At 52.3% G+C, this 142,323-nt stretch overlaps 1 protein-coding gene and 1 pseudogene across 1 annotated transcript; both read left to right on the top strand.

Annotated features, from left to right (window-relative positions):
• The first annotated feature begins 35,729 nt into the window (after positions 1–35,729).
• Positions 35,730–61,949, top strand: LOC136995966 (olfactory receptor 14A16-like). Its single transcript, XM_067316963.1, has 4 exons — positions 35,730–36,089; positions 52,069–52,599; positions 61,011–61,149; positions 61,834–61,949. Exons 1-4 carry the CDS (start codon positions 35,730–35,732, stop codon positions 61,947–61,949), a joined length of 1,146 nt encoding a protein of 381 aa, XP_067173064.1.
• A 16,675-nt stretch (positions 61,950–78,624) lies between these two features.
• On the top strand, positions 78,625–79,561 carry LOC136995965 (olfactory receptor 14A16-like; annotated as a pseudogene).
• The last annotated feature ends 62,762 nt before the right edge of the window (positions 79,562–142,323 follow it).

Below are 142,323 nucleotides of genomic sequence, written 5' to 3'. Positions count from 1 at the left end.
CCCTCCATCCCAGGAGCCTGACACCGCTCAGGAGGAGAGGCCCAGCTGAGTTCATGAATTTCTCTGTCCCTTGTGCTCTCTCCTCCTGGGAAACGCTCACTGAAGTAGACTAAAATAATGAGCTATTGTCCTTTTCTAAAGAGTGGAGAGAGACTGATTCCAACATTGCAGTTTATTTCATCAGAGGATGACTATCTATCAAAGGTGGAAATGTCCCACTCTGGAAGCCCCAATTTGCATCTCTTGACTAGGCACGACACCTAGACAGGGACAAGAAGGGAGCTCACTGACACATGGTTCAGGTGTTGATTCACATCAATCAATCTGGGCATCTCATGCCCATTTAGAAGCCCCTGGCATGCAGTGGGATTCAGATCCCTTCCATGAACCCCACAAACACACAGGAGGTGGGATTCTCCTTCCCAAAACTGAAGTGAGCACAACATAGAGGTCTGCCTGTGAGCTCCTTGTCTAAGATCCCATTATAATCGCTGGAGATGGAGGGTGGGAGTCAGTTGCTCACACACAAACACCTGGGGACAGTTGAGGAGACAGAGCTGGTCCAAGGCATGTGCCAGTGTCTGCTTGCTCTGATGGAGTGCCTGGGAGATCCACACCCTTCTGGAGCATCAGCTGGGGACCAGGTGGGGAATTTCCTTGGACATCTGAAATGGCGCTAGATGCCCACTACAACTAGACGAAGCCCCTCACTCACTGTGAAGCTGGGACAGCTGAAGATCCCAATGTTACAAACAGCTATAGTAATTCAGTGCAGACACTTGATTCAGTGACATAGAAATAGGCTGGCAGGACCATTTCAGGTGCCTGGGGTGTCCAGCACAGCCACATGTCTCTAACAGATACAGCATGGGACCTACAGGAAAACCGTGCCCCTTTGGAGTGGTTGCTGGGAAAATGCCTCAGGACATCTTGGGTTTCCTACATGTGCCCAGACAAATGACAAACTGCCTTTAGGGAAAGTCCACCCCATCTACATCCATGTGTGCTGCATAAATGGGAGGCACATCACACCAAGGTCTCTGCTATAGTCCCTGCATTCTCAAACCCTTCTCACTCTTCTCCTCCTGAACCTCTTCTCATCCGGCCAGATGATATGAACAGGGACTAGGCTAATGATGACCTCAGGGTGGCTGGATGACAGGCTGCCCAGGCCCAGGGAATTCTTCACTGGCACCTTGTCCTGCCTGGAGATTGGTTCAAGAAGTCTGTCACAGGTGAAACAGTGCTGCAAAGTCAGCTCGGGCAGCCAAACCCTCTCCTGCCATTAATGCATGGCCCAGCTCTGTTTCTCCTGGCCTTGGGCACTGCAGGCTTTGCTCTCTTAGTGGGAAATTCCCTTCACCATTACATGGCCACCTGCTATCCATGCCAGCATGTCACCACTTGCAATCAAAGCCTTTGCATACATAAGGTCCTTGGTAACAGTTTTCCTGTGACAAATCTTCGGTCAGCGCCACAGCTGAGGTGCTGTCATCAAAATGTATGCAAACATATGCAGCCTTGGGTGCAGGCAGGAGCAAATGGAGATGCACAAGCTGTCACAGGAGTGCCACATGGTTGAAATAACTGAGGTGTGGTGGGATCACTTGCACGACTGGGGTCCTTCAATGGCAGGGTGCAAGGTCTTCAGGAGAGACCACCAGGCAAGATGAGGAGGAGCATGCCCTATGTGTGAAGGGGTAGCTTGCATGTATGGAGCTCTTCCATGGCATGGACCAAGGGAGGCAGCTCTGAAGGGCAGAGGAGCTCAGGAAAGCCCGCAGGTCTTTAAGGACAGCACCTGTCAAGCACAAGAATGCTCCATGATGAACAATTTGTAAAATCAGTAGACATCTCTGGAGCCCAGCTTGGCTAAACAGGGAACTCCCACGTGAGCCCCAGGGCAATCAGGCAGCATACAGAAAGGGGAAGAAGGGCGAGGCTGCAAAGGAGGAATTTAGAAATATTGTCCAGCAAAGTCAGGATGGTGTTAAGGAAGCCAAAGGTCCTCTGGGACAGAGATACTTGCAGGGGACATGACGGACAGGAAGAAGAGCTGCTACTGCCTCAGTGACAGTAAAAGAATAAAGAAGGAAATGTGGGCTCACTGCTGAATGGGGCAGGGATCCTAGTAAAAGCAGATGTAGATAGATCTGGGGAAGTCAAGTCCTTCCTGGCTTCCGTCTTCACCCACAAGGTCTCCTCAGCTGTTGTGCCTGGACTTCTGAGGAGAAAACTAACTCACAGTGCCTAAGTCTCTAGAACTCAACCCATAGAAGTCTATGGGATTGGACGGCTGGCATCCATGGATATGCAGAGAGCTGTCTGCTGTGACAGCAAGGCTGCTCTCTGTCATCTTTGAAAGGTTGTGGAGATCAGGGGAGGTCCCAAAGATCAGAAGAAGGAATATGTTGTGCCCATCTTCAAAAAAGGCCACAAGGACAAAGCAGGGAGCTGCAGGCCGTTCAGCCTCAGGTTGGTGAGGAGAGTGTCATGGAGCCAGTCCTCTCCGATCACCTTTCTGGGCACATGAAGAAGGTGCCTGGGAACAGTCAGCATAGAGTTACTGAAGATGAATCATTCCTGACCCACCTGACTGCCTTCTGTGATAAAAGACCTGCACTTGTGGAGGAGCAGAAAGTGCTGGATGTCATTTACCCAGATTTTAGCAAGGTGTTGGACACTGTCTTTGTGAATATTCTTGAATACAATTAGGCATTACGATAAGGTGGGTAGAACACCGAGTCGGTAAAAGACTGGTTGGATGATCGAGCTCAGAGGGTTTTTTTGAATGGGTCATGCTTTACCAGGAAGCCACGTGAAGGAACTTGGTGTGAATTCAGTGTTGATCCCCATGTGAGCAGGAGGTTGGACTAGAAACCTCTCAAGGTGCCGTCTGAGCCACTGCAATTCTTGCAGGCAGCAATTCCTTTTCTGCACGTGGCTTAGCACCTGACATGGTATTCGCAGAGCCAGGCCCTCCTAGGGGTGTGAGGTTGCCTCTTGGGCCTGAAAGGTTCTGAGGTCAAGGGTTAATTGTGAGTGACTGCTTGTCCAGGATGGGCCCTCCTCACAGCCTACAACCCCTGTACATTACAACATGATACCAAATGAGTATGACACAAACAAAAAGTCATGGCATGAGGGTGATGGCACTCTAATGTGCCCTGAGGTCTTTAGAGGGTGCAAAAAAATCCAGAAGGACTGGAAGAGCTTTAAACCTCCTAGGCACACATAGGTAACGTTGACTTTGTCACTATGGGAGGCTGAGGGAGCTGAGTTTGTTCAGCCTGGAGAAGGGAAGGCTTTGGGCAGACCTAATAACAGCCTCCCCATACCTACCAGGATGTCACCAAGAAGATGGAGCCTGCCTCTTCACCATTGTGCATGATGCAAGGGTGAAAGCCAATGGGTGTTAGCTAAAACAAGAGATGTCAGGCTGGGGATAAGAAAGAACGTTTGACTCATCCAGACAGCCAAGCACTGGGGCAGGTTGCCGAGAGAGGTTGTGCCATCTCCATCCTCAGAGGTTTTCAAGTCCTCATTGAGTAAAGCCCTGAGAAATCTGGACCTCATAGCTGACCCTGCTGTGGGAAGGAGGTTGGGCTAGGGATATCCTGAGGTCCCTCCCAGCCGGAATGATTCTGCATTTCCTTCCACACTGTGTCTTCTCTTTTTGACCTGTTTTGAAAATATTCAGCTTCCATGAGACCATGGAAGTTTGTCAGACAAAAGTGCGGCCACAACAACTGCATGTTTCTTGTGCTGCTCCATTCAGAGTCATTCAGATTCAGGACTGCTTGGCAGGAACCCCCAAATAGCCATGATTTTTCTTTTACTTCACCTTTCATGGCATTTTTCCCTCTTTTCCACCTCCCAAGTTCTTCTCTTTTACCATCCTGATCCCCTCCCATGCAGTCAGCCTTTCCCCATTGACCCTTGTTTTGCTGCCACTGTACATTCATTTGGCTTCTCTGAGATGTTTCCATGGTGATTCCTACCTTTGCCAGCAGTCCCTTTAAACTACTACCTCCTCTTATTATGCGCAGTGTCCTGCAGGTCCTCAGGCTGTTATCCTGTCAGAGGCACCGCAAGACAGGATGAGCCATGTGCACACACTCATTTACAGCTGACACAAGGGAGCTTCAGTCCAGAGGGGCCTTGAGAAACTTGGGGATTTGGCCAACAGAAACCTCATGCTGTTGTACAAGGAGAAGTGGCAGGTCCTGCATCAGGGGACAGAACAGCCCATGCATCAGGAGAGGCTGGCACCTGACCGTCAGAGGAGTGACCCTGAGGAGAAGGGCCTGGATGTTACGAGGGATGCTATATGAGCCAGTGGTGCACGCTCACTGCAAATGAGGCCAGCTTCATACGAGGCTGCTTGAGGAAGAGTGTGGACACCCAGACAAGTGGAATTATTATCCTCCTCGACTCAGCACTGGTGTGGTCACGTCTGGATTAGTGTGTCCCAGTGTGGGCTGCCCAGTACTGGAGGAATGGGGAGCAACTGGAGAGGGTCCAGAGGAGTCTTCCAAGATGGGGTTGGGAGCCTGAAGCACATGGCCTGTATGGAGAGGCTGAGGGACATGGGTTTCTTCAGCCTGGTGAAATGGCGGCAAAGGGCAGTAGTGGAAAATAGCATGAGAAGGGGAAACCAGGCTAAAACGGGAACTCACAACTCAGCTCCAGGGAAATAAGGCAGCATTCAAGAAGCGGAAGGAGAGAGATGCTGCAAAGGAAGAATTCAAAAATTGTGTCCACTGAAGTAGGGATGATGTTAGGGAAGCCAAAGCTCTCAGCGGGTAGACACTTGCAGGGGACATCAAAGGCATGAAGAAGAGCTGCTACAGCTTCAGTAGCAGTAAAGAATAAAAAGGAAAATGTTGGGTCTTTGCTGAACGGGGCAGTAACACCAGAGGTAGGTAGATCTGAGGAGCTCAGTGCCTTTTTGGCTTCAGTCTTCACCAACAAGATCGCCCGGGCTGTTGTGCCTAGAGTCAGGACTCCAGAGAAGAAAAGCCACCAATGGTGCATGAGGGCTGAGTGAGGGAAGACTTGCCAGAATTCAACTCATACAAGTACATTGGAACAGCTGCATCCAAGGACACTGAGAGAACTTAACCAATCTGATAGCCTTCTCTGATGGAATGCCTGGCTGGGTAGATGAGAGGAGAGCAGTGGATGTTGTCTCCCTTGAGTTCAGCAAGGCTTTTGGCACTGTCTCCCATAACGTCCTCATAGGCAAGCTCAGGAAGTGTGGGTTAGATGAGTGGACAGTGAGGTGGATTGAGAACTGGCTGAATGGCAGAGTTCAGAGGGTTGTGCTCTGTGGTGCAGAGTCTAGTTGGAGGCCTGCAGCTAGCGGTGTCCCCCAGGGGTCAGTCCTGGGTCCAGTCTTGCTCAACTTCTTCATCAATGACCTGGATGAAGGGACAGAGTGCACCCTCACCAAGTTTGCCGATGATACAAAACTGGGAGGAGTGGCCGATACACCAGAGGGCTGTGCTGCCATTCAGAGAGACCTGGAGAGGCTGGAGAGGTGGGCGGAGAGGAACCTCATGAAGTTCAACAAAGGCAAGTGCAGGGTCCTGCACCTGGGGAGGAATAACCCCATGCACCAGGACAGGTTGGGGGCTGACCTGCTGGAAAGCAGCTCTGTGCAGAAGGACCTGGGAGTGCTGGTGGACACCAAGTTAAGCATGAGGCAGCAATGTGCCCTTGTGGCCAGGAAGGCCAATGGTATCCTGGGCTGCATCAGGAAGAGTGTTGCCAGCAGGTCGAGGGAGGTGATTCTCCCCCTCTACTCAGCCCTGGTGAGGCCACATCTAGAGTACTGCGTCCAGTTCTGGGCTCCCCAGTACAAGAGGGATGTGGCACTACTGGAGCAAGTCCAGCGAAGGGCCACAAAGATGATTAGGGGACTGGAGCATCTCTCTTATGAGGAAAGGCTGAGAGAGCTGGGCCTGTTTAGCCTGGAGAAGAGAAGGCTGAGAGGAGATCTTATCAACGTGTACAAGTATCTGAAGGGAGGGTGTCGAGAGGATGGGGCCAGACTCTTTTCAGTGGTGCCCAGTGACAGGACGCAAGGCAACGGGCACAAACTGAAACACAGGCAGTTCCATCTGAACATGAGGAAAAACGTCTTCACTGTGAGGGTGACAGAGCACTGGCACAGGTTGCCCAGAGAGGTTGTGGAATCTCCTTCTCTGGAGATATTCAAAACCTGCCTGGACACGATCCTGTGCAATGTGCTCTAGGTGACCCTGCTTGAGCAGGGGGGTTGGACTAGATGATCTCCAGAGGTCCCTTCCAACCTCAACCATTCTGTGATTCTGTGATTTTGTGGGAGCTGCCCTCTCCCAACCCAGCCTGGCAGTGCCAGCCCCACCTCAGCCCTCTCCTGAATGGCTCCAGCACAGCCGTCGAGGGAGCTGGAGCTGCCTCGGGCCTGGGGCAGTCTGGCGACGGGAGGGTTTGACATGGGCACCGTGGCAGAAGTGCTGGGAGCAAGGGGAGGAGCTGGGAAATTGGAGGGAAGACCCCTACCCTTGGCTGCACAGCCGGGGCACTGGACAGGTGATGCCTTTGTGGCCAGCCAGGCTCCAGGTTCGGGGTGGATGCCTGCTCGAGGGTAGGAGCACTGGGATTTTCATGGGCTTCAGTGCAGCCATGACTGTGGTGAAGGCAAGTGGGCAGACCCAGGCACACGCAACTTCAAAGGCTGTGGGTGGAAAAGGCAGTGTGGGGCTGGTGAAGGCCCTTCTTCTCCTCCCCATGGGGAAGAGAGTCCCCATGCAATGATGGCCCCCGCTTTGTCTGATGGGAGGGGAGCACAGGGCAGGGTAGAAGAGGCAGACGGAGCATCTCGGGGTGCATGAGGGAGTTTTCCAAAGGCCAGGGCTGAGCCAGGGACCTTTGGATCTTCCCCCGATGCTCTCCCAACCAGACTCATTCTGCCCTGCCCTAGGTGCTCTCATCCCCCTGCCAGCCATGCCAGAGCAGAGGCTGAGGAGCAAGAATTCATGGAATCACAGAGGAGTTTTGGTGGCAAGGGACCTCTGGAGATCGCCAGTCCAACCTCCCACACAAAGCAGGGCTGGATGGAGCCCTCCAGTCTTATCTGGCCATTGCTGAACTGTGCCTGACCCCAGTTACCATCCCCAAATCTGTTCTGCTCTTCTTATCCAGGCAGTGTAAGATGGCACATCTCGTCAGTGGGTTCCTGTCCTGCCTGCCTTGCCAGCACCTTCAGCTCCCGGCTCTGCTTCCTGCATGGAGCAGCCCCACTCTTGCTGCTCCCGAAAACATCCTCTTTGTAGCAGGAACCCAGTCACAAATGGTTCATAAACTGTCAAGCTGTGACACAGAAAGACCTGTTGTCATAACTGGGCATCATCAAATCAGATCCCAAGTGACTGCTTTCGCTTCTTCATGCAGCTAAGACTCTGCACGCAGTGTTCCCTGGGCAGAGGGTCCAAATCCGAAGCTCTCCTGACACCTTTGAATTGCCTGTCAGGAAAGAGTTGCTGCTATGGACATAGGGTCACCTTTTGTATTTACAGCCTTCTCTGGGCTCTCCTTGGATCCCAGCTTCCCTTGCCAAGGCTTTCTTGGCTGTAGTCAGAAGCAGGTCCAAGGTAGAGACGGGGAGTCACGACAGCAGGATGGGGACAGGGACAGGGCACAACCATGTCCACAGCATAACTCAGGCATGGCCCAAGGCCCCCAGCAGGGGAGAGAGGCCCCACAATGAAGCCGGTCACTCTCTGTCTCCCCTGCTCTTGTGCACAGCACATCCCCCTCCCTGTCTGCCTGCAGCCCCTCCATGCCCACCCCGCTGCCCAGCACAGCACGAGAGCGCTGTCCCTGCAGCCCCTCTGGCAGCTCCTGCTGCTCTGGGGACAGAGCCGCCTGCCCCGAGCTGGTGCACAGGGAAACCTGGTTCTCCTTCTCATTTCCTATCTCTGAACGCTGCCTTGCTACTCTCCCGGGACAGCCCTGCTCCCCAGGGAGCCTTTCCCCAGGTCAGTGTGTCCATGCTGGCCTAGCTGTTCCTGCACCCCTGACCTGTGCTCCCCGGAGGGCCCCAGACTGGCGGTGCTGCTCTGCAGAGCGAGCAGCTGTGAGGCCATGGGGTGACTCCTGACTCGGCTCTGGCCATGCTGGCTGCGGCCGGAATGGGCTGGCAGCTGGACAGGGATCAACACCACTGACACTGCTGGCACATGTCTGTGCTCGTGGGCAGTGCTCAGAGTGACCCCAGGGCGTTTGCAATGGCAGGAGATGTGTTTGGGTGTGCACTAGCTCCAGCCTGTGCTGTTTCACTGAGGGTGAGGGAATCACTATCCAGTCCCTCTCCCCTGGGACTCCTGGGTCCCTAATGCCTCTCCTGGCATTGCAGAGTCCTTGTTTCCCCATGTGTACCTGCATTTAGTGCTCTACCTTCTGGTCACCCAACCGTGGACCATCCCTCACTTTGTGAGGCTCCACTCTCTGCCCACACCAGGCACAAGCTGTCCCTGGAGATCCCCTGAGCTTTCCTGGGGGCTCAGATTCCCCTCCAGAAGGATGGGCATCTCTCATCAGCACTGTCACCTGTGGGACAGCCCCAGGCAGGCAATTCAGAGACCATTCACCATCTTCACTGGTCACCAACAGATGAACCCTGGATCCATCTTTCAGTCCCTAACAGATCACCCAGGGATTCTGAGCTTGTCCCCAACACCCCATGGAGTTCACAAGCAGAAGAGCAGGCCCTTTTGTGATGCAATCCCTTTAACGTATTTTTGACTCCATCTTCTGAAGAAAAGCCAGATTTCAGGCACGTCACAAGGAAGATCCTCTTTTATTATGGAAATGTTATTCTGGAGGCCAGGTCTGGCATAAGGGTGCCTGTACTTCCAGGACACATGCACAAGGAAACACAACCCTACCTCCACCAGGTTATGAGAACTCCTGGGCCATATCCACAGAATGGAGCACAGAAGGCCAGCACAGAAATGAGGAGAACAACTCTAAAAAGAGAAAGGCCTACTGCTGTGTGGGGACATGTCTCCAGGAAAGCTGCAGCCCACATGGGAAGGCTGCAGTGAGGAAATGCCTGCTGTGGCAGTGGGGGGATGAGACTGTTAAGCACAGGGTCTGTCCCCACAAGCTGCTGCCTGACTCCCCTACCCTCCCCTCCACTCCCCCTCCACTTGTAGTGTTGGAGTACTGGGGAGGGAAGGGAACAGCCTACGGGGACACTTGGCTGCCACCCTCACAGGAGACGGGTGTGAGATCATATCTGACTGTGGCCAGGAGAGGTGAGCTCTCCTAATGGACACGGGACCCATGGTCTCACCCTGCCTGTACTCAACAGAGCCTGACTCTGTGCCCCTGAGCTCCCATGGTGTCAGTGCCAAAAGAGATGCTGCAAAGGGAAACTCTCCTCATTGCACTGAAGGCATCCAGGAGCTCAGACTAGCAGGCTCGGAGGTTCTCTCATCTCTGCTGACGAAGAGGGAAGCCTGGCTTCCTGCTTCAACACAGCCTCTCAATCACATTCAAATGAGAGATTCCTGAGGACAAGTGGCACAAAGCAAAATATGTTTTCTTTTAGGAGAATGTGACAGAGAAAAATAAGAAAGAAAGACAGACATGAGCAACACCTAGCTATGTTGCCAAATACCCTGGGAATGAGGAGCAGATGCACATGGGAGAGTTATTGGTGCTGACATTGTACCTACTGAACCAGTTTCCTCAGTGCGTCTTTGAGCTCCTTGTTCCTCATGCTGTAGATGAGGGGGTTCACTGCTGGGGGCACCACTGTGTACAGAACAGCCACCACCAGATCTACAGCTGGTGAGGAAAGGGAGGGGGGCTTCATGGAGGCATACATTATAGTGCTGAGAAAGAGGGAGACCACGGCCAGGTGAGGCAGGCACATGGAAAAGGCTTTGTGCCGGCCCTGCTCAGAGGGGATCCTAAGCACAGCAGTGAAGATCTGCACGTAGGAGAGCACAATGAAAACAAAACACCCAAGCATTAAACAGGCACTAAGCGCAATAAGCCCAGCTTCCCCGAGGTCGGAGTCTGAGCAGGAGAGCTTGAGGATCTGAAGAATTTCACAAAAGAACTGGTCCAGAACATTGCCTTTGCAGAGTGGTAGGGAAAATGTGTTTCCAGTGTGCACCACAGCACAGAGAAAACCACTGGCCCAGGCAACTGCTGCCATTCTGACACAAGCTCTGTTGCCCATGATGGTCCCGTAGTGCAGGGGCTTGCAGATGGCAACAAAGCAGTCATAGGACATGACTGTGAGGAGAGAATACTCAGCCAACATGAATAAGATAATGAAAAAGAGCTGCGCAGCACATCCTAAGTAGGAAATGGCTCTGGTGTCCTACAGGGAATTGGCCATGGATTTGGGGACAGTGGTGGAGATGGTGCCAAGGTCGAGGAAGGCGAGGTTGAGGAGGAAGAAGTACATGGGGGTGTGGAGGCGGTGGTCGCAGGCTATGGCTGTGATGATGAGGCCGTTGCCCAGGAGGGCAGCCAGGTAGAGGCCCAGGAAGAGCGAGAAGTGCAAGAGCTGTAGCTCCCGCGTGTCCGCAAATGCCAGGAGGAACTCGTTGAGGGAGCTGCTGTTGGACATTTGCTCCTTTATGGAACAGGGCACTGTGTGATGAAGAAGAGACACTGACAAGTTAGGACAGACTTCTCTAAGCAAAAATTTCTCATAGCCTCCCCCAAACACACACACGTTACTTCTCCCCATCTCAGCAGCACTGTCATTGAGCTCCATGGCTTGAGCTCTGCTTTGTGCTGGCTGAGTTTGCCGTGAGGAGCAGGGGCCTCTGCCCGTGGGCACCAGAGGAGTCAGCTCTGACTTACAGCACTGCCAACATGGGAACAGGGCTGACTGAACTGTTATATTCCCAGTTCCAGTCAGATTTCATCCACCCATAATGCTGAAGGGATTTTCAGCATCTTCACTCCCATTTTTAAATAAATTGGGTTCATGAACAGTTTTAAGGCTTCTTTGGTTTTCTTTAGCTGACCCTGTCACACTGGAGGAGGATTCCTGGAGGCAGAAATCCTCAGCATTGCTGCTGCATTCAGAGTGAGCAGCTGTGATTCTGGAGAGGCAAAAGGATTCACTCTGGCTTTAGTGCAGAGGGAGCAGAGCTGGCCTGTCCATCTGCCTTGTTCCCAGCTGCCCTGTGCTCGCACCTCGGAGGTGGAGGACAGTTGCACTTGTGTTAACCAAAAAAGAAATGATACTGCGGAGAGCAGAGGAATGCACTTGCAAAGTGCCCATCAGCACTCTTTCTGAGGGGATGTGAGGCAGGTCTCAGCCCTCCCCTTCTAGCCAGCAACACATCAGGCTCCTTCCAGCTGCCCACATCCAGCCTCCAAGCAGCATGTCTCAGCGTGGCCTCAGGATCTACGTGGCTTCTCCATGGAGCACCTAGATAACACGCAGCTGCGGTGGGAGAGCTGTGTCCTTGTGGAGGGCAGCTTGCAGCCCAGCCAGACACCCCAGGGAAATGGCGGAATGTCCTAAGGATGGGGTGTCCTGACGAGAGAGTTGGCTCATTCCCAGACCCCCACACTGCATTGCCTGGAGACCCACAGGTTAGAGGGGCACTTGGGCATCTCACTGTCAAGGACACGTCTGCATGGCAGGACCCGCAGGGTCAGTGTCTGAACTGCATCAGAAACCCCCCTGCCCAGAGAGTCCAAGGGGAAGCACAAGGGCAGCATGGGCAGGTGGGAAACATGGAGCAATACCATGATATTTGTGGTGAGGGAGGCAGGGACAGGGAGGGACAGAGGGGCACTCAGGAGTGTCTCCTCTCCTGCATGTCCGGCTGCTGAGGAAATGACTCCTGCCCTGCACCCCACAGCCTTGAGAGCAGAGGGCTGTGCTGGCTGGGAGAGGAGAGGAGCTGTTGGAGTTGATCGTTTCCTCTCACACTTTGAGCATGACGCTGCTGCCTGGAGCCGTCCCTGCGGGGAGCTGTTTCTCTGTCCCCACATCTCTGCCCTGCCAGTGCTCACAGACCCCATCCCACCCGCTGGGTGCTCAGCTCTGCCTTGCAGAAACCTCCTGGGCGAAGGACGCTGCCCAAGAGCACCTTCTTTTTTGCAGGTGATATGGAGCAGGCGAGACAAACCTTGCTGAGGCTGGAAAGGTGATGCTGGCTCTGTCCTTAGGCTGAGGGGTGGATGAAGGCATTTGCTGAGTCCCTCCCAGAACTGATCCTCTCTCAGTGTCACTGTTTTGGAGCCTCCGTCCCCTGTCTAACCCTGACAGATCCAATCCCATTTCTCTCCACCCAAACAGAAAAGAACTGAAAGCACAGGCTCATGACAGCTCCTTCTCTTCCAGGTATCCCCTGCCTTGGCATTCCTGTTGAAAAGTCACCTCTGGATATGTTCCCCAGCCCTGACCCACACAGCAGCCTCTCAATGGGAGAAAGTACCTGCCCTGCCAGGGGTCTCTGCTCGCACCAAGAGTTTCTCCCCGCAGCGCTGTGGGGATCTCCATGGGCAGGCTGAGTGCTGCCCCTTGCAGGCAGCAGAGTCACTGCCCCGGGCACACAACACCCTGGGGCACAGGGACACTGCTCTGAAGTACAGCCCTGGGCAGACCTGGGTGCACTCATGCTTGGAGTGGAGTTAGAGGAGAGAAAGCATTCGCTCAGACTGTGACAGTGAGTGTGTCGCAGGATGGGTGTCTCAATGGTGAGTGGTGAGTGAGGTTAGGGAGGAGCATTGTTCCCATCCTGTTTGCAGTAAATGCCTGGGACATGCCTGGGGGCACAGCCAGGGAATGTTCCTGCCTGAGAAACACAGCCCTCTGCTGGATCCTACCTCCCAGGTGAGGTGTTGGTGCCCCTCAGCAGGACTCTGGGCTGGCTCAGGGGCAGCAAAGGCACAAACTCTAACTCTGCGCTGACCAGCAAGCTCCCCAGGACTCTGCTGAGCTAACAAGGGAGTCGGAAGAAATGTGTGGAGGGAAGAGGGAGCTGCAGGAGAAGACTCCCAGGAAGGGAAATGCCCATCACCTTTCTCACCCATAGATGCCACCATGCAAAATCTCAGCAGCTAAAAAGAAACAGACCTGACTCAGAAGACACAGCACAAACTTGCAGTCCTCAGGATGAGGTGCTGACCTCTGCGCTGATGGTGCCGGGCAATGATGATCCAGGTCGGGGTCTCATCCTCTGCCTCTTCCCCACCACATCCTTCTCTTCCCTGAGCTCTCTGCAAACCACCACCCAGGGCTCAGGCATTGCTCTGCCCTTGCTGTCTTCTTCCAGCAGCACCTGTGGTGCATGTCCAACAACACCTGAATGTCCCCTGCCCTCTGGAGTGTCCTGAGGGTTAAAGCACTAACGAGTCTCTGAAGGCTCCTGCTGCAGCTGATCTCTCCCTAGGGACTGCAGAGAGTGAGCAGTGCAGAATTGGCTCTCAAAGGAGACTGAAACTTCTGAGCTGCTGGAAACTTTGTAAACTCTTCCTGGCATACAGCTTTCCCCATAACTCTGGTCACTCAAACTCTGGGACATGCTCCTTTGAAAAGGAAACTGAGGCAGAAAAATCATCAGGCCTCTTCCAAAGTCATGATGCAAAGTCAGGAGAGATCCCACAAATGGGATTCCCCTCACCTCCCTGCATGCGACTCTCTGTTCCCTGATTCTCTAAGGTTTAGAGAATCCTGCTTGCCTGAGCTGGTCCCTCCAGCCTCCTCTGATGGTCAGTGGGGAGGAAGAGGCCAAGCACCCGGCATTTCCTCCCAGCCATGGAGACTTGTCCTGGGGATGGGGTGAGTCCCCCTCAGGTGCCAGGCTCTGTACCTTGAGGGGAGAGGGCCCCCCAACGTCTCCCAGAAGCACAGGGGCCTCACGTGTCAGGGGCTGAAGGGAGCAGAGCTACTGATATTTCCTCCTGGTTCCTGTCCACCTCTTACCTTGGAGGTTCCCAGGAGCCTCCTTTGCTCCTGTTGCTGCAACAATGGCTGCCACCGGACATGATTCCTCTCAGCCCTGTTGGACTTGCCTGTCGTGAGATGCAGTCTTCTCGCTGTCTGCCTCGACTGGAAGGGCAGGAGTGGCTGTCCCCATGGACACAGAAGTTTGTGCAACAGCTGCCTGAGCATCTGGAAGGCCTTCTACTGAATTGGCTCCAGCTGGTCACTGTCTTGCCTTTATTTGGGACCCAGCACTGGATGTGGCACTCTAGATGTGATCTAACGATCACTAAGTAATGGAGGGTGATCACTTCCCTCAATCTCCTGGCCACACTCCTGTGCACACACCCCAGAAATCTGTTGGCCTTCCTCACTTCCAGGGCACACTGCTGGCTGGTGTTCACTTGGCCGTGCACCAGGACCTTTTCCACAGAGCTGCTCCTGGCCAGGCTGTTGTCAGGGCCCAGTGGCCAATTACAGGCCTTCATGGCCCTGACCAGCCTTACCACGAGCCTCCACACACATGTCCAAGAAACCCCATCTAAGCTCAGGTCTGGGCCTTCAGTCCCATCTGCAGCTACGTTGCAGGTGGGCTTGCCTGCAGCTGTATTGCAGGTATGCCTGTTCCTGCCCATGGACCCTGTTGATCCAGACTCCGAATCAGAGCCTAACTTTCTAGCTCTACCTTAGACCTACTTCATCACTATGGACTTGCCTTGCAATTACAGGGCTTTGTATGACCCTGGTTACTGTCATTGGACCTGGTCCTGATTTGCCAAGATGTGATCCCGGCTTGACCTCGGAGCTGTCTTGACACCAAGAACTTTCCTGGTGATCTGGAGTCTTGGCTGAACCTGGCTACCATCTCCAGGTCTGCCCTGCTTGCCTCACTGAGCTTTGGTGCGGCTTGACCCTGGCTGGTGAAGCTCTTGCCTTTTTGGCCTTGTCATCATGTTTGGCTCCTGGCTCCCTGTCCCTTTGGGAGCAGCCGGCCCTTGCTGCTCCCTGAAATCTGCCCACAGCCTGTATTGTTGCAAGGGCTTCTTACTTCCCAGGGGCAAGATTTGGCATTGATCTTTGCTGAATGTCATATGATCGCATGCTGCCTGTTCCTCCAGACTTTCAAGGTCCCTCTGGATGGCTGCCCCATGCTTGGGCACATTGACTGGTCCCACTCTACTTTGTTCTCCTCTGCAGACCTCCTCAAGGTGAGCGTGTCGTGGGGGGGGGTTATTATTATTATTATTATTATTATTATCATCATCATCATCATCTCTGGGTTTATTGCAAAGAGATTTCCTGAAGATGGAGATACAGTGTACTCACAGCGAGCAAATTTTACTGCACATTTGTTAGTGCCCAAGTCTCAGTTTCTTACCACTTCAACGGTTTCCTGACAGAGGTTCTCTTAACTCCCGGAGAGTAATCTTGAGAGGCGTCCCAACTCAAGGGGAGATTCACTGCTGTGCAGCCTGCTGCCGTGCAGGAGAGCTCAACAGGCTCTAGGCTGCAGTGCTATTTATGGGCACGGAGTTTGACTCATGGTCATACAATATCTGGTGTGGAGATGTACCTTTTTTGCTGATCTCATGCCCATTTCTGGCCTCACCAGTTGCAACCAGTACGGCCTAGCTCCTCCTGGTCAGCCCTGGGCACTGTCAGTTATTTGTGGTCAGCTGGGGCCCGAGAGAAGGGCGGGGAGGGGACAGTTGTGCTCCACTGAACTTTGGGCTCGAGAGGGAAGTGAGGTAGTTGTGCCTAGGGGTGGATGAAGAGCGAGTCGAGAGCTTATGGGTAAGGATCAAAGGGCAGGCTAGCATGGGTGACACTGTTGTGGGTGTTTACTACAGGCCACCTGATCAGGAAGAGGAAGTCGATGAGGCCTTCTACAGACAGCTGGAAGCAGCCTCACGATCCCAGGCCCTGGTTCTCATGGGGGACTTCAACCACTCTGATATCTGCTGGAGAGACAACACAGCTAGGCACAAACAGTCCTGGAGGTTCCTGCAGAGCATTGGTGACAACTTCTTGACACAGGTGGTGGAGGAGCTAACAAGGAGAGGTGTGCTGCTGGACCTCGTACTAACAAACAAAGAAGGACTGGTTGAAGATGTGAAGGTCGGGGGCTGCCTTGGCTGCAGTGACCATGAGATGGTGGAGTTCAGGATCCTGCGAGGAGGCAGCAGGGCACCAAGTAGGATTGCAACCCTGGACTTCAGGAGAGCAAACTTTGGCCTCTTCACGGACCTACTTGGAGGAATCCCATGGGTTAGGGCCCTAGAAGGAAGGGGTGTTCAAGAGAGCTGGTTAATATTCAAACATCACCTCCTCCAGGCTCAAGAGCGGTGCATCCCTAGGAGTAGGAAGTCAAGCAAAGGAGGCAGGAGACCTGCATGGATGAGCAAGGAGCTCCTGGCAAAACTCAACCAGAAGAAGGAAGTATACAGAAAGTGGAAAGGGGAACAGGCCACTTGGGAGGAATATAGGAACGTTGTCAGAGTATGCAGGGATGCGACGAGGAAGGCTAAGGCCCGTTTGGAATTAAATCTGGCTAGAGATGTCAAGGACAGCAAGAAGGGCTTCTTCAAATACATCAGTAGCAAGAGGAAGACTAGGGAAAATGTGGGCCCTTTGCTGAATGGGGTGGGTGCCCTGGTGACAAAGGATGCAGAGAAGGCAGAGTTACTGAATGCCACCTTTGCTTCAGTCTTTACCGCTCAGGCCAGCCCTCAGGAACCCCAGATCCTGGAGGCAAGAGAGAAAGTCTGGAGGAAGGAAGACTATCCCTTGGTGGAGGAGGAATGGGTTAGAGATCATTTAAGCAAACTTGACACCCACAAATCCATGGGCCCTGATGGGATGCACCCACGAGTGCTGAGGGAGCTGGCAGATGTCACTGCTAAGCCACGCTTCATCATCTTTGAAAGGTCATGGAGAACTGGAGAGGTGCCTGAGGACTGGAAGAAAGCCAATGTCACCCCAGTCTTCAAAAAGGGCAAGAAGGAGGACCCAGGGAACTACAGGCCAGTCAGCCTCACCTCCATCCCTGCAAAGGTGATGGAGCAGCTCATCCTGGAGGCTATCTCCACGCATGTGGAGGAAAAGAAGGTGATCAGGAGTAGTCAGCATGGCTTCACCAAGGGGAAATCATGCCTAACCAATCTGATAGCCTTCTCTGATGGAATGACTGCCTGGGTAGATGAGGGGAGAGCAGTGGATGTTGTCTACCTAGACTTCAGCAAGGCTTTCGACACTGTCTCCCATAGCATCCTCATAGGGAAGCTCAGGAAGTGTGGGTTAGATGAGTGGACAGTGAGGTGGATTGAGAACTGGCTGAATGGCAGAGTTCAGAGGGTTGTGCTCTGTGGTGCAGAGTCTAGTTGGAGGCCTGCAGCTAGCGGTGTCCCCCAGGGGTCAGTCCTGGGTCCAGTCTTGTTCAACTTCTTCATCAATGACCTGGATGAAGGGACAGAGTGCACCCTCAACAAGTTTGCTGACGATACAAAACTGGGAGGAGTGGCTGATACCCCAGAGGGCTGTGCTGCCATTCAGAGAGACCTGGAGAGGCTGGAGAGGTGGGCGGAGAGGAACCTCATGAAGTTCAACAAAGGCAAGTGCAGGGTCCTGCACCTGGGGAGGAATAACCCCATGCACCAGTACAGGTTGGGGGCTGACCTGCTGGAAAGCAGCTCTGTGCAGAAGGACCTGGGAGTGCTGGTGGACACCAAGCTAACCATGAGGCAGCAATGTGCCCTTGTGGCCAGGAAGGCCAATGGTATCCTGGGGTGCATCAGAAAGAGTGTTGCCATCAGGTCGAGGGAGGTGATTCTCCCCCTCTCCTCAGCCCTGGTGAGGCCACATCTAGAGTACTGCGTCCAGTTCTGGGCTCCCCAGTACAAGAGGGATGTGGCACTACTGGAGCAAGTCCAGCGAAGGGCTACCAAGATGATTAGGGGACTGGAGCATCTCTCTTATGAGGAAAGGCTGAGAGAGCTTGGCCTGTTTAGCTTGGAGAAGAGAAGGCTGAGAGGAGATCTTATTAATGTGTACAAGTATCTGAAGGGAGGGTGTCAAGAGGACGGGACCAGACTCTTTTCAGTGGTGCCCAGTGACAGGACGCGAGGCAATGGGCACAAACTGAAACACAGACACTTCCATCTGAACATGAGGAAAAACTTTTTCACTGTGAGGGTGAGAGAGCACTGGAAGAGGTTGCCCAGAGAGGTGGTGGAGTCTCCTTCTCTGGAGATATTCAAAACGCGCCTGGATGCAATCCTGTGCAATGTGCTCTAGGTGACCCTGCTTGAGCAGGGGGGTTGGACTAGATGATCTCCAGAGGTCCCTTCCAACCTCAGTGATTCTGTGATTCTGTGATTCTGTGATTCTTCTCAGAGATAATGGCTCTAATTCTCTTCCCTCACTTCTTGTTGTAATTGCAGACAGTCCAACTGCAATTAAGTGATATTGTCATGCTTAATGACCTACAAAAAATATTAGGAGCCATTAATTGGCTCCGACCAGTGCTAGGACTTTCCACGGAACTGCTACACCCCCTTTTTGATATGCTCAAAGGGGACACCTCCCTAACCTCCACCCGAACTTTGACACCTGAAGCGAGAAAGGCACTCCAGTTATGTGCCCGCGCTCTGGAGGAATGCCAGAGTTGGCGACATGATTTCTCATTGCCTTTTTATTTAGCTCTGATTGCTAACTGCTTCCAGCCTTTTGCAGTATTATTTCGATGGGACACAAAAAGCACAGATCCCTTGCACATTTTGGAATGGATTTTTCTGTAACACACTCCACCGAAAACCTTATGGACTCTTACAGAAATGTATTCCAAGCTTATCTTTAAGGGCAGGGAGAGACTGCAAACCATGAATGGCTGTGACCCTGAAGTTATTTATATCCCAGCCACTATAGACAACTTGAACTGGTTAATTTCAGAAGATTGGGGTTTTCAAATCGCCCTTGCTGATTTCACTGGGCAGCTTTCCATTCATTATCCTCGGCACAGGTTATGGGCAGAGGCTGGCAGCCTACCCCTAGTCGCTGTCGCCCTGTCCCGGTTCCTGGTTTAACTGTCTTCACCGATGCTTCGGGCAGGTCTAAAAGGGCTGCTATCATGTGGCAGAACCCTGTCATGCAACAATGGAGAACAACAGTACGTACACAGGAACGAGGGTCGGTACAGGTACTGGAGATGGTGGCTGTCCGTATGGCTTTTGAACTTTGTGCCAATGAACTTGTAAATGTTGTTACTGATTCCTGTTATGCCGCAGGCCTTGTGCAAAGGTTGGAGGCCTTCTTTCTCTGTGAGATCTCCAATCCATTGCTCTGTGCAGAACTTTATGCTCTTTGGACTCTTATTAATCACAGAAAGCATGACTTTTATGTTTTACATGTACGGTCACACACGGACCTGGCCGGACCCATCGCTGAGGGAAATCAATGCGCTGATGCTGCAGCCATGCCAGCGGTGGTACCCAACCTTCTGGAACAAGCCAGACTGTCTCACTCCTTCTTTCATCAAAACGCTTGCTCGCTGAAGAGGCAGTTTCAACTACCCATCCAGCAGGCCAGGGACATTATCCTATCTTGTCCAGACTGTCAACAGTTTGCCCCGATGCCTTCTGAGGAAGGGGCGAACCCTAGAGTTTTGAGGGCTAATGAATTATGGCAAACAGACGTTACGTATATTTTAGAATTTGGTCATCTTAAATGTACCATGTACATGTCACAGTCGACACCCATTCTCAATTTTTGTGGGCCACCGCCCACACTGGTGAAAAGGCTAGGGATGTGACTCGTCATTGGCTTGCCTGCTTTGCGGTCTTGGGGGTGCCAACAACCATCAAAACGGACAACAGCCCAGCCTATTGCTCAGGCCGTGTACGTCAATTCCTCAATACATGGGGCATCTCTCATGTAACAGGCATACCCCACTCCCCAACCGGCCAAGCCATTGTTGAGCAGTCACACTGCAGCCTGAAAGACACGCTACAAAAACAAAAAAAGGGGGAGACACTGCTCACCCCACAAGAATGACTACACAAAGCGTTATATGTCCTTAATTTTTTTGAATTGTGATGAAACAGGTCATCATAATTCTGAACGTCAGCAAGCCACAGACATAAGATGAATACAGAAGCCCCCAGTTTTGGTCAAAGACCTGGTTTCCGGCCAATGGGTGGGACCAATGGAACTGATAACTTGGGGGAAGGGAAATGCTTGTGCTTCTACAGGAACTCGGTTACGATGGGTGCCGTCGCGATGTGTATGACCTTATGTTGTCTCATCCTCGGAACAACAAGCACGCCCGTCGGACCAGGCACCTGGAAACGTGGCAACATCTGGGTGACTCTTGCGAATGTAACCAATACGGACACCTTGATTATCAATGACGATGCCATCAGACCCTTTCCACACTTGCCTGACCGGACTTCCTCTTGATATACAGCGCATGGGGTCTCTTTACAATGATACTGTGTTAACAAACTGTAGTGCGCCAGGTACACTTCAGCCCAAATGGTGGTGGTGCGATGCAGAATGGAGACACAGGAGTGGAATATTTCCACGTGGTATAACAATATGCACAATGTACACAATTTTCCTGCCTTGCCACTGCAGCCACAAAAACTTGACTTATTGGGAATTACACAGGCTGCAGTCTGCTTTTATCTAAATTATACTGCAAGGACACCTACCAAAGAGGGTGACGTTGATGTATCTCCCTCAGGCATTTATGCCAATACATCTGTATGGTGTAATCACACCACCTCAGGTCAAATAACACCTGGACCACAACCCATAGGGTTGGCTGCTAAGATATTCTTAATTTGTGGTCAGAGCCTGGAAAGGCGTACCAGGTAAAGCTGTGGGGGGAACCATGTATCTTTGGACTTTTGACGATGTTTCATCCCAAAAAATTCTTAGTTAATGGAACTGTCCACACTCGAACAAAGTGGTCCACCCACGGCTTTACGTCAGGTTGCGATAGTAATGTAGAATTTTGGAATCCAGCAGAACGTATCTTGAGTAGTATTTTTGCAGGAATAGGGACTGCTCATGCTTTATCACAGCTTAACAGATTAGGATGCTGGCTTGCAAAAGAAGCAAATGCTACTAGTACTGCTTTAAGCGCCTTATTAACAGACATAGATTCAATTAGATATGCCACCTTACAAAATCGGGCTGCAATTGACTTTTTGCCGTTGGCCCAAGGCCATGGCTGTCAGGACTTTGAGGGAATGTGTTGTATGAACCTGAGTGATCATTCTGAGTCAGTACATACAAGCATTGCAAAATTGAAGGAGTTAACAAAACAACTGCAAGAAGACAATGGTGAAAACTTGTGGGGACTGTTTGATTAGTTGAATATGCTTGCTATAGGGCCCTGGTTGGCGGCGGGACTAAAACAGCTGATTACCGTAGGTGTCGTGGGTATGTTCCTATTGATTTGTGGGCCTTGCATACTGCAGTGCATCCTAGCTCGGGTACAGAAAATGGTTGATCTATTATTTGAAAGAAGAGGGGGAGGTGTTGGGGCCCTTGCGGTGCTTCAGAACAATAATCTATATGAGAGAGTATGGAACTAACGCTGTTTAGGATTAATTTGCTTTAGAACAATAATCTATATGAGAGAGTGTGGAACTGACGCTGTTTAGGATTAATTGCTTAGCACAACTTGCTTAGCATTAGTAGCTAAATTTGCTGAAGCCTTAGGCCTCAGGCTATAGCCACTGCTACGTGCTTTAAAGTAGTCCACCAAGGACACTGGTGCAGCTGGGAATGATACATCCTGAGAAAGTACAGATAAACTAGCAGAAGCCAGTGGGAACCAAGGTTAAGGGTAAGATAGCTTTGCTAAACAAGTAGCAAGGTACAAGGCATGACCGCTGCGTGCGTGATCAGTGCCATGATTGGCTCCCTGTGACATAATCTGCATGGTGATTGGCCTAGCAAAGTGTACGACTGCACAAACATATATAAGATGGGCAAATTGCCGAATAAAGTTGGAACTGAATCTGCATTCTGTGAATGCGTATGATTCTCTCCCGTCACTCCCGCGGGCCACGACACACAGTGAAGGAGTTGGTTGAAGAGATATTTAGAGTGCTAAAAGACAAGGCAAGCTTTAGACTCCCGGAAGCTTAAAGCAGCAAGTGGAGAGTTGAGAAGTATCTGACTGATAAAGAGTAAGGGGAGGAGAAAGACTGGAAAACTATGGAAAGTGCATATGTCCACACCGTCTGCTGCAAAGTTGACTGTAGAAATGATGAGTGTAATCTGGGAATGTGGAAATAGGTGAATGATTAGTTAAGTTAAAACCACAGCATAACAGACAGAGCAGTGATAACGCAAGTTAAGGGGCAGATCAACATTTCTTCTCCTGAGATTCATGCCCTTCCTCAAAATTTCCATTACGTCATCATGCAAAAACACTGACATTTTATTAACATTATTCAGTCATTTGAGCTGATGAAAGTGGGCTCATATATTTCTTTTTTTTAAGGTTGAAAACAGTTCTTCACCTTTCCAGGCAGAGCTCAGGGGTACAACCACAAGCACCCAGTGGCACTTGGAGAGGCCCCGGTGTCTCTGAGGCACCTGCCTGGGCCTGACAGCTCTCACAGGGGACCTGCGGGAGACCAGAGCCCCTTGGAGCTGCAGATGGAGACTGGGCAGAGGGGACCAGGGCACCTGCAATGGCACCAGCCACCCATGACCCTGTGACTGCATCCCACCCCAGTTCCGAAAATCACTTTCCTTATCAGATAAAAAGATAATGCATAATCGCTCCAGAAGACTAGTAGACTGAAACAGAACAAATCAAGAAAGACAATAAGAGCACACAAAAAAAAGCTGGAAAGTATAACAAAGCATTTCCTTGCTTTAAATCTTTGTCTTAATTTCCTTCTAGTTTCAGTTTTAATGTCATTTCTGAACATTTCTGTTATAATCAGGCCTGCACCAAGATATTTTTGTGTCTCACACAGAGGCCAGCACTCAGAAAACCACCCCCTGCCCACGGCTGTCCATGCCACTCTGCACTCTTTGCACAGAGCACGTCACACTCTGAGGTGTCAGGCTCTCTAAACTGGTGAGGAAAGCAGGGTGACCAGCTTCATCTATTTTTGGGTGGCCAAATTTGCACAAATCTCAACATACCTGTGTTAGCATGATGTTTTAAAGGATTCCCTAAAACATCTAGCCACACTCTCTTTTCTTTCCTTGCACAGTCAATGAAATGAGTCTTCATTTTTGGGGACAACAGGGAGGAGGCTGATCTCACACCATGCCAGACCCCGTCAGTGCAGACGTCTCTGTCTAACCCAGCTATCTGGGCTTCCCTTTCTAGTCAATGCAGGGAAATAAGTTGTCTCAACTGAGCTGTTTTCAGAAGCGTTTCCAAATGACAAGCTAAGGTCACATATGAGCCACCTCCAAAATTTCCAGCACACAGGACACCCCCAAGGGCCCCGCAACACACAAAGCCCAACTCTACAGACCTTCCATTCCCTTCTAGGCCTCCAAGGCCTTGCAACAGGCACTGCCTCTGAACATCCACTCACAGCCCTGGGCCTGCTCACTTCCCACCTCCAGGACACAAAGAAGAAGTACTTTCACAGGGGCTGGTCAGGCCAGCTCCTGCCTCTCACTTGTGCCTCAACTTCTCTGAAAAAGAAATCTCTTGGAAAATGTAGCCAAAACCTTTTTGGGAGGTGACATTCCTTCTGTCTCCTCCAACAGCCTTTGCACCCATTCTCCAAGGACTGCATATGTGGACAGAAAATCAGACACCTCTAACATGTTACAGCTCCAAATGTGTCGTAAAAGCAGGTGGACACCTCAAAGACAGAGACAGCATTCAGACCTGGCAGGAAAATCTCACAAGTTCCCTGCTGTTTTGACAGGGGCAATTTCTAAAGCACACACACCCTGGCAATAAGAGATTACTAACACCACTGCTCACACCAGCACTAGATTCATTTAGCAGCCTCAAAAGTCTAGCTGGACTCCCTAGATGACCAGGAGGAGGTTGCAAGCTTCTACTTAGCAAAAAGTGGAAAGGCAAACTCCATGTCCATGTTCACCACAGAACATCATCCGCATTTTAAATGTAGCAGTAGTAACTCATGATGATGGAGGGGAATAAAATGTGTGTCAGATGATGGGGAACATCTACCTCTGCTTGATTAAGGAGTTGCATTTCTGTATTGCTGTGGAGCTCTGCAGGGCTCAATCCCTCCTCTGAGCACACACGACAAAACCAGAAGTGACTTCACCACCAACATCCAAGACATGGGTCTCTCCTGACCTGTCAGCTGCTCACACAGAGGTGACCTCACAAGTGCATACCCCCACCACATGCCTGCTGATGGCCTATGCCCTTCAGAGACAGACATTTCCTCCAAATGACTTCCCCAGCCACCAACTACTGCTGGCCTAGCAGGTACTCTGACAAAAGAGACCTCACAATCAACGTCCACACCTAGCTGCCTGCTGCTGGCCTATCAGGGACTCAGAAAGACATGACCTCACAGTCACCTTCACAGCCATGTCTCTGACACTGGCCTATAAACCTCGGAGACAGAAGTTATCTCACTACAACTTCCCCTGCCATGCGCCAAATGCTGACCTATCAGCTGCTCAGGCAGAAGTGATCGCAAAAGCTCATATCCCAGCCACGTACCTGCTACTGCCCTACCAACTGCTCAGGTAGAAATGACCTCGCAAGCACCTTTCCAGCCACAGCTCTGCTGCTATCCAATCAGTTCATCACTCAGACGTGACCTCACAATCAACAGACAAGCCTTCTTCCTCCAGCTGGCCTATCAGGTGCTCAGGCAGAAGTGACCTCAGAATCAATAACCAAGCCATGTGCCTCCTGCTGGCCTGTCAGCTCCTTGCAAAGAATCAGCTGGACAGGGGTGATGTTCTGGCACAGCTCTCATAGACATTGGTGACCTCACTACCCACACCCTGACCATGGGGTTGTGGCTACCTGCAACTCCCCCTGCCTCCCCCAAGGCTCAGCCAGCTCCTGAACGGCTTCCCTGATTCACCTTGTGGCTTCACAATGCTCAGAGTGCAGCAAAACACCCAGTACGGACCAGTTGCTACTCCAAAAGAAGATTAGCTTTTGTCTAGGTAGTCTCTACATGTAGACCATAAAACTTAGGCATTGGAAAAAGGCCTGCAAGTAACTATTGGCAACAGTTTTGAAAAAGATGATTTCATGGGATGAGCAATTAGGAACCTGAAGACAGCAGGGCCTCATGTCCCAGGCAGAGGGAGAAGCCTTCCCACAACTCACAAGTCTGGTTCCTTCCCCAATGCTGAACAAACCCAGCAAATCCTCTACACATCCAGGACAACCAGCATTCTCCTGTTTTATGCCCTGACAACTGGAGACACATGGAAGGACTTAGGCCAGGGCATTTCAGCTGGTGAAACCAGCAGAGCCACAATTCAGCAACTCTTCACCCTGACCTAGGAGCATGGAAAGAACAACGGCAAGTGCAAGCACTGGCTGTTCACTTTCAAGGCCCCTGACAAGCAAAACAGCTCCCACTTACAGAGCTGCTCTGCAAAAACCCTTCACACTGCTGCCAGGGTCACAGGTCTCAGGGCAAAGCAAGAGGCCTGGAGCAAAAACAATGGCTAAGGCACGGCGTGACACACAGGGACAACCTCTCTCAGAGCCACTCAGAAATGACATTTTCAGAGCAAAAGAGACCATTGGGAAGGGCCCCTCGCGAGGACACCAGCAGCCTGCTCACACTTTGCCCAGCAGCTCCCAAACGCAGCTCCGAGCAGCACCTGGGACTGCGCTGGCAGCAGCAGCTCAGGGAAACGCTTTAACATGGGTCTCCGACCCCCAGCAGGGGCAAAGCTTCCTGCCCCCAACCCCAGCAGCTGCCTCAGCCCAGCTGCTCGGGGCAGGCTGCCACGTCTGGCTGCAGGGCAGCTCCCTGCTCTGTCCCAGGTTGCTCTGTGCCGTGCTCACGGCCCCACCAGCCCCTGCTGCAGCTCCTGCAGGAAAGCAGCCCTGGGGCCAGCACCGCGGCACCCGCCAGCAGCTGAAGACACCCGCAGCCCCACCAGCCCCGCTCTCACCCGCTCCCTCACTCCAGCCTTGCTCCTGCTCTGCTTCAGGTATTTTTTTCCCCACATTCTGCACTCCGACTGGTTGACAGAGCCATCAGTCAAATCCAGCCCTGCCCTCCTCCCCTTTCTGGCCAATAGAAATCCAGCACTGGGTGCGTTGCCGTGGAAACGGTGCAGCCTCCTACCTTGGCAGCCAGCTCTGCCCCCTCCCCCCCCCTCGTTTGGACGCCATGTTGTGGGCAGCATCGCGGGGCATCGCAGGGCATTGTGGGGCCTCGGGGCAGCATGTCTCCATGTGCCCAGGCAATGCGGGGTCCTGGGGCGCTGCCGCTGCCCCACCAGGCCTGGGCTCTGCTGCAGGGGCCCTGCGGGACTCCTGGCTGCTCTGCGCCCAGGGGCTGTGGGGGGCGCGGGGCAGCAGCCCTGGGGCCTGTGCTGGTGCTGGCCCTGGCGCCAGTGCGGGGGCCCTGGGCATGGCCAGGGGCGCTGGAGCCCTTGGGCAGCATCCTGCTGCCCCCAGGGGAGGGCAAGGCAGGGCAGGGCAGGGCCCTGTCACCGCTGGAACCCCAGCCCCCTGCCCGCAGCAGCCCCGGGGCTCGGCAGCCCTTACGCTGCGCCCGGCAGGGCTGGGCTGTGGCCAGGCAGGGGCTGCTCTCTGTGGGGCCAGGCTGGGCCCTGGCGCATTGCTGCAGAGGGCTGAGGAGCCCCAGGGGCACAGGGCAGCCAGGGGCAGAGCAGCTCTGGGCCTGCCGGTGCTGGGCAGCAGAGGTGTGTGTCCAGGAGGGGGCTGTGGGAGATGTCCCTGCTGGACTGCCCCCAGCACTGCCCGCCACGGCTCAGAGAAAAGTGCTTGGGGTGAGCAGGGACTTGTGGGGTGGGGATGGCACCCCCACCTGTTTCCAAGCTGCTCTCCCCAACAGGCTGTCTTTTGGGTGCAGAGGTCTGACCCTCATTTGCAGGAGGAGAGGGGCTGAGGCCATCTGAGGACAAGATCTCTGAGCCCAAACCATGCTGTGCCAAGTTGGAAGCATAAAAGGATCGAGGGGGAAGGAGCAGAGGTTCTCCCAAAGAAGCAGAAACCTTGGGGTTTTTACAAGGTGAAGGATCCATTTCTTCTATGGGCATTTCCAGCAGGCTCTTGAGAGCCCCACGGGAGCTGCAGGACACCCCAGCTGCAGGACACAGGACCCCTTTCATGCCAGAGCCAGATGCCAAAGGGGGACCCACTCCCAGGGAAACCTGGCTGTGGATTTCCCCCCACTCTCCATAAGGGGACGGATCCAGCCCCACAGGATCCTTGGTGCTCAGGGCAGCCCCATCGCCAGGACCCAGGAGTCCTGGCTGCCACAGTGTCTGCTGAGCCAGATGGGACCCTCAGGCAGGGCTCTTGTGGCAGCCCCCAGCCCATCCTGCCACCCCCACAGCCCGGGACCCACAGTAGTTTTTGCAGTTAACCATCTCTGTGCAACACCTTGGGAAGGTGCTCCTGAAGGTGCTCCACCTTGGTGGAGAGCCGCAGGAGCACTGGGAACAAGGAACTGCGGTGGAGGTTCACGGTCTCAGTCCAGCAATTCTCCATCTCACTTGCCCCCTTGCCCTTGGATTGCCTCTCTACCCGGGGAGGAGGGACGGTCTTCCCATCTCATCACCCAAAACGCCTCTCCAGCGTGCCCCTTCCTCTCTGCCTGTCGGAGAGGGGCCCCAGCATGGCCCCGCTGCCTCCTGTCCCCCATCCTTGCCGTGAAGCAGCTCTGAAGAGTAGCAGTTGGGAGCGTGTGAGCAGTGCTCAGCAGCTCCTGGGCCTTGCAGGGAAGTGAGGGCACTGCCATGGCACCAGGGAGACCTCCCTGTGAAGTGCACATCCCACTGTGACCTCAGCTCGTGTCATGTGGGGGCTCAGTACGTCACCACCATGGAGATGGAGCAGCCAGGGAGAGAGCTGAAAGATTTCCCCTCGTGTTCTGGAAAGCAGACACCTCCCGTCACCCCAGTTATTTTCCAAAACTTGCTGATAAATTTTTTAGGAACATCCCCAGATGATGCCAAAGGCTGTGAGGTATGAAAAAGGGAGCCCTGGAGAGGACACCTCTGCACTGGGAGGTCTCTGCACTGGGCAGAGCTGTGTGGGAAGCTGGTGTTTGGGTGTTGCTTTGGGATTTGGTGTTTTTCAAAGACAGGATCAAAGTCATGTGAGATGAAACAGCACAAAACCTTGCCACAAGCTGAGGTGCTTTGGTGAGCCTCAAAACTGTTTTCTCCTGTGGGTCGCTCTTTGGCAGCAGGATCATGGGGTTACTCCTTGTTTCTCTTCCTGTCCACGCTGCTCCTCTTCTTGATCTCAGGCTCCCTGGGGTGGGCTTCAGACATCGATGCTGCAAATTGCACGACAGAGGGTACTACATAGGAATGAGGTTGCCCCAGGCCCTTCTGATCTATGGAGCTCTGGGGTTGGGAAGTGAGCTGACTCTCCCTTAAGGAGACACTGTCTTCAGTCCTAACGGGCCTTTGACTGTTTCCCTGTGGTGTCCTGCTGGGCTGCAACCTGCCCTCCAGAAAGGTACAGCTGTCTCATAGCACCCCTGTGATATCTGAGAGACAAATGAAGAAGGTGCAGAGATGCTGAGAGTATGGAGCTGGTGGTGGGAGGCTGTAAATGGGCATCTGAAAAGAGCCCTGTGCGTCCTTGGCTAGAAGGGGAGTGTGGAGACCTCCCTCTGGTGTCCTGAGAAAGGCAGAGAAGGTTGGAGAGCTGCACTTTGAAACTAGACTCGTCTGCTCTCAGCAGGGGCTGGTTTCTCTTTAAGGCTACATATGAGTGTGATCGTCCTCCAGCTCAAAGAGTTGCAAGCACAGGACAGCTGGGAACAAGACTAACAGACAAACTGGCTGTCCTCACTCTGCGGCAAGGGACAGGGAATCCATTTTTCCTGCCAAGGATTTCTACCCTCGAGGAACAGTCCTCAGGGGTGACAAGGACATCTACAAGAAAATAAACAATATTAAAAAATCCCTAAAACTCTGTTTCTCAACCCTCATTCTTTACAAATCAGAGTGAAGATGCTGAAAAGCCTTTCTACATGATGGGTGAATTTCACCTGACAGAAATTGTGAATGTCAGAGCTAGTGATCCACGTTGCCCCATTCCCACTACTGTACAGCAGAACAGGCTCCTCTGGAGCCCATGGGCAGAGATCCCTGCCCCTCATAACACACTCAGTGATCACAAAGTGGAGCTCAAGCAAGGGAGCTGCACACAGATCCTCTCCATAAAGAGAGAGGCAATGTGGGGGCTTGTATGAGAACTGGAAGATTTGGGGTTGTTTTTCTGCTTGAAAAGTTTCTCCTCACTTGTCAATGTCTTTTCCTCCTTGGACAGTCCCCCATGCCTGGAGATAGCAAAATGTTCAACGGCAGCTCGTTCAATGAGTTCCTCCTCCTGGCATTTGCAGACACAGGGGAGCTGCAGCTCTTGCACTTCTCGCACTTCCTGGGCATCTACCTGGCTGCCCTCCTGGGCAACGGCCTCATCATCACAGCCGTAGCCTGTGACCATCGCCTCCACACACCCATGTACTTCTTCCTCCTCAACCTCTCCCTTCTCGACCTTGGCACCCTCTCCACCACTGTCCCCAAATCCATGGCCAATTCCCTCTGGAACACCACGGTCATTTCCTACTCCGGATGTGCTGCCCAGGTCTTCCTGGTTGTCTTCTTTTTAGCAGGACAGTATTCTCTTTTCACTGTTATGGCGTATGACCGCTACAATGCCATTTGCAGACCACTGCACTATGGGACCATCATGGGTGGCAGAGCTTGTGCCAAAATGGCAGCAGCTGCCTGGGCCAGTGGTTTCCTCACTGCTGTGCTACACGCTGCTACCACATTTTCAATACCACTCTGCCAAGGCAACACAATGGACCAGTTCTTCTGTGAAGTTCCCCAGATCCTCAAGCTCTCCTGCCCAGACTCCTACCTCAGGGAAATTGGGCTTCTTGTGGTTACTGCCTGTTTATTGTTTGGATGTTTCATTTTCATTGTGCTGTCCTACGTGCAGATCTTCACTGCTGTGCTGAGGATCCCCTCTGAGCAGGGCTGGCACAAAGCCTTTTTCATGTGCCTTCCACACCTGGTCGTGGTCTCCCTGTACCTCAGCACCTCATTTTTTGCTTACCTGAAGCCCCCCTCCATCTCCTCCCCAGCTATGGATCTGGCATTGACTGTTCTGTATGCAGTGGTGCCTCCAACAGTGGACCCTCTCATCTACAGCATGAGGAACAAGGAGCTCAAAGATGCCCTGAGGAAAGTGATTTCATGGACATTTTTCAGCAGTGGTAACATTGCCTTTGCTCTCCACAATTGAATTCCAGTGTATCCCAACCAACCCTGAGCCTTGTTTGTTCACTTCATTTTTATTATGACTATTACTTGTGTTATTACTTTTATTATTATTATTATTATTATTATTATTATTTGTTATCATATTGCTACACAAATGCTTGGATTCATTCCACTTTTACTGAGACTGCTCTGTCTCACCTGATACCCACATAAAATTGTCTCTAACGCTGCATCAGAGCTGACTCCGCACAGTATCTCTGTAATAAAGTAGCTCCTACCCAGTGCAGTGCCTGAAGGCTGGGCTTTTCTTCCCAAGCTGGTGTCAAGAAGAGGCCTAAGGAACTGCATGTCAAAAGGGCCTGCTGGGAAAAGTTGTCCATGGGTTTAGAAGCAAAAAGCTCCTAATCATGTTATGATCTCTTAGAGACCAAGGGCTGGCTTTAGGATTCACCCATCACTGTCCAGTGACAGCAGAGATGACGAATTGTCAATGGTGATGTACACACCCAGGGCCATTCCACACGTTAAAGCACAGTGTCAGATGCCCGTCCTCCTGGAGGGGAATCTGGAGGTGCCAGGAGAGCTCCGGGAATCTCCTGGGACAGTGTGTGCCTGGGGTGGGCAGTGAGTGGAGCCTCACAAAGGGAGAGGTCCTCCAAGGTGGAGTCACCTAAGGGTAAAGTGCTAAACCCAGGTATCCGTGACCAAAGGAGGACTCTGCCATCCCAGCAGAGGCAGTGAGGACCCATCTGTCATGGGGAAGGGAGACTGGAGAGCGACTCATGTTGTCAATGTGATACCAGGGTCAGGATCTAGAGGTGCACCTGGACACAACTAGTACCCTTGGAAATGCTCCATAGTCCCTCCAAGCACCTGCCACATCCACAGTCCCTGGAGGGATTAGAGGCCGTGATCCCCATTTGGCTGGGTCTGCTTCCCACCCTGACCAGCATGGCCAGTGCAGAGTGACCCTCTGGCCCTGTGGCCCCACAGCCCACTCACTCTGCAGAGCAGCACCATCAGCTCGGGGCCCTGCGGCAGAAGAGGGGAGGGGGTGTGGGAATGGCCAATGAGATCAGAGGAGGGATTGAGAGAGATGAAAAGGAAGTGGAACTGGGCTTGAAATTGCCGACCTTTAATGCAAGACAATGTTCAGAATGTGGGCACACTGAAGCGAGCTCCCAGTGCAGAGCCAGAAGTCCTTGCTCTGCTGGCCCTCCACATGGCCTGGGAAGTGCCTGAAGAAGGATTAATGCTCCCCACCCTCTCAGCCCATAGTGCCATCGTCCCTCCTGACAGGTGGCACCAAAAAGGCTCCTGGGAGCCCTCGTGGGAGCTTGTGTTGAAGGAAGCAGAACCCAGGAGCCGTATCAGTTTGCTGCTGTCCCTCAGGCCCTGTGCCCAGCACATCTCCTTCAGACAATCTGTGTGTCTTCAGACACCCTGTGTGCTGGCCTTTACCTCAGATGTCACCCCCAGACAAGGCTCCATGCCCAGCTGCAGGACTGGGCATCCAGCTGTGAGCCCTGGGAGGGTGAGCCCTCTCCTGGGTCCTCTGCAGGGCTGGCAGGGAGCATGCAGAGGAGGTCCTGGGGCCGTCTACTGGGCCTGTAGACCATCCTCCTCCCATGGGGGGCCCTCATACAGAGTCTGTCAGAAGAAGGATCCAGCCCAGCTTGTTGTTGCATGAACAGAGAGGAGAAAGTGCCCCAGGAATCTCCTTCCAGACCCAGCCCCTCATACCAGCCATTTCCAGCACTGGCCATTCCCCATGGTGCTGGTGAGGGGTGATCTTGGAATGTGACCAGCTCCGTTTGCCTTCTGGGCTTAGCACGTGTATGGAGGGAATGGCCACCCTGCCTGGCCTCTCTGCAGGCTCAGTCCTCAGCAAACCTCAGAGCATGGCCTTCTGCTAAACCGAGGGGGACAGGATGAGGGCTGGGCAGGTGCTGGAGACTGGTGGGAGGCTGCTGAACAGGAGGACCATAGGGGCCAGGGCACCAAGGGCTGGGCCTGTGCAGGGATAAGGTGCAGATGGGAGCCACGACACTCCAGAAGCTCCCCACAGTCATGGAGGGGACTCACTGCTGCTAGCAGGGCTGGGGGTCTCTTGGGGGCTGCAGCCATCAGCACCGCTGGCCAGGACTCCCAGACCCAGCACAGATGCTCAGTGCTCAGTACCACAGTTTATGGTGCTCCCCGTCTCTTGTGTCACCATCCTCTCTCAGGAGCACTGCTGGGTGCGTCACTCCCTGCCCACTGTGGAAAGGAGCTGCTGGAGCTTCTCTTCTCAGCCCTGCTGACCCCAGCTCTGCCTTGGTGTCAGCCCACAGGCTCTGCCCTGGGTCATGCTATGTCTCCATACGCTCTCCTCTGAGACCATGTGGGGACCTGCAGCATGTATGTCTGCTTAGAGCTGGCCACCACGGCCCACCTGCATGGTCCCAGGAGATCCCAGCAAGGCTGTGCTTGGAGGTGAGGCTGTGATTGTCATTGGGCAATGTAGATGGGATGGTGTGGCTGGGGGCCAAGGGGAGGAAAGCACAAGAGACAAGTTTAAGGAAAAAAATATATATATATAGTCACCATGATAGTGGAGCAGTAGTGGGTCAGGGGTCAGGAGATCTTTAAAAACTCTCCTGGAGAAAGCACTTACCAACCTCATCTAACTGTAAAGTTAGACCATCTCAGAGCAGATCATGGTGCTGGAGATCTTCAGCAGGAATCTCCAGGGCTGGAATTCAGAGCAGTATCCCTGCACCCCGGGGTGTTGTGTGCCCAGGGCAGTGACTCTGCCTCCTGCGAAGGTCAGCACTCAGCCTGCCCGCGGAGCTCCCCACAGCACTGCAGGGTGAAGCTCTGGGTGGAAGGAGTCACCCCTGGCAAGGCTGGTTCCTTCTCCTGCTGAGATGGTGCTGTGTGGGTCAGGGCTGCTCTCAGCTCCAGCTCACCCCCACGATATTTCCAACAGGCCCTTTCTAGAGGACAGTCAAGGCAGGGACAGGGGTTACCTTAAACAGAAGGGCTCTCCTGAGTCGGTGCTTTCATTTTCCTCCTGTTTGCAGAGTGCTGGCAGGGAAAAGCCATGGGAGAGAGAAACAGCTCCCAGGAGGAAAAGCTCCAAGCAGTGAAGAAATGATCCGTGAATGAGAGGAAACTAGAACCATAAATTCTGTGGGAGGAGGGGAATTGGAGACCTCCCTGTCATGCCCTTCAATGCAGACCTCTTCCTCTAAGCAAGCCCCCTGGGTCTCCTCTCCCACCCAGCACAGCCTCTGCCCTCAAGGCCAGGGGCTCCAGGGTATGAGCTGCATGCTCTAGCCTGAGCTGCAGCAGAGGAGAGGGGCATCTCTTCTGCAGCGTGCCCATCTTCCACTGTGTGACAAAGGGGCTGAGAGCAACTGTCCTTGTCTGTGCAGGTCTGGGAGGTGGTGTGCACAGCTGGATGAGGGGAAGGCTTTCCTGACTGCCCATCTGTCTCTCGCTCCTTGCTTTCCCTGTGGTAGGAGCATCACAGTGTTGCTCCTTGCTTCTTCACCTCTCTGTGCTGGTCTAGTTCTTGCTCTTGTGCCCTCTGGGCTGAAGGAGGGGGGTTCAGCTGCAGTTAAGGCATTGACCCTGTGGGTGCTGCATGCAGTTGTCTTCATGGCAGTGGCATGTCCAAGTCCCCTTCCAACCTTCTAGGCAATACATTTCATCTGGTAGGGGAATGATCTGATTCTCCCCTAAGGAGAAGCCCCATCTCTAGCCCTCTTGACTGTCTCTCTAGGGTGTCCTGCCAGGTTGCAAGCTGCCCTCCAGAAGACCACAGCTCTCCCGTAACATATGTGTGATAGCTGAGAGTCCTTGTGCTGGTCATGTGAGTCAGAAACATCATCAAATGCTCTGAAGAGCTCTCCATAGCCCTCTCTCCATATGTGGGTTGAGAGAGAAGAATCTGGAAAGCTTCACTTTGAAACAGAACCCCTCCACTCTCAGGTCCACCCCGTTTCTTTCTTAAAGTAATTTGTGAGTGAGATTGTCCTTTAGTTGGGAGAGTTGCGAACACAGGGCAGAGAGGGGCAAGACTCATGGACAGAGCAGATCTCCTGACTCCGTACAAAGTCACCGTGAGCCCTTTTTCCTCTTGCAGTGCACAAGTGCTCATGCTGAGAGCAACTGAAATGCCAAAGATTTCTATGCCATCCAAGAAGGCTCCCAGGGTGTGATGGAGGCATCTGAAAACTAAAGAAATACAGAAACAGACCCCTCCACCGCAGCCCATTTTCTGGAGGAAATCACTGTTTACATGTTCACAGCCTTTCCACAAGACAGGTGGGTGTAATCTGCTGCAGGATGTGCACCTCAGAGCTAGTCACTTCCCAGTGCCACTACAGTGCCTGGAGAAAGAGGGAAGATGGTAAACTGACATGAGGACAGGGTCCATCTCATTGGGACAGAGGTGTCTGGAAAGGGACGGGCCAGCCCCTGCCTTCACTGCACTGCTTCTCTCCCTTGGCAGAGTGGGAGCTGGTGTGATTGATCCAGAAACAGACACTTCTGTTGAGGAGGGCAAGATCTGGAGAGATGAATCCCTCAGAAGGATCTTCTCTTTCGGAGTCAGCTGCCATGAGTGCTGTATTGGTCTCTCACAAGGATAAAAAGAGACTATTGCCACTGAGTTACTGGACATAAATCCCTTCACTCAGCTCATGGTGCCCATCCCCAGGGATGCCCACCAAATGCACAGGGCAGTCTGACATCTCCATTTGCACCCCCCAGCAGAGCAGGGCTGACTCCTCTGGAGACCATGGGCAGAAGCCCCTGTGCTGCACAGCATTCTCAGCACAAACCAGAGATCAGGAAAGGCAGGTGAGCAAGGTAAAGGAGAGAGGCAATGTGGGGGGGGTGCTATGAGGAGTGGAATGACTTTTGCTCAGAGAAGCCTGTTCTAACTTGTCAGTGCCATCTTCACTGTCCTCTTTCGACAGTACCCTGAACACCAACCACACGGGAAGGTGTCGAGATTTCCTTGGGCTTGCAGGGTTTCCAGGGGGACCCCAAGGGCATGAAGGTGCCAGGGAGTTTAGTGGTGTCACTGAAGTCCTTGGGGAGGAGGCAGGCAGGTGTGCAGGTGTGTTAGGGCCTGCAGGAAACAACAAAGCCCAGCCAGGAGCAGTGAGGGCCTGGAGGGACAAAAGAGGGCGTGGAGGTCAAGGCAACTTGTCTGGGATCATGATCGTGAGGGTGTTTCTGTCACAGTGGGAAGGCCCGTCGGTGAAGATGGCCAAGGCTTGTCTTTCCCCCACACTATCATCTTGTGCTGCTCATCCACATGGGCACCAAAGGCACTGACCAGGGAGACCTGCAAAGCATCAAGCACAACTACCAGGCTCTGGGGGCGATGACTGGGGGATCTGGGACCCAGGTGGTTTTCTCTTCAGTCTTGCTTGTGAGGGTGAAGGGCTTGAGGTGGTCTGGACAGATCCGGTGTCAGCAAAAGGGTTTTGTTTTTATGACCATGGAGCCCTCTTTTCTTGGAAGACATTGGGTTAGGCTGATCAGGCAGGGCAAGAGCATCTTTGCTGACAGCCCAGCAAACCTGGTAAGGGGAGTGTTACACTGGGAACAACAGGAGGGAGAGGATGACCAACAGTCAAGTGAGGAAGTGGTGGACCAGGTTGGCAAGAAAAAGGTACAGGGTGGCATAAACAGGCGGGACCCTGTAATCCACAAACCAGGGCTGAAGGGGGCCCACCCCAAGCGAATCCTCATAAACAAGGATGTGCCTACAGGAAAGCATTCCAGGGGAAGCTCCCATAGCCTTCCTGAGAAATGAGCATGGCTGGTGCCTCTCTGAAGTGCCCGGACACTGATGCCTGCAGCACGGGGAGCAAACACGAGGCCTGAGAGGTCTGTGTGCTGCTGCAGAGTTATGATCTCATTGGGCTCCCAGAGACGTGGTGGGATCGCTCAGAGGACTGGAGTGCTGCGAGGGATGGACACAGGCTCTTTAGGAAGGACAGGCAGGCAAGGCGAGGAGGGGGAGTTGCACTTCATGTGGGAGAGCAGCTCAAATGAAGGGAGCTCTTCTTGGGACGGACGATGAGCCAGTTGAGAGCTATGGGTCAGGGCTAGCAGGCAGAGCAACATGGGTGACACTGCGCTGGGGATCGGCTACAGACAGCCAATCAGGAAAAAAACAGCAGACGAGGCCTTCTTCAGACAACTGGAAGAAGCTGCACGTTTGTAAGCCCTGGTCCTCATGACTGGGGACCTGTCGCAGGGGTGAAGGGGGGGGAGAAGGTTATTGGTTATTAGTTATCATTATTATTATTATTTCTAGGTTTATTGCAAACAAATTTATTGAAGATGGCCATACAGTGTAGTCATAGCAAGCAAATCTTACTGCACATTTGTTAGTGCCCGAGTCTCGTTTTTTTTACCACTCCAATGGTTTCTTGTCAGAGGTTCTCTTAACTCCTGAGAATAACCTTGAGAGGCGTCCCAACTCCAGGGGAGATTCTCCGCCGTGCAGCCCGCTGCCGTGCAGGAGAGCTCAATGGACTCTAGGCTGCAGCACTATTTATCGGCACGGAGTTTGACTCATGGTCATACAATATTTGGTGTGGAGATGTACCTTTTTTTGCTGACCTCATGCCGTGTTGGGGAAAATATCCCCCCTTTTTGCTGATTGCATGCCCATTTCTGGCCTCACCAGTTGCAACCAGTATGGCCTGCTTCCTCCTGGTCAGCCCTGGGCGCTGTCAGTTATTTGCAGTTAGCTGGGGCCTGACATAAGGGCAGAGAGGGGATAGTTGTGCTCCACTGAACTTTGGGCTCGAGATGGGAGGAAGGTAGTTGCACTCCACCACAGGTCCTTGTAAACAGCCTTGGCTGTTGTAAGAGCGAGGGGTGGGAGAGGAGAGAGTAAAGAAAAGCTTGTCAGGGAGGGAGTTTTATATCAATACACGGAAGAAGTAAGCATGAAGATGAAACTCGGTACTGGAGAACCAATAAAGTACGTCGTTATTACTGACCAAATTGAAGGACTCAGCCTCCTCTTCCTCCACCAAAAAGATCCCCAAAGATTAATGGGCACTGATTCAGTCCATGCTATTCCTTAAGTGACTCAGGACCAAGGAAGTGTGTTGTCTATCCTTTTAGGTAAAAGATCTGCATGGATTTGTGTAGCCCTCTTTGCCTTTCAGGCTTCCAGGATTGTTAAAGCAGTAGTGAATTATGTAGTGGGAACAAAAGTGAGAAAGGGTTTGTTAAAGCAGCATAAGAGAAAACTTGAACCGATGTCTGCATTTGTTTCTCTGTAGGCCACAAAGCTTATGTTAATCTTTTGATATTTCAGTGTGGAAGTCATTCAAACCCACAGCTGAAAAGTGAGGTTACGTTGCCCTAATTATTTTTCTCCATTGCTCTTACTGTGCTGGCCAGGAAATCTTCTGACCTACTGAACTCAGTTATGTCTCCAGGACCTTTGGCTTGAGCCAATAAAGGTGCTGCAGTGCTGTGGTGGCAAAAGGAAATGCTGCCCACAACTGTGTTTCATAACACTACAGTGAGATCACTGGAGAGTTTATTTGCAGTCTGGGTTAGAAGGCAGCGCACAAGGAAAGATGAAACCACTGGAATGACTGAAATAACAAAAATAAATATCGTATACATACTTGTGATAATGCTGGAACTTTGCCTGTCCAATTTGCAGTTATTTATATGCAGCTCCTGTGTTTCGATGCCCATGTTAAGTTTTTCCCTAAAAATGCTGTCCTGCTCCTTCCTCCCCTCCTGCCTTCTTTGCTAACTGTTGACCAATTTCAGCTGAAAATGGCAAATGTAGAGATCTCCATGTTTTTGAACTCTAGACATTATGAAAATGAGTGTTGGGGTGATGAAGGGATCCGGACAGGTGGGTGCTGAGGGAGAAAGTTGCAATTCTCCCCCATATCGACTACCTGACCCCTTGCCCTGCCTGCATTTGGCTAGCCAACACCCATCTGATGTGTTGTGAGAACCATCACTTGCCCGGCCAGCATGGTGGGGACCAGCAGCCAGGGGGGTGAGAGGGGGTAGGGGAGAAAGAAAAGATAAAATCATTATGCTGATTGCCACCCAGCATGGTACAGGCCAGGGCTCTAACCAGCTGGAGCGCCAGGCTACAGGCAAAGGTCTCCCCTGGAGCCTGCAGGAATAGGTGCTGTGGAGAAGTTGGCAGCTCCTACCCTGGGAGCTACCATGTCCTCTCTGTTTGCCAGCGCCACCTCCCCTGAAGAAAGATGCACACCGGCACCTTTTCACCTCTTTAATCGCCTAGGATTCATTGACTCAAGTGAGGTAGGTGGAACTCATGGTAAGGAGGTGGCCTGCTTTTAATGCACTTCCTGTCCTTTCTGCCTGAAAATCCACGTTTCTTTTAGACTGAAGGACATCACATCGTGATGTTGTGCATGGCCATAGCTTCCATTCCCAATTACACAGTCAGGATGTTGCTGTCAGCTCAGGGAGCTGGAAGATGCTGCTCCTAATCCTATCTCCATGGCAAGAGCTCCTGCTGGTCTCATTCAGACAGTGGTTTTCGTCTTCTCATTAAGACTCTGTAGCTCCCAGGAGATGGTTCTGCATCAGCTTGACTGCGTCTCATGCCCTTCTCCTAGCTTCCTTTTTTGTAACGCTGCCTTTTTTTTTTTTTTTTTTTTTGCGGGAGGGTGGGGGGAAAATGTTTTTCCTTTCTTTCATTGTACTTAAGAGGAACAGTTATTGTACACTTGTTGATTCATATAAACATTTCCTTTAGTTGCGTACATTCACCAGATTTAAACAATGCCACAGCCTGAAATGCCCCATTGGAGGCATTAAAAGCGTTTTGACACTTCTATTTGTACATCTGTGCCTTTTTCTTAAGAAGAAAGTTATAGCATAAATAGACTTGGTGCTGTTCTGTTCCTTTTTACTTTTAGGCAGGAAATGGATTCTGTTCTTTGGCATCCCTCTATTACAGCATCTGGACCTTTAGTGGAAGCACTTGAGAGCCATTAAAGCATGGACAGACATGTTATGTGGTTGGATGCTCATCTGCCACATAAGAGGATTATGTCCCTTCAGGTTATGTGATGGTTGCCTCTGTGGTTATCTACCAGCAATGTCTAGTCAGTGACCGCACCTACTGCTAGCACTTTCCCCCTGGGGACCAGAACTGCCTGAGTGCTGCTCATCTGATCAGACGCACAGTGAAATGCATCCTGGGAAAGGATGCTTGCCGCTTTGGTCATGGGGTAGAGGCTTGTCTGCTTGTGTGCTTGAGGTACCACCTGCAGGCAATGGCCTTTGACCTTCCTGAGCAAGGAACCTGGTTGGAAGGAGCCTCTGGAAATGAGACAGCAGGCTGTGAGCTGGGGAGCTCTTCAGACAGCCGAAAGGTTGTCACCTCTTATAAAATGAACTTGGAAATTATGATTCATAACCAGGCTTCTCTGACAGTGCCTGCCCTCAACTTTCCTGCCTGTGTCATGCTGCTTGTGCTCCAGACTGACTTGGACACCAGCATCCGGGAAGCCCAAAGGACAGCACCAGCTATCATTTATATTCCACATGTCCGTGTACAGGGGGAGGCTCTTGGACTCTCACTGAAAGCTACATTTACTACACTGTTACAGAAGGGTCCAGCATAGGCACCAGTTTGGCAGCTTGCAACACCAGCTGGATGCCATGCAAATGTCCCCAAAGAGCTATTCCTATCAGTAGCTTTCCTTCTTCAGTTTCCTGTTCACTTATGTATCCTTGAAGCACCTGAATGCGGTGCTTTCCCAAGCAAATGGACACCGTCATCACGAGGGCACCCTACCTGAATCTTCTAGAATTTGCTACAGCAGAAAACAGCACTGAAAACGTTTGTCCAGAGTGTTTTCTGAGTCCAGAGATTCACTCAGGCCCAGCCTTCCCCACCCATTCCCACACACAGGCTTCTTAGACAGATGTATAATTTTGCCTGGGAGAATAATTCTGGCGATTTCAAGACCGTTATTTGTATCCTGAACCGAATATATGAAATGTTTACAAAGTACAGGCAATCAAGATCTATTTACCAACAGCATGCCTTTTGACAGTCTGCCATCGCAAAGATAGTTGTCACAGTGTTAGTAATAGAAATGGATTTAGCATTTCAATTCCTTAACTACAACGTCAGTTCTTTCTTCATAAGGGCCCAATCTCTACAAATATAGGAAGCTAAATTCCATTCTGTGCTTTGGTAACTTTGGGAAGACAACTGCACTGACTTCCATCAGCAGACTTCACTAGGAGTACATCCTCTACTTTCTAGACTTCTGGGAGTTGGCATTAACAGGTTACACTTCTGGTGAAGATGTTTTCCTGAATACAGAAACACAAATCTTAACTGGATGTGTTTATCCCACATCCTTTTCTGCAGAGATGCTGCCCAGCCGGGCACTGCCTGACCTGTATCACTGCACGGTGTTGGTCTGCCCCAGGGGCAGGACCCGGTTTTTGTTTAGTTTTGAATTTCACAAAGTTCCTGGCCACCCATTCCTCCTGCCTGCTGAGGTCCATCTGGATGGCAGCCCTTGAGCTTAGGACTGTTTTCCTGATTAAGTGCCATCTGCAAATGTGATGAGAGTTGTGTTCTCCAGGACACTGATAAACTTATTTTTATACAAGAATATTCTTGGAGACAGTGTCAAACTCCTTGCTAAAATCATCGTAAATGACACCCACTACTCCCCTCTCCTCACCAAGTACAGATCTTTTATCACAGAAGGCAATCAGGTTGGTCAGGAATCATTTCTCTGCACTAAATCCATGCTGACTGTTCCCAGGCACCTTCTTCTCCTTCAGGTGCCCAGAAATGTGATGCAAGACTATTCACTCCATGAAACACCCTCAACAAAGTGAGGCTGAACAGCCTGCAGCCCCCTGCATTGTCCTTGTGGCCTTTTCTGATGATGGGCACAACATACCCCTTCTTCTGGTCATTGGGGCCTCCCCTGATCTCCACAGCCTTTCCAAGATGATAGAGACTGGCCTTGTTGTGATAGCGGCCAGCCCTCTCAATGTCCTCAGGTGCAGCCCATCTGGTCCCAGAGACTTGTATGGGTTGAGTTCTTGCAAGTCATCCCTCACTCAGTCATCACCCAGCACTGGTTGCTTTTTTTCCGCCCTCTGGACTCCTGACCAGGCACAACAGCCTAGGAAACCTTGTTGGTGAAGACTGAAGCCAAGAAGGCCTTGAGCTCCTCACACCTATCTGCATCTGCTGTTAATAGATTCCTTGCCGGATCCAGCAGTGAGCCAACATTTTCCTTTTTACTCTTCCTGAAACTGAAGCTGTAGCAGCTCTTCTTCCTGCTCTTGATGTTCCCTGCAATGGTCAATCCTAGGGGAGCTTTGGCTTCCCTAACACCATCCCTTCTCACTGGACAATATTTCTAAACACCATCTTGCAGCCCCTCCTTCCTTCTCCTTCCTTATTGCCCTGGAGCTCAGTCCTGAGTTCCCAGTGTAGCCAAGCCGATCTCCCAAGATGTCTACTAGTTCTAGTGAGTACCACTATGGACTATTTTTGTGCTTGCTGGGTGCTGTCCTTAAAGACCTGCTGGCTTTCCTGAGCTGCTGGGCCCTTCATAGCTGCCTCCCATGGGATCCCCCACCAGTCCCTGAACAGGCCCAAGTCTGCCCCTCTGAAGTCCGGGGTCTGTGCTTCTCTACTATCCTTCCTCACTCCACTCAGGATCTGGAACTCTACTTTTTCTTCATCACTGTAGGCAAGGCAGACACTGACTGTACTATCCCTGATCAGTTCCTCCCTGTCTGAAATTTTCAGAGACAAAGAAGCATCACAAATCGTGCATTTGTGCTAAGAAGCTGTCCCTGATGCCCTCCAGAAACCTCCTGGCCTGCTTGCACTCTGCTGTTTGCCCTTCCATTGAATGTCAGGGGGATTAAAGTCCCCCCAATAAGAACCAGGGTCTGTGATCCACAGACTTACTCACATTGCTTAAAGGAAACTGCTTCCACCTCCTCTGTACCTCCCATTGCGATGTCACCCTTGTCACCCACAAGCTGGCACCCAAAGCCTTGCCTTAATGTGTGAAGAGCTCCACACATCTGAGCTGTCCCTTCACACAAAGGGCATCCCCTTTCCTCATCTCCCCCCCTTGGTCTCTCCTGAAGAGTTTGTACCCTACCGTCAGGGCTCTCCTATCGTGCAAGTGATCCCACCACATCTCAGTACTCTAGCAATGTTTCAGTCAGATTGGTCATGGTGAAACCTGTTCCCAAGAGCCAAGGACACTGTGTGTGCGATGGCCCCACTTCAGAGCAGAGCCATGCTGGTGTAGATAGCAGGTGGCAATGTCATGGTGAATGGAGGTTCCCACTAAGAGAGCAAAGCCTGCAGTGCCCAAGGCCAGGGAGAAACAAAACTGGGCTGTGCAGGAATGGCAGGAAAGGAGTTTGCTGCCTGAGTTGACTCTGCAGCACCTTGGGGCCTGTGACAGAGGTGAACCAATGTCCAGGCACGATAAGGTGCCACTGAAGAAGTCCCTGGCCTGGACAGCCTGTGATCCAGTGACCCTGTGGACCTCATTAGCACAGTCCCTGTTTATGTCATCTGGGGGTGAAAAGAGGGTCAGGGAGAAGAGAACTAGAAGGTCTTAAGAGTGAAGGGACATGAGTGGAGACCTTCGTGTGATGTGCCTCCCATTCATGCAGCACACTTAGATGTGGGCAGTACAGACTGTGCCCGAAGGCAGAAGTAGGATTCATTTGTTTGGGCCCTGGGGCACTTGCCCAGCACCACTCCAAACAGGCAGGGCTTTCCTCTAGGGGCCATACTGTATCTGCTAGAAACATGCAGTTGTGCTGGACACCGCAGACATCTGACATGGCCCTGCCAGCCTTTTTTTATGTCATTACATGTAGTGTCTGCACTGGATTACATCAAGATTTTGCACTGTAGGGATCTGCTTGTGTCACAGCTTCCTAGTGAGTGGTGCTCTAGCAGTATTAGGCATCTGGGGTCATTTGAGATGGCCAAGGAAATTCCCCACCTGGCCCCTACCTCATGCTCCAGAAGGATGTTGGTCTCATAGTTGCTCCATCAGAGCAAGCAGACACTGGCACATGCCTTGGACCACCTCTGTCTCTTCAAACATCCACAGGTGTTTGTGTTTGAGCAACTGACTCCCACCCTCCATCTCCAGGGATTACAATGGGAGCTTAGACAAGCATCTCCCACACAGACACCTATTTTGTGTACACTTTGGCTTGGACAAGGAGAATCCCACCTCCTGCTTTTTTTTTTTTTTTTTTTTTTTTTTTTTTTTGTGGAGCTCATGGGAGAGAGCTGAATCCCACCCATGCCAGGGGCTTCTAAATGTGCATGAGATGCCCAGATTGACTCATCTGAATCAAAACCTGAACCATGGGTAAATGACCTCCCTTCTTGTCCTCAAGTTGCTTCCTACCTAGTTAGGAGTGAGACATTTCCGCCTCTTGCAGATAACCATCCTGTGATGAGACAAATCGTAATGCTGGAATCAGTTTCCCTTCAGTGTTGAGAAAGAGACCAATGGTGATTATTTTAGTCTACTTCAGGGAACATTTCCCAGGAGGAGGGAGCACAAGGGACAGAGGAAGTCAGGACTTCAGCTGGGCCCCTGCTCCTGGGCAGGGCCAGGCTCCTGCAATGGAAGGAGCTGATGGCTACCTGACAGCACTGCTGAGAGACAGCTGTGTGCAGGAGCAGCTCCTCTGCAAACAGCAGCAGGGCTCTGGGCACTGCCTGCTACTGCTGACATGAGATGAGACAAGGCAGGGAGAAGTGAAAGGCAGCGTGGAGTGGGAGGCCAGAGGAGAGCTCATTGTGAGAGGAATCTTCACAGTCTTTTGCACGGTAAGTCTCTGGCTGCAGGGCAATACTACTGTGGTTCCTGGAGGGATCTTCTAAACCCATCCCATCCTATGACTGATAGATTCAGTCATGAATTCAGTGACCTCTGGTTTATGAGAAACTGCATCAAACCCCTTCAGCCTACAAAGAGCACCGGCAGCACCTTGACTGCTTTATAAGAGTTTTTCTGACCTGCTCCTTAGGACTTGTGAGAACAGAGACACCTGTGCCCAGTGCCCTGTCCTGGGTGGTTTCTGTAGGGCAGAATGGAGCCCACAGAGGGTGGGATGGGGTCTGTGAGCAGCGGCAAGGAAAAGATGTTGGGACAGAGTAAGAGCTGCCAGCAGGGACAGCACCAGGCAGCAGAGATGGACAGGGAATGAGAGGGAACTGCAAACAGAATCGTCATGGGAGAATGGATTTGAGCAAGTCTTGCTCAGTCCCTCCAATGCAGACAGCTTCTTCCGAGCAAGCCCCCCCATGTCTCTTCTGTGACCCAGCAGAGCCTCCGCCCTGACAGCCATGGAGTCCAGGGGCTGAGAATGACTGCCCTGCGTTGTCACCGTCTGTGAGGCAGCATGCCCAGCTGGGTAAGGTGAGGGCTTTCCTGAGTGCCCGTCTGCCTCTCTCTCCTTCCCTCCCTTGGCAGCAGGACCATGGGGTTGCTCCTTGTTTCCCCTCCTCTCCATGCTGCTCCTATTCTCTCAGGCTCCCTGGGGTTCAGGGTTTTCAGCTGCAGTTCAGACATGGATATTGCAAGTTGTGTATGAGAGGGGTCTGCTTGGGAATGAGATTCCCCAGCCCCCTTCTAATCTGTGGAGCTCCAGAAAATGCAGTCTGTGGGGCTCAGAAATGAGCTGGCTCTCCCTTAAGGAGATCCCATCCTCAGACCTAACGGGCCTTTGACTGTTTCCCTGTGGTGTCCTGCCAGGCTGCGAGCTGCCCTCCAGAAAGGCACTGCTGCCTCATAGCACCTCTGTGATATCTGAGAGACAAATGAAGAAGTTGCAGAGATGCTGAGAGTATGGAGATGGTGTTGGGAAACTGTAAATGGGCATCTGAAAAGAGCCCTGTGTGTCCTTGGCTAGAAGAGGAGTGTGGAGACCTCCCTCTGGTGCCCTGAGAAAGGGAGAGATGCTTGGAGAGATGCTGTTTTGATGCCCCTGGACTCCTCTGCTCTCAGAAGGGTCTGGTTTCTTTTTGGGGCAACATATGAGAGTGATCATCCCCCAGCTCCAAGAGGTGCGAGCAAATGACAGCTGGGAACAAGGCTAATAGACAGACAAGCTGTCCTCACTCTGCACCAAGGGAGAGGGAATCCATTTTTCTCAGGATTCACAGTAGAAATGCTGAGAATTTTTGGCTTTGAAGATCACGCCTCAGGGGTGACAGGGGCATCTCAAAGAAAATAAACACTATTAAAAAATCCCCCAAATTCTGTTCCTCAACCCTCATTCTTTAGAAGTGGTGGTGCAGATGCTGAAAAGCCCTTCCACATGCCCAGTGGATTTCACCTGACAGGAACTGTGACTGTCAGAGCTAGTGACCCCCATTCCCATGTATCCCACCACTATACAGCCGAACTGACTCCTCTGGAGCTCATGGGCAGAAGTCCCTGCTCCTCATAACACACTCTGCCAGTGCGAAGTGGAGCTCCAGCAAGGGACCTGTGCACAGATCCTCTCCGTAAAAAGAGAGACAATGTGGGGGCTTGTATGAGAACTGCAACAGTAAGAGGGGGGTTCTTTGCTTGAAAAGTCTCTCCTAATTTCTCAATGTCTTCTCTTCTTTGGACAGTCCCTCATGCCTAGAGATAGCAAAATGTCTAACAGCAGCTCCTTCAATGAGTTCCTCCTCCTGGCATTTGCAGACACGCGGGAGCTGCAGCTCTTGCACTTCTCGCTCTTCCTGGGCATCTACCTGGCTGCCCTCCTGGGCAACGGCCTCATCATTACAGCTGTAGCCTGTGACCACCACCTGCACACCCCCATGTACTTCTTCCTCCTCAACCTCTCTGTTCTGGACCTTGGCACCATCTCCACCACTGTGCCCCAAAATATGGCCAACTCCATCTGGAACACTAGGGCCATTTCCTACTCAGGATGTGCTGCACAGGTCTTCCTGGTTATCTTCTTCTTTGGCGGAGAGTACTCTCTTCTCACAGTCATGGCCTACGACCGCTTTGTTGCCATCTGCAAACCCCTGCACTACGGGACCACCATGAGCAGCAGAGCTTGTGCCAAAATGGCAGCAGCTGCCTGGGGCAGTGGTTTTCTCACTGCTGTGCTGGACACTGCTAACACATTTTCACTACCACTCTGCCAAGGCAATGCTGTGGCCCAGTTCTTCTGTGAAATTCCCCAGATCCTCAAGCTCTCCTGCTCAGACTCTGACCTCAGGGAAGTTGGGGTTACTGTGGTTATTTCCTGTTTAATGTTTGGGTGTTTCATTTTCATTGTGCTGTCCTACGTGCAGATCTTCACTGCTGTGCTGAGGATCCCCTCTGAGCAGGGCAGGCACAAAGCCTTTTCCATGTGCCTGCCTCACCTGGCCGTGGTCTCCCTGTTCGTCAGCACCACATTTTTTGCCTACCTGAAGCCCCCCTCCATCTCTTCCTCAGCTCTGGATGTGGTAGTGACTGTTCTGTACTCAGTTGTGCCTCCAACAGTGAACCCCCTCATCTACAGCATGAGGAACAAGGAGCTCAAAGATGCCCTGAGGAAAGTGATTTCATGGACATTTTTCAGCAGTGGTAAAATTGCCTTTGCTCTACACAAATGACTCCCCCTGTGTCCCATACCAGGACTGAGTTTTTTCTTCACTTTATTTTTATGACTTTTATTATTAGTAGTATTTGTTATCATGTTGCTACACAAATGGTTGGATTCTTTGTGCTTTTACTGAGGCTGTCTCTCACCTGGTATGCACATTAAATTGTTTCAAACACTGGGTCAGAGCTGACTCCCTCATAGTGTCTCTGCAATAAAGAAGATTCTACCTGGTGCAGAGTCTGAATGCTGGGCTTCCTTCAAAGCTGTTGGCAAGAATAGGCCCAAGGAATTGCACCCCAGAAGCACCTGCTGCACAGGATTCTCCATGCATTCAGGAGCAAAAAGCTCATAATAGTGCAATGATCTCTTAGAGACCAAGGGCTGGGTTAGGACTCACCCGTCAGTGTCCAGTGACAGTGGAGGAGATGAATGGTCATGGATTTAAACACCCAGAATTGTTCCACATGTTAAAGCACAGTTTCAGATACCCGTCCTTCTGGCAGGGAAGCTGGAGCTGCCAGGAGAGCACAGGGGATCTCCTGGGACAGTGTGTGCCTGGTGTGGGAAATGAGTGGAGCCTCATAAAGAGAGACGTCCTTGAAGGTGGAGTCACCTGAAGGTAAAACCCTAAAGCCAGGGTTCCGTGGGCAAAGGAGGACTCTTCAATCCCAGCAGAGGCAGTGGGGACCCATGTGGCATGGGGAAGGGAGACTGGAGAGCGATTCATGTTGTCAGTGTGATACTAGGGGCAAGATGCAGAGGCTCACCTGGACTCAACTAGCACCCTTGGAAATGCTCCATAGTCCCTCCAAGCACCTGTCACATCCGCAGTCCCTGGAGGGATTAGAGGCCGTGATCCCCATTTGGTTGGGTCTGCTTCCCACCCTGACCAGCACGGCCAGTGCAGAGTGACCCTGTGGCCCTGTGGCCCCACAGCCTGCTCACTCTGCAGAGCAGCACCGTCAGGTCAGGGCCCTGCGGCAGAAGAGGGGAGGGGGTGTGGGAATGGCCAATGAGATCAGAGGAGGGATTGGGAGAGATGAGAAGGAAGTGAAACTGGGCTTGAAATTGCCGACCTTTAATCCAAGACGATGTTCAGAGTTTGGGCACACTGAAGTGAGCTCGCGGTGCAGAGCCAGAAGTCCTTGCTCTGCTGGACCTCCACATGGCCTGGGAAGTGCCTGAAGAAGGATTAACGCTCCCCACCCTCCCAGCTCCTTGTGCCATCATCCCTCCTGACGGGTGGCACCAAAAAGGCTCCTGGGAGCCCTCGTGGGAGCTTGTGTTGAAGGAAGCAGAACCCAGGAGCCATATCAGTTTGCTGCTGTCCCTCAGGCCCTGTCCCCAGCACATCTCCTTCAGACAATCTGTGTGTCTTCAGACACCCTGTGTGCTGGCCTTTACCTCAGATGTCACCCCCAGACAAGGCTCCATGCCCAGCTGCAGGACTGGGCATCCAGCTGTGAGCCCTGGGAGGGTCAGCCCTCTCCTGGTTCCTCTGCAGGGCTGGCAGGGAGCATGCAGAGGAGGTCCTGGGGCCGTCTACTGGGCCTGTAGACCATCCTCCTCCCATGGGAGTCCTCATACAGGGTCTGTCAGAACAAAGATCCAGCCCAGCTTGCTGTTGCATGAACAGAGAGGAGAAACTGCCCCAGGAAACTCCTCCCAGACCCAGCCCCTCATACCAGCCATTTCCATCACTGGCCATTCTCCATGGTGCTGGTGAGGGGTGATCTTGGAATGTGACTGGCTCCATCTGCCTGCTGGGCTCAGCACATGTATGCGGGACTGGCCATCCTGCCTGGCCTCTGTCTCTGGGCCCAGGCCCCAGCAGAACCCAGAGCATGGCCTTCTGCTAACCCCGGGGGGGACAGGATGAGGGCTGGGCAGGGCTGGGGACTGGTGGGAGGCTGCTGAACAGGAGGGCCATAGTGGCCAGGGCACCAAGGGCTGGGCCTGTGCAGGGATGAGGTGCAGATGGGAGCCACGACACTCCAGAAGCTCCCAACAGTCGTGGAGGGGACTCACTGCTGCTAGCAGGACTGGGGGTCTCTTTGGGGCTGCAGCCATCAGCACCGCTGGCCAGGACTCCCAGACCCAGCACAGATGCTCAGTGCTCAGTACCATAGTTTACGGTGCTCCCCGTCTCTTGTGTCACCATCCTCTCTGAGGAGCACTGCTGGGTGCATCACTCCCTGCCCATGTGTGGAAAGGAGCTGCTGGAGCTTCTCTTCTCACCCTGCTTACCCCAGCTCTGCCTTGGTGTCAGCCCACAGGCCCTGCCCTGCATCATGTTTTGTCTCCATACGCTCTCCTCTGAGACCATGTAGGGACCTGCAGCATGTATGTCTGCTTAGAGCTGGCCACCACAGCCCACCTGCATGGTCCCAGGAGATCCCAGCAAGGCGGAGCTTGGAGGTGAGGCTGTGATTGTCCTCGGTCAAAGTAGATGGGATGGTGTGGCTGGGAGCCAAGGGGAGGAAAGCACAAGAGACAAGTTTAAGAAAAAAAAAAACATAGTCACCATGATAGTGGAGCAGTAGTGGGTCAGGGGTCAGGAGATCCTTAAAAACTCTCCAGGAGAAAGCACTTACCAACCTCATCTAACTGTAAAGTTAGACCATCTCAGAGCAGATCATGGTGCTGGAGATCTTCAGCAGGAATCTCCAGGGCTGGAATTCAGAGCAGCGTCCCTGCACCCCAGGGTGCTGTGTACCCGGGGCAGTGACTCTGCCTCCTGCGAAGGTCAGCACTCAGCCTGCCCGCGGAGCTCCCCACAGCACTGCAGGGCGAAGCTCTGGGTGGAAGGAGTCACCCCTGGCAAGGCAGGTTCCTTCTCCTGTTGAGATGGTGCTGCGTGGGTCAGGGCTGCTCTCAGCTCCAGCTCACACCCACGATACTTCCAAGAGGCCTTTTCTAGAGGACAGTCAAGGCAGGGACAGGGGTTACCTTAAACAGAAGGGCTCTCCTGAGTCGGCGCTTTCATTTTCCTCCTGTTTGCAGAGTGCTGGCAGGGAAAAGCCATGGGAGAGAGAAACAGCTCCCAGGAGGAAAAGCTCCAAGCAGTGAAGAAATGATCCGTGAATGAGAGGAAACTAGAACCATAAATGCTGTGGGAGGGGGAATTTGGAGACCTCCCTGTCATGCCCTTCAATGCAGACCTCTTCCTCTAAGCAAGCCCCCTGGGTCTCCTCTCCCACCCAGCACAGCCTCTGCCCTCAAGGCTAGGGGGTGCAGGGCATGAGCCCCCTCCTCAGCAGCCTGAACTCCAGCAGAGGTTAGGGACATCTCTCTGACAATATGCCCATCTCCCACTGTGTGACAAAAGGGCTGAGAGCAGCTGTCCTTGTCTGTGCAGGTCTGGGAGGTGGTGTGCACAGCTGGGTGAGGGGAAGGCTTTCCTGACTGCCCATCTGTCTCTCGCTCCTTGCTTTCCCTGTGGTAGGAGCATCACAGTGCTGCTCCTTGCTTCTTCACCTCTCTGTGCTGGTCTAGTTCTTGCTCTTGTGCCCTCTGGGCTGAAGGAGGGGGGTTCAGCTGCAGTTAAGGCATTGACCCTGTGGGTGCTGCATGCAGTTGTCTTCATGGCAGTGGCATGTCCAAGTCCCCTTCCAACCTTCTAGGCAATACATTTCATCTGGTAGGGGAATGATCTGATTCTCCCCTAAGGAGAAGCCCCATCTTTAGCCCTCTTGACTCTCTCTCTATGGTGTCCTGTCAGGCTGCCAGCTGCCCTCCAGAAGACCACAGCTCTCCCATAACATATGTGTGATAGCTGAGAGTCCTTGTGCTGGGCATGTGAGTCAGAAACATCATCAAACGCTCTGAAGAGCTCTCCATAGCACTCTCTCCACATGTGGGTTGAGAGAGAAGTATTTGGAAAGCTTCACTTTGAAACTGAAGCCCTCCACTCTCAGGTCCACCCCGTTTCTTTCTTAAAGTAATTTGTGAGTGTGATTGTCCTTTAGCTGGGAGAGTTGCGAACACAGGGCAGAGAGGGGCAAGACTCATGGACAGAGCAGATCCCCTGACTCCGTACAAAGTCACCGTGAGCCGTTTTTCCTCTTGGGGTGCACAAGTGCTCATGCTGAGAGCAACTGAAATGCCAAAGATTTCTATGCCATCCAAGAAGGCTCCCAGGGTGTGATGGAGGCATCTGAAAACTAAAGAAATACAGAAACAGACCCCTCCCCTGCAGCCCATTTTCTGGAGAAAATCACTGTTTACATGTTCACAGCCTTTCCACAAGACAGGTGGGTGTAATCTGCTGCAGGATGTGCACCTCAGAGCTAGTCACTTCCCAGTGCCACTACAGTGCCTGGAGAAAGAGGGAAGATGGTAAACTGACATGAGGACAGGGTCCATCTCATTGGGACAGAGGTGTCTGGAAAGGGACGGGCCAGCCCCTGCCTTCACTGCACTGCTTCTCTCCCTTGGCAGAGTGGGAGCTGGTGTGATTGATCCAGAAACAGACACTTCTGTTGAGGAGGGCAAGATCTGGAGAGATGAATCCCTCAGAAGGATCTTCTCTTTCGGAGTCAGCTGCCATGAGTGCTGTATTGGTCTCTCACAAGGATAAAAAGAGACTATTGCCACTGAGTCACTGGACATAATCCCCTTCGCTCAGCTCATGGTGCCCATCCCCAGGGATGCCCACCAAATGCACAAGGCAGTCTGACATCTCCATTTGCACCCCCCAGCAGAGCAGGGCTGACTCCTGTGGAGCCCATGGGCAGAGGCCCCTGTGCTACACACGCAGCATGAGCCAGAGGTCAGGAAAGGGATCTGAATGCAGGCAAAGGGGAGAGGACATCTGGTGGGTCCTCTGAGGAGTGGAATGTGTTTTGCTCAGAGAAGCCTGTTCTAACTTGTTAATGCCTTTTCTTCCTTGGACAGTGCCCTGAACCAAGGCAGAGCAAATGTCTAACAGCAGCTCCCTCAATGAGTTCCTTCTCCTGGCATTTGCGGACACATGGTATCTGCAGCTCTTGCACTTCTCGCTCTTCCTGGGCATCTACCTGACTGCAATCCTGAGCAACGGCCTCATCATCACAGCCATAGCCTGCGACCACCGCCTCCAGACCCCCATGTACTGCTTCCTCCTCAACCTCTCTGTTCTGGACCTTGGCACCATCTCCAACACTGTCCACAAAAATATGACCAATTCTGTCTGGAACATTAGGGCCATTTCCTACTTAGGATGTGCTGCCCAGGTCTTTCTGTTTTGCTTTTCAGTTCAAGCTGAGTACTCTCTCCTCACTGTCATGGCCTATGACCACTACATTGCCATCTGCAAGCCCCTGCACTATCGAACCCTCATGGGCAGCAGAGCTTGTGTAAAAATGGCAGCAGCTGCCTGGGCCAGTGGTTTTCTCAGTGCAGTGCTATGCACTGGGAACACCTTTTCAATACCACTCTGCCAAGGCAATGTTGTGGACCAGTTCTTCTGTGAGATTCCGCAGATCCTCAAGTTCTCCTGCTCAGACTCCTTCCTCAGGGAAGTTGAGTTTCTTGTGGTTAGTATTTGTTTAGCTTTGGGGTGTTTCATTTTCATTGTGCTGTCCTATGTGCAGATCTTCACTGCTGTGCTGAGGATCCCCTCTGAGCAGGGACAACACAAAGCCTTTTCCATGTGCCTGCCTCACCGGGTCGTGGTCTCCCTGTTTGTCAGCACTGGCATCTTTGCCTACCTGAAGCCCCCCTCCATCTCCTTCCCAGTGCTGGATCTAGTCCTGGCTGTTTTGTATGCGGTGGTGCCTCCAGCAATGAACCCCCTCATCTACAGCATGAGGAACAAGGAGCTCAAGGATGCACTGAAGAAACTGATTCAGCTGGTACTAGTTCAGCAGAAATAAGCTGCCCATCCCTCTTCACAGCTGGTTTCTAATTTCTCTCAAAACAACTCCTATGCTTTGGGCATTCTCTCTGTGATAATCATATTTGTACAGAAGTATTTGAATCCCACTTCTCCAGAGGCATGAACCCAGTCTGTCTGACTGAGATGCCTGCTGTAAATGTGTCTGTCACTGTGTGAGACCTGGTTTCGCTCTAATAAAAGGGGATTTCCTCAGTGCAGTGCTTGAAGGTTGGGCTCTCCTTCCAAAGCTGGAGTCAAACATGTGCTCAAGGACTTTACACCCTGCAAGGGCCTGTTGCTTTTCCGGCACCCTGCATGGGCTCAAGGCCATGAGCTCCTAGGTGATGTGTTAGGGAATGAGGGTGGGTGGGTGCCCAGTGCTCCTGGAGGTGGTGAACGGTCAAGCAGTATCTCCCATCTGACAGGGCTGGACACTGATGCCTGTCCTTCTCAAAGGGAGTATGGAGCCCCCAGGAGAGCACGGGGCATCTCCAAGGGCACCATGTGCCTCGGGGTGGGCAGTGAATGGAGATTCACAAAATGGAGTGGAGTCACCCAAAGGTAAAGGTCAAAAGCAATGAATGTCCAGGCTAGTGAGAGCTCTGCAATCCCATGGGAGGCAGTGTGAACCCTGCAGGCACAGGGAAGGGAACCCGGAGAGTTGTTCATGTCACCTTCAATGAAGAACCATGGGCTGGCTCTAGGGGACACCCCTGAACACAGCCTGAGCCCTTTGAAATGCCCTGTGATTGCTCAGAGCATCATCCATGGCCACAGACCCCTTGGGAGGGGTTGTCAGGTGCAATGATGCCTGCCCAGCTGGATCTGCTTCCCACCCTGACCACCACGGACAGTGTGGAGTCACCCCAAACCCCATGGCCCCACAGCCACTTGCTCTGCAGAGCGGCACCGCCAGCTCGGGGTCCTGTGGGGAGGATGGAGGAGGGTCCAGGAATGGCCGGGCAGGCCAGCATTGATGCACCCACCTGGGGGAAAGCCCTTGGGGGAGCAAGGATGCACCTGGAGAAGAGGAAAGGAGCAATTGTGTGCTGGCAAGGAGTAAATGAGAAGGAGAAATCTGTTTCTCTGTATGTCAACTAAGGGCAGGCTGCTGTGTGCCTGGGGCAGCAGGAGCTGCCGGAGGAGCTCCAGGGCAGGGACTCTTGTGCTGTGCTGGAGAGAGGGGCTGGCATGGGGGTCTGCAGGCAGCCTGGGGCTAGGGAGTCTCCAGGACAGCAAAACAAGGGACACAGAGTGATGCTGTCCTCTGTGTCCTTGTGCCACTGGGGCCAGTGACACACACACACCCCTGTTCCCCCCCAGAGCTGCTGTGCCTGCCGGTGGGCTGTGGCTGTGGAGTGAGTGCCCAGAGCTCTGCAGCCCCCTGCAGTGGGCACTGCTGGGGGCCACCGCCATCCTGGGCTGCCCTGCCGGGTGAGCTGAGGAGAGGGCAGGGGAGGTGGGGAGAGAGCCGGGGAGGGACTGGTCTGGACTGGAAAGGGCCCAGGAAAGGAAAACGCCAATGTCAGCTCAGCTGTGTGAACGGGCAGGGTGAGGACACACACATTGGTGGGTTTGTGGTGCAGAGCCAGGTCTCGTGGAGGGGAACCAAGACATGCCAGGTGCAGAAGAGAGGAGGCCGGTCTGTGCCCTTGGTTGCAGGGACCGACCACGGAGGTGACCCCGGGCATTCGTCACAGACCAGCCTCTCGCATTGACCGTTTCCGACCCTGGCCGTGCATGCCAGGTGTCTGCATTTTGCTGCATGTCCAGCTCCTTCCTGCTGGGCTCAGTGCCTGTATTGAGGGGAACAGCCAGCACTGCCTGGCCTCCTTCCTGGTCCAGACCCTGGCAGAATCCAGGGGATGGCTGTGTGCTAACCCCCGTGTGGGACAAAGCTAGGGAAGGGCTGGGGCCGGGCGCTGGGGGAGGCTGGGAAAGCAGGAGGACTGTGGGTGTATGGGGCACCGAGGGATGTCATGGGGACCATGCTGGGGGGTTGCTTCCCCATCCCTGAACACACCCTGCCCTGTGTGATGCCTGCACAGCGGGGCCGTGGGGATGTGTGCAGGTGCAAAGACAGGGCACAGACGGAAGCCACGATGCTCCTCACCGCTCCACTGCAAAAGGGAAACTCCCAGGAGAGCTCTCCCAGCCCTACCCCATGAGCTCTTGTGCCTGCCCCAGCCAGGCCAGAGCAGAGGCTGAGGACCAAGAGGTCCCTCAGGCAAAACGGGGGCCAGCCTTGTGGAGCTGGCCCTGAGCACCTCAGGACAGGCAGAGTGCCCTCCTCGTATGTCCCCATCCTGCTGGGAGGGTGCCACGGGCACCATGGAAATGGCCTGTTTCTGCCTGGGGTCAGTGCAGGACTTCTGCATGTGAGATGAACGCGACAGCCGCTGCCCTGTAGAAATACTGGCCACGGCCCCTCGCTGAAGTCCCCACTGTTCCCTGCCCCTGCCCTGCTAACCTGCCGCCACCCCCTGTGCTGCCCCATCTCCCATCCCCTCTCCCCACATCGCGGGGACCAGTGATGCAGCAGGACCTGGCACAGCCCTGCAGCCACTGCCTGGCCCCCGGCCCTCCCCAGCTCCTCCTCAAACATGACATCCATCTTCAAAAAGGACAGGAAAGAGGATCTGGGGAAGGACCTGGGCAGTCATGGTGGATATCAAGCTGACAAGAAGTCAGTAAGGTGCTCTTGTAGCAAAGATGGCCACCGTTTTCCTGGCTTGTATTAGCAAGAGTGCAGGCAGCAGGGCAAGTGCAGTGGGACACTGGAAATATCCTGGCAGCCTCGACCAAAAAGTCATCGACCAAAAATAAAGAAAAGGCAGAACTGGCAGACTACCCTCGTTGGAGACAGTGGTATGATCAACTCAGGTACTGCAGACATTTTAAAACAACCAACCCCCCAAAATGGCATTTGTGCCAGTGGCCAAGTGGCTGGAGCCAGATGTGCGCAGACTTGCTCACGGGGGAGAGCTCCAGCAGGACTTCTGATTTACTCTGCCTCTAATACCATGGCCAAGAATACGATTTGGTAGTGATAGAACACGATTTGCTAGTCTAACTTTTTAATGAAAGCATTAGGGCTCATGCTCAAGCACACCAGTGTGGGGGGCATTGGCTTTTCATTGGCTTCTGTGGCTGCAGGATGCAGCCTGCGTTTGGTCTGAAAGAGAAAAGATTAGGACTGAATGTCCTGAGGGTGATTATAGACTGATGCTTTCTCTGCTCTTCAGTGATACTTCCTCTGGTCACACCTCAGTCTACCCTGAACTCTATTTTTCCCTTTGCAGAATAGATCAGGACTGTGGAGATAGAGCTGAGTCCAGGGCAATGCCACACTGATTATCTGGGCAGCCTGGGGAGGAGGAAGGAAATGTGTGTACGAGACCTCACAGCAAAGGCCTGGATAAACCAAGTGACAGTGACCCTCCTGAGGTGCCAAGGATCCCAAGACCCAAGCCACGGGGCTTCATACAGCCTCCTCTGCTCATGCCAGGGGCTCATGACACACCTCACACAGTAATAAATGTGTGTGGGAGAGGTGGAGAAAGAAAGCAGAAATGAATCAAAAGAGGGAGAATTCAGGCCTGGATTCTCACCAGTAAACATCTCCAAATACGGGTGGATTTACCCCCTCTCTGGCAAGGCCGTTTCTTCCATGACCAGCAGTACCTGGGGGAAGGAAGGGTTTTTTTTCCTGACACCTCTTGTGGGATGGAGGGCAACAGGATTTGAGAGACCCCTTCCAGCCAAAGGGGAGTTTCTGGGCACTCAGACAAAGATTTCAGCCTGGGACCTTAAAGTCCTGAGTGGTTGAAGACTATAGGATGCCTCCAATGTGTGGCTCACAAAGGACCTGAGTCACATCACAGCCACCATTGGAACACCCTCAGAAGCAGATCCCATAACATCTTGCCTGAATGAGACCTACAGTATGTCCCTACATTTCTCTGTGCACCTAAAACTTTCTTTTTAGCTCCTCAGCCCTGGGGAGCCGTCTCAGCTCCCGGAGTGGTGAGGAAGGCACCAGTGACTGCCAGCCCTGCCACTACACCCAGAATTTCTTTGTACTGAACTAAACCAAGTCCCCAGGGTGCTCCCTGCAGCCATCTGGATGGGCACAGAAGGGACCTGGCCATTCCTCTTCCTCCAAAGCATGTTGCTTGAGGAAGTGCTGGAAGAAGAGGCCTGGTGGGATCCTCATGGCACTGCTCTGCCTGGGGCTGTGATAACGCCCTGCAGTTCCTAGGCCAGGCGCTTGTGGACAAGCAGGCAGCAGTGCTTATGGGAGTCCCTCAGGAGGATGCCCTCCAGTTGGGCAGGGAGACCTCAGGCTCTTGTCAGGCTGTAGGAGAGCAGCTGGTCACTCAGAGGACTGGGGGGAGGAGGGACAGGTCCCATGGCTCGTGAGGTGAAGGTGCTGACAGGTGCCTGGGGCCAGGGCACTGCTACCTCCTAGGCCCTCTGCCAGCTCCTGGGAAGCCACTGCAGGAGCAAGAAAATCCTGGAGCACAGCCTTCCCCATATTCCTGGGAGCCAATGACAGGGTCACTTCTGTGTGAGAACATGACCAGGAGCAGGGCCATGGCTGGGGTTTGTGCTTGTCAGGTCACTTCTGCCTGAGTGCTGATAGGCCAGCAGCAGGCACATGGCTTCGATTCCGGTTGTGAGGTCACTTATTTCCCTGGAGCTGACAGGCCAACAGGAGGCTCTTGGCTCATGTAGGTTCTTGTGATGCCACCACAGTCTCTGGTGGTGATAGGCCAGGAACAGGCACATGGCTGGTATGTTCATTGTGAGGTCCCTGCTGCCTGGGTACCTGATAGGCCAAAAGTGGGGACATGGCTCTGATGCTGATTGTGAGGTCACTTCCTTCTCTATACATTATGTGTCATCAGCAGGCTCTTGGTTGCTGACGGTTCAGGTAAAGTCACCTCTGTCTCTGCTGCTGATAGGCCAGAAGCGCGTTTATGGCTTCAGTGTAGATTGTGAGGTCCCTTCTGCCTGAGTCCCAGATAGGCCAGCAGCAGTCATTGCATGAAGTGTCTGCACTGAACTATACAACAGCTGTTTGTAACATTGGGATCTTCATCTGTCTCAGCTTCCTAGTGAGTGGAGCTCTATTTGTAGTGGGCATCTAGTGTCCTTTCAGCTGGCCAAGGAAATTCCCCAGCTGGGCCCTAGCTGATGCTCCAGAAGGATGTGGGTCTCACAGTCGCTCCATCAGAGCAAGCAGACACTGGCACATGCCTGGGACCACCTCTGTCCCTTCAACTGTCCCCAGGTGTTTGTGGGTGAGCAACCGGCTCCACATCCTCCATCTCCAGGGATTATAATTTGAGTTTAGACAAGGAGCTCGCGTCCAGACACCTCTGTTGTGGTCACTTCAGTTTTGGCAAGGGGAATCCCACCTCCGGTGTGTTTGTGGAGTTCATGGGAGGGATCTGCATCCCACTGCATGCCAGGGCCTTCTGAATCAGCATGAGATGCCCAAATTGACTCATCTGAATCAACACCTGAATCATATGTCAATGAGCTCCCTTCTTGTCCTCTTCTAGGTGTCCTGCCTAGTTAAGAGATGGGAATATGGCTTTCCAGGGTGGGACATTTCCACCTCTCGTAGATAACCATCCTCTGATGAAACAAGTGACAATGCTGTAACTGGTCTCTCTGCGTTATTTAGAGAGGGAGCAATGGTGATTATTTTGGTTTACCCCAGTGAATGTCTCCCAGGAGAAGGGAGCACAAGGGACAGAGAAAGTCAGGACTTCAGCTGGGCCAGCATTGCCGAGCAGGGCCAGGCTCCTGGGATGGTAGGAGGTCATGGCAACCTGACAGCACTGCCCAGAGACAGCTGTGTTCAGCTGCAAAGAGCAGCAGGGCTCTGGGCACTGCCTGCTGCTTCTGCCAGGAGACGAGACAAGGCAGAGAGGAGTGAAAGGCAGTGTGGAGTGGGAGGATGGCTGACAGTTCATTGTGGAAGAAATCTTCACAGCCCTGAACACGGTAAGTCTCTGGCTGCGGGGCAATGCTACTGAGGTTCCTGGAGGGCTCTTCTCAACCTCTTCCATCCCATCACTCATACGTTTTCTATGGATCGCTCTCCCAGCTTCTCCAGTGCTGGGGAGGAGGAGATGCTTCAGAGCAGGGATTCCCTGCCACACCGTCACAGGGACAGGGCATGCTGCTACCTTCTCCCAAGGACAGCTGCAGGGCTGTGAAGCTGGGACATGCACACAGGTCTGCCCAGGGCTGTGATTCAGAGCCGTGTCCCTGCAGCACAGAGGAAGGTGAAAAAAAGGGTACTTAAAAGGGAAGGAGTTTTCCTTGCAGGGCTTTCAGTTTCCTAATTTGGGCAGGGAGGAAAAAGGAAAGAGTTTGCTGGTTTGTCAAGAGACTGGGACTCACAAACCTTCACTCTCAGAGTTCAATAGGTCTGTAAGAAAGGTCAGCAAACCCCTTCAACCCCACCTCCACCTACAGCAACACCTTCATGACTTGCTCAGGGTTTATGTGACCTGCTCCTTAGGACCTGCAAGCGCAGAGATGCCCCTGCCCAGGTCTCAGTCCAGGAAGGTTTCTGCAGGGCAGAAGTGAGCACACAGAGGGTGGGGCAGGGTCTGTGAGCGCCGACAGGGAAACGATGTTGGGACAGAGAAAGCTCCAGGTGTCAGGGACATCTCCAGGGAGCAAAAATGGGCAGGGAAGGAGAGGGAATTGCTAACAGAATCATCATGGGATGATGGATTTGGGCAAGTCACAGTCAGTCCCTGCAATGCAGACACTTTCCTCTGAGCAATCTCCCCCTGTGTCTCCTCTCCCACCTAGTAGAGCCTCTGCCCTGACAGTCACAGGGTCCAGGGCATGAGCCGCCTCCTCTGCAGCCAGACCTCCAGCAGAGGAGAGGGTCCTCTCTCTCCTGCTATGGACCCAGTTCATGCTGCCGAACAAAGGGGCTGAGAGTGACTGCCTTGCAAATGACGTCGTCTGTGAGGCAGCATGCCCAGGTGGGTAAGGTGAGGGCTTTCCCGAGTGCCTGTCTGTCAGGATCATGGTGTTGCTCCTTGTTTCCCCTCCTCTCCATGATGCTCCTGTTCTCTCGGGCTCCCTGGTGTTCAGGGTTTTCAGCTGCAGTTCAGACACCGACACTGCAAGTTGTGCAACAGAGGGGTCTGCTTGGGAATGAGATTTTCCCAGCCCCTTTCTAACCTGTGTGGCTCCAAGAAATGCTGTCCGTGGGGTTCAGAAATGAGCTGACTCTCCCTTAAGGAGAGCCCATCTTCAGTCCTTAACATCCTTTGACCATTTCCCTGTCATGTCCTGCCAGACTTTGAGCCGCCCTCCAGAAGGGCACCGCTGCCTCATAGCATCTCTGTGATGTCCAAGAGACCCGTGAGGAATCTGCAGAGATGCTGAGAGTATGGAAATGGTGTTGGGAAACTGCATATTGCAGCTGAAAATGCCCTGTGTGTCCTTGGCTAGAAGGGGAGTGTGGAGACCTCCCTCAGGTGCCCTGAGAAAGGGAGAGATGGTTGGAGATCTGCGGTTTGGAAACTGGACTCGTCTGCTCTCAGCAGGGGCTGGTTTCTTTTTAAGGCAACATATGGCAGTGATCATCCCCCAGCTCCAAGGTGTGCGAGCAAATGACAGCTGGGAAGAAGGCTAATAGACAGACAATCTGTCCTCACTCTGCACCAAGCGACAGGGAATCCATTTTTCTCAGGATTCACAGTAGAAATGCTGAGAATTGCTGCCTTTTAGGGTCACTTCCCAGGGGTGACAGGGGCATCTCAAAGAAAAAAGCTAGTCACCCCCATTCCCATGTATCCCACCACTATACAGCCGGACTGACTCCTCTGGAGCTCATGGGCAGAAGTCCCTGTTCCTCATAACATACTCTGCCAGTGCAAAGTGTAGCTCAAGCAAGGGAGCTGCACACACATCCTCTCCGTAAAGAGAGAGGCAAAGTGGGGGGTTGCATGAGAACTGCAACATTTGGGGGATTTTTTACTTGAAAGGTCTTTCCTAACTTCTCAATGTCTTTTTTTCTTTGGACAGTCCCCCATGCCCAGAGGGAGCAAAATGTCCAACAGCAGCTCCCTCAATGAGTTTCTCCTCCTCGCATTTGCAAACACACGGGAGCTGCAGCTCTTGCACTTCTCGCTCTTCCTGGGCATCTACCTGGCTGCCCTCCTGGGCAACGGCCTCATCATCACAGCCATAGCCTGTGACCACCACCTCCACACCCCCATGTACTTCTTCCTCCTCAACCTCTCCCTCCTCGACCTTGGCATCATATCTACCACTGTCCCTAAATCCGTGGCCAATTCTTTGTGGGACACCAGGGCGATTTCCTACTCAGGATGTGCTGCACAGGTCTTCCTGGTTTTCTTCTTGTTTGGAGGAGAATATTCTCTTCTCACAGTCATGGCCTATGACCGCTATGTTGCCATCTGCAAGCCCCTGCATTATGGGACCATCATGGGCAGCAGAGCTTGTGTCAGAATGGCAGCAGCTGCCTGGGCCGGTGGTTTTCTCACTGTTGTGCTACACACTGGGAACACATTTTCAATACCACTCTGCCAAGGCAATGTTGTGGACCAGTTCTTCTGTGAAATCCCCCAGATCCTCAGGCTCTCCTGCTCAGACTCCTTCCTCAGGGAAGTTGGCCTTCTTGTGTTTACTGCCTCTTTAGACTTTGGATGTTTTGTTTTCATTGTGCTGTCCTACATGCAGATCTTCACTGCTGTGCTGAGGATCCCCTCTGAGCAGGGCAGGCACAAAGCCTTTTCCATGTGCCTGCCTCACCTGGCTGTGGTCTCCCTGTTCATCAGCACTGCATTTTTTGCTTACCTGAAGCCCCCCTCCCTCTCCTCACCAGCTCTGGATCTTGTGGTGATTGTTCTGTACTCAGTGGTGCCTCCAGCAGTGAACCCCCTCATCTACAGCATGAGGAACAAGGAGCTCAAAGATGCCCTGAGGAAAGTGATGTCATAGACATTTTTCAGCAGTGGCAACATTGTCATTTCTCTCCACAAATGACTCCTGTTGTGTCCTGTAGCAGGACTGAGCTTTGTTTCTTCACTTTATTTTCATTATTACTATTATTACTGTTGTTATTGTCATTTGTTATCATGTTGCTACAGAATTGCCTGGATACATCCCACTTTTACTGAGACTGCTCGTTCTCACCAGGTGCCCATATGAAATTGTGTCCAACACTAGGTCAGAGCTGATTCCATCACAGCATCTCTGTAATAAAGTACGTTCTTCCTGGTGCAGTACCTGAAGCCTGGTCTCTTCCTCCAAAGCTCCTGGCCTGAGGTCCTGTCCCTAGCACATGTCCTTGAGACAATTGCTCCCCCACACTGCATACTGGTCCTTACCCCAAATGTCACCCCCGGACAAGGCTCCAGGCCCAGCTGGAGGACTGGGCATCCAACTGTGAGCCCTGGGAAGATGAACTCTCTCTCCTGGGTCCTCTGCAGGGCTGGCAGGGAGCATGCAGAGGAGGTCCTGGGACCATCTACTGGACCTGTAGACCATCCTCCTCCCATGGGGGCCTCAAGCAGGGTCTGTCAGAACACAGATGCAACCCAGCTTGTTGTTGCATGAGCAGAGAGGAGAAGCTGCCCCAGGAAACTCCTCCCAGACCCAGACCCTCGTATCAGCCATTTCCAGCACTGGCCATTGCCCATGGTGCTGGTGAGGGGTGATCTTGGAATGTGACCATCTCCATCTGCCTGCTGGGCTCAGCACCTGTATGGGGGGAATCTCCAGCCCTGCCTGGCCTCTGTCTCTGGGCCCAGACCCCAGCAGACCCCAGCACATGGCCTTCTGCTAAATCCAGGGGCACAGGGACAGTGCTGGGCAGGGTCTGGGGACTAGTGGGAGGCTGCCAGGGAGGAGGGCATTTGGGGGACGGGGCACCAAGGACTGTCATGGTGACCATGCAAGGGGAGTGTTTGCCCACTCCTGAATGCCTCCTGCCCTGTGTTGTGCCTGCACAGTGGGGTTGTGAGGCCACGTGCTGGGCAGCAGGGCTGGGCCAGCGCAGGGATGGGGCGCAGATGTGAGCCATGACACTCCAGAAGCTCCCAACAGTTGTGGAGGGGACTCACTGCTGCTTGTGGGGTCAAGGGTCTCTCAGTGGTTGCAGCCATCAGCACCGCCTGTCAGGACTCCCAGACCCAAGAGAGATGATTGGTGCCCTGCACTGCAGCTCACAGTGCCCCTCTTCTGTGTCACAGTCCTCTCTCAGGAGCACCGCCAGGTTCGTCACCCTCTGCCCAGCTGATTGCTGGAGCTGCTGGAGGTCTTCTCTCCTCACCCCTGCTGAACTCAGCTCTGCCCTGGTGTCAGCCCACAGACTCTGCCCTGGGTCATGTTATGTCTCCATACGCTCTCCTCTGAGACCACATAGGGACCTGCAGCACATAGCTCTGATTGGGGCTGGCCACCACAGCCTGCCTGTGTGTTCCCAGGAGATCCCAGAAAGGCTGTGCTTGGAGGTGAGGCTGTGATTATCATCGGTCAACGTCAATGGGATGGTCTGGCCGGGGGCCAAGGGGAGGAAAGGAGGAGAGAACAAGGAGAAGATACGGTAAGGGAAATTTCAAATGAGTTGAAGGAAAAAAATAAAGAAATAATCATGATAGTTAAGCAGCACTGGGGCAGGTGCCAGGAGATCTTTAAAAACACTCCTGGAGAAAGCACTTACCAGCCTGATCTAATTGTAAAGATAGCCCAGCCCAGAGCAGATCATGGTCCTGAAGATCTCTGGTGGTCCCTGCCAACCCAAATCCTCTAGGAGGAAGGGGCTGGAAAGTGGAGTCCTGGGCAGGGGAAAACTGCTGTGGGGTTGAGGCCTTGCTGGCATTTGTACTGCCTGGTCAAGCCTGACCTCAGAGTTACATAGTGAGCGAGTTCATCCTCCAAAGGAGTCTCTGCTCCATGGGCAACAGGAGTCAAAGCAGTGCAGGGAGACTGCAGAAAAGTTCTCAGGAACACACCAGCCATTCAGGCCCTTCAACTGCTGAGGTGTCCCCAGAGTGGTGCTTTGCCTCCTGGGTCTGAAGGGCTGAGAAATCTTTGGAGCCAGAGCAGATTGGAGTCCCACCTCCTGGGCTCACAGGTTACAGGGCATCAGCAGGGCTGTACTGGCTGCAGGGAGGGAATCAGAGCCCAGGGCATGAGCAGATCCCCCTCTCCCCTCCCCTCTGTCTACACACCCCGGAACAGAGATCATGTTTCCCATGTTGGCCCTCCCTGCCGGGCTGTACTCCCAGGTGGAGGGGCTCAGACTTCACAATCAGGAAATGCAGGAGAGCCCAGTCTCACCTAGAGGAGCAGGGTCCCAGCACACCTGCTGGGTGGCCAGGGCTGCAGGCTGCACTCTGTTCCCCGCACACCTTCTGCCTGGGGCTGGGGGGTGCCCAGCAAGAAGGCAGGCACGCCTGGGGGTCTCATGCCATTGGGGTGGTGGCCTTTGGACCAGCCTCTGTCTGTAACAGACTCAGGAACTTCTCCACCTCCGTGTTAGTGGCAAAGTTAGTGTCCCAGGTTGTTCTCTCTGGAGAGCTGAGGATTTAATTCTCTGGAGAAAGGGAAAAAGGAAAGCCTTTTGTCCATGGGAGTTATACCACCCTGCCAACTCTCTACTGTCTTCTCTTGCTCTATCACCCCAGAAATCCTTTGGCAGGGACATTTTTTTGGTTTCTGACTCTGCTTTGAGCAGCTGATTGCACTACAGGCAGCCTGTGCTCCCTTCAACCTTAATTATCCTAAAAGCCTATGACTTCAGGCCCCATTTCAAGCACAGAGCAAATGGGAGAGGAGTCACTTGTGCTTTATGGACCATCTAAAAAAAGGCAGGTGAACACTTCCTCCTCCTCCTCATTACCTGGGAGACAGTGCCTCAGGCGTATCTACATTACCCCTGAACTTCTTTGCATCTACCCTTAACCACATAGAAGTCCATTGCCTGGATCCCCTCAGTGGTGAGGGGAGAAATGCAGGCTTTTCTGCAGGGTGAGGTCTCCATCTCTGTAGTTGCACCTCTAGGTAGATGGTGCCATCCTGCCCTTTCTTTCTTGCCTGAAGCTCAGCCTGGATGGGGATGTGAATGTGGAGGTTGCCTGTTACTGCAGTGACCTTATGATGGTGGAGAGGTAGGAGGAATAACAGAGTCACTGCCCTGGGCTGCAGCAGAGAGGATTTCATCTTGTTCAGGATCTGCTTGTCAGGATCCCACAGGTGACTGCCCTGGAGGGCAGAGGAGCCATGGAGCCCTCTTGGATCATCAGGGCCACTGTCCTTGAAGCACAGGAACACAGGATAATCTGCAGGGAAGTCCATCGGGGCCTGGCCTGAGGTTGGCACAGATGAGCAGGGGCTTTGTGATTTAAGACTTGAAAAGGCAGAAGGAAGTGCACAGAGGGTTGGAAGGGGAATGGGCTAACCAGGAAGAAGACACAGCCATTGCCTGTGGTGGGAGGGATGGAGTTAGGTAAGCCAAAGCTCAGCTGGAGCTGGAGCTGGAGCTGGAACCAGGAAGGGATGGGGAGGGCAACCAGAAGGGCTTCTGTAACCACATGGGCAACACAAGGCAGGCAGGCAAGAAAAATGTGGTCTCCTTGCTCACTGAGGCAGGGGACGTAGTGACAAAGACAGGGGAAAGGCTGAGGAGCTCACTGCCTCTATCACCTTGTCTTTTTCTGGTATTGTCTGCTGCCAGGCCTCCCTGACATCTGAGTCCTTTGGCAGCATCCGTGTTAGCAAAGCCTCACCCATGGCAGAGGACGGAGCAGCTGGGGAGGACTTTTGCCCAGTGGACACACAGAAGTCCATGGGACCAGACAGGAAGCACCCCAGGGTGCAGGGAGAGGTGTCCGGAGTCATTGCAATGCTGCTCCCAATTGTCTATGAAATTTCAGGGTGATCAGGGAGGTTCCTGATGACTGAGGAAAGGCAGACATCGTACCCATTTTCCAGAAGGGCAAGAGGGAGGAGCTGGGGAACGACAGGCCGGTCAGCTTCATCTCAGTCCCTGGGAAGGTGATGGAGCAAATCCTCCTGGAAACCATCTCCAAGCATATGAAGGACAAGGCCTGGAAGAGGCAGCATGCGTTGACCAAGGGGAAATGGAAACCATGGCCGACCAACCCGATTACCTTCTGCCGTCAGATGAATGGCTTTGTGCACAAGGGGAAAGCAGGGGATTTTGTGAACCTTCCCTTCATCAAGGCCTTTGACACAGTCCCCCAGAGTCTCCTTAGAGGCAAATTGTGGAGACCTGCCCTGGATCAATGGACCATAAGGAAGATGTGGGATTGTCTGGACCATCAGGCTGAAATGCTGTCATCAGTGGTACAAGTTCGAAGTGGCAGCTGGTTACTAGTGGCATCCCTCAGTGATCACCATGTGGGGCAGCACTGTTTAACATCTTGATGAATGGCCTGCACAGTGGATGGAGCGCACTCTCAGCACCTTTGTGGATAATGCATAACTGGGGGGAGCCCCTGGGCAACCTCATCTAGATCCCTCTGCATTGACCAGGGAGGCTGGGACTAGATGACATCCAGAGGTCTCCTCCACCCTAAGTGCTGTGACTCAGTGAATGGTCCGCTGGAGAGCTCTGTAAAGAGAGAAGAGGCCGAGGAAGAAGAAAGGAGAGAGAGGCAGAAGAAGAGATCTGAAACATGTCCATTTAAAGTTTCTCCATGCAGAGTAAATGCCAGCAAATGTGTTTTGATGAAGAATGCATCTCTCTCTATATATGTTAACACTCGCATAGACAGACAAATTCCTGTAGTGCATGAACATGGTGCTGCCAATGCATAGGAAAGAAAAAAATATTTGGCAATGGTAAAAGCTGTGTGAAGTTTTGGAAATGAGGATTTTTTTGTCAATTACTGCACTGAAGATGTTTTAGAGACTCCTTTAAAACATTGCTTTAACACGGGTATGTTGAGATTTCTGCAGATTTGGCCACCCAAAAATAGAGCATTTCCTTAAAGCTGGTCACCCTGCTTTCCTCACCAGTTGAGACAGCCCGACACCTCAGAGTGAGACATGCTCTGTGCAAAGAGTGAGGGATGGCACAGACAGCCATGGGCAGGGAGTGGTCTTCTGAGCACCGGGCTCTGTGTGAGACACAGAAATATGCTCTTTAGTGGTGTAGGCCTGATTATAACAGAAAAGTTTAGAAAAGGACATTAAAAATGAAACAAGAAAGGAATTAAGACAAAGACTGAAGGCAAAGAAATGCTTTGTTAAACTTTCCAGCTTTTCTTTTCTTTTTTCTTTTTTTTTTTTTTCCTGTTCTCATTGTCTGTCTTGATTTGTTCTGTTTTAGTATACTAGTGTTCTGGGGAGATCATGCATCCCCTATGAAAAGGAAAGAGATTTTCAGAACTGGAGTGGGATGTAGTCACAGGATCATGGGTGGCTGGTGCCATTGCAGGTGCCCTGGTCCCCTCTGCCCAGCCTCCCTCTGCGGCTCTGAGGGGCTCTGGTCTCCCACAGGTCCCCTGTGAGAGCTGCCAGGCCCAGGCAGGTGCATCAGAGACACCAGGACCTCTCCAAGTGCCACTGGGTGCTTGTGGTTGGACCCCTGAGCTCTGCCTGGAAAGGTGAAGAACTGTTTTCAACATTTCAAAAATATGAGCACACTTTCATCACCTCCAATGCTCGGCTAACTTTAATGTCAATGTTTTGCTATGATGAAAGAGTGGAAATCTCCAGGAAGGGTATTAATCTGGGGAGAAGAAATATCGATCTGCCCTGGACCTTGTGTTTCCACTGCTCTGTCTGTTAGGCTGTGGATGCAATCTCAGTAATCTCTCACATATTTCCACATGCCCTGATTAATCATTTCTAAAGTCATATTTGAATCAGACTGTATGGGCATTTGTACTTTCCATAGTTTTCCAGTCTTCCTCCTCCCCTTGCTCTTTACCATTCAGGTACATCTCAACTCTCCAGCTGCTGCTCTGAGCTGCTGGCAGTCTGAAGCTTGCCTTGTCTTTCAGTAATCTCCTTGTCTCTTTAGCCAGCTCCTTCATTCTGTTTCTTGTCTATCCTTTCCTATCTATCTGTGAAAAACATTTCAAGGAAGGTTACGTCTTGTGGGCAGTGGACCTCACTGGAGACTGCTTGGACTTGACATATAGTTGAGGAGTGTCTTTTATCTTTTATTCAACTGTTCCAAATTTTATTGTTGATTGTTTGCAATTAAGACAAAATCTTCTGTGTCTGTTTGCAGCTAGTTCTCAAAGGAAAGCAGGTGGGAATTGGTGCACATGAGCTATAACTTTCAGCTACAGGCTTGAGTGGAAAAAGATTAGATTTGAACAAGAGTGATCTAACTCCCCAGTGGCTGATGAGGGAAATGGCAGGGCTGGGGAGGTGGGGAGTAAGGTTGTCCATACATGTCTCCTATCAAAAATACTGTTTTTCCGACATGTCCCGACTTCATTAGGAGACACTGTGGGTCATTATGCATTGGGGAATGTGGGTATGACTTATTCTGAAAAGTCAAGAATCAAGAAAGCTTAAGAAGCAGACATCTTTCTCTTTCAGGTGCTCATTGAAATCTGCCTAATTTCAAAACACTCCTGAAACCTCTCCAATTAGCCACAACAGAAGAATTGAAGAGCTGAAGAAAATTATGGGGAGAGGCATGGCTCCTTAGGGGGTTTTGCATTTTAATGACCCCTCGGGTGTATTTGGTGTTGAGTCCATGAACCTCCGATGCTGAGAAGAAGCTGAAGCAACTTCTCAAGAAGTAAAAGTCAGAAGAAAATCCCAAGTTTCTTGGAGCATTAACAGGTCCCACTGAGGGCCATTACCCAGAAGGGCTCCCCAGGGCCTGATTAGAGCAGAAAGTTGGAGGTACAGATTGCAGGTAGGCAAAGGCAATGTGCAGGTGGCTGTGATGCCAGGTAAACCTTGATGTGTGTTATCAAGCAGAGTGACCAGGCACTGACAGCCATCTTTTGGGAAGGGTGACGCTTTCCATCACACATTGCTCAGGGCTCTTCCTGGGGGCAGTGTGCAGGTGGCGATGCACAATGCTGATTCAGGACCATTATACAGCACCTCCTGGGCTCCCAAGGGAAAAGGAGGCAGCAAGGCCACAGTGCTTTAAGGAATGGAGTCTTCACGTGGGCCTTGGTGGCAGACACACCAGCCATAGCCAAGAGGACAAAGACCTAGCTGTGTTGGGAGCTTTCAGCCTTGGCAGTGCCCTTGGCCATCTCCACCACAGGTGTCCTGTCCTTTCCCACGCCTGTGCCTGTTTCCCTGCAGCCTGTAGACACCCAAGCTGCTTCCCTAGCTCGCTCTCACCCCAGGATCTCTCCACCTCTCCTGATGTCTTCCTGTCCTCACCTGTTTTCACTTGAAACACCAAGCCAGGGGCTGAACACAGACTCCCTCTGGGTGACCTCTAGCACCACAGCACTACCCTTTGAGTGACATTTGCTTTTCCTAATGTCACAGCTATACCCCACAAGCTGCTCTTCGTGGCTTTTCCTCCTTCTCATGCTCTTTCCCACTACCAGGAGAAACTTCATTGTCTCTGAAACCCCCCTTCAAGCAGTCACAGGCTCCTACTCTACTGCCCTTTGCCTCCACTTCAGAAGCATAAAGAAGGCCAGGTCCCTCAACCTTGCCTCATGAATGGGGTTATTCCCACCTAGGCACAGGACTTGACGCTTCTCTTGTAAATCTTCATAAGGGATCTGTTGTGTGAATCACCCAAGTTTCTCAAGATCCTTCAGGACTGAAGCTCCTCTGTGTCAAAACAAGACAAAAACAAACAAACAAACAAAAACAGTGCCAATGGGTTAAGGGTAAGCAGGGGTGGGCTGATTGTATGGGAAGGGAACAGGATGGTAAAAGAGACAAACTTAGAAGGGGGGAAGGAAAAAAAAAAGGAAATTAAAAGTGAAGCAAAGGATTGATCAGGGCTGTTTTGGGGATTCCTGCCAAGAAGCCCTGCATCTGAACAATTCTGGCTGGAGGAGGACAAGAAAGCTGGCCTGCTTCCACTGTCACAGGGCACCTGCGTGCTTTCCCTGACATCAACAAGAGAAGATTGAGAGTGGGAAGAATCATGGACTCCTTCAGGGTAGAAGAGACCGCAGGAGGTCTCCAGCCCAATCTGCTTGCTCACAGCAGGGTCAGCTGTGGGGTCAGACCAGGTTACTCTGGGCTTCATCCAATCTGTTCTTGGAATCCTTCAAGGGAGGAGACTGCACAGCCTCTCTGGGCCGCAAGTTCCAATACTTCTTCACAGAGCAAGTGCTCCAGCTCCCCAACTGTTGTGAGGGCCCTCGGCCAAATTCACTCCCAGTTATCAACCTCTTTCTTGTTCTGGGAACCCAAACCTGGATGCAGCATTCTAGATGTGGTCTAATGAACACTGACTAGTTGGCGATCACCATTTCCCTTGGCCTCCTGGCTGTGCTCGTGGTCATACAGCCCACAATGCTTCTGGCCTTCTTTGCTGCCAGGGAATGCTGCTGGCTCATGGTTTGCCTCCTGTGCCCAAGGAAACTCAGGTCCTTTTTCACAGAGTCGCTCCCCAGGCACTCAGGCCCCAGCCTGTAACACTGCGGGGTGTTGGTTTACCCCAGGTGTAAGACCTGGCATTTGGCCTTCTTGAATTTCATGATGTTCCTGACAGCCCTTTCCTCCTGCCTGTCTAGGTCCCTCTGAATGGCAGCCCTCAAGCATATGGCTGGGCCCCCCTGCAGTTCTGGGTCCTCAACAAGCATCTTGAGTATTGCCTCTTCCATGTCACTAATAAAGTTGTTGGACAGGACAAGTTCCTGGAGAGACCCTTGGGTGCTCCATTTCTCTCTGGCCTCCAGGAAGAGTACTACACATTCAACACTGCCCTCTGAACCTGATCAGCCAACAAGTTCTTTAGCCGTCTGGTTGTCCACCCATCTAGGCGGTACATTTCTAAATTGCATTCCACAAGGATATTGTGGGAGACAGTGTCAAACACCTTGCTCAAATCAAGTTGAAAGACATTTTCTGCTCTCCAACCACAAATAGAGCTATTTAATCTTAGAAGGCAATCAGGCTGGTGAGGCACAATTTACCCTCGGGAAAACCATGCTGCCTCTTCCCTATCACCTTCTTCTCCCTCACGTGCCCAGAAATGAGTGGACTCACTCCATGACACACTCCTCAACCAATTGAGGCTGAATGGCCTGTAGTTCCCTGGCGTGCCCTTTGGGCCTTTTTTGAAGATGGATGTAATGTTTGCCTTTCTCCAGTTAATGGGACCTCACCCCATCTCCACGACCTTTCAAGACGATAGAGGGTGGCCTTTCAATGACAGTGGCCAGCTCTTTCAGTGTCCTTGGATGCAGCTGTTCCAATGTACTTTTATGGGTTGAGTTCTTGCAAGTCTTCCCTCACTCAACCCTCATGCCCTGTTGGTGGCTTTTCTTCTCTGGAGTCCTGACTCTAGGCACAACAGCCTGGGAGACCTTGTTGGAGAAGACTGAAGCCAAAAAGGCACTGAGCTCCTCAGATCTACCTACCTCTGGTGTTACTGCCCCGTTCAGCAAAGACCCAACATTTTCCTTTTTATTCTTTACTGCTACTGAAGCTGTAGCAGCTCTTCTTCATGCCTTTGATGTCCCCTGCAAGTGTCTACCCGCTGAGAGCTTTGGCTTCCCTAACATCATCCCTACTTCAGTGGACACAATTTTTGAATTCCTCCTTTGCAGCATCTCTCTTCTTCCGCTTCTTGTATGCTGCCTTATTGCCCTGGAGCTGAGTTGTGAGTTCCCGTTTTAGCCTGGTTTCCCCTTCTCATGCTGTTTTCCACTACTGCCCTTTGCCGCCATTTTACCAGGCTGAAGAAACCCATGTCCCTCAGCCTCTCCATACAGGCCATGTGCTTCAGGCTCCCAGCCCCATCTTGGAAGACTCCTCTGGACCCTCTCCAGTTGCTCCCCATTCTTCCAGTACTGGATAGACCACACTGGGACACACTATTCCAGACATGACCACACCAGTGCTGAGTCGAGGAGGATAATAATTCCACTTGTCTGGGTGTCCACACTCTTCCTCAAGCAGCCTCATATGAAGCTGGCCTCATTTGTGGTGAGCATGCACCACTGGCTCATATGGCATCCCTCGTAACGTCCAGGCCCTTCTCCTCAGGGTCACTCCTCTGATGGTCAGGTGCCAGCCTCTCCTGATGCATGGGCTGTTCTGTCCCCTGATGCAGGACCTGCCGCTTCTCCTTGTACAACAGCATGAGGTTTCTGTTGGCCAAATCCCCAAGTTTCTCAAGGCCCCTCTGGACTGACGCTGCTTTGCATCAGCTGTAAATGAGTGTGTGCACATGGCTCATCCTGTCTTGCGGTTCCTCTGACAGGATAACAGCAGGAGGAACTGCAGGACACTGCGCGTAATAAGAGGAGGTAGTAGTTTAAAGGGACTGCTGGCAAAGGTAGGAATCACCATGGAAACATCTCAGAGAAGCCAAATGAATGTACAGTGGCAGCAAAACAAGGGTCAATGGGGAAAGGCTGACTGCATGGGAGGGGATCAGGATGGTAAAAGAGAAGAACTTGGGAGGTGGAAAAGAGGGAAAAATGCCATGAAAGGTGAAGTAAAAGAAAAATCAAGGCTATTTGGGGGTTCCTGCCAAGCAGTCCTGAATCTGAATGACTCTGAATGGAGCAGGATGAGAAACATGCAGTTGTTTTGGTCATACTTGTATCTGACATACTTCCATGGTCTCATGGAAGCTGAATATTTTCAAAACAGGTCAAAAAGAGAAGACACAGTGTGGAAGGAAATGCAGAATCACTCCAGCTGGGAGGGACCTCAGGATATCCCTAGCCCAACCTCCTTCCCACAGCAGGGTCAGCTACGAGGTCCAGGTTTCTCCGGGCTTTACTCATTGAGGACTTGAAAACCTCTGAGGATGGAGATGGCACAACCTCTCTGGGCAACCTGCCCCAGTGCTTGGCTGTCTGGATGGGTCAAATGTTCTTTCTTATCCCCAGCCTGACATCTCTTGTTTCAGCTAACACCCATTGGCCTTCACCCTCACATCACACACAATGGTGAAGAGGCAGGCTCCATCTTCTTGGTGACATCCTGGTAGGTATGGGGAGGCTGTTATTAGGTCTGCCCAAAGCCTTCCTTTCTCCAGGCTGAACAAACTCAGCTCCCTCAGCCTCCCATAGTGACAAAGTCAACGTTACCTATGTGTGCCTAGGAGGTTTAAAGCTCTTCCAGTCCTTCTGGATTTTTTTGCACCCTCTAAAGACCTCAGGGCACATTAGAGTGCCATCACCCTCATGCCATGACTTTTTGTTTGTGTCATACTCATTTGGTATCATGTTGTAACGTACAGGGGTTGTAGGCTGTGAGGAGGGCCCATTCTGGACAAGAAGTCACTCATAATTAACCCTTGAAATAAAAGCCTTTCAGGCCCAAGAGGCAACCTCCCACCACTAGGAGGGCCTGGCTCTGGGAATACCATGTCAGGTGCTAAGCCACGTGCAGAAAAGGAATTGCTGCCTGCAAGAATTGCAGTGGCTCAGAAGGCACCTTGAGAGTTTCCTAATCCAACCTCCTGCTCACATGGAGATCGACACTCTATTCACACGAAGTTCCTTCACGTGGCTTTCTGGTAAAGCATGACCCATTCAGAAAAAAACCCTCTGAGCTCGATCATCCAACCAGTCGTTTACCTATCTTATTGTAATGCCTAATTGTATTCAAGAATATTCACAAAGACAGTGTCCAACACCTTGCTAAAATCTGAGTAAATGACATTCAGCACTTTCTGCTCCTCCACAAGTGCAGGTCTTTTATCACAGAAAGCAGTCAGGTGGGTCAGGAATGATTTACCTGCAGTAACTCCATGCTGACTGTTCTCAGGCACCTTCTTCATGTGCCCAGAAAGGTGATCAGAGAGAATTCACTCAATGACACTCTCCTCACCAATATGAGGCTGAATGGCCTGCAGCTCTCCAGGTTGTCCTTGTGGCATTTTTTGAAGTTGGGCACAACATATTCCTTCTTTTGCTCATTGGGACCTCCCCTGATCTCCACAACATTTCAAAGATGACACAGAGCAGCCTTGTTGTCATTGCACTCAGCTCTCTGCATGTCCATGGATGCCAGACATCCAGGCCCATAGACTTCTATGGGTTGAGTTCTAGAGACTTAGACACTGCGGGTTGCTTTTCTCCTCAGGAGTCCAGGCACGACAGCTGAGGAGACCTTGTGGGTGAAGACGGAAGCCAGGAAGGACTTGACTTCCCCAGACCTATCTACATCCACTTTTGGTAGAATCCCTGCCACAGTCAGCAGTGCCACCACATTTACTGTTGTATTCTTTTACTGTCACTGAAGCAGTAGCAGCTCTTCTTCCTGTCCTTCACATCCCCTGCAAGTGTCTCTGTCCCAGGGCAGCTTTGGCTTCCTTAACACCGTCCCGACTTTGCTGGACAATATTTCTAAATTCCTCCTTTGCAGCCTTGCCCTTCTTCCCCTTTCCGTATGCTGCCTGATTGCCCTGGAGCTCACGAGGGAGTCCCCTGTTTAGCCAAGCTGGACTCCAGAGATGTCTACTGGTTTTACAAACTTTTTGTTATGGAGCATTCTTGTGCTTGATGGGTGCTGTCCTTAAAGGCCTGCGGGCTTTCCTGAGCTCCTCTGCCCTTCAGAGCTGCCTGTTACCAAGGACCTTACGTACAAAAAGGCCCTGATTGCACATGGCGACATGCTGGCATGGATAGTAGGTGTCAATGTAATGGTGAAAGGAGGTTCCTACTAAGAGACCAAACCCTGAAGAACCCAAGGCCAGGAAGAAACAGAGCTGGGCCATGCAGTAATGGCAGGAGAAGGTTTGGCTGCCCAAGCTGACTCTGCAGCACTGTTGTGCCTGTGGCAGACTTCTTGAACCAATCTCCAGGCAGGACAAGGTGCCAGTGAAGAAGTCCCTGGGCCTGTGCAGCCTGTGATCCAGCCACCCTGAGGACATCGTTAGCCTAGTCTCTGTTCATAGCATATTGGGGGGGTGAGAAGAGGTTCAGGAGGAAGAGAGCTAGAAGGGTTTCACAGTGCAGAGACGAGAGTGGAGACGTTGGTGTGATGTGCCTCTCCCATTTATTAAACACACTTGGATACAGACAGTACAGACTTTGCCTAAAGGCGGTGGTGGGATTCATTTTTTTGTGCACAGGCAGGAAACCTGAGATGCCAGGGGACACTTGCCCACCAAACACTCCAGAGGGGCATGGCTTTCCTGTAGGTCCCATGCTGTATCTACTAGAGACATGTGGTTGTGCTGGACACCCCAGGCATCTGAAATGGCCCTGCCAGTCTATTTTATGTCATTAAATCAAGGGTCTGCATTAAATTACAATAGTAGTTTTTAACATTGGGATCTTCATCTGTCTCAGCTTCCTAGTGAGTGGGACTCTAGTTGTGGTAGGCATCTAGTGTCACTTCAGATGGCCAAGGAAATTCTCCACCTGGCCCCTAGCTGACGCTCCATAAGGATGCGCGTCTCCCTTTTGCTCCATCAGAGCAAGCAGACACTGGCACATGCCTTGGACCACCTCTGTCTCTTCATCTGTCCCCAGGTGTTTGTGTGTGAGCAACTGACTCCCACCCTCCATCTCCAGTGATTACAATGGCAGCTTAGACCAGGAGCTCCCACGCAGACACCTCTGTTGTGCTCACTTCAGTTTTGGCAAGGGGAATCCCACTTCCGGTGTGTTTGTGGGGTTCATGGGAGGGATCTGAATGCCACTGCATCCCAGGGGCTTCTAAACCAGCATTAGATGCCCAGACTGACTCATCTGAATCAATACCTGAACCATGGGTAAATGAGCTCCCTTCTTGTCCCTGTCTAGGTGTCCTGCCTGGTTAAGAGATGGGAAAAGGGGCTTCCAGAGTGGGACATTTCCACCTTTCATAGATAGCCATCCTCTGATGAAATAAACTGCAATGCTGGAATCCATTTCTCTGCATGCTTTAGAAAAGGACAGTAGGTGATTATTTTAGTCTCTTTCAGTGAACTTTTCCCAGGAGGAGGCAGCACAAGCGACAGAGAAATTCATATCTTCAGCTGGGCCCTGCTCCTGAGCGGGGTCAGGCTCCTGGGATAGAGGAAGCTCATGGCAACCGAGCAGTGCTGCTGAGAGACAGCTGTGTCCAGCAGCAGCTCCTCTGCCTAGTGCAGCAGGGCTCTAGGCACTGCCTGCTGCTGCTGCCATGAGATGAGACAAGGCAGGGAGAATTGAAAGGCAGTGTGGAGTGGGAGGCCAGAGGAGAGTTCACTGTGGGAGGAATCTTCACAGCCCTTGACATGGTAAGTCTCTGGCTGCAGGGCAATGCTACTGAGGTTCCTGGAGGAGTGTTCCGAACCCCGTCCATTCCATGGCTGATAGGTTTTTTAAGGATCGGTCTCTCAGCTCCTCCAGTGCATAGAGGAGGAGATGCTTCAGAGCAGGGTTTCCCTGCCACAGTGTTACAGGGACAGAACATCCTGCTCCGTTCTCCCAGGGATGGCTGCAGGGATGTGAAGCCATGGAATGCACCCAGGTCTACACAGGGCTGTGATTCAGAGCAGTGTCCCTGTGCCCCTGGGTGCTGTGTGCCCGGGGCAGTGACTCTGCTGCCTGTGAGGGTCAGCACTCAGCCTGCCCAGGGAGCCCCCATAGCGCTGAGGGGAGAAGCTCTGGGTGAGAGGGGTGACCCCTGGCAGGGCAAGTTCATTCTCCTGCTGAGAGGGTGCTGCGTGGGTCAGGGCTGCTCACAGCTCCAGCTCACCAGGAGGACATTTTGAGAGTGGAGTTCTCAAGAGGACTTGTCTCTGCATGGTGGGAATGGAAATGCAGCAGTCAGGTTTAAACAAGGGGCTAAGATCTTAACCATCACACTGAAGGATGAATAGGTTTGCAAGTGCCTTCACCACTCCTCAGCCTACAGACAGCACCAACATCACCTTGCCAGTCTCACTGGAGATTTTCTGGTCTGCTCTTTAACACCTGCAAACAGAGAGATGCCGCTGGGCAGTTTCCTGCTGCTTGGAGGTTTCTGTAGGGCAGAGCTGAGATGACAGTGAGTGGGATGGGACCTGTGTGGGGACAAAGGAAGAGCTCCCAGCAAGGACATCTCCAAGCAGCAGAGAGATGGTCAGGGAGTGAGAGGAAACTGCTACCAGACACCTCATGTGAGGTCGGGGTGCAGGCGGTTCTCTGCCAGCCCCTGCAGTGCAGGTGCTTTCCCCTGAGCAAGCCCCCTTCATCTTTCCTCTGCCACCCAGCAGAGTCCTCTGCCCTCAAGGCCATGGGATATCGGACAGGAATTGCGTTTTTGGCAGCCAGAGTCCCAGAAGAGGAGAGGAGCAGCTCTCCTGCCACCTGCCCATTTCCTAAAACATGACAAAGGGGCTGAGAGTGACCTCCCTGCGATGTCTCCATCTGGGAGGTGGTGTGCACAGCTGGGTTAGGGGAAGACCTTCCTCAGTGTCCCTCTCTCTTTCTGTCTTTGCCATCCTAGGCAAGCACCAAGGTTGCTCCTTGTTTCTCCCCATATCCAGGCTGCTCTTGTTCTTGCTCTTGGGCTTTTGGGGGATGAAATTTGCAGCTACAGAGTCTGACCCAGACCCTGTGGTTCCTGCCGCAGAGTTGTCTGCAATGGAGTGAGAGGATGAGGACCCCTTCTTGCCTTTGGGGCTCAAAGCAGCACAGTGTGTGGGGCTGGGGAATGAGCTGAGTGTCCTTCAGGAGACCCCACCTTTCAGACACTTCACCCTCCCTGGGGTGTGCTGCTGAGCTGTGTGCTGCCCTCGAGGAGGGCACAGCTCTTCTACTGGACATTCATGACAGCTGCATGCCCCATGCAGAAGGCACAGAGGTGCTAAGGAGATGAAAATGCTGCTGGGGGTGGCTGCATGTGGGCAGCTGAAACAAGCACTGTGTGTTTTTGCCTAGAAACTGGGTGTCAAAAGCTCCCTCAGTATCACACCACATCACAGAGTCCTTCTGATCATCGGCGCTATGTGCTATGTGCCACCCTCTCCATCACTCTTGGGACATCTGAACTGAGCGAGAGGTGAGTTTGGAGATCTGCACTTTGCAAGTGGCCACCACTGTCAGCAGAGGCCAGTTTCCTTTCAGGGTAACTTGCGGTCAAGACTGTCCCCTAGCTGAGAGAGGTGCATGCCCAAGGCAGCTGGGAATGGCACTGATGTGCAGACCAGTGTGCCGGCTCTGTCCTAGGGCACAGGGAGAGCTTTTGCCTCTCAGGACTCACTAGTCTTCACTCGGAGAGCAGTGGAAAGGTTGCATATTCCTACCCTGCAGAGCAGACAAACAAACAAGCCCCCAAAAGTGAAGCTGCTGTTTTTGTGGTCAAAATGCCTCAGAACTGGAGGTGAAGATGTTAAACCACCCTTCTGCATTATAGCAGCACTGACCCCTCTGGAGTCTGTGGGCAGAGGCCCATGCTCCTCATGGCACACTCAGCCAGCACAAATTGGAACTCCAGACATGAGTAAAGCAGTATGTGTGTTGTGGGGCGGGGAGAACTTTGAAGAGAGGATTCCCTGCTGACTTGTCACTGTCTTTTCCTGCTTGGACAGTCCCCCATATCCAGAGAGAGGAAAATGTCCAACGGCAGCTCCTTCACTGAGTTCGTCCTCCTGGCATTTGCAGACACACGGGAGCTGCAGCTCTTGCACTTCTCGCTCTTCCTGGGCATCTACCTGGCTGCCCTCCTGGGCAACGGCCTCATCATCACAGCCGTAGCCTGTGACCACCACCTCCACACCCCCATGTACTTCTTCCTCCTCAACCTCTCCCTCCTTGACCTTGGCACCATCTCTACCACTGTCCCCAAATCCATGGCCAATTCCTTCTGGAACACCAGAGCCATTTCATACTCAGGATGTGCTGGCCAGATATTTTTCGTTGTTTTTTTGGTTTTGGCTGAGTATTCTCTTCTCACAGTCATGGCCTATGACCGCTTTGTTGCCATCTGCAAGCCCCTGCACTACGGGACCCTCCTGGGCAGCAGAGCCTGTGTCAAAATGGCAGCAGCTGCCTGGGGCAGTGGTTTTCTCAGTGGTGTTCTACACACTGCTAACACATTTTCAATACCACTCTGCAAAGGCAACACAGTGGACCAGTTCTTCTGTGAAATTCCCCAGATCCTCAAGCTCTCCTGCTCCTTCTCCTACCTCAGGGAAGTTGGGCTTCTTCTAGTTACTGCCTGTTTAGGATTTGGGTGTTTCATTTTCATTGTGCTGTCCTACGTGCAGATTTTCACAGTCGTGCTGAGAATCCCCTCTGAGCAAGGACGACACAAAGCCTTTTCCATGTGCCTGCCTCACCTGGCTGTGGTCTCCCTGTTTGTCAGCACGGGCATGGTTGCCTACCTGAAGCCCCCCCTCCTTCTCCTCCCCAGCTCTGAATCTGGTGGTGGCCGTTCTGTACGTGGTGGTTCCTCCAACACTGAACCCTCTTATCTACAGCATGAAGAACAAGGAGTTCAAGGATGCCCTGAGAAAACTGGTTCAATGGGTACAATGCCAGCATCAATAACCATCCCATGTGCAGCCACTCATCATTCACAGGATATCTAGCATCAAGACTCTGTGTTCATTTCTTTTATTTTCTTATTTTTCTCTGGTACATTTTTGTAAAAAAAAAAAGAAAAAAAAAATTGTGCCACTTCTCTCTCATTTGAATCTGTCCCAGAGACTGTGTTGAAGCAGGAAGCCAGGCTTCCACCTTCAACAGCAGAGATGGGAGAACCTCCGAGCCTGCTAGTCTGAGCTGCCTCAGATGTCGTGAGTGCAATGAGGAGAGTTTCCCTTTGCAGTGCCTCTTTCAACACTGACACCAAGGGAGCTCAGGGGCCCAGAATCAGGCTCAGATGAGTACAGGCGTGGTAAGACCATGGGTCCCATGGCCACTAGGAGAGCTCAGCACCCCTGGGCACAGTCAGGGTGTGATCTTACACTCCTCTCCTGCAAGGGTGGCAGCCAGGTGTCACTGTGGCTGGTCCCTTCCCTCTACAGAGCTCCGACACACACAGTGGAGTGGGAGTGGAGGGGAGGAGATTCTGGATGCAGCCTGTGGGGACAGACCCTCTGCTCCTCAGGGCCGTCCCCACACTGCCACAGCTGGCATTTCCTCACTGCAGCCTTCACTTGGGGGCTGCAAATTTCCTGGAGACTCGTCCACCAACAGCAGCAGGACTTTCTCTTTTCAGGGCTTCTCTCCTCACTTCCACACTGTCCTGCTGTGCTCTCATGTGTGTATATGGCCTCAGTGCTCTTGTAATGTGGTGTTTCCCTGTGCATTTCTGTGAGCTCGGGCAGGACCAGGCACTGGGCACCCTCATGCCAGGCCTGGCCTCCAGAATAACATTTCCATAATAAAAAGGGATCTCCCCTGTGACATGCCTGAAGTCTGGCCTTTCTTCCGAAGATGAAGTCACAATTTTGCTTTAGGGATTGCATGACTTAGGGGCCTGGTGTTCTACTTGGGTACTCCATGGGCTCTGGGGGATGAGCTCAGAGTCTCCATGTGATCTATTAGGGACTGAGGGCTGAATTCAGGACTCATCTCTCAGTGACCAGTGCCAGTGGAGATGGTGAACGGTCTCTGAGTTACCTGCCCAGGGCTGTCCCACAGGTGACAGTGCTGATGAGAGATGTCCATCCTTCTGGAGGGGAGCTCAGGGGATCTCCAGGTAGAGCATGTGCCTGGGGTGGGCATTGAGTGGAGCATCACAAAATGAGGGATGGTCCACGGTGGAGTAACCAGAAGGTAGAGCACTAAATGCAGGTATGCATGGGGAAAGGAGGGCTCTGCAATCCCCAGAGAGGCAGTGGGGAGCCAGGAGGCCCAGGGAAGGGGCACTGGGGGGTGATTCCTGCACCCTCAGAGAAACACGACAGGCTGGAGCTAGTGCACACCCAGACATATCTCCTGCCATTGCCAATGCCCTGGGGTCAGCATAGTCCAGCATCACCTGGGGACTCTCTTCCCCATGGGGAGGAGGGGGAGGTCCTTCACTAGCCCCATGCTGCCATTTCCATCCCCAGCCTTTTCAGTTGCATGTGCCTGGGTCTGCCCTCTTGCCTTCACCACACACGGCTGCACTGGAACCCATGAAAATAGTGGCACTCCTACCCTCCAGCTGACATCCACCCTGCACCTGGAGTCCAGCCTGCCACAGAGGCATCGCTCGTCCAGTGCCCCAGCTGTGCAGCCGAGGGCAGGGGTCTTCACCCCAATTTCCCTGCTCCTCACCCTGCTCCTGGCACCGCTGCTGCTGTGCCCATGTCAAACCCTCCTGCTGCCAGACTGCCCCGGGGCCTGAGGCAGCTCCAGCTTCTCCAGGGCTGCGCTGGAGCCTTTCAGGATTAGGCTGAGGTGACGCTGGCACCAGAGACCTCGGACATGGAAAGGGCTAGGTTATTATTGAATGACTATCATATGATCTCCCAGAGTCTGGGGGATCTGAGCACCCAGCCTCTGCCCAGCCCAGGCTGTTCCCCACGTGGGTTTTAGCACACACCATGCTTTGGGATCATTTTGAACTATGTCACTGCGTGAGTTATTGAGGAGACACGGGTGCGGACCCTCAAGCTCTGGGATTGCCTGGGCAAATGATAATTTGGAAAATGAACCTTCTCTCATGTGTAAGACAGAAGAAATCAGAGGCAACCAAAGAGATGGGAAAGGAAAAGGTGGTATATGTGCCATCTTAGGGGCCTGTTTACTAGCGGCCCAACAAGCCAATTGGACCCATCGAAAAACTAAGGAACAGTTACGAGAAAAGGTGCAGGAGTGTGTAGATCTTGAAAGAGAATTGAAATTAGAGATAGAGAGAAATCAGAAATTACAAAACAAGCTAGAACTCGTCCTTTCGACAGCAAGGAAGCCCCCCACAGCAGCTCAGATTAGAAAAATGTTGGTGGAGGACCCGGACGATTGGGACGGAGATATATGGGGAAACAGCAGTAGTTCAGAGGACGATGGTGATTTGTACCCTCCAGAACCCTCACCCCTGGATGTACGGCCGGTTGTAAAAACTGAAACCGCAACAGGACCCCATGGGGGTAACGCTAGAACCACAGTTAGAACTACCCCTTACTCAGGAGACGAGATGGGAAAACTGCAAGAGAAATACTGCAGGCAACCTACAGAAATGGAAACCGAGTATTTGTGGCGGGTGTCCTTAACAGGAGGTGATCGCATAATACTAAGTGAAGAGGAGGCATCAGGATATTGAGGACCAGGAGTTTTCCTGACCGGTAGAGTTGGGAATCACTCCCTTACCTCCCGAGTAGCCTATTGGGCAGGGGGACAAGACCCGAGGAACAGAGGAGAACCTTTGAGAATAGGTATAAATACCCATAGTGAGCTTACAGAAGCCACACAAAAGGCGGCTTGCGTACAGCAGATATATGAGAGGGGAGCCTATGACGTCCCCTTGCAAGCCCCGGTAAGCCCCAAACAGCCTAATGCCTTTAATACAGGGATTGCCTACAGTGTTAAAGCTGAAGCTACAAGCAATACGAGATCGCATTGTAGCTGCAGAGGCACACAATCAAAATAACCTCAATGCCCCCCCATGCCAATACCGACATGGGTAGATACCTTGTTAGAAGTGCATCGAACAGCACAAGAGATGGGGATGGATACCAAACCATGGGAAAAACGCATTAGACAGGCTGCTGCCTCATATGCCCCAAGGAGAGGACATTCCCCCCCCCCAGGCGGCACAATAAGGAAATGGGAACTAAACAAGAAGACAGGGAGAAATGAAATAGATTGTGGCAACGTGCCCTGGCATTAGGTGTCCCACGATCCATGCTATATAACCAGAAAACAGAGGATATAGAACAGATAGTGAGCAAATTAGAACAAGTGAAAAGGGGGACTCTGCCGTCTGCCCCACCTGGCTCACAAGACAACAAACAAGAATCTAAGCCTAGTAACCCTTTCTCGGAGTTACGAGAAGAGTTGCATGATCCAAAAAACTAGGTAGCGCGGGTTGGAAATCAGGCCAACCGACCCGAGTACTATCAATAGCGCAGCGGCCTGAAAGTTTAGAACCCCGGATTGTGATTCCGGTAGGACCTAGAAAACACAAAGTTTCTTTTTTAATTGATACTGGTGCACAGATAAGTGTTTTGAACAAACACACGGCCAATAGATTAAATATTAAACTGTCTAAATGATCAATTTTTATAAAGGGAGTTACAGGAATTGCCGAATCTTGTCCTTTGGCAAAACTTTGTGCCTGGCTCCTGGGAGACAATCGTCTTACCAAATTTGAGGTAGTAATAAACCCAAAGGGGAATGACAATATTTTAGGATTTGATGTATTACGAGGAAGAAATTGGGTACTCCCAAACGGCACCCAGTGGAGCTTTGGAACAGCTAACATCAAGCTTTTGCAAACCTCCCCCGCGCTGCCGCCTAGTAAGATAACTAATGTTAAACAATACCCTTTAGCATCTGCTGCACGATCTGGGATAGGTAAAGTCATTAGAGACCTAGAAAAGCAAGGGATTACAGAGCGTACCCATTCCCCCTATAATTCTCCGGTGTGGCCTGTCAAAAAAACAAATGGAGAATGGCGATTAACAGTAGATTATCGCCGACTAAATGCTAATACCGCTCCCCTCGTGGCTGCAGTCCCCAATATAGCAGAACTGGTGAACCAGCTTAGAACTGCGGCTCACCCCTGGATGGCCACACTAGATGTAAAAGATATGTTCTTTATGGTCCCGATAATAAAAGAAGACAAAGACAAATTTGCTTTCACCTGGGACAGCATTCAATATACCTTCACTCGGCTGCCCCAGGGATACAAACACTCCCCCACCATCACTCACAATGCGTTAGCAAAAGTTTTAGATTCGCTCGGTACAACCCCTGGAGTAAAAGTCTATCAATACATAGATGATATACTAATAGGGGAGCCTGACAAGGAGGCAGTGAGACAGAAAGCCCATTTAATTTGGGAAAAACTGACTGAGATAGGGCTAAAAATACCGCAAGAGAAATGTCAAGGACCTGCCCAAACAGTGACCTTCCTAGGTGCCAAATGGATAGCAGGAGCAGAAGCAATCTCTGAAAGAGTGCTCAAGACTTTAGAAAAATCCAAAAACCCAACTTGTAAAAAGGAATTGCAACAGGTTATGGGTACGTTGGGATATTGGAGAAAGCATGTCCCAGGATTCTCGATAATCGCCAGACCTCTTTATAACCTTATGCGAAAGAATAGCAAATGGGAATGGGACAACACCCACGAACAAGCATTAATGCAAATAATGCAAGCAATGAATCAATATCAAAGGCTAGGTCCCGTGCATCCTAGTAACCCTCTTGATGGAGAGTGGGGGTTTAGCACACATGCAACTTATTGTGCCATCTTTCAATCACCAACCAATGAACCTAAATGGCCAATTTTATTTGAATCCACTGCTTTCAAGGAGGCAGAACAAAGATATAGTGAATGGGAAAAGGGAATCTTAGCCATGGTAAGGGCTGTGAAGGACACCGAAAAAATAGCGACCCAACAGAAAGTAGTCCTAAGGGGGCCCTTCCACATTTTAGATGCTGTGAAACGAGGAACACCACCCCCTGAAGGTATAGCCCAGAGACAAACAGTTCGTAAATGGTATGCCATCTATCAGGAATCCAAGATAGCCTGGAAATAGAAGAGGGACCAGTAAAAATAACCAAATACCAATTACCCCTAACTAGCCTTGTACCAGAAAAAATACCAGGCTACCCAAAATCTCCCATTGCAGTAGCTGAACCACTCACTGAAAAGTCCGACTTACATGGAGTATGGTTCACTGATGCCTCTTCACATAGAACAGCCACAGGGTGGCAATACAAAGCAGTTGCATTGGAAATAAGCATGGGCCGTACTATAATAGAAGAAGGCGATGGCAGTGCCCAAGTAGGAGAACTCAAGGCTGTCCGACTTGCCATAAGAAATGGAGCAACAACACTGTATACCGATTCATATGCAGTATTCAAGGGGGCCCCAGACTGGATAGGATTCTGGGAATGTAATAAATGGCAAATAAATAAGTGCCCGGTATGGCAGCAAGCAGACTGGGAAGAGTTGTTGAAGGAAGGAAGGAAATGGTCTATTGCGATAGGGTGGGTGAAAGCCCACAATCCAGACAGAAGTCTGACAGCTAAATGGAACGGGATAGTTGACAAGTTGTCGAGGGTAAGAGGAGTGACAGTAAACGAAATAGAGTGGGACCAAATAGGAGAATGGCTACATATACAGCGAGGACATTCAAGGGAAAAGGATTTAGTAAAAGAAAGTATAGCTCGAGGATGGCCCATAGATATAACAACTGCATGACGAATCATAACAGCCTGTGATGGTAAAACTACCACAAATTGGAGTAGTCCTGTTGACGTTGTCTAAACCCCGAGGACCCCGTGCGTGGAAAGCGCTTGATGCCACAGAAAAAAACCATCGAACCAGTTCTCGGTGGATAATTCCTGATTATTAACCACTTATTCCAAGGCACCCTGCCTCGAGAAAAACCTAAATGTCTCTTACAGGATACCATGTGGAGACTCGTGTTCCTACTCCAGACAGCCCTGGTGACAACATTGATCTCAAACCCATGGGGCAGCAATGTCAATATTTGGAAAAAGCTAGCTAAGGAGATACTAAATACTACTCACTTTTGTCTAGAAGGAGGAACTTCGGCGGCCCAAATTCACACCACTTGCACTATTGGGTTCCCTATACTCCTGGAAACCGTGCAAAACAAGTCAATACTAGCAAATTTCAACGTAACCAATACGTTTAGTCGGACGTCTCGATGGGGTTCTGCCACAACACAGTATGATGAAACAACGATAGAAATTAAGGTGAAAGGAATGTTTCCTGCGGTTGAGTGTGCTGTGATGGTAAACTGTACCAGCAAAACCCAAGCATGCCACAACTTTACAAAAGATGGGCCTTCTTTTAAATGGAGTCAAACAACCAGTGTAACCTTTAACTACGCACATATTGTGCTCCCTACAGGAATGTTTTGGCTATGCGGGGTAAAAGCTTACTCCTACATTCCAGCCAATGCTACTGGTGGCCCCTGTACCATAGGTTGCTTGAGCATCTATATGCCAAGCAAAGAAGAGATAGAGGAAGTAGCTGGGAATCAAACACGAAAGAGGAGGGAGGCCTCATCCCTCAACCCTGAATGTAATTCAGAAGTAATCTTATTCTCAACATCACAAATCTCAGCTGCAGCATTCCTTACACCTGGGGTGGGAGTTGCTATGAACTATCAAGCTATAAAAAAGATGGCATGTTCTTTAGCTAAGACTATCAACACCACTTCTGCTGCCTTATCAGCAATGCTTAAAGATGTGCAAGCCTTGCGTGCCGGTGTATTAGAAAACAGAGCAGCAGTTGACTATCTTCTTTTACGACACAACCATGGATGTGAAGAATTCAAAGGCATGTGCTGCTTCAACTTGAGTTATCATTCGACCCTGATTGAAGGGGAGATCACAAACCTTAAACACCTAGCCTTGGACATTAAACAGCATAATGATAACGGGTTTAATTGGCTGCAAAAATTGTTCCAAAATTTCGGACTGTCTGTATCAACTTGGCTCGCGTCGGGCTTACAAACTGTCATAACAGTTGTACTCATGATAATCATTATATGCATTGCTTTTGCCTGCTTGAAAGCTTTAATATTATGCAAAATCTTTGCCAAGGTAAATGCTTTAAACACAGGTTACTTGCCATTGCAAGAACAAGATCAAACCCATGATTGTCCTTGAGGGGCAAAAAAGGGGGGGTGTACGGCTGTGACTCTGGTCATGGGGTGGACTGACGGACAAGTGAAGAGCTAACAGTACTAAAGAACTCTGCCGCCTGACAAGGCCGGGGAATCTGCATGGACCCACAGGGAGGGGAGAAGAGATACAGTGGTGCTGTGGTCTTGCCTCACTAGCAGGGTCCTCCCAAGCAGACAAACAAACAGACCTGTGATTGTGAAACTCGCAGAGGTCAGCAAAAGCAGTGTTTGCCCAGAGCCCCAGCCGTACAAAAAGCAACTTGGCAGCTGTGAGAGTTTGAGCAGGGACGGGAACATGACCTGACCTTCCTCTCCGGCTGGACCGTATTTCCCCCCCACACGCACCCCTTTTCCTGGGACGCTGGGTTAAGATAACTCCTCGAGGTTGAGAGTCCTCTCACTAGGAGAGTGAACAAGAAAGCTTTCAAGTCGGGATAAGCAGTGCTTCCAATTAATAGTGCAGTAAACAACGGTTTGGGGTTATCCTTTCTAAATTAGTAATCGCATTATTTTAATGTGTGTTACTAATCCAAGAGCTTGCGTGAAGAAATAAACATATTTTTAATTATGTTACTGTCTCAGTCATTACTATTGAACCTTCATAGCGTGACAGTGCTGTCCTACGTGCAGATCTTCATAGCTGTGCTGAGGATCCCCTCTGAGCAGGGACGACACAAAGCCTTTTCCATGTGCCTCCCTCACCTGGCCGTGGTCTCCCTGTTCATCATCACTGCATTTTTTGCTTACCTGAAGCCCCCTTCCATCTCTTCCCCAGCTCTGGATCTGGTGGTGGCTGTTCTTATACAGTGGTGCCTCCAACAGTGAACCCTCTCATCTACAGCATGAGGAACAAGGAGCTCCAGGAGGCAGTGAGGAAGCTGTTTCAGCTGGTACTTGTTCAGCAGCAATGAGCTGCCCATCTCTCCTCACAAGCAATTTTCATTTTATCATCTCCAGCAACTCTTGTACACTGGGCGTCCTCCCTGTGATAGTCATGTTTGTACACAAATGTTTGAATTCCTCCCACTTCTCCAGAGGCACAAAGCCCATCCGTCTGACCCAGAGGCCTTCTGCAAAGCTGCTGATCACTGTGTCAGTGCTGGCCTCCCAAGTAGCACCACTATAATAAAAGAGGACCTCCTTAGTACTGTGCCTGAAGGTTGGTCTCTTCTTCCCAAGCTGAAGCCAGGAATGCGCTCAGGGAATTGCCCCCAAAAAGGCCCTGTTGCCGTGTCTGCGTTTTCCATGGGCTAAGGGGCATCAGCTGTTTTGGGTGATGTGTGAGGGAATGAGGGCTGGATTCAGCTGTCACTTGTGGGTGCCCAGTGCCCCTGGAGAGGGTGATTGGTCAAGAGGTCTCTTCCAGGGACTGTCCCACCTATTAGAGGGCTGGTGATGGATGCCCATCCTTCTGGAAAGGAGTACTGAGCCACCAGAATTTCACAGGGGATCTCCAGGGACAGCACATTCCTGGGATGGGCAGTGAGTGGAGTTTCCCAAAACCAAGTGGAGTCACCCCAAAGCAAAGGGCTAAACTGAGGAATGCACCAAATCAGAGCTCTGCAATCTCAGGAGAGGCAGTGGGCTGGGTCTATGACACCCCTGAGCCCTTGGAAATGCCCTGTGATTGCTCCAAGCATCCTCCACAGCTACAGACCCTGGGGAGGGGGGTGTCAGGAGCAGTGATGCTGGTCCAGCTGGGCCTGCCCTGACCAGTATGGCCACTGCAGAGTCACCCCACAGCCCGCTCACCCTGCAGAGCAGCACCGCCAGCTTGGGGCCCTGCAGGGAGCACAGGTGCAGGAGAGGTGCAGAAACGGCCATCGAGGCCAGCATGGACACACTGACCTGGGGAAAGGCCCTCTGGGGAGCAGGGACACCTCCGGAGAAGAGCAAAGGAGCAATTATGTGCTTCTGGGGAGGAATAAATGAAAACCTGTTTCTGTGTGTGTCAGCTCAGGGCAGGCTGCTCTGTCACTGGAGCTGCCTGAGGAGCCCCAGTGCCAGGACTCCTGTGCTGTGCTGGGCAGAGGGGCTGCCCAGAGGGGCTGCAGGCAGCCAGGGTTAAGGATCTCGTGATGAGAGCAGTGGAGACATGGAGTGAGTGGCCTGCCTTTCCTTGTGCTATTGCTGGCCCCCAGCCCCCCGGGGGCTGATGGGGAGACTGACACCCCTCTCTGCCCCCCAGGACCTGCTGTGCCCTTCAGAGGAGCTGTGGCTGTGGAGTGAGTGCCCAGAGCTCTGCAGTCCCATGCGGTGGGCACTGCTGTGGGGCCACCCCAGCCTGTGCTGCTCTGCTGGGTGGTCTGGGGATAGGGCAGGGGAGGTGGGGAGAATCAGGGAGGGTCTGGGATGGTCTGGAAAGGGCCTGGGAGAGGAAAAATGCCAGCAGGCAGCTACTCAGTGTGAACAGCAGTGTGGGAGCACATGGCCATGTGCTTGCAGGGCAAACTCAGGTCTCCTGGGAAAGGCACCAGGACATGATGGGTGCAGGAGAGAAGAGCCCAGGTTGTTCCCTGTGTTGCATGGACACACTGGGGAAGCTGCCCCAGCGCCATCGTCCCACACCAGCCCCTCACATCACCCCTTTCCAGCACTGCCTCCTCACCACAACTGTGGGGTGCTCCGTGGCCAGCTCCATCCTCCTGCAGGTCTCCGTATCCAGACACAGAAGAAAAGGCCAGCCTTGCACGGCCTCTCTTCTGCACCACACCCCAGCACATCCCACAGCACGGCTGTCTGCTCACACCCCCATAACTGGGAGGCCTCAGGCAGAGCTTCCCCTGGAAAGCTGAGGCAAATAAGATATTTAATACCCCAGCTCGTTTCATGTCCAAGGTCTCTGGTGCCAGCTCCAGCTGAGCTCTGCCTTTCCTCACTCCATGCCTGTGTGCACAAACAAGGTCTCGATGCTCCCCCTGGGCAGCCCATCCCCCTTCCACCCTTGCGTACTTCCACCCTGGCACTCTGAGTGCTGGTGCTGCTGCCAGGGCAGAGGTGGAGGATCCCCTGGAGCGACTCCTCAGGGAGCTCTACAGGGAAAAGCGGTGCCCAGACCCAGCCTCAGCGTGGCAGAAGGGAGCTGCCTTCTCCCCACCAACCCTGGCGGTGCCAGCCCCACCGCAGCCTGCCCCTGAAAGGCTCCAGCGCAGCCCTCGAGGGAGCTGGAGCTGCCTCTCCTGACTGTGCGTCGTAAAGTCTGACCCAAGTGGCTGCGCTCACTTTTTCGTCCAGCTAAGACTCTGCGTGCAGTGTTAGCTGAGCAGGGGTCCAAAGCTGAAGCTCTCCTTACTCCTTTACATTGGCTGTCAGGCAAGCGTTGCTGTGGATATATGGTCATCTTTTGCACCTAAAACCCTCTCTGGGTGCTGCTCGGGTCCCAGCATCCCTTTCTAAGGCTTTCTTGGCTACAGTATGGAGGCAGGTTCCTGGCAGAGACGGGGAATCAGGTCAGCAGGATGGAGACAAGGACAGTTTCCGGACGTGAGAGGTGCAGGGCCAGACACAGGCATGTCCACAGCATAACTCAGGCAAGTGAATTCTGTGATTCTTCCCTGAGGGTGCAGCAATCACTCTCCAGTGCCCCTTCCCTGCGCCTCCTGGGTCCCCACTGCCTTTCCTGAGATGGCAGAGTACTCATTTCCCCATGCATACCTACATTTAGTGCTCTGCCTTCTGGTGACCACCGTGGACTGTCCCTCACTTTGTGAGACTCCACTCACTGCCCACACCAGGCACACGCTGTCCCTGGAGATCCCCTGAGCTCTCCTGGGGGCTCAGATTCCCCTCCACAAGGATGGGCATCTCTCTTCAGCACTGTCACCTGTGGGACAGCCTCAGGCAGGAAATTCAGAGACCATTCACCAGTTCCACTGGCACTGGTCACCAACAGATGAACCCTGCATCCAGCCCTCAGTCCCTAACAGATCACACAGAGACCCTGAGCTTGTCCCCTGCATCCCATGGAGGTCACAAGCAGAGCAGCAGGCCCTTCTATCGTGCAATGTCTTTGGGTGTATTTTCGACTCTGGCTTCTGAAGAAAGGGCAGACTTCAGGCACGTGATGGAGGGGATCCCCTTTTATTATAGCAGTGTTCTTGTGCAGGCCAGGTCTGGCCTAAATGCACCCAGTGCCTGGTCCTGCCTGAGCTCACAGGAATGCACAGGGAAGCACAAACCTACCACCAGCACGTTACAAGAGCACTGAGGCCATACACACGCATCAGAGCAAGGCAGGGTAGTGTGGAAATGAGGAGAAAAGCCCTGACAAGAAAAAGTCCTGCTGCTGTTGGTGGATATGTCTCCAAGAAAGCTGCAGCCCCCGAGTGAAGGCTGCAGTGAGGAAATGCCTGCTGTGGCAGTGAGGGAACGGTCCTGAGGAGCAGAGGGTCTGTCCCCACAGACTTCGTCCAGACTCTCCTCCTTTCCACTCTCACTGTGCTTTGAGTGTTGGAATGCTGTAGAGGGAAGGGACCAGGCCTTGGTGACAGCCGGCTGCCACTCTCACAGGAGAGGCGTGTGAGATCACACCCTGACTGTGGCCACAGGAGCTGAGCTCTCCTAAGGGACATGGGACCCATGGTCTAGGTCATGCCTGTACTCATCGGAACCTGACTCTGTGCCCCTGAGCTCCCCTGGTGTCAGCACCAAAAGAGACACTGCAAAGGGAAACTCCCTTCATTGCACTGAACGCATCCAAGGAGCTCAGACTAGTGGGCTCAGAGGTTCTCCCATCTCTGCTGATGAAGGGGGAAGCCTGGCTTCCTGCTTCAACACAGCCTCTCAATCACATTCAAATGAGAGATTCCTGAGGACAAGTGGCACACAGCAAAATATTTATTTGTTCTTTTAGGAGAATATAACAGAGAAAAGTAAGTAAGAAAGAAAGAAAGACATGAGCAACACCTAGCTAAGTTGCCAAATACCCTGGGAATGAGGAGCAGATGCACATGGGAGAGTTATTGGTGCTGATGTACCTACTGAACCAGTTTCCTCAGTGCGTCTTTGAGCTCCTTGTTCCTCATGCTATAGATGAGGGGGTTCACTGCTGGAGGCACCACTGCGTACAGTAAAGCTAACACCAGATCCAGAGCTGGGGAGGAGAGGGAGGAGGGCTTCAGGCAGGCAAAGATGACAGTGCTGATAAACAGGGAGACCACAGCCAGGTGGGGCAGGCACATGGAAAAGGCTTTGTGTCGTCCCTGCTCAGAGGGGATCCTCAGCACAGCAGTGAAGATCTGCACGTAGGACAGCACAATGAAAACAAAACACCCAAAGAATAAACAGGCAGTAACAACAAGAAGCCCAATTTTCCTGAGGTAGGAGTCTGAGCAGGAGAGCTTGAGGATCTGGGGAAGTTCACAGAAGAACTGGTCCACGACATTGCCTTGGCAGAGTGGTATGGAAAATGTGTTCCCAGTGTGCATCAAAGAATACAGAAAAGCACTGCCCCAGGCAGCTGCTGCCATTTTGATACAAGCTCTGCTGCCCATGAGGGTCCCGTAGTGCAGGGGTTTGCAGATGGCGACAAAGCGATTGTAGGCCATGACAGTGAGAAGAGAATACTCAGCCAAAAGGAAAAAGACAAAGAAAAAGACCTGGACAGCACATCCCGAGTAGGAAATGACCCTGGTGTCCCTCAGAGAATTGGCCATGGATTTGGGGACAATGACAGAGATGGAGCCAAGGTCAAGGAGGGAGAGGTTGAAGAGGAAGAAGTACATGGGGATTTGAAGGTGGTGGTCGCAGGCTGCAGCTGTGATGATGAGGCCGTTGCCCAGGAGGGCAGCCAGGTAGATGCCCAGGAAGAGCACGAAGTGCAAGAGCTGCAGATCCCATGTGTCCACGAATGCCAGGAGGAGGAACTCATTGAGGGGGCTGCTGTTGGACATTTGCTCCTTTAGGGCACAGGGGAACTGTCCAAGGAAGAAGAGACATTGACAAGTTAGGGCAGACTTCTCTGAGCAAAACTTTTTCATAGCCTCCCCCAAACACACACACATTACTTCTCCCCATCTCAGCAGCAGTGTCACTGAGCTCCACAGTTTGACCTCTGCTTTGTGCTGGCTGAGTTTGATGTGAGGAGCAGGGGCCTCTGACTGTGGGCTCCAGAGGAGTCAGCTCTGACCTACAGCACTGCAGACGTGGGAACAGGGGTGACTGAACTGTTATATTCCCAGTTCCAGGCAGAGTTAATCCACTTATAATGTTGAAGGCATTTTCAGCATCTTCACTCCCACTTCTAAAGAATGTGGGGTCATTAATAGTGTTAAGGCTTTTTTGTTTTTCTTTAGCTGACCCAGTCACACCTGAGGTGGATTCCTGGAGGCAGAAATCCTCAGCATTGCTGCTGCACTCAGAGTGAGCAGCTGTGATTCTGGAGAGGCAGAAGGATTCACTCTGGCTTGAGTGCAGAGGGAGCAGAGCTGGCCTGTCCACCTGCCTTGTTCCCAGCTGCCCTGTGCTCGCACCTCGGAGGAGGAGGAGAGTTGCACTTGTGTTACCCCAAAAAGAAACGACACCGTGGAGAGCAGAGGAATCCTCTTCCAAACTGCCTATCAGCACTCTTTCTGAGGGGATGTGAGGCAGGTCTCAGCCCTCCCCTTCTAGACAGCACCACATCAGGCTCCTTCCAGCTGCCCACATCCAGCCACCCAGCAGCACGTCCCAGCGTGGCCTCAGGATCTAGGTGGCTTCTTCCTGGTGCACCTAGATAACACACAGCTGCAATGGGAGAGCTGTGTCCTTGTGGAGGGCAGCTTGCAGCCCAGGCAGACACCCCAGGGAAATGGCTGAATGTCCTAAGGATGGGGTGTCCTGACGAGAGACCTGGCTCATTCCCAGACCCCCACACTGCATTGCCCGGAGACCCACAGGTTAGAGGGGCACTTCACTGTCAAGGACACGTCTGCATGGTAGGACCTGCAGGGTCAGTGTCTGAACTGCATCAGAAACCCCCCTGCCCAGAGAGTCCAAGGGGAAGCACAAGGACAGCATGGACTGGTGGGAAACATGGAGCAATTCCATGATATTTGTGGAGAGGGAGGCAGGGACAGGGAGGGACAGAGGGGCACTCAGGAGTGTCTCCTCTCCTGCATGTCCGGCTGCTGAGGAAACGGCTCCTGCCCTGCACCCCACAGCCTTGAGAGCAGAGGGCTGTGCTGGCTGGGAGAGGAGAGGAAGCCTTGGAATTAGTAGTTTCCTCTCACACTCTGACCATGACTCTGCTGCCTGGAGCCGTCCCTGCAGGGACCTGTTTCTCTCTCCCCACGTCTCTCCCCTGTCAGTGCTCACAGACCCCATCCCACATGCTGTGAGCTCAGCTCTGCCCTGCAGAAACCTCCTGGGTGAAGGGCTTTGCCCAGGGGCACCTGCGTCTTTGCAGGTTCTAAGGAGCAGGTGAGACAAAGCTTGCTGAGGCTGGAAAGGTGATGCTGGCTCTGTCCTTAGGCTGAGGGGTGGATGAAGGCAATTGCTGAGTCCCTCCCAGAACTGCTCCTCTCTCAGTGTCAATGCCTCCGTCCCCTGTCTGAGCCAGACAGATCCAATCCCATTTCACTCCACCCAGACAGAATAAAACTGAAAGCACAGGCTCATGACAGCTCCTTCCCTTTCATGTATCCCCTGCTTTGACCTTCCTTTTGAAAAGGCCCCTCCAGAAATGTCCTCGGAGTGAGCTAGAGATGGGGGCAGCCCTGACCCATGCAACACCCTCTCAGCAGCAGAATGAACCTGCCCTGATGGGGGTCTCTCCTCCCACCCAGAGCTTCTCCCCGCAGTGCTGTGGGGAGCTCCCCAGGTAGGCTGAGTGCTGACCATCGCAGGCGGCAGAGTCACTGCCCCAGGCACACAGCACCCTTGGGCACAGGGACACTGCTCTGAATCACAGCCCTGGGCAGACCTGGGTGCACTCATGCTTGGAGTGGAGTTAGAGGAGAGAAAGCATTTGCTCAGACTGTGACAGTGAGTGTGTCGCAGGATGGGTGTCTCAATGGTGAGCGGTGGGTGAGGTTAGGGAGGAGCATTATTCCCATCCTGTTTGCAGTAAATGCCTGGGACATGCCTGGGGGCACGGCTAGGGAACGTTCCTGCCTGAGAAACACAGCCCTCTGCTGGATCCGACCTCCCAGGTGAGGTGTTGGTGCCCCTCAGCAGGTCTCTGGGCTGGCTCAGGGGCAGCAAAGGCACAAACTCTAACTCTGCACCGACCGGCAAGCTCCCCAGGACTCTGCTCAACTAACAAGGGAGTCGGAAGAAATGTGTGGAGGGAAGAGGGAGCTGGAGGAGAAGACTCCCAGGAAGGAAAATACCCATCACCTTTCTCACCCATAGATGCCACCATGCAAAACCTCAGCAGCTAAAAAGGAACAGACCTGACTCAGAAGACACAACACAAACCTGCAGTCCTCAGGATGAGGTGCTGACCTCTGCACTGATGGCAATGGGCAAGGATGATCCAGGTTGGGGTCTCATCCTCTGCCTCTTCCCCACCACGTCCTTCTCTTCCCTGAGGTCTCTGCAAACCACCACCCAGGGCTCAGGCATTCCTCTGCCCTTGCTGTCTTCTTCCAGCAGCACCCGTGGTGCATGTCCAACAACACCTGAATGTCCCCTGCCCTCTGGAGTGTCCTGAGGGTTAAAGCACTAATGAGTCTCTGAAGGCTCCTGCTGCAGCTGATCTCTCCCTAGGGACTACAGAGAGTGAGCAGTGCAGAATTGGCTCTCAAAGGAGACTGAAACTTCTGAGCTGCTGGAAACTTTGTGAACACTTCCCAGCATACAGCTTTCCCCATAACTCTGGTCACTCAAACTCTGGGACATGCTCCTTTGAAAAGGAAACTGAGGCAGAGAAATCATCAGGCCTCTTCCAAAGTCATGATGCAAAGTCAGGAGAGATCCCACAAATGGGATTCCCCTCACCTCCCTGCATGCGACTCTCTGTTCCCTGATTCTCTAAGGTTTAGAGAATCCTGCTTGCCTGAGCTGGTCCCTCCAGCCTCCTGCGATGGTCAGTGGGGAGGAAGAGGTCGAACACCCGGCACTTCCTCCCAGCCATGGAGACTTGCCCTGGGGATGGGGTGAGTCCCCCTCACATGCCAGGCTCTATACTGGGCTCTTCTTCCAAAGCCGGAGCCAAGAATGCACTCAGGGAATTGCACCCGAAAGGGCCCTGTTGCCATGCCTGGGTTTTCCATAGGCTAAGGAGGATGTGCTCATAGGGTGATGTGTTAGGGAATGAGGGCTGGATTCAGCCCTCACTTGTGGTGCCCAGTGGTCCTGGAGAGGGTGAGTGCTCAAGAGGTATCTGCTGTTGGCTGTCTCAAATATTAGAGGACTGGTGAAAGATGCCCATCCTTCTGGAAGGGAATATGGAGCCACCAGAAGAGCAGAGGGGATCTCCAGGGATAGCATTTGCCTGGGATGGGCAGTGAGTGGAGTCTCCCGAAACCAAGTGGAGCCACCCAAAGTAAAGGGCTAAACTGAAGAATGCACTGAATGAGAGCTCAGCAATCTCAGGAGAGGCAGTGGGGACTCCTCAGGCACAGGGAAGGCAGCCTCAAGAGCGGTTCATGTCACCTACAGTGAAAAGAATGACTGAATCTAATGACACAGCTGACCCCATCCTGAGCCATTGGAAATGCCTTGTGATTGCTCTGAGCGTCTTCCACAGCCACAGACGCCTGGGGAGGGGGTTGTCAGGTGCAGTGATGCTGCGCCAGCCGGGTCTACCCTGACCAGCACGGCCAGTGTGGAGTCACCCCGGGGCCCCACAGCCTGCTCGCCCTGCAGAGCAGCACCACAAATCCAGAGAGTACAGCAGAGGGGTGCAGGAGAGGCTGGGCAGGCCAGCATGGACACACTGACTGGGGAAAGGCTCTCTGGGAAGCAGGGACACCTCTGGAGAAGAGCAAAGGAACAATTGTGTGCTTGAAGGGAGGAATAAAAGAAAACCTGTTTCTCTGTGTGTCAGCTCAGGGCAGGCTGCTCTGTTGCTGGACACTTTCACTAACTGAATCCGTTCATTGTAGTATATATCATCGTTCCTTCCCTTTCCTCTAAGCGTTTTCCAGTTTCCAACCAATGTTGAGGAACCTCGGTGTTCTGTTGAGAAAGCTGTCGAGCTGATGGAAGGTTACTCCAAGTGTTACTGATGGATTAAATGGTGCAAAAAAAGGCATCGTTTGTTCAGTCATATGAGAAGTTAACCAGAAGTCTGTGTGGTGATTTGGTCAAAAACCTAGGTCATGTTACAATGGCTTTTGTTGCCTTCCATGTCTGGAGTACCCATCTCACTCTATTGTCAGAACCATGTGCAGCTTCCCATCCAGTGTGTTCTTACATATAGCGACATTTAGACTAACTCTAGATCTTAGGGTTAGTGTAACATTATTGCCTACTGTCAGTCCTTGACCTCATGCTATTACAGATGGTATTTCTCTTGTAACTATAGTTTTGAAGATGGGTTGTGACTGATCTTCAATACCCAAGTTGTCCCATGGGCAACGTGAAAAGGCAGAACCTGTTAGAGACACGTTTCAGGTGGGTTTTTTTTTCCAGTTAATCAGTGTTCCCACAGTTAGTAGGTAACAACCCATCTCCCTGCAAGAGAAGACACCTAGGTCTTGGACATAATCCAAGCCTCACTTATGGTTAACTTACTCCTTTCAGTGTCTACAGCATCCCATACTCCTTTTCCATGGTGAAAGAGCAGAGTCACCCAGATTGATCCCTGAGCTGATGCTTAACCACAGCCTCACCTCCAGGACTTTGATAGGGTTTTATTTCTGTTTTAACAGGAATTCATGCAGCTACGGACACAAACCCCTTATCTATGGGACTTCCCATGGGAGTTTGTCGTTTATTTAGCCGCCTTACAACTTCCCACAAATGGGATCCCCACTTCGAAGTATTCTATGAGAGAAGAGTCACTCTTGTGCAGCTGTTGATTCTGTCGTCCACTCCATCTTTCTACTATCCCATTACCTGGAGGGTGATACCATAGGTGAAAAGTCTGCTGACCTCTGTTTGAAGCACATTGCGTTTCCAGTTCTTTATTCTTCAGATGTGTTCCATTATCAGATGGCATCTCTCTGGGAAAGGGGAAAGTAGCAAACCAGCGGTTCAAACCAGCAAGGCTTGCTAGTCCAGTTGCAGCTCAGGTGAGGTGCACGTTCCCTCTACCGATAATTATTTCTGCTCCGGCAAGGATTTATTTCCAGCCTTCAGGTGTTTGCATGAGTCTGGAGGGTGGCCTAAAACAAAGGCCACCCTCTGGTTCCCTTTGTGCTGAGACAAATTCCGCTTGCTTTGCAGCAGCTGTGGTCCATCACAGCCTACGTTCTTCCCTGAACCTTCTTCCAAGGTAGGAATTGATTGGTCGGTCACAATACAAGATGCAAGTAGAGTTCAATTTCTTGGAAGATGTTCTAGGCTACCAGACTAGAATGCACATAGGTGCCTTTGTCAAAATAAACACCTGTAGGTATGAAAAGAGGCTTCTTGCCTTAAATAGGGTCAAGTATGAAATTCAAAGAACACAGAACTCAAGGGTTTGAAAAAGAATGATTGGTTTTATCCTCAGAAGAAATTCTCTCCAGAGGGAGAGGGAGACAGAGCCCAGGGAAGCTTGCCCTGCTGTTGCTGACAGCCCTCATTCTCCAGGCTGCCTCCGCAGAGGCTTGTACCCCAGCTCTGACCTCCGGCCAGGGTGGGGGACAGTTGCGCCTGGAGAGGGTGAGGCCTCACAGTGGCAAACCCTCTTCTCATGCCCAGGTTGCCTCTGCCTTCAGTGAGGGACAGACCCAAGCTGCATCTTCCCATTCCAGGCTGGGAAAGGCTTGGAGCCTTGCCAAGATGAGGGGGACACAGGGTGTCCTGCCCCAGATCTGGTGGCATCTCCCAATCTATCTCTGCTGTTCTGCAGGCCTCTCAGGAAACCCACACTCTGTCCTCTGCTCCCTCTGAACCTCGGTACCACATAGCTTCTAGCTGGCAGTCATGAACAGGAAGGAAGAGGAGGCCGGTCCTGTGAGGAGGGACAGGCCTGGCCTTCTGGGGAGGCTCGGTACCAGCCCCCTGGCCTTGTGCTGTCTCCAGCTGACTGAGAAACAGGAGCAGAGTGGAGCAGTACCTGCACCAGAGCCTGCTGCACTTGGAGAACCTTGAGGCATCCTTGCAGGAGGCAGCTGTGAGGTTCATTGATGAGCCACAAACCCAGTCCCATCCCTGCCCACACAGACTGGCTGACAGGAGGTTCTTCAGTCCCTCACACCATCTCTGGATCCTGCACCCTGGGGACCGTGCTTGGCCTCATAGGCAAGCTCAGGAAGTGCGGGATAGATGAGTGGACAGGGAGGTGGATTGAGAACTGGCTGAATGGCAGAGCTCAGAGCATTGTGATCACTGGCCCAAAGTCTCGTTGGAGGCCTGTAGCTAGCGGTGTCCCCCAGGGGTCAGTCCTGGGTCCAGTCTTGCTCAACTTCTTCATCAAAGACCTGGATGAAGGCACAGAGTGCACCCTCAGCAAGTTGGCTGATGACACAAAACTGGGAGGAGTGGCGGATACGCCAGAGGGCTGTGCTGCCATTCAGAGAGACCTGGACAGGCTGCAGAGGGGGGCGGAGAGGAACCTCATGAAGTTCAACAAAGGCAAGTGCAGGGTCCTGCACCTGGGGAGGAATAACCCCATGCACCAGTACAGGTTGGGGGTTGACCTGCTGGAAAGCAGCTCTGCGGAGAAGGACCTGGGAGTGCTGGTGGACACCAAGTTAAGCATGAGCCAGCAATGTCCCCTGTGAGAGCTGCCAGGCCCAGGCAGGTACCTCAGAGACACAGGGACCTCTCCAAGTGCCGCTGGATGTTTATGTTTCACACAGCTGTGTGTCAATCCCTGGGACAGCCAGCGAGGCCATCCAGAGCCAGGATGTCAACACACAGCTCTCAGTTTGGCATTCTACAGAGGCCAGGGAGGTGCTGCTGCACATAATGCCACAGCAGATGAGTTGAGACTCATGTCACTGTTGCTCTGGAGGTGCCTGGGCAGCTAACCAGCCTGGGTAGAAACCCCATGTGGGTGCAGGGCACTGTCAGAGGAAGCTCCCAGCAGTGGGTGGGGGTAGGACACTTTTGGGGGAAGCTCAAAGTGGGCAGGGGGAGCAGGGCACTCTCAGGGATGGTCACAACAGTGGCGGGTATCCAGGGCTGTTCTTCAGAGGGAACTTGACAGGACACTGGACGAGGGGCTCAGAGTCGTAGGGTATCCATCCTTGGAGACAGACACACCTTGACGGCACCAGGCCCAGGGAAACCTGCTCTGTCAGCTCCACTTGCAGCAGGGGCTGGAGCAGAGACCTCCAGAAGCCCCTTGCCACCCCAGCGGCTCTGTGACTCTGGGAGCGGTTGAATGGGTTTCTCTGCAGCTCTCTCTGGCTTCACTGGCATTTTCATATTTTCAGCATGCTTTGAGTGTGAAATTCTGTTCACAGTCCTCCTGGGACACATTCTGTGGGGCTGCAGTCTGGGGCAGCAGTGGTTTTCCTGTTGGAAACATCCCAAATTTTGCAGAAGAAATATCTCGCCTAGAAACCTAGAGTGGCTTCAGCTCTCACCCAGCAGCATCTCTAAGCTGGCAGAGGAGGTGGCCCTGGATAGTATTTATAAATCATGGCCTCACTGAGGTACTTCTCAGGTGCAGATAATCTCCCCAACCCCAGGACCCACTGCTTTGGGTCCTCAAAATCTCTTGCAGCCTCCCCCACCTGCTACCTTCCCCTGGAAGACGCACACCAAATACCTGAGCCTGGCACAGGCACACATGGTTGTGGGAGAGGAAAAATGCTGCCATTCAGCTACTCGGTGTGAATGGCAGTGTGGGAGCACAGAGCCATGTGCTGGCAGGGCAAATGCAGGTCTCCTGGGAAAGGCACCAGGACATGGAGGGTGCAGGAGAGAAGAGCCCAGGTTGTTCCCTGTGTTGCATGGACACACTGGGGAAGCTGCCCCACGGCCATCGTCCCACATCAGCCCCTCACATCACCCCTTTCCAGCACTGCCTGCTCACCCCAGCTGTGGGGTGCTCCATGGCCAGCTCCATCCTCCTGCAGATCTCCATATCCCGATGGAGGGGAAAAGGCCAGCCTTGCACAGCCTCTCTTCTGCACCAGACCCCGGCAGATCCCAGAGCATGGTGTCTGCTAAAACCCACGTGGGGCACAGCCTGGGCTGAGCAGGGGCTGGGTGCTCGGATCCCTCAGACTCTGCGGGATCATTTAATAGTCATTTAATAATACCCCAGCCCTTTCCATGTCCAAGATCTCTGGTGCCAGCCCCACCTCAGCCCACTCCTGAAAGGCTCCAGCGCAGCCCTGGAGGAGCTGGAGCTGCCTTGGGCCCCGGGACAGTCTGGTAGCAGGAGGGTTTGACATGGGCACAGCAGCAGTGGTGCTGGGAGCAGGGGGAAGAGCAGGGAAATTGGGGCAAAAACCCCTGTCCTCGGCTGCATGACCGGAAAACTGGATGGGCGATGCCTTTGTGGCTGGCCAGGCTCCAAGTTCGGGGTGGATGCCCGCTCGAGGATGGGAACACCGGGATTTTCATGGGCTTCAGTGCAGCCATGACTGTGGGGAAGGCAAGAGGGCAGACAAGGCACACGCAACTGCAAAGGCTGTGGGTGGAAAAGGCAGAGTGTGACTGGTGAAGGCCCTTCTTCTCCTCCCCATGGGGAAGAGAGTCCCCAGTCACTGCTGGACTCTGCTTTGGCTGATGGGAGGGGAGCACAGAGAGGATGGAAAAGCAGATGGAGCCTCTCGGGGTGTGTGAAGGAGTTTTCCAAAGCCCAGGGCTGAGCCAGAGACCTTTGGATCTTCTCCCTGATGCTCTCCCAGCCAGACTCATTCTGCCCTGCCCTAGGTGCTCTCATCCCCCTGCCAGCCATGCCAGGGCAGAGGCTGAGGAGCAAGAATTCATGGAGTCACAGAGGAGTTTTGGTGGGAAGGAACCTCTGGAGGTCTCCAGTCCAACCTCCTGCACAAAGCAGGGCTGCTTGGAGCCCTCCAGTCTTGTCTGGCCATCACTGGACTGTGCCTGACCCCTGTTACCATCCCCCAAACTGTTCTGCTCTTCTTTTCTGGGCACTGCAGGACGGCACCTCTCGTCGGTGGTTCCCTGCCCTGCCTGCCTTGCTGGCAACCTCAGCTCCCGGCTCCGCTTCCTGCGTGGAGCAGCCCTGCTCTTGCTGCTCTCAACAACATCCTCTTTGTAGCAGGAACCCAGTCACAAATGGTTCATAAACAGTCAAGCTGTGACACAGAAAGACCTGTTGTCATAACTGGGCATCATCAAATCAGATCCCAAGTGACTGCTTTCGCTTCTCATGCAGCTAAGACTCTGCACACAGTGTTACCTGGGTAGAGGGTTCAAATCTGAAGCTCTCCCCACACCTTTAAATTGCTTGTCAGGAAAGAGCTGCTGCTATGGATATAGGGTCACCTTTTGCATTTACAGCCTTCTCTGGGATCTCCTTGGATCTCAGCTTCCCTTGCCAAGGGTTTCTTCGCTGTATTCGGAGGCAGGTCCAAGGCAGAGATGGAGAGTCAGGTCAGCAGGACGGGGACAGGGTCAGGTCAGCACCTGAGAGGTGCAGGGCCAGGCACAGGCATGTCCACAGTGTAACTCAGGCACGACCCAAGGACAAGGGCAGCAGCTCCCCAGCAAGGGGGACAAAGCCCTGTAATGACACCAGTCATTCTCTTCTCCCCTTCTCCTGTGCCCAGCAGATCCCCCTCCCTGTCTGCCTGCAGCCCCTCCATGCCCACCCCTCTACCCGGCATAGCACGAGAGCCCTGGCCCTGCAGCCCCTCCGGCAGCTCCTCCTGCCTTGGGGACAGAGCTGCCTGCCCCCAGCTGGTGCACAGGGAAACCTGCTTCTCGTTCTCATTCCCTGTCTCTGAATGCTGCCCTGCTTCTCTCCTGGGACATCCCTGCTCCCCAGAGAGCCTTTCCCCAGCAGAGTGTGCCCATGCTGGCCTGGCTGTTCCTGCAGCCCAGCCCTGTGCTCCCCACGGGGCCCTCCACTGGCAGTGCTGCTCTGCAGAGTGAGCGGCCGCTGGGTCATGAGGCCATGGGGTGACTCCTGACTCGGCCCTGGCCATGCTGGTCACAGCAGGAAGCAGATCCAGCTAGGCACGGCAAACCACCACTGATACTGCTGGTGCATGTCTGTGCTCATGGGCAGTGCGCAGAGTGACCCCAGGGCGTTTGCAATGGCAGGAGATGTGTCTAGGTGTGCACTAGCTCCAGCCTGTGGTGTTTCACTGAGGGTGCAGGAATCACTCTCCAATCACCCTTCCCTGCACCTCCTGGGTCCCCACTGCTTCTCTGGGGATTGCAGAGCCCTCATTTCCCCATGCATACATAGGTTTAGTGCTCTACCTTCTGGTCACTCCACCGTGGACCATCTCTCACTTTGTGAGGCTCCACTCTCTGCCCACACCAGGCACACGCTGTCCCTGGAGATCCCCTGAGCTTTCCTGGGGGTTCAGATTCCCCTCCAGACAGATGGACATCTGTCATCAGCACTGTCACCTGTGGGACAGCCTCAGGCAGGAAATTCAGAGACCATTCACCAGCTCCACTGCCACTGGTCACCAACAGATGAATCCTTGATCTGTAAGGGATCACTAGGCCAACAGACTTCATCCAAACTCTCCTCCTTTCCACTGTTGCTCTGCTTGGAGTGTTGGAATGCTGCAAAGGGAAGGGACCAGCCCACAGTGACAGCCAGCTGCCACCCTCACAGGAGAGGGGTGTGAGATCATACCCTGACTGTGGCCACAGGAGCTGAGCTCTCTTAAGGGACATGGGACCCATGCTCTGGCCACACATGTACTCGTCTGAGCCTGACTCTGTGCCCCTGAGCTCCCTTGGTGTTAGCATCAAAAGAGACACTGCAAAGGGAAACTCTCCTCATTGCACTGAAGGCATCCAAGGAGCTCAGTCTAGCGGGCTGTGAATTTCTCCCATTTTGGCTGATGAAGGCGGAAGCCTGGCTTCCTGCTTCAACATGGTCTCTCGATCACATTCAAATGAGAGATTCCCGAGGACAAGTGGCACAAAGCAAAATATGTTTTCTTTTAGGAGAATGTAACAGAGAAAAGTAAGCGAGAAAGAAAGACATGAACAACACCTAGCTATGTTGCCAAATACCCTGGGAATGAGGAGCAGATGCACATGGGACAGTTATTGGTGCTGACATTGTACCTACTGAACCAGTTTCCTCAGTGCATCTTTGAGCTCCTTGTTCCTCATGCTGTAGATGAGGGGGTTCATTGCTGGAGGCACCACTGCGTACAGAACAGCCAGCACCAGACCCAGAGCTGGCAAAGAGAGCGACGGGGGCTTCAGGCAGGCAAATATTAAAGTGCTGACAAACAGGGAGACCACGGCCAGGTGAGGCAGGCACATGGAAAAGGCTTTGTGTCGTCCCTGCTCAGAGGGGATCCTCAGCACAGCAGTGAAGATCTGCACGTAGGACAGCACAATGAAAATGAAACACCCAAAGATTAAACAGGCACTAAGCACAAGAAGCCCAACTTCCCTGAGGTAGGAGTCTGAGCAGGAGAGCTTGAGGATTTCAGGAACTTCACAGAAGAACTGGTCCACAGCATTGCCTTGGCAGAGTGGTAGTGAAAATGTGTTCCCAGTGTGCAGCACAGCATTGAGAAAACCACTGGCCCAGGCAGCTGCTGCCATTTTGATACAAGCTCTGCTGCCCATGAGGGTCCCGTAGTGCAGGGGTCTGCAGATGGCAATAAAGCGGTCATAGGCCATGACAGTAAGAAGAGAATACTCAGCCAAAAAGAAAAAGACAAAGAAAAAGAGCTGTGCAGCACATCCTGAGTAGGAAATGGTCCTGGTATCCCACAGAGAATTGGCCATGCATTTGGGGACAATGACGGAGATGGTGCCAAGGTCGAGGAGGGAGAGGTTGAGGAGGAAGAAGTACATGGGGGTGTGGAGGCAGTGGTCGCAGGCTATGGCTGTGATGATGAGGCCGTTGCCCAGGAGGGCAGCCAGGTAGATGCCCAGGAAGAGCGAGAAGTGCAAGAGCTGCAGCTCCCGTGTGTCTGTAAATGCCAGGAGGAGGAACTCGTTGAGGGAGCTGCTGTTGGACATTTGCTCCTCTGCGGCACAGGGGATTTTCTAAGGAAGAAGACACATTGATAAGTAAGGGCAGACTTCTCTGAGCAAAAATTTCTCATACAACCCTCCCAAACACATACACATTACCCCTCCCCATCTCAGCAGCACCATCACTGAGCTCCGTCACTTGAGTTATGGTTTGTGCTGGCTGGGTTTGTCATGAGGAGCAGGGGCCACTGCCCATGGACTCCAGAGGAGTCAGCTCTGACCTACAGCACTGTGGACATGGGAAGAGGGGTGACTAAACTGTTATATTCACAGTTCCAGTCAGATTTCATCCACACATAATGTTGAAGGCATTTTCAGCATCTTCACTCCCACTTCTAAATAATGTGGGGTCATGAATAGTTTTAAGGCTTGTTTGGTTTCCTTTAGCTGACCCTGTCACATGGGAGGAGGATTCTTGGAGGTAGAAACCCTCAGCATTGCTGCTGCACTCAGAGTGAGCAGCTGTGATTCCAGAGAGGCAAAAGGATTCACTCTGGCTTGAGTGCAGAGGGAGCCGAGCTGGCCTGTCCATCTGCCTTGTTCCCAGCTGCCCTGTGCTCCCACCTCGGAGGTGGAGGACTGTTGCACTCATGTTACCCAAAAGAGAAAGGACACGGCAGAGAGCAGAGGAATGCACTTGCAAAGTGCCCATCAGCACTCTTTCTGAGGGGATGTGAGGCAGGTCTCAGCCCTCCCCTTCCAGACAGCAACACATTAGGCTCCCAGCTGCAATGGGAGAGCTGTGTCCTTGTGGAGGGCAGCTTGCAGCCCAGCCAGAAACCCCAGGGAAATGGCAGAATGTCCTAAGGATGGGGAGTCCTGATGAGACAGTTGGCTCTTTCCTGGCCCCCCCACACTGCATTGCCCAGAGCCCCACAGGTTAGAGGGGCACTTGGGCATCTCACTGTCAAGGACACGTCTGCATGGCAGGACCCGCAGGGTCAGTGTCTGAACTGCATCAGAAACCCCCCTGCCCAGAGAGTCCAAGGGGAAGCACAAGGGCAGCATGGGCAGGTGGGAAACATGGAGCAATACCATGATATTTGTGGAGAGGGAGGCAGGGACAGGGAGGGAGAGAAGGGCACTCAGGAGTGTATCCTCTCCTGCATGTCCGGCTGCTGAGGAAACGGCTCCTGCCCTGCACCCCACAGCCTTGAGAGCAGAGGGCTGTGCTGGCTGGGAGAGGAGAGGAAGCCTTGGAGTTGGTAGTTTCCTCTCACACTTTGAGCATGACGCTGCTGCCTGGAGCTGTCCCTGCGGGGAGCTGTTTCTCTGTCCCCACGTCTCTCCCCTCTCAGTGCTCACAGACCCCATCCCACCCACTGGGTGCTCAGCTCTGCCCTGCAGAAACCTCCCAGAGGCAGGACGCTGCCCAAGAGCACCTTCTTTTTTGCAGGTGCTAAGGAGCAGATGGGACAAAGCTTGCTGAGGCTGGAAAGGTGATGCTGGCTCTGTCCTTAGGCTGAGGGGTGGATGAAGGCATTTGCTGAGTCCCTCCCAGAACTGATCCTCTCTCAGTGTCACTGTTTTGGAGCCTCCATCCCCTGTCTAAACCTGACAGATCCAAACCCATTTCACTCCACCCAAACAGAAAAGAACTGAAAAAACAGGCTCATGAAAGCTCCTTCTCTTCCAGGTATCCCCTGCCTTGGCATTCCTGTTGAAAAGTCTCCTCCGGATATGTTCCCCAGCCCTGACCCACACAGCAGCCTCTCAATGGGAGAAAGTACCTGCACTGCTGGGGATCTCTCCTCCCACCAAGACCTTCTCCCTGCAGTGTCGTGGGGAGCTCTCGGGGCAGGCAGGCCGAGTGCTGACCCTCACAGGTGTCATCGTCACTGCCCTGGGCACACAGCACCCTGGGGCACAGTGACACTGTTTTGAATTACAGTCCGTGCAGACAAGTGTGCACACCAGGCTTCACACCCCTGCAGCCCTCCCTGGAAGAAAGGAGCAGGATGCCCTGTCCCTGTGACAGTGTGGCAGGGAATCCCTGCTCTGAAGCATCTCCTCCTCCTCCTCTGCAAAGAAGAAGCTGGGAGAACGATCCTTAAAAAACTGCCATGGGGTAGGATGGGTTTAGAAGACCCCTCCAGGAAACACACTAGCATTGCCCTGCAGCCAGAGACTTACTGTGCAAAAGGCTGTGAAGATTTCTCCCACAGTGAGCTCTCCTCTGGCCTCCCACTCCACACTGCCTTTCACTTCTCATCTCATGTCAGCAGCAGCAGGCAGTGCCCAGAGCCCTGCTGCTCTTTGCAGAGGAGCTGCGCCTGGACAAAGCTGTCTCTGGGCAGTGCTGCCAGGTTGCCATGAGTTCCTTCTGTCCCTGAAGCCTGGTCCTGCTCAGGAGCATGGGCCCAGCTGAAGGCATGAATTTCTCTGTCCCTTGTGCTCCCTCCTCCTGGGAAATGTTCCCTGAAGTAGACTAAAATAAACAGCTATTGTCCTTTTCTAAAGAGTGCAGAGAAACTGATTCCAGCATTGCAATTTATTTCATCAGAGGATGGCTATCTCTGAAAGGTGGAAATGTCCCACTCTGGAAGCCCTGACTACTATCTCTTAAACAGGCAGGACACCTAGACAGGGACCAGAAGGGAGCTCATTGACACATGGTTCAGGTGTTGATTCAGATGAGTCAGTCTGGGCATCTCATGCCCGTTTAGAAGCCCCTGGCATTCAGTGGGATTCAGATCCCTCCCGTGATCTCCACAAACACACTGGAGATGGGAATCCCCTTGCCAAAACTGAAGTGGGCACAATATAGAGGTCTGCATGTGAGCTCCTTGGCCAAGCTCCCTTTGTAATCACTGGAGATGGAGGGTGGGAGTTAGTTGCTCACACACAAACACCTGGTGACAGTTGAAGAGACAGAGGTGGTCCCAGGCATGTGCCAGTGTCTGCTTGCCCTGAAGGAGCAACTGTGACACCTGCATTTTCCTAGAGCATCAGGCAGGGGCCAGGTGGGGAATTTCCTTGGCCATCTGAAATGACACTAGATGCCTACTGCAACTAGAGCCCTACTCACTAGGAAGCTAAGACAGATGAAGATCCCAATGTTAAAAACAGCTGTTGTAGTTCAGTGCAGACACTTGATTTCATGACACAGAAATAGGCCTGCAGGGCCATTTCAGATGCCTGCAGTGTCCAGCACAACCACATGTCTCTAGCAGGTACAGCATGGGACCTACAGGAAAACCATGCCCCTTTGGAGTGATTGCTGGGTAAGGGCCCCAGGGCATCTTGGCTTTCCTACATGTGCCCAGACAAATGAATCCCAATACTGCCTTTAGGGAAAGTCCATCCCGTCTGCATCCAAGTATGCTGCATAAACAGGAGGTGCATCACACCAAGGTCTCTGCTCTAGTCCCTGCACTCTCAAACTCTTCTCGCTCTTCTTCTCCTGAACCTCTTCTCACCCTGCCAGATGATATGAACAGGGACCAGGCTAATGATGACCTCAGGGTGGCTGGATCACAGGCTGCCCAGGCCCAGGGACTTCTTCAGTGGCACATTGTCCTTCCTGGAGATTGGTTCAAGAAGTCTGTCACAGGCCCAATGGTGCTGCAGAGTCAGTTCAGGCCACCAACACCTCTCTTGGCATTCCTGCATGGCCCAGCTCTGTTTCTCCTGGCCTTGGGCACTGAAGGCTTTGCTCACTTAGTAGGAACCTCCTTTCACCATTACAGAGGAGCGCAATGCCTAGTGCAGGAAAACAATACGGTTGTCCTGACCCACCTGACTGCCTTCTGTTATAAAAGGCCTGCACTTGTGGAGGAGAAGAGAGTAGTGGATGTCCAGGAGACATCCAGATGGGCAGAAAGCTGGTTGGATGATGGAGCTCAGAGGGGTTGCATGAATGGGTTGTGCCAGGGAAAGGTGGGGTATGCAGCGGTATACCCCACATCCTGTCCTCTTTGATAGGTTCATCAGCAGGGCAGAAGAACACATGCATCAGGACAGGCAGAGACCTGACCGGCAGAGAAGTGACCCCAAGGAGAAGGCCCTGGATGTTACAAGGGGTGCCATATGAGCCAGTGGTACGTGCTCATCACAAATGAGGCCAGCTGCATACAGGACTGCATTAGGAAGAGCATGGCCACCCGGGCAAGGGCAGTTCTTATCCCCCTCCACTCAGCACTCGTGTGGCCGCATGTCTGGAACAGTGTGTACCTGTGTGGTACAGCCAGTGCTGGAGAAATGGGGAGCAACTGGAGAGGGTCCAGAGGAGGTCTGCCCAGATGGGGTTGGGGGCCTGAAGCACATGGCCTGTACGGAGAGCCTGAGGGACTGGGGCTGCTTTAGCCTGCTGAAGTGCAGGCTAAGGCCAGTGCAGTAGATGCCTGTGACTACCTGTGACAGGGTGGTTTCAGAGATGATGGAGCTTTTCTTGGTAGTGGGAAGCAGCATGAGAAGGGGAGAGAGGCACAAAGTGCATGTTGAGAGGTTCAGACTGCACTTCAGGTAACAAGAATGTCACTCATAGGGTAGTGCTGTGGTGCAACAGGTCACCCAGAGGGACTCCATGATCCGCCCCTGGCTTTGTGATTCAAGGAGCAGCCAGGAAGGACAGCGGGATGTCAGTTAAGTTGGGGAGATCCTGCAGTAAGAGCAAGGTCATTTCTTTTCCTCCTCCAGCCAGAATTGTTCAGATGCAGGGCTTCTTGGCAGGAACCTCCAAAACAGCCCTGATCAATCCTCTGCTTCACTTTTAATTTCTTTTTTTTTTTCTTTCCCCCCTTTTAAGTCTGTCTCTTTTACCATCCTGATCCCTTCCCACACCATCAGCACACAGCTGCTTACCATTAACCCACTGATGTCATTTTGCTTTTGTTTTTGTTTTGTTTTTTTATGTTTTGACAGAGAGGAACTTCAGTTCAGAAGGATCTTGAGAAACTCGGGTGATTCCCACAACAGATACCTCATGAAGATTCAGAAGAGAAGTGTCAAGTCCTGTGCCTAGGTGGGAATAATCCCATCCATGAGGAGAGGTTGATGGACCTGGGCTTCTTTAGCCTACTGAAATGGAGGCAAAGGGCAGTAGAGTAGGAGCCTGTGACTGCTTGAAGGGGGGGTTCAGAGATGATGGAGCTTCTCTTGGTAGTGGGGAAGAGCATGAGGAGGAGAAAAAGCCACAAAGAGCAGCTTGTGGGGTTTAGCTGTGACATTAGGAAAAGAAAATGTCACTTGAAGGGTAGTGCTGTGGTGCTAGAGGTCACCCAGAGGGAGTCTGTGATCAGCCCCTGGCTTTGTATTTCAAGGAAAAACAGGTGAGGGTAGGAAGATGACAGGAGAGGCAGGGAGATCGCGGGGTGAGAGCAAGGTGGGGAAGCAGCTTGGGTGTGTACAGGCTGCAGGGAAACAGGTGCAGCTTTGGGACAGCTCCAGACAGTCTGTGGTGGAGATGACCGAGGGCAATGCCAAGGCTGAAAGCCTCTAACGGAACTGAGGTCTTTGTCCCATTTGCTATGGCTGATGTCTCTGCCACCAAGGCTCACGAGAAGACATTGTTTCCATAAAGCACTGTGGCCTTGCTGCCTCCTCACCTCCACAGAGCTAAGGAGGTACCATATTTGTCCTTCACTCAGCACCCCCCCACACACACACACACACTGCCCCCAGGAAGAGCCCTGAGCAAAGTGTGAGGAGAAGGATCACCCTACCCAGGGGCTGGCTGTGGGTCTTGGCCATTCTGCTTGATAACACACATCAAGGTTGTCTTGGCATCAAAGCCACCTGCACATTGCCTTTGCCTACTTGCAATCAGGGCCTCCAACTTTCTGCTCTAATCAGCCCCTGGGGAGGCTTTGTTGCTAATGGCCCTCAGTGGGACCCATTAACACTCCAAGAAACTTGGGATTTGCTTCTGATGTAAACTTCTTGAGAGGTTTCTGCAGTCTCTTCTCAGCATTGGAGGTTCATGGGCTCAGCACCAAATGCACCCGAGGGGTCATTAAAATGCAAAAACCCCTAAGGAGCCATGCCTCTCCCCATAATTTTCTTCAGCTCTTCAATTCTTGTGCTGTGGCTAATTGGAGAGGTTTCAGGAGTGTATTGAAATAAGGCAGATTTCAATGAGCACCTGAAAAAGAAAGATGTCCGCTTCTTAAGCTTTCTTGATTCTTCACTTTTCAGAATGTTATACCCGCATTCTCCAATTCAACAGTGTCTCCTAATGAATTCCCGATGTGTAGGAAAAGCAGCATCCTTGAGGTCAGACATGTATGGACAACCTTCCTCCCCACCACCCTAGCCCTGCCACTTCTCTCATCAGCCACTGGGGACTTAGATCACGCCTGTTCAAATCTAACCTTTTTCCACTCAAGGCTGCAGCTGAATGTTACAGCTCATGTGCACCAATTCCCACCTGTTTTTCCATAGAGACCTAGCTGCAAACAGGCACAGAAGGATTTGTCTTCATTGTGATCAAACACAAATAAACTTGATCCAGTGTAATAAGAAGTAAAATACACTCCTCAACTGTATGTCAAGTCCAAGTTGCCTTCAGTTAGGTCCACGGTCTACAAGGAATAACCTTCTTTGAATGGTTCTTGACAAATAGATAGGAAAGGCTGGATAGACACACAGTGCAGGAATTGATTGAAGAGATAATGAGACTCCTGAAAGAGGAGGCAAGCTATAGACTCCCTGAAACTTAAAGCAGCAACTAGAGAGTTGAGAGGTATATGAATGATAAAGAGCAAGGGGAGGACAAAGACTAGAAAACTATGGAAAGTGCATATGCCCAGATCGTCTGATGCAAAGATGACTTTAGAAATGATCAATTTAATCTGGGCCTTTGGAAATATGTGAGAGATCACTGAGACTACATCCACAGTCTAATAGACAGAGCAGTGGAAACACAAGGTCAAGGGCAGATCAATATTTCTTCTCCCCAGTTTAAGACCCTTCCTACAGATTTCCACTCTTTCATCATAGGAAAACATTGACATTAAAATTAGACAATCATTCAAGCTGATGAAAGTCATATTTTGATAAATGCTCATGTTTTTGATATGTTGAGACAGTTCTTCACCTTTCCAGGCAGAGCTCACATGTCCAACCACAAGCACCCAGTGGCACTTGGAGAGGCCCCGGTGTCTCTGAGGCACCTGCCTGGGCCTGGCAGCTCTCACAGGGGACCTGCAGGAGACTGGAGCCCCTCAGAGCTGCAGAGGGAGGCTGGGCAGAGGGGACCAGGGCACCTGGAAGGGCACCAGCCGTCCATGACCCTGTGACTGCATCCCACCACAGTTCTGAAAATCTCTTTCCTTTTCAGACAGAAAGATAATGCAGAATCTCCCCAGAACACTAGTATGCTAAAACAGAACAAATCAAGAAAGACAATAAGAGCACAAAAAAATGAAAAGCTGGAAAGTATAACAAAGCATTTCTTTGCTTTCAATCTTTGTCTTAATTTCTTTCTTGTTTCATTTTTAATGTCTTTTTCTAAACTTTTCTCTTATAATCAGGCCTACACCACTAAACAGGATATTGTTGTGTCTCACACAGAGCCCGGTGCTCAGAAGACCACCCCCTGCCCATGGCTGTCCATGCCACCCCTCACTCTTTGCACAGAGCATGTCGCACTCTGAGGTGTCAGTCTCTCTCGACTGGTGAGGAAAGCAGGGTGACCAGCTTTAAGGAAATGCTCTATTTTTGGGTGGCCAAATTTGCACAAATCTCAACAAACCCGTGTTAAAGCAATGTTTTAAAGGAGTCTCTTTTTTTTTTGACAAAAAAAAAAAATCTTCATTTCCAAAACTTCACACAGTTTTTACCATTGCCAAATATTTTTTTCTTCCTTATTCATTGGCAGCACCATGTTCATGCACTACAGGAATTAGTCTGTCTATGCGAGCGTAAACATATATAGAGAGAGATACATTCTTCATCAAAATACACTTGCTGGCAGTCCTCTGCATGGAGAAACTTTGTTCTGAGGAACTACTTTACTTAAATGAACATGTTTCAGATCTCTTCTTCTGCCTCTCTCTCCTTTCTTCTTCCTCAGCCTCTTCTCTCTTTACAGAGCTCTCCAGGGAACGGTTCACTGAATCACAGCACTTAGGGTGGGCGAGACCTCTGGATGTCATCTAGTCCCAGCCCCCCCGGTCAACGCAGAGGGAACTAGATGAGGTTGCCCAGGGGCTTCCCCCAGTTATGCATTATCCACAAAGGTGCTGAGAGTGCGCTCCATCCACTGTGCAGGCCATTCATCAAGATGTTAAACAGTCCTGCCCCACATGGTGATCACTGAGGGATGCCGCTAGTAACTGGCTACCACTTGGAACTTGTACCACTGATCACAGTGTTTCAGCCTGACGGTCCAACCAATCCTCCACCTGCCTTACAATCCATTGACTCAGGGCAGGTCTCCACAATTTGGCTGTAAGGAGACTATGAGGGACTGTGTGAAAGGCCTTGCTAAAGTGAACATTCACAAAATCCCCTGCTTTCCCCTTGTGCACAAAGCCATTCATCTGATGGTAGAAGGCAATCAGGTTGGTCAGGCATGGTTTCCATTTCCCCTTGGTCAACCCATGCTGCCTCTTCCAGGCCTTGTCCTTCATAGGCTTGGCGATGATTTCCAGGAGGATTTGCTCCATCACCTTCCCAGGGACTGAGATGAAGAGGACCAGCCTGTCGTTGCTCAGATCCTCCCTCTTGCCCTTCTGGAAAATGGGCACAATGTCTGCCTTTTCCCAGTCATCAGGAACCTCCCTGATTACCCTGACCTTTAACAGACGATCAACAGCAGCATTGCAATGACTCCAGCCATCTCTCCCTGCACCCTGGGGTGCTTCACGTCTGGTCCCATGGACTTGTGTGTGCCCACTGGGCAGAGTTCCTCCCCAACTGCTCCGTCCTCTGCCATGGGTGAGGCTTTGCTAACACGGATGCTGCCAAAGGACTCGGGGGCCAGGGAGGCCTGGCAGTAGACAATACCAGTAAAAGACAAGGTAACAGAGGCAATGAGCTCCTCAGCCTTTCCCCTGTCTTTGTCACTACGTCCCCTGCCCCACTGAGCAGGGAGACCACCCTTTCCTTGGCTGCCTGCCTTCCTTGTCCTGCCCATGTGCTTACAGAAGCCCTTCTGGTTGCCATCCCTGTCCCTTCCTAGTTCCACCTCCAGCTCCAGCTCCAGCTGAGCTTTTGCTTGCCTAACTCCATCCCTTCCACCACACACAATGGCTGTTTCTTCTTACTGGGTAGCCCATTCCCCTTCCAACCCTCTGTGCACTTCCTTCTGCCTTTTCAAGTCTTAAATCACAAAGTCCCTGCTCATCTCTGCCAGCCTCAGGCCAGGACCTGATGGACTTTCCTGCAGACTAGAGTGTCCCTGTGTTTTGACGACATTGTCGCTGACGATCCAAGAGGGCTCCATGGCTCCTCTGCCCTCCAGGGCAGTCACCTGTGGGATCCTGACAAGCAGATCCTGAGCAAGATGAAATTCTTTCTCCTGCAGTCCAGGGCAGCGATTCTCTTATTCCTCCTACCTCTCCACCATCTCACGGTCACTGCAGTGACAGCCAACCTCCACATTCACATCCCCATCCAGGCTGAGCTTCAGGCAAGAAAGGGAGGGCAGGATGTCACCATCAATGGACAAGTGCAACTACAGAGGTAGAGAACTCACCCTACAGAAAAGCCTGCCTTTCTCCCCTCACCACTGAGGGGATCCAGGCAATGGACTTGTATGTGGTTAAAGGTGGATGCAAAGAACTTCAGGGGTAATGTAGATATGCCTGAGGCAGTGCCTCCCAGGCTGCTCTTAAAGTCAACAAGGAAGAAGGAGGAGGTGTTCACCTGCCTTCTTTTGAATGGTCACATAAAGCCCAAATGACTCCTGTCCCAGAGACATTTGCTCTGTGATTAAAATGGGGCCTGAGATCATAGACTTTTGGGAAAATTCAGGCTGAAGGGACCACGGGAGGCCTGTAGCCCAACCTGCTGCTCACAGTAAAGTCAAAAACCAAAAAATGCCCCTTGTAAAGGATTTCTGGGGTGATAGAGGAGGATAAGGCAGTAGAAGGTTGACAGGTGGTATAAGTCCCATGGACAAAAGGGTTTCCTTTTTCGCTTTCTCCAGAGAATTAAATCTTCAGCTCTCCAGAAAGAAGAAGCTGGGACACTAACTTTGCCACTAACATGGAGGCGGAGAAGCTCCTGAGTTCCTTACAGACAGAGGCTGGTCGAAGGGCCACCACCCCAAAGGCACCAGACCCCCAGGCATGCCTGCCTTCTTGCTGGGCTCCCTCCAGCCCCAGGCAGGAGGTGTGCGGGGAACAGAGTGGGGTCTGAAGCCTGTATTCCTGGCCACCCAGCAGGTGTGCTGGGACCCTGCTCCTCTAGATGAGACTGGGCTCTCCTGCATTTACCAGTGGGAAGCCTGCATCCCATCCGGCTGGGAATACAGCCCAGCAGGGAGGGCCAACACGGGAAACACGATCTCTGTTCCGGGCAGTGAAGAGAGAGGGGAAGGCAGAGGGGGATCTGCTCATGCCCCGGGCACTGATTCCCTCCCTGCAGCCAGTACAGCCCTGCTGATGCCCTGTAACCCATGACCCCAGGAGGTGGCACTCTGGTCCGCTCTGACTCTAAAGATTTCTCAGTCCTTCAGACCCAGGATGCAAAGCACCAGTGTGGGGACACCTCAGCAGTCGAAGGGGCCGAATGTCTGACATGTTCCTGAGAACTTTTCTGCAGTCTTCCTGCACTGCTTTGACTCCTGTTGCCCATGGAGCAGAGACTCCTTTGGAGGATGAACTTGCCCACTGTGTAACTCTGAGGACAGGCTTGATCAGGGAGTACAAATGCCAGCAAGGCCCTAACACCACAACAGTGTCTCCTGCCCAGGGCTCCACTTTCCAGCCCTTTCATCCTAGAAGATTTGGGTTGGGAGATCTCCAGAACCACAATGTGCTCTGGGCAGGGCTAACTGTACAGTTAGTTCAGGTTGGTAAGTGCTTTCTGCAGGAGAATTTTTAAAGATCTCCTGGCCCCTGCCCCAGTGCTGCTCATCCACCATGATTGTTTCTTTATTTTTTCTTTAAACTCATTTGAAATTGCCCTTTCTGCAACTTCTCCTTGTTCTCTCTTGTCCTTTCCTCCCCTTGGCCCCAGCCAGATCATCCCATCTATGCTGAACAGGGACAATCACAGTCTCAGCTTCAAACTCAGCCTTGCTGGGATCTCCTGGGACTGTGCAGGCAGGCCGTAGTGGCCAGCTCCAAGAGGAGCTATGTGCTGCAGGTCCCTACATGGTCTCAGAGGAGAGCGTATGGAGACATAACATCACCCAGGAGAGAGTCTTTGGGCTGACACCAGGGCAGAGCTGAGATCAGCAGGGGTGAGAAGAGAAGACCTCCAGCAGCTCCTCTCCACACCCTGGCAGGGAGTGACGCACATGGCAGTGCTCCTGAGAGAGGACGGTGACACAGAACGGGGGGCACTGTGAGCTGTGGTGTTGGGCACTGACCGTCTGTCCTGGGTCTGAGAATCTTGGCAGGTGGTGCTGGTGGCTGCAGCATCCGAAAGACCTCTGACCTTGCTAGCAGTAGTGAGTCCCCTCCACAACTGTGGGGAGCTTCTGGAGTGTCGTGGCTCCCATTTGCGCCTCATCCCAGCACTGGCCCAGCCCTCCTATCCTGCACGTGGGCCCATGGCCCCACTATGCAGGCATCGCACAGGACAGGGTGTGTTCTAGGGTTGGGAAACGTCCCCCCCCCACTCCAAAGCAGGGTTCTCAGTGCCCTGTCCCCCCAAGCCCTCCTTTTCTGCAGCTTCCCACAAGTCCCCAGCACCTACCCTGCCCTGATCCTGTCCCCCTGGGGTTAGCAGAAGGCCATGCTCTGGGGTCTGCCTGGTTGTGGGCCTAGAGAAAGGGGTCGAGCAGGATGGCCATTCCCCCCATACAGGTGCTGAGCCCAGCAGGCAGGCAGAGCTGGTCACATTCCAAGATCACCCCTCACCAACACCATGGGGAATGGCCAGTGCTGGAAATGGCTGGTACGAGGGACTGGGTCTGGGAGGAGTTTCCTGGGGCAGTTTCTTCTCTGGGTTCATGCAACAACAAGCTCAGCTGGAGCTTTGCCCTGAGGCACCATGCTTGAGGGCCACTGTGGGAGGAAGATAGATAGTCTACAGGCCCAGTAGACAGCCTCAGGGCCTCCTCTGCATGCTCCCTGCCAGCCCAGCAGAGGACCCAGGAGAGGGCTCGTCCTCCCAGGGCTCACAGCTGGACACCCAGTCCTCCAGCTGGGCATGGAGCCTTGTCTGGGGATGACATCTAGGGTAAGGACCAGCATGCGAGGTTGGGGAGATTGTCTCTCAAGGACATGTGCTGGGGACAGGGTGTGAGGGACAGCAGCTTTGGAGGAAGAGTCCAGCCTTCAGGCACTGCACTTGGAAGAACCTACTTTATTACAGAGATGCTGTGATGGAGCCAGCTCTGACCCAGTGTTAGGCACAACTTTATGTGGGCACCTGGTGAGACAGAGCAGTCTCAGTAAAAGTGGAAGGAATCCAAGCATTTGTGTAGCAACATGATAACAAATAATAATAACAACAGTAATAAAAGTAATAATAAAAATAAAGTGAAGAAACAACACTCAGTCCAGGTCTGGGACACAGCGGGAGTCATTTGTGGAGAGCAAAGGCAATGTTACCACTGCTGAAAAATGTCCAAGAAATCACTTTCCTCAGGGCATCTTTCAGCTCCTTGTTCCTCATGCTGTAGATGAGGGGGTTCACTGCTGGAGGCACCACCGAGTACAGAACAGCCACCACCAGATCCAGAGCTGGGGAGGAGAGGGAAGGGGGCTTCAGGTAGGCAAACATGCCAGTGCTGACAAACAGGGAGACCACGGCCAAGTGAGGGAGGCACATGGAAAAGGCTTTGTGTCGTCCCTGCTCAGAGGGGATCCTCAGCACAGCAGAGAAGATCTGCACATAGGACAGCACAATGAAAATGAAACACGCAAACATTAAATAGACAGTAACCACAAGAAGCCGAGCTTCCCTGAGGTAGGAGTCTGAGCAGGAGAGCTTGAGGATCTGGGGAACTTCACAGAAGAACTGCTCCACAGCACTGCCTTGGCAGAGAGGCATTGAAAACGTGTTTCCAGTGTGTAGCACCGCACTGAGAAAACCACTGGCCCAGGCAGCAGCTGCCATTTTGACACAGGCTCTGCTGCCCAGGAGGGTCCCATAGTGCAGGGGTCTGCAGATGGCAATGTAGCGGTCATAGGCCATAACTGTGAGAAGAGAATATTCTCCTCCAAACAAGAAGAAAAAAAGGAAGACCTGTGCAGCACATCCTGAGTAGGAAATAGTCCTGGTGTTCCAGAGGGAATTGGCCATGGACTTAGGCACTGTGGTGGAGATGATGCCAAGGTCGAGGAAGGAGAGGTTGAGGAGGAAGAAGTACATGGGGGTGTGGAGGTGGTGGTCACAGGCTACGGCTGTGATGATGAGGCCGTTGCCCAGGAGGGCAGCCAGGTAGATGCCCAGGAAGAGCGAGAAGTGCAAGAGCTGCAGCTCCCGCTTGTCTGCAAATGCCAGGAGGAGGAACTTGTTGAGTGAGCTGACGTTGGACATTTTACTATCTCTGGGCAAAGAAGAAAAGACATTGAGAAGTTAGGAGAGACTTTTCAAGCAAAAAAAAAAAAAAAAAAAATCAAATATTGCAGTTCTCATGCAACCCCCCACATTGCCTCTCTCTTTATTGAGAAGATCTTTGTGAAGCTCCCTTGCTTGAGCTCCACTTTGCACTGACTGAGTGTGCTGTGAGGAGCAGGGACCTCTGCCCGTGGGCTCCAGAGGACTCAGTCCTGCTGCACAGCAGTGGGAACTGGGTAACAGGAGTGGTTAGCCCTGACATTCACAGTTTCTGGCAGGTGAAATCCACTTGCCATGTGGAAGGGCTTTTCAGCGTCTTCACTCCCAGTTCTAAACAATGAGGGTTAAGGAACAGAATTTTAGGGATTTTATAGGGATTGTATTTTCTTTGAGATGTTCTTGTCACCCCTGGGGAGTGTTTCTCAAAGGTAGAAATCCTTGGCATTTCCACCATGAGTCCCGAGAGGAAAGCATCCACTGTTCCTTGTTGCAGAGTGAGGACTCTCATCTGTCTGTTCCCAGCTCTCCTGCGCTCACAACTCTGCTGAGAGCAGACGAGTCCAGTTCCAAAGTGCACATCTCCAAACTTCTCACCGTTTCTCCAGGCACCTGAGGGAGCTCTCCACACTCCCCTTCTAGCCAAGCACACACAGGGCTCTTTTCAGATGCCCATTTGCAGCCTCCCACCACCAGCTCCATACTCTCAGCATCTCTGCACCTTCTTCATTTGTCTCTCAGATATCACAGAGGTGCTATGAGACAGCAGTGCCTTTCTGGAGGGCAGCTTGCAGCCTGGCAGGACACCACAGGGAAACGGTCAAAGGGCAGTTAGGACTGAAGATAGGCTCTCCTTAAGGGAGAGTCAGACCATTTCCCAACTCCATGGACTGCATTTCCTGGAGCCACACAGGTTAGAAGGGGGCTGGGGAAACCTCACTCTCATGCAGACCCCTCTGTTCTGGAAGTTGCAGCCTTAATGTGGGAACTGTGGCTGAGAACATCCAACCCCAGGGTGCCCAAGAACAGGAGCATCATGGAGAGGGGGGGAAACAAGGAGCAACACCATGATCCTGCTGCCAAGGGAGGCAAGGAGAGAGAGGCAGATGGGCATTCAGGAAAGCCTTCCCCTTACCCAGCTGGGCATGCAGCCTCGGAGCCAGCAACATCGCAGGGCAGTCGCTCTCAGCCCCTTTGTTGGGCAGAACGAACTGGGCCCGTGGCAGGAGAGATGCCCATCTCCTCTGCTGGAGGTCTGGCTGCAGAGGAGGTGGCTCATGCCCTGGACCCCGTGGCTCTCATGGCAGAGGCTCTACTAGGTGGGAGAGGAGACACAGGGGGCTTGCTCAGAGGAAGATGTCTGCATTTGAGGGACTGACCATGACTGACCATGTCGTGACCATGACGCCCAAATCCATCATCCCATGATTTTTCTGTTAGCAATTCCCTCTCCCTCCCTGCCCATTTTTCCTACCTGGAGCTGTCCCTGCTGCCTGCAGCTTTCTCTGTCCCAACATCGTTTCCCTGTCGGTGCTCACAGACCCTGCCTCACCCTCTGTGTGCTCACTTCTGCCCTACAGAAACCTTCCAGGACTGAGACCTGGGCAGGGGCATCTCTGTGCTTGCAGGTCCTAAGGAGCAGGTCACAAACCCCGAGGAAGCCATGAAGGTGATGCTGGTGTTGCTGTAGGTGGAGGTGGGGTTGAAGGGGTTTGCTGACCTTTCTCACAGACCTATTGAACTCTGAGAGTGAAGGTTTGTGTGTCCCAGTCCCTTGATAAACCAGCAAAATCTTTCCATTTTCCTCCCTGCCCAAATTAGGAAACTGAAAGCCCTGCAAGGAAAGCTCCTTCCCTTTCAAGTACCCTTTTTTCACCTTCCTCTGTGCTGCAAGGACACGGCTCTGAATCACAGCCCTGGGCAGACCTGTGTGCACATCCCAGCTTCACAGCCCTGCAGCTGTCCTTGGGAGAAGGTAGCAGGATGCCCTGTCCCTGTGACGGTGTGGCAGGGAATCCCTGCTCTGAAGCATCTCCTCCTTCCCCACACTGGAGAAGCTGGCAGAGCGATCCGTAAAAAACATATGAGTGATGGGATGGAATAGGTTGAGACGAGCCCTCCAGGAACCTCAGTAGCGTTGCCCTGCAGCCAGAGACTTACCGTGTTCAGGGCTGTGAAGATTTCTTCCACAATGAACTGTCAGCTGTCCTCTCACTCCACACTGCCTTTCACTTCTCTCTGCCTTCTCTCATCTCATGTCCGCAATTGCAGGCAGTGTCCAGAGCCCTGCTGCTCTTTGCAGAGGAGCTGCTCCTGCACACAGCTGTCTCTCAGCCTTGCTGACAGGTTGCCATGAGATCCCTCCATCCCAGGAGACTGGGAGCAGGGGCCCAGCTGAAGTCCTGACTTTCTCTGTCCCTTGTGCTGCCTCCTCCTGGGAAATGTTCACTGAGGTAAACCAAAATAATCACCTTTGGTCCCTCTCTAAACAATGCAGAGAGACCAGTTACAGCATTGTCACTTGTTTCATCAGAGGATGGTTATCTACGAGAGGTGGAAATGTCCCACCCTGGAAAGCCACATTCCCATGTCTTAACTAGGCAGGACACCTAGAAGAAGACAAGAAGGAAGATCATTTTCCCATGGTTCAGGTGCTGATTCAGAGGAGTCAGTTTGGGCATCTCGTGACTGTTTAGAAGGCCCTGGGATGCAGCAGGATGAAGATCCCTCCCATGAACTCCACAAACACATCAGAGGTGGGATTCCCCTTGCCAAAACTGAAGTGAGCACAACACAGGTGTCTGTATGTGAGCTCTTTGTCTAAATTCCCATTATAATCCCTGGAGATGGAGGATGAGAGTCAGTTACAGAATCACAGAATCAGAGAATAGTCGAGGTTGGAAGGGACCTCTGGAGATCATCTAGTCCAACCCCCCCTGCTCAAGCAGGGTCACCTAGAGCACATTGCACAGGATTGCATCCAGGCGCGTTTTGAATATCTCCAGAGAAGGAGACTCCACCACCTCTCGGGGCAACCTGTTCCAGTGCTCTGTCACCCTCATAGTGAAAAAGTTTTTCCTCATGTTAAGATGGAAGTGTCTGTGTTTCAGTTTGTGCCCATTGCCTCGCGTCCTGTCGCTCAGCACCACTGAAAAGAGTCTGGCCCCATCCTCTCGACACCCTCCCTTCAGATACTTGTACACATTGATAAGATCTCCTCTCAGCCTTCTCTTCTCCAAGCTAAACAGGCCAAGCTCTCTCAGCCTTTCCTCATAAGAGAGATGCTCCAGTCCCCTAATCATCTTTGCGGCCCTTCGCTGGACTTGCTCCAGTAGTGCCACATCCCTCTTGTACTGGGGAGCCCAGAACTGGACGCAGTACTCCAGATGTGGCCTCACCAGGGCTGAGTAGAGGGTGAGAATCACCTCCCTCGACCTGCTGGCAACACTCTTTCTGATGCAGCCCAGGATACCATTGGCCTTCTTGGCCACAAGGGCACATTGCTGCCTCATACTTAACTTGGTGTCCACCAGCACTCCCAGGTCCTTCTCTTCAGAGCTGCTTTCCAGCAGGTCAGACTCCAACCTGTCCTGGTGCATGGGGTTATTCCTCCCCAGGTGCAGGACCCTGCACTTGCCTTTGTTGAACTTCAGGAGGTTCCTCTCCGCCCACCTCTCCAGCCTGTCCAAGTCTCTTTGAACGGCAGCACAGCCCTCTGGTGTATCAGCCACTCCTCCCAGTTTTGTATCATCAGCAAACCTGCTGAGGGTGCACTCTGTGCCTTCATCCAGGTCATTGATGAAGAAGTTGAACAAGACTGGACCCAGTACTGACCCCTGGGGGACACCACTAGCTACAGGCCTCCAACTAGACTCTGTGCCACTGATCACAACTCTCTGAGCTCTGCCATTCAGCCAGTTCTCAATCCACCTCACTGTCCACTCATCTAACCCACACTTCCTGAGCTTACCTATGAGGATGCTATGGGAGACAGTGTCAAAAGCCTTGCTGAAGTCTAGGTAGACAACATCCACTGCTCTCCCCTCATCTACCCAGCCAGTCATTCCATCAGAGAAGGCTATCAGATTGGTTAGGCATGATTTCCCCTTGGTGAAGCCATGCTGACTACTCCTGATCACCTTCTTTTCCTCCACATGCGTGGAGATGGCTTCCAGGATGAGCTGCTCCATCACCTTTCCAGGGATGGAGGTGAGGCTGACTGGCCTGTAGTTCCCTGGGTCTTCCTTCTTGCCCTTTTTGAAGACTGGGGTGACATTGGCTTTCTTCCAGTCCTCGGGCACCTCTCCTGTTCTCCATGACCTTTCAAAGATGATGGAGAGTGGCTTAGCAATAATGTCCGCCAGCTCCCTCAGCACTCGTGGGTGCATCCCATCAGGGCCCATGGATTTGTGGGTGTCAAGTTTGCTTAAATGATCTCTAACCCACTCCTCCTCCACCAAGGGAAAGTCTTCCTCTCTCCAGACTTTCTCTCTTGCCTCCAGGGTCTGGGGTTCCTGAGGGCTGGCCTGACCAGTAAAGACTGAAGCAAAGAAGGCTTTCAGTAACTCTGCCTTCTCTGCATCCTTCGTCACCAGGGCACCCACCCCATTCAGCAAAGGGCCCACATTTTCCCTAGTCTTCCTCTTGCTGCTGATGTATTTGAAGAAGCCCTTCTTGTTGTCCTTGACATCTCTAGCCAGATTTAATTCCAAACGGGCCTTAGCCTTCCTCGTCGCATCCCTGCATACTCTGACAACATTCATATATTCCTCCCAAGTGGCCTGTCCCCCTTTCCACTTTCTGGATACTTCCTTCTTCTGGTTGACTTTTGCCAGGAGCTCCTTGCTCATCCATGCAGGTCTCCTACCTCCTTTGCTTGACTTCCTACTCATAGGGATGCACCGCTCTTGAGCCTGGAGGAAGTGATGTTTGAATATTAACCAACTCTCTTGAACACTCCTTCCTTCCAGGGCCCTCACCCATGGGATTCCTCCAAGTAGGTCCCTGAAGAGGCCAAAGTTTGCTCTCCTGAAGTCCAGGGTTGCGATCCTACTTGGTGCCCTGCTGCCTCCTCGCAGGATCCTGAACTCCACCATCTCATGGTCACTGCAGCCAAGGCAGCCCCCAACCTTCACATCTTCCACCAGTCCTTCTTTGTTTGTTAGTACGAGGTCCAGCAGCACACCTCTCCTTGTTGGCTCCTCCACCACCTGGGTCAAGAAGTTGTCACCAATGCTCTGCAGGAATCTCCAGGACTGTTTGTGCCTAGCTGTGTTGTCTTTCCAGCAGATATCGGGGTGGTTGAAGTCCCCCATGAGAACCAAGGCCTGGGATCGTGAGGCTACTTCCAGCTGTCTGTAGAAGGCCTCATCAACTTCCTCATCCTGATCAGGTGGCCTGTAGTAAACACCCACAACAGGGTCACCCACGCTAGCCTGCCCTTTAATCCTTACCCATAAGCTCTCGACTCGCTCTTCATCCACCCCTAGGCACAGCTCAATACATTCCAGTTGCTCTCTCACATAAAGAGCAACTCCACCACCTCGCTTTCCTGGCCTGTCTTTCCTAAAAAGCACGTAGCCATCCATGACAGCACTCCAGTCATGCGAGCTATCCCACCATGTCTCTGTAATGGCAATGAGATCATGGCCCTGCGACCGCACACACATCTCTAGTTCTTCCTGTTTGTTCCCCAAGCTGCGTGCATTGGTGTACAGGCATTTCAGAGAGGTGATCAAGCATGCAGGTTTCCCAGGAGGGATACAAGAGGATCCTCCATAGCCACATCCCATGCGCACTTCCCTGGTTGTATTCACCTGTTGGAGGTGTCCTGACTTGAGCAGTCTTTTGCCAACTACCCTGTCACTATAACTCTCCCCTTCCCCCATCTTTCCTAGTTTAAAGCCCTCCTTACCAGGTTGGCCAACCTGTTGGCAAAGACCCGCGTGCCCCGCCTCGTGAGGTGGATCCCATCTCTCGCCATCAGTTGTCGATCTTCAAACAGGGTCCCATGGTCGTAGAAACCAAAACCCTGTTGCCAACACCAGCGGCGCAGCCAGTCGTTAACCTGGAAAGTCCGTCTCCTCCTCCTCTCATCCATCCCCCTCACTGGCAGGATTGAGGAGAAGATGACCTGGGCTCCCAGACCCTTGACCACCATCCCCAGAGCTCTGAAATCCTGCTTGATGGTCTCCAGTTTGCCCTTGGTGTCATTGGCGCCCACATGGAAGAGCAGCAGTGGGTAATAGTCTGAAGCGTGGATGAGCCTTGGCAGTCTTTCCATGACATCTCTCACACGAGCCCCCGGCAGGCCACAAACCTCTCTAGACAAGAGGTCAGGTCGGCAGATAGATGCCTCCGTCCCCTGCTGCAGGGAGTCTCCCACAACAATCACCCGCCGCTTCTTCCGGGCGTTCCAGCAGGGCACAGGGTCTGTTGTCCCAGGTACTTCCCTGGCAGCCATGCCCATCTCCTCCTCATCCTGGAGGGCACTAAACCTGTTCTTCAGCTTCAGGTCTTCAGGAGGAGTAGGAGCCTTTCTCCTCCCACAAGCAGTGACCAGATTCCAGCCACCTTCTACAGTGTTATGATGTACCGTTTCACAAGGCACAGAGCCCTCCGGCAAGTCCACTGCTGTGGGGGGTTGGGACTCCCAAAGCTGCACAGTCTCCGAGAATACCCTGTCTATCTCTTGCTCTGCTTCTCGGATGCTGCACAGCCTACTGACCTCCTCCCGTAACTCCCTTACCTGACGACACAACTCGTCAACAGCAGCACACCTCCTGCAGGAGAGCTGGCTGCCAGCCCAGGCCTCCCGGAGAGGCCCCAAGCACTCCCTGCAGCCTGAGACCTGTAGAGCTGCAGCTACTGTCAGAGGGTCGGTCTGGGCCCCAGCCTCTGACACAGCAACTCCAACAGCCACTGGGGAATGTGCTGTGCAGCATGTCACAACCATACTTGAGGAAGCGTACACCACAGGGAACAGAAAAAAGGTTCCTTCACGCGCCCTTCTGCGCAAACTGCTGTGCAAACTGCTGCGTCTCTTCGCTGCCTCTGTTAGCTGTGCTCAGGAGGAAAGCACCGGTCTGGGGACACCTCAGCAGTCGAAGGGGCTGAATGCCTGGTGTGTTCTTGAGAACTTTTCTGCAGTCTCCCTGCACTGCTTTGACTCCTGTTGCCCAGGGAGCAGAGACTCCTTTGGAGGATGAACTCACTCACTGTGTGACTCTGAGGACAGGGTTGACCAGGGAATACAAATGCCAGCAAGGCCTCAGCCCCACAACAGTGTCCCTGCCCAGGACTCTGCTTTCCCGCCTCTTCCTCCTAGAGGATTTGGGTTGGGAAATCTCCAGGACCATGATCTGCTCTGAGCTGGGCTGAGTTTACAGTTAGATCAGGTTGGTAAGTGCTTTCTCCAGGAGAGTTTTTTTTTAAGATTTCCTGTCCCCTACCCCAGTGCTGCTCAGCTATTGTGGTCATTTCTTTATTTTTTCATTAAACTCATTTGAAAGTTCCCTTCCTTCTCCTTGTTCTCTGTTGTGCTTTCCTCCTTTGGCCCCCTTGGCCCCCAGCCAGACCAATCCCACCATTTTTGACTGAGGAGAATCACAACCTCACCTCCAAGCGTAGCCTTGCTGGGATCTCCTGGGACTACGCAGGCAGGCCATGGTGGCCAGCTCCAAACAGAACTATGTGCTTCAGGCCCCTACGTGGTCTCAGGGGAGAGCATATGGAGACATAAAATGACCCAGGGCAGAGCCTGTGGGCAGAGCCGGGGTCAGCAGGGCTTAGAAGAGAAGCTCCAGCAGCTTCTCTCCACACCTGCACAGGGAGTAACACACCTGGCAGTACTCCTGAGAGAGGATAGTGACCCAGGACGGGGGGCATCTTGAGCTGTGGTGCTTGACACCGACCATCTGTGCTGGGTCTGGGAGTCCTAGCAGGCGGTGCCAGTGGCTGCAGCCCCCAAAAGACCCTTGAACTCACAAGCAGCAGTGAGTCCCCTCCATGACTGTGGGGAGCTTCTGGAATGTTGTGACTCCCGTCTGCACCCCATCCCTGCGCTGACCCAACCCTGCTGCCCTGCATGTGGCCCCACGGCCCCACTGTGCAGGCACCACACAGGACAGGGTGCATTCTGGGATGGGGAAGCACCCCCACCATCCCCAGCATGGTCACCATGACAGTCTTCAGTGCCCCATTCCCCAAGGCCTTCCTGCCTAGCAGCCTCCCACCAGCCCCTGCCCAGGCCTCATCCTGTCCCCCTGGGGTTAGCAGAAGGCCATGTGCTAGGGTCTGGGCCCAGGGAGAGAGGCCAGGCAGGATGGCCGTTCCCCCCATACAGGTGCTGAGCCCAGCAGGCAGACCGAGATGGTCACATTCCAAGATCACCCCTCACCAGCACCATGGGGAATGGCCAGTGCTGGAAATGGCTGGTACAAGGGGCTGGGTCTGGGAGGAGTTTCTTGGGGCAGTTTCTTCTCTGGGTTCATGCAACAACAAGCTCAGCTGGAGCTTTGCCCTGAGGCACCATGCTTGAGGGCCACTATGGGAGGAAGATGGTCTACAGGCCCAGTAGACAGCCTCAGGATCTCCTCTGCATGCTCCCTGCCAGCCCTGCAGAGGACCCAGGAGATGGCTCATCCTCCAGGGCTCACAGCTGGACGCCCAGTCCTCCAGCTGGACATGGAGCCTTGCCTGGAATAACATTTGGGGGAAGGATCAGCATGCAGGGTGGGGGAGATTGTCTCTCAAGGAGTTGTGCTGGGGACAGGGCGTGAGGGACAGCAGCTTTGGAGGAAGAGCCCAGCCTTCAGGCACTGCACCAGGAAGAACCTACTTTATTAAAGAGATACTGTGAGGGAATCAGCTCTGACCCAGTGTTAGACACAATTTTATATGGGCACCAGGTGAGACAGAGCAGTCTCAGTAAAAGTGGAATGAATCCAAGCAATTGTGTAGTTAGTAACATGATAACAAATAATAAAAACAACAGTAATAATAATAATAAAAATAAAGTGAACAAACAATGCTCACTCCTGGTACAGGACACAGGGGGAGTCATTTGTGGAGAGCAAAAGCAATTTTATCACTGTTGAAAAATGTCCATGAAATCACTTTCCTCAGGGCATCTTTGAGCTCCTTGTTCCTCATGCTGTAGATGAGAGGGTTCAGAGTTGGAGGCACCACCGCGTACAGAACAGCCACCACCAGATCCAGAGCTGGGGAGGAGATGGAGGGGGGCTTCAGGTAGGTAAAAAATGAGGTGCTGACAAACAGGGAGACCACGGCCAAGTGAGGGAGGCACATGGAAAAGGCTTTGTGTCGGCCCTGCTCAGAGGGGATCCTCAGCACAGCAGTGAAGATCTGCATGTAGGACAGCACAATGAAAACAAAACACCCAAAGCCTAAACAGGCACCAAACACAGTAACCCCAACTTCCCTGAGGTAGGAGTCTGAGCAGGAGAGCTTTAGGATCTGAGGAATCTCACAGAAGAACTGGTCCACAACATTGCCTTTGCAGAGTGGTATTGAAAATGTATTAGCAGTGTGCAAGAGAGCATTGAGGAAACCACTGGCCCAGGCAGCTGCTGCCATTCTGACACAAGCTCTGCTGCTCATGAGTGTGCCATAGTGCAGGGGTCTGCAGATGGCTACGTAGCGGTCATAGGCCATGACTGTGAGAAGAGAATACTCTCCTCCAAACAGGAACGCAACCAGGAAGACCTGTGCAGCACATCCTGAGTAGGAAATGGCCCTGATGTTGCTCAGGAAATTGGCCATGGATTTGGGGACAGTGGTGGAAATGGAGCCCAGGTCGATGAGGGAGAGGTTGAGGAGGAAGAAGTACATGGGGGTGTGCAGGTGGTGGTCACAGGCTACGGCTGTGATGATGAGGCCGTTGCCCAGGAGGGCAGCCAGGTAGATGCCCAGGAAGAGCGAGAAGTGCAAGAGCTGCAGCTCCCGTGTGTCTGCAAATGCCAGGAGGAGAAACTCGTTGAGGGAGCTGCCGTTGGACATTTTACTATCTCTGGGCATGGGGGCCTGTCCAAGGAAGAAAAGACATTGAGAAGTTAGGAGAGACTTTTCTAGCAAAGAAACCCCCAAATGTAGCAGTTCTCATACAAGCCCCCACATTGCCTCTCTCTTTCCCGAGAGGATCTTTGTGCAGCTCACTTGCTTGAGCTCCACTTTGCACTGGCTGAGTGTGCCGTGAGGAGCAGGGGCCTCTGCCCATGGTTTCCAGAGGAGTCATTCCTGCTGTACAGTAGTGGGAATGGGGGGACAGGGGTGACTAGCCCTGACATTCACAGTTTCTGTCAGCTGAAATCCACTTGTCGTGTAGAAGGGCTTTTTCCCGTCTTCACACCCAATTCTAAAAAAGGAAGTTTGAGGAACAGAGTTTCAGGGATTTCTATAGGGATTTTATTTTCTTTTAGATGTCCTTGTCACCCCTGGGGAGTGTGTTCCTTGAAGGCAGAAATTCTTGGCATTTCCACTGTGAGTCCTGAGAAGAAAGCATCCACTGTCCCTTGGTGCAGAGTGAGGACTCTCATCTGTCTATTAGTCTTGTTCCCACCTGTCCTGCGCTCACACCTCTTTGAGCTGGAGGATGATGTTACCGTAAAAAGAAACCAGCCCCTGCTGAGAGCAGACAAGTCCAGTTCCAAAGTGCAGGTCTCCAAACTTCTCACCCTTTCTCCAGGCACCAGAAGGAGGTCTCCACAGTCCCCTTCTAGCCAAGGACACACAGGACTCTTTTCAGATGCCCATTTACAGCCTCCCACCACCAGCTCCATACTCTCAGCACCTCTGCACCTTTTTCCTTGGTCTCTCAGATATCACAGAGATGCTGTGAGACAGCAGTGCCTTTCTGGAGGGCAACTCGCAGCAGGGCAGGACACCACAGGGAAACAGTCAAAGGACTGTTAGGACTAAAGATGGGCTGTCCTTAAGGGAAAGTCAGCTCATTTCCCAACCCCCACAGACAGCATTTCCTGGAGCTTCACAGGTTAGAAGGGGGCTGGGGAAACCTCACTTCCATGCAGATCCCTCTGTTGCCCAACTCGCAGTGTCGCGATCTGAACTGCAGCTGAAACCCCCCAACTCCACCAACACAAGGGAGACCAAGAGAAGAACAGGAGCAACATGGACAGGAGGGGAAACAACAAGCAACACCATCACCCTTCTGTCAAGAGAGGCAAGGAGAGAGAGACAGATGGGCCCTCGGGAGAGCCTTCACCTTTCCCAGCTGGGCATGCCACCTTGCAGTGACATCGCAGGGCAGTCACCCTCAGCCCCTTTGTCGAGGAACATGAAATGGGCCCGTAGCAGGAGAGATGCCCCTCTCCTCTGCCGCGGGTCTGGCTGCAGAGGAGGCAGCTCATGCCCTGGACTCCATGGCTGTCAGGGCAGAGTCTCTACTAGGTGGGAGAGGAGACACAGGGGGCTTGTTCAGAAGAAGTTGTCAGCATTGAAAGGACTGACTGTGACCTCCCCAAATCCATCCTCCCATGATGATGCTGTGAGCAGTTTCCTCTCATTCCCTGCCCATCTCTGCTGCCTGGAGCTGTCCCTGCTGCCAACTCTTTCTCTGTCCCAACATCTCTTCCCATTCAGTGCTCACAGACCCCATCCCACCCTCCTTGTGCTCTGTTCTGCCCTCAGAAACCTCCCAGATCAGGGCACTGTCCAGGGGCATCTCTGTGCATGCACATCCTAAGGAGCAGGTCACCTAAACTCCTATGAGGTCACAAAGGTGATGTTGATGCTGTCTGTAGGCTAAGGTGGGGATGAAGCAGCTTGCTGAGGTTTCTCACAGATCTATTAATCTCTCAGAGTGAAGGTTTCGGAGTCCCACTTCCTTGACAAACAGAAAACTTGTTCCTTCATTCTCCCTGCCAAAAATAGGAAACTGAAAGTGCAGACACCTGGAAGAAAGCTCCTTCTCTTGCAAGTAGCCCTTCTCTTGATCTTCCTCTTGAAAAGACCCCTCAGACATGGCATGTGCATGAGCTAGAGCTGTGAGCAGCCTTGACCCATGCAGCACCCTCTCAGCAGGAGAATGTACCTGACCTGCTGGGGGTCTCTCCTTCCACTCAGAGCTTCTCCCCACAGTGTCACGGGGAGCTCTCTGGGCAGGTTGAGTGCTGATCCTTGCAGGCAGCAGAGTCACTGCCCAGATGCTGCTCTGAATTACAGCCCTGGGCACAGCTGGGTGCACTCCCTGACTTCACACCCCTGCAGCCATCCCTGCGAGAATGGAGCAGCATGCCCTGTCCTTCTGACCGTGGAGCAGGGAATCCCTACTCTGAAGCATCTCCTCCACTGCCTATGCATTGGAGGAGCTAGGAGATCGATCCTTAAAAAGCCTATCAGTTATGGGATGAGATGGGTTTAGAAGACCCCTGCAGGAACCTCAGTAGCATTGCCCTGCAACCAGAGACATACCATGCAAAAGGCTGTGAAGGTTTCTCCCACAAGGAGCTCTCCTCTGTCCCACTCCACACTGCCTTTCACTTCTCTCTGCCTTCTCTCATCTCATGGCAGCAGCAGCAGGCAGTGCCTGGAGCCCTGCTGTTCTTTGCAGAGGAGCTGCTCCTGCACACAGGTGTCTCTGGGCAGTGCTGCCTTGTTGCCAGGCACTCCCTCCATCCCAGGAGCCTGGCCCCTCTCAGCTGAAGTCCTGACTTTCTCTGTCTCTTGTGCTCCGTCGTCCTGGGAAATGTTCCCTGAAGTAGACTAAAATAATCACCAATGGTTCCTCTCTAAGCACTGAAGGAAAACTGATTCCAGCATTACAATTTGTCTCATCAGAGAATGGTTATCTGCAAGAGGTGGAGATGTCCCACTCCGGAAGCGGTGAGGAAGGGAGTTCATTTACCCATGGTTCAGGTGTTGATTCAGATGAGTCAATCTGGGCATCTTATGCCAGTTTAGAAGCCCCTGGAATGAAGTGGGATTCAGATCCCTCCCATAAACTCCACCAACACACAGCAGGTGGGATTCCCCTTGCCCAAGCTGAAGTGAGCACAACACAGATGTCTACATGTGAACTCCTTGTCTAAGCTCCCGTTATAATCACTGGAGATGGAGGGTGGGAGTCAGTTACCTGGTGACAACTGGTAACAGTTGAAGAGACAGAGGTGGTGCAAGGCATGTGCCAGCGTCTGCTTGCTCTGATGCAGCAAGCGTGAGACCCGAATCCTTCTAGAGCATTAGGTGGGGAGCAGGTGGGGAACTTCCTTGGCCACCTGAAATGACACTAGATGCCCACTGCTGTTAGAGCACCTCTCACTATGAAGCTGAGACAGATGGAGATGCCTACAGTGCAAACTGCTAATGTAATTCAGTGCAGACACTTGATATAATGACATAAAAATAGTCTGGCAGGGCCATGTCACATGCATGGGCTTGCTAGCACAACCGCATGGGACCTATCAGAAAACCATGCCCTTTTGGAGTGGTTGCTGGGCAAACACCCCAGGTTATCTCGGGTTTTCCTACCTGTGTCCAGAGAACTGAATCCCACCTCTGCCTTTAGGGGAAGTCTATTCCATCTGCATTCAAGCATGCTGCATAAATGGAAGGCACATCACACCAAGGTCTCTGCTCTAGTCCTGAGCGGAGTGAGGAAGGACAGTAGCAGAGCACAGACCCTGGACTTGAGAGGAACAGACTTTGGCCTGTTGAGGGGACTGGTGGCAGAACCCATGGGATGCTGCTCTCAAGGGCCCAGGAGCTCAGGAAAACCAGCAGGTCATTAAGGAGAGCATCTGCCAAGCACAAGGATGGGTCATCCCGATGCTCAGTAAAACTAGCAGACACCTCAGGGGACCAGCTTGGTTACACTGGGACCTCACACCTTAGCTCCAGGGTAAAAGGGCAGCATACAGAAGGAGGAAGAAGGAAGAGGCAAAGGAGGAATTTAGAACTATTGTCCAGGGTCACAGGAATGATGTTAGGGAAGAAAAAGCTCCCTGAGGATTGACACTTGCAGGGAATGTCAAGGGCATGAAGATGAGCTGCTACTGCTTCAGTAAGAATCAAAGAATAGAACGGAAAATGTGGCCTCACTGCTAAATGGGACAGGGAATCTTGTAGCAGCAGATGCAGGTAGGTCTGAAGAACTCAACCCCTTGTTAGCTTCTGTTTCCACAAGCAAGGTCTCCTGGGCTGTTGTGCCTTGAGTCAGGACTCAAGAGGAGAAAAACAGCCACCGGTGGACGAGTTAGTGAGGGATTACTTGTGAGAACTCAAACTATACAAGTCAATGAGGTTGGAGGAGCTGCATACGAGGATGCTGTGAGAGCTGACTGCTGTCACTGCAAGGCCACTTGCTATCATCTTTGAAAGGTTGTGGAGATGGGGAGATGTCCCAATGACTGCAGAAAGGCAATTGTTACATCCATCTACAAAAAAGGGCAACAGGACAACCTGGGGAGCTGCAGGCAGTTCAGCCTCACTTTGATGAAGAGTGAGCCATGCAGCGAATCCTCTCAGATCACATTTCCAGGCACATGAAGGAGAAGAAGGTGCCTGGGAACAGTTAGCATGGATTTACCCAGGGTAAATTGTGCCTTACCAACCAGATTGACTTCTATGAAAAAATAACTGTATTTGTGGATGGAGAAGAGTAACTGTCCTTTACCTAGACTTTAGCAAGGTGTTTGACACTGTCTCCCACAATATTCTTGCATGCACGTTACAGCATTACAGTCTAGAAGAGCAGACCACCGGATGGATAAAAAGCTGCTTGGATGATCATGCTCAGAGGGCAGTGGTGCATGGGTAGTACTCTTTCTGGAGGCCAGGGAGAAGTGGAGTATCAGAAGGTCTCTCCAGGAACTTGTCCTCTTTATCATGTGTATTAGTGACACAGAGGAGGCAACACTCATGATGCTTGTGGATGACCCCAGACTGGAGGCAGGAGGGCCCAGTCCTATCCTTGAGGGCTGCCATTCAGAGGGACCTAGAGAGGCAGGAGGAGTGGGCTGTCAGGAACCTCATGAAATTCAACAAGGACAAATGCCAGGGCTTGCACCTGTGATAAACCAGCACCCCACTGTGTTACAGGCTGGGGCCTGAGTGCCTGGGCAGCAGCTCTGTGGAAAAGGACCTGAGAGTCCTGGAGGACAGGAGGCAAACCATGAGCCAGCAGCGTTCCCTGGCAGCAAAGAAGGCCAGAAGCATTGTGGGCTGTGTGACCAGGAGTACAGCCAGGAGGTCATGGGAAACGACGATCACCTTCTAGTCAGTGTTCATTAGACCACATCTAGAACACTGAATCCAGTTTGGGATTCTCAGGAAAAGAGATTGATAACTGGGAGCGAATTTGGCCGAGGGCCCTCACAATAATCGGGGAGCTGGAGCATTTGCTCTGTGAGGAAATGGGGCTAGTTCAACTTGCAGAAGAGATGGCTTTGGAGGGATCTCATAGCAGCCTTCCAGTGGCTACAAGGAGGTCATCAAGAAGATGGAGCCAGGGTGCATGGTGGGAGGACAAGAGACAATGGGCATAAGTTGGAAGAAGAGATGTTCGTGCAGGAGACATAAGGAAAAGCTTTTCCACAAAAAGGATGGTCAAGCACTAGAACTACTTGCTCAGAGAGGCTGTGCAGTCACCTCCCTTGGTGTTTTCCAGTACCAGACGGGATGAAGCCCAGAGCAACCTGCTCTGACCCCAGAGCTGACCCTGCTGTGAGCAAACAGATTGGGCTAGAGACCTGCTGAGGTCCCTTCCACCCTGAAGGAGTCCGTGATTCTTCCCACTCTCGATCTTCTCTTGTGGATGTCAGGGAAAAGCACGCAGGTGCCCTGTGACAGTAGAAGCAGGCCAGCTTTCTTGTCCTCCAGCCAGAATTATTCAGATGCAGGCCTTCTTGGCAGGAACCCCCCAAACAGCCATGATCAATCCTTTGCTTCACTTTTAATTACCTTATTCTTTTTTCTTTCTCCCCTTTTAAGTCTGTCTCTTTTACCATCCTGATCCCTTCTCCTACAGCCCACCACTGCCTACCCTTAACCCATTGGCACTGCTTTGGTTTGTTTGTTTGTTTTTGTCTTGTTTTGTTTTGACACAGAGGAGCTTCAGTCCAGAAGGATCCCGAGAAACTCAGGTGATTCACACAACAGATACCTTATGAAGATTTACAAGAGACGTGTCGAGTCCTGTGCCTAAGCGGGAATAACCCTGTTCATGAGGCGAGGTTGAGGGACCTGGCTTTCTTTATGCTGCTGAAGTGGAGGCAAAGGGCAGTAGAGTAGGAGCCTGTGACTGCTTGAAGGGTGGTTTCAGAAATGATGGAGCTTCTCTTGATAGTGGGAAAGAGAATGAGAAGGAGAAAAAGGCACAAAGAGCAGCTTGTGGGGTTTAGCTGTGACATTAGGAAAAGAAAATGTCACTCAAAGGGTAGTGCTGTGGTGCTAGAGGTCACCCAGAGGGAGTCTGTGATCAGCCCCTGGCTTGGTGTTTCAAGGAAAAACAGGTGAGGACAGGAAGATATCAGGAGAGGTGGGGAGATCGCAGGGTGAGAGCAAGGTGGGGAATCAGGTTGGGTGTGTCCAGTCTGCAGGGAAACAGTCACAGGCGTGGGAAAGCATAGGACACCCTGTGGTGGAGATGCTGAGGGTGCTGCCAAGGCTGAAAGCTCCCAACACAGCTAGGTCTTTGTCCTCTTGGCTATGGCTGGTGTTTCTGCCACCAAGGCCCACAAGAAGACATTGCTTCCATAAAGCACTGTGGCCTTGCTACCTCCTTGTGTCCTGGGAGCCCAGGGGTGCCATATCATGGTTCTGCACTCAGCATTGCGCACCCCCACACACACACTGCCCCCAGGAAGAGCCTGGATCACCCTTCCCAGCAGCTGGTTGTCAGTGCCTGGTCACTCTACTTGATAACACACATCAAGGTTGACTTGGCATCACAGCCACCCTCACATTGCCTTTGCCTACCTGCAATCAGGGCCTCCAACTTTCTGCTCTAATCAGCCACCAGGGAGCCTTTGTTGATAATGGTCCTCAGTGGGACCTGTTAACTCTCCAGGAAACTTGGGATTTTCTTCTGACTTTAACTTATTGAGAGGTTTCTTCAGTTCCTTCTCAGCATCTGAGGTTCATGGGTCAGCAGCAAAGACACCCAAGGGGTCATTAAGATGCAAAAGCCCCTAAGGAGCCATGCCTCTTCCTATAATTTTCTTCACTTTGTCAATTCTTGTATGGCTAATTGGAAAGTTTGCAGGAGAGTATTGACATTAGGCAGATTTCAATGAGCACCTGAAAAGAAAGATGTCTGCTTCTTAAGCTTTCTTGATTCTTCAGTTTTCAGAATATGCGATACCCACATTCTCCAATTCATACTGACCCACAGTGTCTCCTAATGAAGTCTGGACATGTCGGAAAAACAGTATTTTTGATAGGAGGCATGTATGGACAACCTTCCTCCCCACCTCCCCAGACCTGCCATTTCCCTCATCAGCCACTGGGGACTTCGATCACTCTTGTTCAAATCGAACCTTTTTCCACTCAAGGCTGCAGCTGAATGTTACAGCTCATGTGCACCAATTTCCACCTGATTTCCTTTGAGAACTAGCTGCAAACAGGCACAGAAGATTTTGTCTTAATTGCAAACAATCAACAATGAAATTTGGAACAGTTGAATAAAAGATACAAGACACTCCTCAACTGTATGTTCACTCCAAGCTGCCTCCAGTGAGGTCCACTGCCCACAAGCCATAACCTTCCTTGAAATGTTTTCACAGATAAATAGGAAAGGATAGACAAGAAACAGAACAAAGGAGCTGGCTGAAGAGACAATGAGACTGCTGAAGGACGAGGCAAGCTTCAGACTGCCAGCAGCTCAGAGCAGCAGCTGGAGAGCTGAGATGTACCTGAATGATAAAGAGTAAGGGGAGGAGGAAGACTGGAAAACTATGGAAAGAGCAAAAGCCCATAGAGTCTGATTCAAATATGACTTTAGAAATGATTAATTTAATCAAGACATGTGGAAATACTTGAAAGATTACTGACACTACATCCACAGCCTAATAGACAGAGCAGTGGTAACACAAGGTCAAGGGCAGATCGATATTTCTTCTCCCAAGATTAATATCCTTCCTGAAGATTTCCACTATTTCATCATAGGAAAACATTGACATTAAAATTAGACAATCATTCAAGCTGATGAAAGTGTGCTCATATTTTTGAAATGTTGAAAACAGTTCTTCACCTTTCCAGGCAGAGCTCAGGGGTCCAACCACAAGCACCCAGTGGCACTTGGAGAGGCTCCAGTGTCTCTGAGGCACCTGCCTGGGCCTGGCAGCTCTCACAGGGGACCTGTGGGAGACCAGAGCCCCTCGGAGCTGCAGAGGGAGGCTGAGCAGAGGGGACCAGGGCACCTGCAATGGCACCAGCCACCCATGACCCTGTGACTGCATCCCACCCCAGTTCAGAAAATCTCTTTCCTTTTCAGACAAAAAGATAATGCAGAATCTCCCCAGAACACTAGTGTGCTAAAACAGAATAGATCAAGAAAGACAATAAGAACAGAAAAAATATTAATAGCTGTAAAGTATAACAAAACATTTCTTTGCTTTCAATCTTTGCTTCATTTCTTTCTTGTTTCATTTTTAATGCCATTTTCTAAATTTTTCTGTTATAATCAGGCCTACACCATTAAACAGGATATTGTTGTGTCTCACACAGAGCCTGATGTCAGAAGACCACTCCCTGCCCAGGGCTCTCCGTGCCACCCCTCACTCTTTGCACAGAGCACGTCGCACTCTGAGGTGTCGGGATCTCTTGACTGGTGAGGAAAACAGGGCGACCAGCTTCAAGAAAAAGCTCTATTTTTGGGTGGCCAAATTTGCACAAATCTCAATGTACCTGTGTTAAAACAATGTTTTAAAGGAGTCTCTAAAACATCTTCAGTGCAATAAGTGACAAAAAAATCCTCTTTTCCAAAACTTCACACAGTTTTTACCATTGCCAAATATTTTTTTCTTTCTTATTCATTGGCAGCACCATGTTCATGCACTACAGGAATTAGTCTGTCTATGCGAGCGTAAACATATATAGAGAGAGATACATTCTTCATCAAAATACACTTGCTGGCAGTCCTCTGCATGGAGAAACTTTGTTCTGAGGAACTACTTTACTTAAATGAACATGTTTCAGATCTCTTCTTCTGCCTCTCTCTCCTTTCTTCTTCCTCAGCCTCTTCTCTCTTTACAGAGCTCTCCAGGGAACGGTTCACTGAATCACAGCACTTAGGGTGGGCGAGACCTCTGGATGTCATCTAGTCCCAGCCCCCCCGGTCAACGCAGAGGGAACTAGATGAGGTTGCCCAGGGGCTTCCCCCAGTTATGCATTATCCACAAAGGTGCTGAGAGTGCGCTCCATCCACTGTGCAGGCCATTCATCAAGATGTTAAACAGTCCTGCCCCACATGGTGATCACTGAGGGATGCCGCTAGTAACTGGCTGCCACTTGGAACTTGTACCACTGATCACAGTGTTTCAGCCTGCAGGTCCAGACAATCTTCCACTTGCCTTATGGTCCATTGATCCAGGGCAGATCTAAACAATTTGACTATAAGGACACTGTGCCAAAGGCCTTGCTAAAGTGAAGGTTCACAATATCCCCTGCTTTCCCCTTGTGCACGCAGGCATTCATCTGATGGCAGAAGGCAATCAGGTTGGTCATGCATGGTTTCCATTTCCCCTTGGTCAACCCGTGCTGCCTCTTCCAGGCCTTGTCCTTCATAGGCTTGGAGATGGTTTCCAGGAGGATTTGCTCCATCCCCTTTCCAGGGACTGAGATGAAGAGGACCAGCCTGTCATTGCCCAGATCCTCCCTCTTCCCTTCTGGAAGATGGGTGCAATGTCTGCCTTTTCCCAGTCATCAGGAACCTCCCTGATTACCCTGAAGATCAACAGCAGCTTTGCACTGGCTGCAGACACCTCTCCCTGCACCCTGGGGTGCTTCCCTTTTGGTCCCATGGACTTGTGTGTGCCCACTGGGCAAAAGTCCTCCCCAGCTACATCCTCCTCTGCCATGGGTGAGGCTTTGCTAACACAGATACTGCCAAATGACTTGGGGGCTAGGGAGGCCTGGCCATAGACAATACCAGGAAAAGACAAGGTGAAAGAGGCAGTGAGCTCCTCATCCTATCCCCTGTCTTTTTCACTACGTCCCCTGCCCCACTGAGCAGGGAGACCACCCTTTCCTTGGCTGCCTGCCTTCCTTGTCCTGCCCATGTGCTTACAGAAGTCCTTCTGGTTGCCATCCCTGTCCCTTCCTAGTTCCACCTCCAGCTCCAGCTCCAGCTGAGCTTTTGCTTGCCTAACTCCATCCCTTCCACCACACACAATGGCTGTGTCTTCTTCCTGGGTAGCCCATTGCCTTTCCAACCCTCTGTGCGCTTCCTTCTGCCTTTTCAAGTCCTAAATCACAAAGTCCCTGCTCATCTCTGCCAGCCCCAGGCCAGGCCCTGATGGACTTTCCTGAAGACTGGAGTGTTCCTGTACTTTGAGGACTTTGTCCCTGATGATCCAGGAGGGCTCCATGGCTCCTCTGCCCTCCAGGACAGTCACCTGTGGGATCCTGACAAGCAGATCCTGAACAAGATGAAATTCTCTCTGCTGCAGTCCAGGGCAGTGATTCTGTTATTCCTCCTACCTCTCCACCTTCTCAAGGTCACAGCAGTGACAGCCAGCCTCCACATCCGCACCTCCATCCAGCCTGAGCTTCAGGCAAGTAAGGGAGGGCAGCATGGCACCATCTACCAAGAGGTGCAACTACAGAGGTAGAGAACTCACCCTGCAGAAAAGCCTGCATTTCTCCCCTCACCACTGAGGGGATCCAGGCAATGGACTTGCATGTGGTTAAAGGTGAATGAAAAGAATTTTCATGGTAATGTAGATATGCCCGAGGCAGTGCCTCCCAGTCTGCTCTTACAGTCAACAAGGAAGGTGGGGGAGGTGTTCACCAGCCTTCTTTTAGATGGTCACATAAAGCCCAAATTACTCCTGTCCCAGAGACATTTGCTCTGTGCTTGAAATGGGGCCTGAGGTCATAGGCTTTTGGGAAGTTCAGGCTGAAGGGACCACAGGAGGCCTGTAGTGCAACCTGTTGCTCAAAGCAGGGTCAGAAACCAAAAAATGTCCCTGCCAAAGGATTTCTGGGGTGATAGAGCAGGAGAAGACAGCAGAGGGTTCACAGGGTGGTATAAGTCCCATGGACAAAAGGCTTTCCTTTTTCCCTTTATCCAGAGAATTAAATCCTCAGCTCTCCAGAGAGAACAACCTGGGACACTAACTTTGCCACTAACATGGAGGCAGAGAAGCTCCTGAGTCCCTTACAGACAGAGGCTGGTCCAAAGGCCACCACCCCAATGGCACCAGACCCCCCCCAGGCATGCCTGCCTTCATGCTGGGCTCCCTCTGCCCCAGGCAGGAGGTGTGCGGGGAACAGAGTGGGGTCTGCAGCCTGCAGCCCTGGCCACCCAGCACGTGTGGTGGGACCCTGCTCCTCTAGATGAGACTGGGCTCTCCTGCATTTCCCCAGTGGGAAGCCTGCGTCCCCTCTGTTTGGGAATACATCCCGGCAGGGAGGGCCAACATGGGAAACATGATCTCTGTTCCGGGGAGTGAAGAGAGAGGGGAGGGCAGAGGGGGATCTGCTCATGCCCCGGGCACTGATTCCCTCCCTGCAGCCAGTACAGCCCTGCTGTTGCCCTGTAACCCATGACCCCAGGAGGTGGGACTCTGGTCTGCTCTGACTCTAAAGATTTCTCAGCCCTTCAGACCCAGGAGGCAAAGCACCAGTGTGGGGACACCTCAGCAGTCGAAGGTGCTGAATGCCTGGCATGTTCCTGAGAACTTTTCTGCAGTCTCCCTGCACTGCTTTGACTCCTGTTGCCCAGGGAGCAGAGACTCCTTTGGAGGATGAACTCACTCACTGTGTAACTCTGAGCACGGGGTTGTCTGGGCAGTACAAATGCCAGCAAGGCCTCAACCCCACAACAGTGCCCTCTGCACAGGACTCCACTTTCTAGCCTCTTCCTCCTAGAGGATTTGGTTTGGGAGGGACCACTGGAGATCTCCAGGACCATGATCTGCTCTGAGCTGGGCTAACTTTACAGTTAGATCAAGTCGGTAATTTGCCTTCTACAGGAGAGTTTTTAAAGATCTCCTGGCCCCTGCCCCAGTGCTGCTAAACTCTCATGGTTACTATTTTTTTCTTTCTTTCTTTTTTTTAACTCATTTGAAATTTCCTTTGCTGTATCTTCTGCTTGTTGTCTCCTGTCTTCTCCTCCCCTTGGCCTCTGGCCAGACCATCCCATCTGTGTTGACCGAGGACAATCACAGCCTCACCTCCAAGCACAGCCTTGGTACCCTGGCCCCCATAGCCCCCCCTGCCCAGCAGCATCCCACCAGTCCCCAGCTCCTGTCCTCGCGGGGTAAGAAGAACACCATGTGCTGGGGTCTGGGCCCAGAGAGAGTTCAGGCAGGACTGGACATTCCCCCCCACACACACCAAGGAAGTGCTGAGCCCAGCAGGCAGACGGAGCTGGTCACATTCCAAGATCACCCCTCACCAGCACCATGGGGAATGGCCAGTGCTGGAAATGGCTGGTATGAGGGGCTGGGTCTGGGAGGAGTTTCCTGGGCCAATTTCTCCTCTCTGTTCATGCAACAACAAGCTGGGCTGCATCTTCGCCCTGAGGAACTCTGCTTGAGGGCTCCCATGGGAGGAGGATGGTCTACAAGCCCAGGAGACGTCCCCAGGACCTCCTCTGCACGCTCCCTGCCAGCCCTGCAGAGGACCCAGCAGAGGGCTTGTCCTCCCAGGGCTCACAGCTGGATGCCCAGTCCTTCAGCTGGACATGGAGCCCTGTCTAGGGGTTTCTTTTGCGGTAAGGACCAGCATGAAGGGTGGGCAAGATTGTCTCAAGGATATGTGCTGGGGACAGGGCATGAGGAACAGCAGCTTTGGAGGAGGAGCCCAGCCTTCAGGCACTGCACTTGGAAGAACCTGCTTTATTACAAAGATGCTGTGATGGATTCAGCTCTGACCCACTGTTAGACACAACATTATATGGGCACCAGGTGAGACAGAGCAGCCTCAGTGAAAGTGGAATGAATCCAAACATTTGTGCAGCAACATGATAACAAATACTACTACTAATACTAATAATAGTCATAATAAAAATAAAGTGAACGAAGCTCAGTCCTGGTATAGGACACAGGGGGAGTCATTTGTGGAGAGCAAAGGCAATGTTACCACTGCTGAAAAATATCCATGAAATCACTTTCCTCAGGGCATCCTTGAGCTCCTTGTTCCTCATGCTGTAGATGAGGGGGTTCACTGCTGGAGGCACCACTGCCTACAGAACAGCCACCACCAGATCCAGAACTGGGGAGGAGAGGGAGGTGGGCTTCAGGTAGGCAATGAAGACAGTGCTGACAAACAGGGAGACCACGGCCAGGTGTGGAAGGCACATGGAAAAGGCTTTGTGCCGGCCCTGCTCAGAGGGGATCCTCAGCACAGCAGTGAAGATCTGCACATAGGACAGCACAATGAAGATGAAACACCCAAGCATTAAACAGGAACTAACCACAATAAGCCCAACTTCCCTGAGGTAGGAGTCTGAGCAGGAGAGCTTGAGGATCCGGGAAACTTCAC

This window comes from Apteryx mantelli, unplaced genomic scaffold (assembly GCF_036417845.1).
Source record: "Apteryx mantelli isolate bAptMan1 unplaced genomic scaffold, bAptMan1.hap1 HAP1_SCAFFOLD_20, whole genome shotgun sequence".
Taxonomy (NCBI): Eukaryota; Metazoa; Chordata; class Aves; order Apterygiformes; family Apterygidae; genus Apteryx; species Apteryx mantelli.
The sequence above is the reverse complement of the archived record's forward strand: the minus strand, read 5'-3'. Positions and strand labels throughout refer to the sequence as shown.

What these genes read in the sequence shown, in the direction of transcription:
- LOC136995966 (XM_067316963.1), top strand. Translation starts at nt 35,730, where the DNA reads ATGGGCACCAAAGGCACTGACCAGGGAGACCTGCAAAGCATCAAGCAC. An exon ending in GGGAAGTTGAGTTTCTTGTG is followed by an intron (nt 52,600 to 61,010) that starts GTTAGTATTTGT and finishes TTCTTTGGACAG; the next exon opens with TCCCCCATGCCCAGAGGGAG. An exon ending in CTACCTGGCTGCCCTCCTGG is followed by an intron (nt 61,150 to 61,833) that starts GCAACGGCCTCA and finishes TCTCCTCACCAG; the next exon opens with CTCTGGATCTTGTGGTGATT.